Raw genomic sequence first — 144,179 nt, 5'->3', positions numbered from 1 at the left:
TCCAGGACCGCTCAAGCCCTTCGTCAGGTCCGGGACTTTAGGAAAGATCTTCTAGGCCTGATTACAAAAGTGTCACAGAATGACAGATGAAGGCTCTAAAGAGCTCTATCTTTAGCTCTGGGTAAGGCTGTCTCTGCTCCAGACTCCACTTGGCTCTTAAAGGCAGAATAGCAGGACGAAGAGGAAGGGAAGGACAGGGGAACCGATGGGGGGGGGGGGGGGAAATAAGTCACTGCTTGGGAAGAAAGTCGCCTCTATGAGGCTGAAGTTTTTATTTAATTGTTGTTAATCAAAAACAAACAATTAATGCATGAATAAAACGTGAAGAGGCAACAGCAGCAGATTTCCAAACGGGAAATCTTTATTGATGGCCGAGTGTTAATAATGACTAATCTATGTTCATCTAAAGATTCATCCATATTGTTTCTGAATAAGACAAAACAGGATTTCTCCCCCTCTGCCTGTCTGCCTCCCCCCCTTCATGCCTCTGTTGGTTTAACCCTGGTGGGCAGCAGGCAGGCCTGACAGCACCCAGACACTCTCATGTGATTTATAGTGTGCTCTGAGAGTGCAGAAGAGATGACCACTCCGATTTGACCCCTGCCATCTTATCAGCCTCTCATCAAGAAGCAGAAAACACTCAGACTCGTTGTCGCTTACTCATCCGACCCTTGTGCGGAGGGAGAGCTGAGCATTTTTAGGCTAAAAAGTTCGCGTCCCTTCTATTTCGTCTTCTCGGTTGCAAAGGACCTTGAAATGATGAGTAAGTTGGAAAGATTTTGCAGTCAGCTTTACACAAAGTGTACTTTCCCAGATTTTTAAAAGGAGTGTCACTTGTAGTTTCTCATTCTTGAGAATTCAGACCGTGCATGACTTCTTTTGGATTTCTGTAATTTACTGAATCATTGCGAAGCATGACTCCAACAAGGGGACCCAACTTAAGCTTAGTATTATATTTTTATTTATTACTAGCAAAAAAATAATAATTTAACCATTTTATTTTGATCGGAATTCCATAAATGTCAAAACAATATTTTTGGTTTGGAATCTTGTTACTAATTAATGCGTTTTTAAATGATGGGTATCGTTGTCAGTAGGAATACTCAGCCACTAACATATTTTCGTTGTATACTCCATGGCTTTACAGGCTGCTTCTCTTTATGAATTAAAATAAAATGCTGCCCATCTTTCTGGACAGCATGCTAAACTGCATTGCCAGTCACACACATTGTTTGATGATGTGCCAAATGTGTGTTTGACCTGAGAACATCAGCACAACAGTGAAATACAAATGGTAGTATCCGGTGTTAGGCGTGTCTTATGAAGGAGGGACTGGTGCACTTCACAAAAGAAATGACATCATGAGGAATTAATTATGTGAATGAATTAAGACAGAAACCAGGATGTTCAATTTTGGACACAAATGTGTTTTCCAAAAGGACAGTTATGCTAAGCGTCCATCATAATCAGTTACAATGTGATTGAAGGACAAAAAAGTCAATATTTTTTGGAGCGGACATGACAAAGCGCTGATCTTGGCCCAATAGAACATTTGTAGTCAGAGCTAAAAATATGTATGTGAGTAAGAGATCTTACAAACATGACTCAGTTTCACCAGATCTATCCAGAGGAATGAGCCAAATTTCAGGCAAACTGTGGGAAAAACTTGCAGAACGATACCCAACAGTAGTTTATATACTGTTTATGTAGTATTAATAAAAAAAAACCATAATAATAATAATAATAATAATAATAATAATAATAATAATAATAATAATAATAATAATTTACTGAAAAAATGTTCCTCTCATTCTGTCACATGGCAGTTGTAAATAATATTGGTGATCCTTCAGACTGAAAAGTGTCTGAAAACAGTGCAAGTAAATATCCGCAGTTCCATGGTGTTGATTTCAAATGAATAACAGAACTGAGACTTAGTGCTGTCAATTTCTTACAAGAATCAACAACAACAGGGAGCCCTTCAAAACTTGTAAAAAGTATTTCAGTGTGAAAGACCAGCAGCCTCTGCCCAGTAGGGGGAGTCATACCCAACGATATGAAACTTCAAACCATCTAAAACCGCATCATCCCGTCCAAGCACAGCTTTGAAAGCTCACTGTCTTTTCTCCTTTCAGTCATTCTAGAATAATAATAAGGCGTTAATAAACAAACTGATTAAAAATGGACAAACAAACAAAACAAAACGTTTGGAGCACAAGAGCTGTCCAAAATTTGGACTTATAATTCAAACTCAGTGCAACCAGAGCAGGTCATGCACCTACACCTGGTGTCCTCTATTCCCAGTCCAACGAAAAGAAACATTTTTCCACAGAAATCACCTCAGAACATCTTTCAAAACAAGCACTAGGTTGGGTTTGAGGTGACGTAAACACAAATCTGTTTCTGTGGTTTTGGTACGCCATGGATTTTTTTTTTTCTTTTTTGGACAAGGAACAGCAGCCCAGCATTACAACAACAGAGGCCACACAGACAGTGGTGTTTAGTGCCTTTTTCTGGACACACGGACAGTCAGATGGATGACAGCAGAATAAGACAGAAAGGGATCATTCAGTGTTGCATGACTTCAGCAGATAACTAGGGTCCAAATGGCAAACAGGAGTAGAAAAGCAACGTAGAATCTGTTTGTTTTCAAGTCGGCGTACATTTACACATAACTGACTTGAGCAACGCGCTGAACTCCAAGCAAATGCGGAGACGTCGGAGTTAAGTGCAACACTTTCATTCTTTCTTAAAGATTTTTTATGTTGCCTGGTTCCATAACAGAAGAAAAAAAGAAGAAAGAGGAAAAACTATTTGGATTGCAGGAGGGGAAGAAACGAGCCAGATCACTGCGGTAAAGTCACCCTGACACAGAGACAGAGACCAGACAAAAAGCTCCCCCTCGTAAACTCCGGAGTTAGTCTTCAGTGATCTGGCACAAACAGCCGTGGAGTGACACTAACACAGATGCCTTCATCGACACCGACGCGATAGGCATTTTGATGTACGCATGAACTCTGAGTCAGAGAGGAGGGGAATTTAATCTGCGGGCGTATCTGAGCTCATTTTTTATCAGCAAGTGGGATTTTTTTTTTTTTTTTCCTGGTCTCCACCATGCAGGGATCGATCAGACAGGAGACAGCTGAGGGCAGGCGTCACCCACACACACACACACACACACACTCCTCCTTCTTTTCCGTGAGCCTTGGCCCACCCAATTCACTGCATCAATCAATGCACTGGCTGCCAAAAACTCTCTTCCCTAATTCAACAGGCCTCCCTGCCTCCCCAAACACACAAACACATCAACAGATCTTTGCTCACTTGCACTAATGACCACCTCTTCAAGGAGCAGAGGTGAACTGAGGGTGTTGTGGAGAGCGAGGCTCGTTGCCACATATACGGTTCTCTCACAGAACTGAGAGAGTATTTGCCAGTTTACTCGTTTCTTCTGTTTATGCTGTTTTGTTGACCTGAAATGTGTCATCAAAACAAATTTAAATACAAGACAAAGATAACAGCGATTAAAAAAACAGGCGGTTTTCAACATGAAGGTAAAAAGCTGTCCAACTCGACCTATCCCTATGTGAGATACAAACACTGCTATCAAGTGTTTGTTTGTGAGTCTTTTTTACAGAATAGTTTTAAAGAGACACAACACAATTACCACCGCTGCTTTGTATTTGTTTCTGCCTCTTTGCCAGGACTCCCTTGAAAAAGAAATTTTTAGTCACCATGGGTTTTTATTCTGGTAAGGTTAAATAAAGTAATAACATTATTCCATCTTCTGTAAATCCAAAAAGCCAAAAGAAGATGGCTGTTAAGACAGCTAAAGGTACTGATTAATGATGTCACAAGTGTGCGTCACGATCACACAAAAAGCAGGTTTAAAGCAGCAGCATGCAACTTTTATTTTAAAACGATACATTTTTTACATATTTGCTAAAACTATCACTCTGTCATGAGAGTATGGTACGAAAGAGACAATCTGTGAAAATATCAAGCTCCTCTGCCTTCTCCCTGTAATCCTGTTGTCGTCTGAACAAATACACCATTCCATCAGAAACAACTAATCAGAGCCAGGAGGAGAGTCTCAGGGCTGTCAATCATCCTCGTGTACATGCTGATCCAACACTCTAAAACAATGTAGTTCTAACATAATAATTCTAAGGCACTTTATTTGATCTAAAACTCTAATCACAATTGCTGTTTAATATTAAAAAAGTTTAACCTCTATTGATAATAACATCAAAAAAACGTAAGTTTTTATTAAATCTTAAGTTTTATTAATGGATTTTAGTTCTTGTTTGCCACAAACGCTTGTGACCATTTGCAGTGCTAAAGCTGTTTGGTCAGGCTACTTCTACCACTGGCTGATGTGGGATTCCAGTGGAGAGAAGTTTATTTAAAACAGCATACTTATTTATTTTAACACTAAAATAGGCAACTAAAAAGAGAAAATAAGAAGATGTGCTTTACCTTTATTAAGCTCAGGTAGCCTAACACTATACTGTAACGATAACACTGGGTTTTTGTGTTTGTTTCATGATATTCTGGGTCAAGAAAGCTTTTCACTCCGTCCCACTTTCTGTTTAGTCTGTTATGATGGAGTTTTTTTCCGTTTTTGTGCGCATTGTCATTCTGCGGCTCTTGTTGCCGTTGTTTGTATTTTCCTGTTTTACTCAGGGGCATCAGGAGACGAACGGCATCTGCGTGTGAGGATGATGTCACTGTTAATGTTCGTGTTATCTGCCTTGGAATCTGATGACGGCTGTGTGGCGGGTTAGTCACCATCAGCCTGCCGTAAGACGGAAACATTTCTAGCTTCCTGCAAGTCCTTTGAAAACAACCGATGGTTCTGCTGTGGAAGAACACCAGGAATAAGGATGGGAGGTAATCTGAAACCCCCACAGAGGAGTTTAGCTTTTATTATTGCTGTCTCTGAGGATCTGACTCTGATATCTATTTCTGACTAACCTCATTTGCTTTGTTTCACCTGAGGTTTGTCGCAAAGACATGCTTCGGACACTGAACTAACTGAGAACTCACAAAATATCCGCACATCATCTGCTCTTCATCTTCATCTCCCACATATTTACGGAAGGGATGAAGAGAACGGGGTGCAGGCGTTGCTTCAACATATGTGATTATTATGTTACTAATATGAATAAAATCTGTTTTCGTGTTGAAAAGCTCCCATTATTGTTTATTATTTTGTTCATTTTTTGAGTGCATTTGAAATTAGTTGACTTTCCGATTATGACACTCACATCCCTTTAAGAGCTTCATATCCTAAAAGCCATTTAAATTTTATTCAAAGCTGTTTTGCAAATTATGATTTCATTTATTTAGGGGGGGGAAGCAATCATCACCCTATTTGAAGATTAGTTATGGCTGTGGTCAGTAATACTTCAGCTGTGATTAATGATGGTTTATTAGAAATCTTAGTTCAACTTAACAAGCCAAACTTAGGCAGAGCTGTAAAATAAAAAAAACAAATTAGAATCTAAGAAAGTAGACAAATAATGTTGAAAAGCAACATGTTATGCCCCAATCTAAAGAAATCCAAGAACAGAAAAGAGTTATTAAAATATTCCTGGAAAGGGTTTGCATATTCATTTCTAAGACTGTGGAACTTCAGCAAATGATATTGAGAACCAACATCCACAAATCCAGTAACAGTGATGGACCTTCCCAGATGTGTTCAACTTACCAAAATTACTCCAAGAGTTCACCCAAGAGGTCACAAACAAAGTCATAGCAAACATTGGAAGCACTGCTACACTTGATTCAGTTTATGTTTTAGCAAAGAGACTGAGGAAAAACGACATTCATTTTTTCATTTTTTGGCATGAACTAAAAAAATAATAATTCCAGACACCCTTCAATGTGGCTGATTTAAGAAAAAACAACAAAAAAAGTTAAACCTTCTTCAAGTTCTCAGTAATCACTGTTAAAATGTACTTTTCATTCATCATCCGTGATTTTTTTTTAAAATTTTGACAAAAAGGTTTGCAGTTTACATAATCAAATTTGGAACTATGAGGGGGAAACAATCTAATAGAGTAATGTCAGATTATGCTGCACGCATTGTCTAGTGTTGTCTGTTCAGATTCATGTGTTTTTTAAGCTATGATGTACATGTGTTTGTGTTAAACTGCCACCGCTTGCCTACTTTTATTTCCCCTGCAGGGATACTGATAGTCCTTCAGATAAGCTCCAACTCCATTTACAATCACAGCTTCTGAGATTGAGTCTTTCTTCTCTAATAAGTAAATTACCTCTAATACCTTCTGCGATGTACTCGGATGCTCTCAGTCTGCTCGGACACTCATCCAATCCAGATGTTAGGCTGGTCTGCAGGGGAATGCATGCAGCACCTAATGTATGGGAGAGCAACAGACGACCAAAGGCTCAGGCATATACATGTCGCCAGTAAATGTAATCGATAGCTCGTCTTTCTCCTGCTTTCTGCTTCAGTCTGAAATGAACCCCTCGGTGTTTGCAGCTTTATATATTTTCTTCCTCTCAGCTTTCTTTATTTTCCCCTCTTTTGTTGTACCTCCTGTTCGCCATCAGTGCAGCCAGCTTTATCCCCACTGGACTCGTTTCTTTCGCACAATAACAAACACAGGTCTCGCATTAGGGCTACGGTCCATTCTAGCTGGCTAATGAGGATATCAATCGATCTTAAGGTGCAACACCACAAACTGATGGGAGGGGGGGCAATTTTTTTGCTGATTAAGAACCCCACCTGGAAAACATATTTATCCACTCTGCTTGTTTGACATACCTCAACAGCTGTGTATCAGTGATGTAAACACAGCGAGGCTGCTAACTATTGCTAATGATATATCCTTAGTTTACAGATGCATCCGTCATTGGTGGATGATAACTTCTGGTTTTTGGACGGTGCAAAAAAGATTAAAACTGATACCACATGGGAAGTTCAAAGTATGATGAGTCTATTTGTATGTCGGAATGTGTCTCTTTAGCGGTCGGGGGTGGGAGGACAGTGTTGTGGATGGTCGCTCTCGCCATCAGAGGCCTCCATGGTGGCTGGCGGGCCATGTGTGCCAGAGGACACGGCTGTTTTGTTTCATGTGGTTTCCAAAAATACAAAGTTATGGAGACACAGTCGCCCCACGCCATCGTCACCACCTCCGCCCTGCGCAAATACTCGCCGGACAGAAACAGTGAGAAAGCAGAGGGTGATCCAACATGTCTGCTGTTGGCTGTGACCCGTACCTGTTTCTGTGGGTTTTACAGGCAGCTTCACACCGTCAGGTCACGCATCGCTGCGCCGTGAGGTCTCCGAACACTGACTCTTTGTGCAGCCACAGTAGTGCGTGGGAAGAGCCTGGTGCCACACACCACACAATGTCTTCAAGATAGAATGTGTCACTACTGGAATATTATAAGTACATTAAGTTCATAAAGTAGATATTTAAAATGTATTTTAAAAGGAGAAAAAAACAAAACAAAAAAACATCCACTTGCAAGACGTTCCCCACTGCCGACTTTGACAATTAAACTCTCCAAAATGCATTTACTGACAAGTGCATATTTCTAAACATTAAGTGGAGAAATTCAGAGGGCAACCTGAAAACTACTTGTGAGTAGATGAGATAAAAATGCAATAAAAAGAGAAGACAATTGGCATTTCAGCATGAGAGCCTCATGAACGTCATGATCACATATCAACTGTCAGGAGCAAAAATACTGGAGAAAAGTTCATCTTTATGATATGAGAAGACGTTGAGGAAGGAAACAATATATATTTTTATCCTCCAAAAAAAATATAAATAATAGAGAAACCTTTATTTTAAGTATGAAATTATATAACTAGAAATATATCTAAAGAAATCTAATTAAATATGTGGGAAAGAAAGCTTATGGAAAAACTTCATAAAATAAAATTATATCACTCATATGTTTCAAAACATTTCTAAAAGTTTGTGATGAAATTTAGTAAAATAATAAAATAAAAATGCAAGCATGGTTGAGACGACATCATGTTTTGAGCAGATTTGCTTTATGTGGGCGACATTATTGCTCTGCATCTAAATTTACATGCATCTAAATTTTATATCATGTGTTCTATACTTTTGTTTTAACAAGGTGAGGAATTGCAAGATGATAAATCAAAAACAGTAATAAACACTTGAATCTAGTTTAACAACATAAAATAAAGCTTTAAAATTCTTACACAATGTTTGTTTGTTTGGTTTTTTTTTGGTTTTGCTTTTCAGCATCCAGAAAAATGCTGAAAAACATTTTTCAGGATGTAGTTATACTGAGTCCTCCCTGCCTGCATGTCATATTTCACTTTACTTTTTGTGTTTGTGTGTGAGTGCATCTCCATTGGAGAACAGACGTCCACGCTCTGGAGCAACACAGGCCAAACGAGGCCCATCTGGAAACCATTGGCAGAAGCTGGAGCCCTGCAGCTATGAGAGCTTCTGCCCACTTTATCCGTGTTTTGTCTCTCCTTCTGTTTTTTTTTTTTGTCTTCCAATGCATCTTTGTTTTTCCGCAAGTGTACATATAAAAATGTAGGTTTGTAAAGTAGACAACCCTTTAGACGGATGCGTTTAACAGCCCTGCATATACAAAGAATGACTGACATGACGACCAAACACCCAGCGACTTACATCCTGGTAATGGGCAGCATCTTTTCCATTTTGATTCCAGAGGGAAGTGGTGGAGATTCTTATCACTGCAGCCCCAGAGACACTGAGCTGATTGTGTGTGTTTGTGTTCGCATGTCCACGTGTGTGTGCGTGTGTGTGTGTGCGTGCGTGTGTGTGTGTGTGTGTGTGTGTGTGTGTGTGTGTGTGTGCGTGTGCGCTCTGGGGGCAACGCTGTGTCCTGAGAGAGAGGTGGATGTAGCAGAGCCCTGAGGCCACAGGAAATCCACAGAGACAGACAGACTGAGAGAGTGAAGGCTGTCAGAGGGCAGAGGAGACGGTGACATAGATGGCAGAAAAGCAAACCGGTGGATTGGGATTTCCAGACTGAGCTGCAGTTCAGGTTACAAGGTGCTGCTTTTCAACAGTTTAATTCAGGTTAATCTGTAGGTTTGCTTTTGATGTTGATCTTTTCATTCCTGTGCCTGTCCTCATAGAATCTGGGGTTACGGTAAATAACCGACGTTCTTGGTCAAAGTTTCCAGTGGAATCTGTTCATCGTTTACTTTTACCCATTTATGTAACTTGTCTCTCTTTAGTCATCCTGTGAGTCAGCCTCGTTTCCCAGTTGTTCTTTTAGGTGGTCGCTGTTTGAGCAGCAAGCATCAGGTCTGCTACAATCCTCTCCGACCTGACTTTGCTTGTCCAGCTATTTCAATCTATTGAAGCTTTATTGGGTGAATAAACTATCTCATGCATGTTTCCCCTAATGAAAGAGTTGCTCTGTAGAGGAGACCTGCCAGACTTGTTCACAGACCTCCACCATGTATCTGTGGGACACTATTCCCCAACCCAACCCCCAACTTTCCTCCATGTAGTTTTTTTTTTTTATCCCTTTCATTTCGGCGTATTATGATTTCATTCAGGCTGCTCCTGTGGCCTTTAACAGTTCACTTCCATTTGCAGTGTAGAACCTTCATGGCCCTGCATTCTGGTTTCAGAAGACCACCCACGTACCCACACATTCATCCGCTGCCTCATTCGCTCCGCACCGCCTGCAGGCCGCTTCATGAAGGCAGAAACTCACTGTCCAAACAGGAAAATAATCATACTTGCATCAATATTCCTGAGAGGAAAATAATCATATACAGGAAAAACAAAAAAAAAAACTGCAACAAAGAGTTAATCTAATATCCAGCAACTTTGTGTGCTTTCCTCTCCTGTGGATTTATCAGATTAGGCGTTGTTGTCAGTTCCATTTTTGACAAACTCTTTTATAGCCTGTATTTTCTGGCAAAACATATTTTTCTGTTCCATCTATATTATCTCAGCTCAATCAACATCATCATCAGAAGGACGTGTGCTGTATGTTTAATGCTGTGCTGCTTGAAGAGAAAGATTCACTCCATTCTCAAATCATCTCAAACCATTTTGTAGCCTCCACATCCTCCACATTATGATGCTGCCACCACCATGTTTCAACATGGGGATAGGGAGATGTTCAGTGTTAACCTTTCCTTCCTTTGTTCACTGCATTTACATGTAAGCCAACAAGTTCAGGTTTGGTCTGACTTGACCGGAACACCTTTTCTGTGTACTTGTTGTTTTTCCTGTACTGCTTGTAGAAACTCCAAATGTTTCTTCTAGTTACTTATTTTTCAACAATGTTTTGCTCTTGCTGCTTTATCTGTGGAGGGCACCTCAAACAGTTTTGAGGATTAATGTTTTATAACGCCACACTGCTTCACATTTCTCCAAAATGTTTTCCCTGATCTGCCCTAACCAAAATTCCTTTTTTTAAATTAAAAGCTGTAAACAGTATTTTAACAGAAACACAATTTATGTTTTATAAACCTTACAAAATACAAAAGAAAAAAAACCTTTTTAGTTTATCTAAGCATTTTTGACTTGTAAAGCAAATCTGATTAGATTTACTTAAGTTAAATTCAAGCGAGATGACCCTTTTCCATTAAGTTTTTCGAGCACATCAAAGCATGTGGCAGGCGAAGGGCACACACAAGCACATGTTCAGCCACCCACAGAGGATTTAAGAGACACAATGGATATCAGATAGATGGCAGATCCTCTAAAGCTTTAAAACGAAGCTCACAAATTACCCTCACCTCCTCCACTCCTTCAGAGGCATGTCCGCGTTCATTCGGTCCCACTCTCTCCTCCCGCCTCCCTCGCCCTCTGTCATGCTGCCTCTCGTGTTACTGTGTGTAGATTTTGTGGGGTTTACAAGACAGCTGAGTCTGGAGAAAGCCCAGGAACAGAGACAGGAAGACCAGAGAGCAGTTCCTGAAAAGGCTTTTCGGTGACATTGTTTTTACTGGCAGATGAGTGAGGGAAAAACGTTGCTCATGTACAGCAAGGTGCGCTAGTAAAAAACGTAAAATCTGAATGATTGTGCATAAATTTGAACTGTCTTACAGGTTATTCCCACAACTACGAAAGTAAAAAAAAATTTACAGAAGTTTGTTGTAAAAGAAAAACATGAGCTGTAAAATACATATTTACAAAAGAATAAACATGTTAATGTGCAAAATATGCTATATTTTTCTTGACAGGTACAATACCAAATAAAGCACATTCTATTTATATTTTTATTTATTTTCTGCAAGGTGCTTATTTCATAAACTGAAGTAATTGCCACATTGAGGAGTTTATTATTTAGGAAGTAATAACGATTTTCATCAAAACTACAATAATATCGGCATTATTTGCATTTACAGATCATTCACAGCTTAAACAAAAAAAAACATTTAAGCATTGTGTAATTTTCTTCTCTATTTCATACTGAACATGTCCTATAAATATACACGTATTCTTGTGACAGATCTTAAAATTTCTTCCATCGTGCACGTGTGTGTGTATTCAAGAGAGAAAGTTTTGTGCATACAGTGTATCGGCATGTAGTGTGCACTTGTATGTTGCATGGTACTGTGTGTGTCTTGCTTGGTGTATTCTACTGAGTCGGAGGGAAGACACAGAAAGAGCACCTTGTTAGGTAAACTGTTTGACATTCGCATGGAGGATGTGATAAACAGGAAGCAGGACCCCCCGCAGTGTCCCGCAGCCACACGCCAGGGTCACAGCAAACATCCCCAGCATAAACACGTCCGATACGTAGACATTTATAGTTATCAAGCCTGTCAAAACATCAAAGGAAACGCATGAAAGTTGCCTCTTCAGATACAGAACCAGATTTGGTGACGTCAGTCCCAAGCTTTGATAGCTTCGTTTTATTTTCCTACAGTTTGAGGTTAGACTTGCCAGGGGATAAAAAATGAACAGCACTTTCATGACAACATGCAGTGTTTATCCAGGGTTCTGTGTTAAAGATCTGGGGTTTGTGGATTCAGTTCTTTTTATCATGCAGCCCGCTCCCCATCGCCGTATGTCCTCTGAAGTTTCTCGTGTTTTGTTTTTATTTTTTCACTCGTGTTACAGTGAAACTTGAGGGCAGAGTCGCAGAGCGTGTATTAAAACAATTGTTCCTGTCTGGCACTGGTACATCACTCTGCCAGTGATGTGGTAAATATTGTGCTTCCTGTCTCCTTCTAAACTCTCTGGGTAATTGGTTTGTGTTAACCTTGTGACCCAGTTATTGCAGGCCCTGGCTGGGCTTACTTACTCTCATGTGGCATTTGTTTATAATCAAGAAAACATATTTGTATTTGTATATATTTTTTTCCATTATTTTATTTCACTAAATAACCAAATGAATATAATAACATTCTTTTTTATTTTAGTTATTATGTATGTTTAAAGTCTTGAGATATAGATTAAGTGTCATTTATTTTTTTTAACATTGTTTTTTTTTTTTTTTTTACTTGGTTTACTGTTTTTGTTGCATATTTTTACCTAAAACCTTCATAAATCTGATTTTGCACACATCAAATTATAACCATGTAATAAAATGTACAATAAAACATAGAAACTCTAATGGAATGTATATAAAATAATTCTCATACAGAAATAAAAGAAATAGAATTGGACTAATGTTGGATCCTGGTGAATGCTTTCATTTTATGAAAAGGAAGATAATTAGCTAAAAGTGAAATGCAAACAGAGATAAAAAATATTAATAATAAAGTGCTAATTTTAGCAAAACAGGGTGTTTTTGGTGCACAGCCAAACAGTGAAGCTCGATAATGCACTTTGTGTCAGTCTTGTTCGTGCATCAATTCTGCCTTTGGTGACTGAACGTCATGGAGGAAATCAAGTTCAGTGAATTTTCAGCCTCTGCAGCAACTGAAACAGCAACGCTGTAGCGATTAAAAAGAGAATTTGAGGTTTTCTCTTCTTGCTTAGTCGTTCAGTGTTATGGAAAAAATGTAGGTCAGCAGCATAAGGGTTGAAATTAAAGTTTGTTACTGTTTTATGAGAATATAAAAAATTGCACACAAGTAAAGTAGTTGCAGTATGTGCATGCTTGTGTTTCCAGGTTAAAGCTGGACCTGGTCGATGCTGCTGAGTGGTTGGAGATACAGAAAAAATAAGCAATTAGGAAGCTCCTCAACAGGCTGATTAGATTGCAGAGACGTGCCAACAAGCAGGAGTGTTAGAAAAAGCTGTTGTCCTTTGGTTCCTTGTTGTCCTGTCATTTCTTCCCATTTTAATTGAAAGTTTCTGACCAAAAATCTTGTTGTAAAAAAAAAAGTCAAATAAAGCTAAACAGGCATTTTAAAAAATTAAAAACAAAACAATGCAAATGATTTTGTCTTTAATAAGAAATGTATCAAAACTGTAATTTTAACACTATTAGGCTTTTTTTTTAAATTCTAACAAAAATAAATTCCTTTGACAGATTTATTCTGAAAAACATTCTGAAAAAAAAAAATAACTTACACAATGTCCAAAGGCAAAAGAATTACTGTCCTACATCTTGATTTGGATTTTTATGTTTTTATTTAAATCTTTTTACCAGTGTGAAAATAAAATTTTACACATTGTGATGCATAAAAATGAAACTTTTTAAAAATGTCAAAGACAGCGAAGGCTTTTTCATGACAGTTTCAGCTTCGCTATTGAAAGTAGGCTGCAGAGTGATCAGAGTGGTGGAAACATTTTTACATCGGTGTTTTGAAAGAAGACATATCATGAAGTACTGAAAATTTTCTGAAGTGTAATAGTTGCCAAATAAATAAAGCAAATGAATTATCCTCTTAAAAATAAGAGGATAAATTATATATACAAGCTCCCAGGCCTCTGGAAGAGCACCCAAGCTCAGAGAATGAAAGAGAGAGAGAGAGAGAGAGACCACCCGCGGAGGGTGAGAAGGGAATTTTTTATTTTATTTTTATATATTAATTAAAACATAGTTTTTGGTATAGTTAGAAGCTTTATAAGATTAAAAAAAATTGCTTCATCTTATATAATTTTTAATTTTTACAACAATCCAGAGCTTCTACCTGTTACTTACCTCAAAACATCAGAAATGCAGCTTCATTGTTATAATTACATTAAAAAAAACAAAGAAAATTCCTGTTTTCATATTACACCCCAAGCAAAGTTATCCTAAAATGATGCACAGCCTGCTTTTGCTAATTCTAAAGTTGTCAATTGTGCCTTTTTGTAGCGTCTTCTCATCTTATATTGCAGTAAAATTGCACAGAATAAAACGCTACACATGAGCAGCAAAAATGTATAAACATAGCCTCCTTCCCTAAAAAAAATCTATTCCATCTGCACTTTGAGCATCTGCACTGTTGCACTCCAGGTTTGATGTTTCCTAGCAAAAACTCTGGTTGCATGTGTATTTTTGGAACAAAGTCAACATGACAAGTGGCCAGCAAACCAATTGCGAGCTCCTCTAGCCGTCCTCCAATTTGGACGCCTGCACTTCCACTCACCCATCTGGACCTATCGCAGTCGGACATGTCCAGTCCAAGCACAACATTTCTTTGTTTCCACTGAAACGGACCCTTTGAAAGTGCTGGCCTCTCCTCTATGAGCCTCGCCGATTGCATAAAACCAGTTGGGACTTGACTGTGAGTATGGAAGCGTTCAACTTGTCTACAGACAAATGGTGCTTGTCCAACATAGTAAAACTAATCGGAATTTTGCCACAGAGAATAAAAGAAGTAAAAAAAGACCATGAGACGATGTCAACAACCTGTCAGTGCTTTGCTGCCTCCTCAGCAAAGTCTCCTAAGCACTTCACATCTGATATGCTTAAGTGTAATTCAGGCTGCACTAGAAAATGAAAGGCATGTCCTTTCATTCAAGGGATGTGTCATAAGGTTTGTTCAAGGTATCTGCTATCTATGGGAGGAAAATTATGGGCTATAATGGACCATCCCTGGGGAGTCGGTCGAGAAAGATATGAGTGGTATCTCCAGTCACAGAGTCCATGACCTTAATATGTAAACAGTGGGAGGGACGACGATGCAGAATTGTGCAGCCAGTCTCCCAAACTCTGTCATTCTGCTTTTAAAACACACAAACTCCACTATATTCCAAGAAATCAGGAAATGTAACGTACACTCGTTGACTATTTTTAAGTTTTTGACGTAGCCTACGTATTTTCATATTTAACAATTGATATGAGAAAAATTTGTGATAAATGAGAAGCAAACATTTTAGAACTGATCAAAATCTTCATTATGCAAAAATTTCACTAAATTTTTAGGGATTAAATTCGATTTTTTTATTGAGAGGATCCAGTTTCTTTGTAGTTGTGAGATGAGGATGGAAAACTGAGAAAGATTGGAGTTAGTTTTTTAAACATCATGAGATTTATGCATGTTCTACTATCTTTTAACATGTTATTTAAAGATAAACTAATCTAGAATCAAAATTTAAGATTTATGTAAAAAGTAGTGACACCTCTAATACCCTTACAGGAATAGGTGCATGTATTCAGAGAATTATATATTTACATTACAAATTTGTGTGTTTTATAATAATTGTGAATTGGACAGAAAACATCTCAGGATCTAAGGTGAAAAAAGTGTAGAGAATATGAAAATGTAATATGTATTTGCACTGAATTTTTCTCTCTCTCTTGAGCTAGACTTCTTGGACTCAGTGGCATTGGAAAGAATATGACACAAATGCCGTGCGAGTTTGAAAAAGTGGTGGCAGTGGGACCACTTCACCTCTCGCCTGGGTGGTCCCTGTGGGGAGAAGTATAGAGGACAAGCAAACATTCAGATGTAAACTGTAAACCAGCTCCACTCTAAAAGGAGCCAAATGCTGCCGGCACTGGCCACAGAAACAACATGAGACTACTGCGCTGACATTCGGAGAAAGACATAACAATAATGAGAGAGAATCTGACACTAACCCGTGGAGAGTCATACAAATGTGATGAGTCACTGAAGTTCAGAAATAGATTAGCATAGGTGGGGAGGGGGGCAGGGGGGGGGGATGGTTTGCTTCATCGTACTTTGAGGAGCGGAGCGGTTGTTGTTGCTGTTAACTTCAGATACGAAGACCATTTAATAGCCTGCAAACTGTTGACTCTTTAATGATACCAGACAGCCACATACTCTTAAATGCACACATACACATCGAGTTAGAAGAAGTAGGAAATGACACAATTTGCTTGTGATTCCAACTGTCAAACATGAAAACGCTGACCCTGGCTGAAAAGGAGCAGCATAATCTCACAGCAATCAACTGTATGCTTAAAGCAGGCACTTTTGTCGAGTCCACACAGCAGCAACTTAAAAGCTAGGTGAGCCCCGACGACTAGATGCCGAGCAGTTGTGGGGGGGGGGGCGGGGTCGGCTTTAATGACAAATCCTCTCAAGTGGATGAACCAGAGAGACGTGCGTGTCTGGCTTTCTCGCAGCCTCCTCTGGTACTTTGAGAAGGAGGCATGTTAAACTGGTTAGAGGAAACAGGAGAGTAAAAGCTGGCAAAGCAGGCGGGCAGGCTCTCGTCATCCCTCACCACAGGAAATTAAGGCAAACAATCAAGAACCTATATCCTGTCCAGGAGACCACACCGCACTCAGATCAAAATAGTTAGCAGCAGCAGCAGCAGCAGCAGCAGCAGCGTGTGTTTAAGAGTCTATGTGTGTTTGTGTGTGCACCTAAGAGCGGGTCAAAACAGGGAAGCCTTGAGTTAAATTATTCAAATAAATCAAAGTTCTCCAGTCTCTTTAAGAGCGCAGGCCGTGCAGCTGAATCAGCAAAATCAAACAACAATATATAAATATACACAGTGGACTCGCACCTATTTGTGGATTCACCTATTGGGAGATTTTTCCATGGAGCCTGACTCTAGATTATTTGTTGTTCTCATATGGTATTGGTTGTTCTCATTTCCTTTCAATTATTTGAAAAGAAATGAAGCACGTTGGTGCGGTGCTATTTAAAGCTAGTGTTTGCAAACCAGTCAATATAGGATCTCCCTTTATTTTCAGGATATAAAAGGTTTAAGAAACCGGACAGGATATGTGCTTTGTTGAACTGGAACTATATGCACGCCGCTCTGCAACTGCTCCTGCCTTTTCAGCCTCACATTTTCATCCCTCTCCTCTCCTCATCCCTTCCTCTTCACCTTCGAATCCTGCCCCCTTAATCTGTCCACTTCCCCTGGATTCTTATGTCCTCTGCTCTTCCTCCTCTGCCTCCCCCTCGGGGTTCTCAGGTTACCACGCATCGCTGCTCCAGACAAGAGAGGGATTCTTTCAACGAGCAAATTACAGGCAATTAGGAGCCAAAAGGATAACATTTAGTGCGCAGGGGAAGGTCGCAGCACGAGGACGGAGGGGCGTGATTTTGGAACACCCAGGACCTGCATGGAGAGAGGAGGGCTGAGGAGAGTGTGTGGGAGTGTTTGTGTTGTATTAGGTGTATGTATACATGTTTAAACAATGTGCTGATAAGAACTGCTCCAATCCTGAATCATGCGTGGTCATCCACCGACCTCCTCGCCTGCGTCACAGTCTGCAACTGGGAGAATTTGTGAGAGTGACTGCTGCAGAGTTATTTAAGCTCCGAGATCCTTCACACATTTTTACAGCCTCATTCCAGTTCGGATCCAACTTTTGGAAAAGAGGGAGATGATTAGATCTGAACTAGATGAATGGAAAAATGTACGTCAGCATCTTTGCCATGCAGCGATTCCTTGAAGCATCCTGTCCGTCATCTGTACCACTTATCCTTGCAGAGCAATCACTGGACGATAGGCAGGGCGTGCCGCGGGCAGGTCACCAGTCCATCGCATGGCAACGCAGAGACACAGAGGACAAACAATGACAAGCGCAAACTCACACCTAAGGACAATGTAGAGAGACCAATTAATCTAAAAGTTATGTTTCTGGACTGTGGGAGGAAGCCAGAGTTCCCAGTGGAAACATGCAAACTTCATGCAGAAAGATCCCAGGCCAGGATTTGAACCACAACCTGTTTGCTGCAAGACGACAGCGCTAACGACTTTCCAGGCCCTGACGCATCTCAAAGACGTCCAGTTATGCTCCTGTAGCTGTGAATAAATTGTACATTTTGGTTTGTGCTCCTTCAGAGACAGTAGCCTCGTTATGTAATTCAACCAGACTACTTCATTTATAACACGGACCAGAGAGTTTACAAACAATTAAATGTCCGAGCTCCACTGCACAATCAATGTTCTGTCTTTGAAATGAACAGATACACTGCATCAACACGGGGGCGGAGGGGAAGTACAGGAAAAAGTGGGTGAGTGTGTGTGCAAAAGCTGTTGCTCTCAAGCTGAAACAAAAATGAGGCCTGGAGGAGCCAACATCTTAATTCCAGGCCCATCATCATAATCACAGCTCCATCACAAAATGGATTTTGTCAGGGCATGCCAAGTCTACTAAGAGCTGCTGCAGTTAAACATTAAGCAGCTGCTCTTGCCTCCAACCCTCTCTACATCACTGAAACATGCAAGGTAAAACTCACACACACACACACACACACGAGCGCAAGCGCGCGCACGCACGCGCGCACGCATTAACAACATCAGCACACATACAATGCTTTGCAGAAGCTAAACATTTGTCATGTTACAAAATATATTGAAGCGTAAACCTTCAATATATTTCATTAGAGCTCTAAGTAATATGTCCGTAGCATCTTGTGGACAAGAAAAAACGAACATTTTTGCCAATTTTCTTTGCTAAAAAGCTCAAACTCAATCCCTTTGGATGGATGGAGAGATTCTGTGGACATTTCAAGTCTTTTCACAGATTCCTAGTTATTTCATTGTGGTTCTGGCTAAATGTTTAAAGAGGCACTATTTTGTAAATTCAACTTTTTTGAGCTTTACATCATGTTCTGTTATTCCCTCGTCAAAAACACACTTGGAATGTTGCCTTAATGCTTCCAAGTGTGTTTGAGAAATTGTTCAGTCTCCCCTGGTAACCATTCTGTTTGCAGAAATGTTTGCTTTCACTACAGGCGCTGCCTTTTCCACACAGCTCCCCATCTGAGCTTCTGCCTCACAGAGCACCCTGACACCCCACAACGCCCCACTCAGCTCCTTCAAACCAGCCAGCAGCAATTAGCAAACACCTGGTGGAACTGCACATCTGCAGAACGCATCATACAAACAACTACTCAGTAAAATGCTTAATAGGCTTAATAGAGGAATGGTGTAATGATGACTCGCTCAAGAAGGAGTTTTGAAGAGAGCAGGAGCTTCTTAAAGAGACAGAGGCCCAATTTCAATGTGTTAAATTGCAAAGTCAAAACAGCATTTTCATAACTACTGCAGGTAACATAGTTACTCTATTGTGTTATAAAATTGCAGTTCTTGCTTGGAAAATACATAACACTGCACCCCTTAATGCTGTTGTTCCAATGGAAGGTGAATCTTCTGTCCAGTGTGAAATCTTTAGCAGCTTCTATTCCAGGACTGGCCTGTATTCAGCTCATCCATCTTTCTAGAAGTCCTGACCAGTTTCCTTTTCCCTGCTAAAGAAAAACATTCCCACAGCATAATGCTGCCATCACTTTGTTACTTTGTTTTCAGACTGATAAGCAGTATAGCAGTTCATCTCATGTGATGTTATATATTTAGGGTTAAAAATTCAGTTCTGGTCTAATCTGACCAGCGTACCTTGTTGATTGTCGTGTACAACTTTAGTGCTTGTTTCTCTGTAGATTAGCTCTGCGTCTCGTTGCAGCTAACGGTGGTGGCATGTGCTGCAGAGGCCTGCATTTTGCAGCAGCTGCTTATGTTGCGTTTGTGCATGAACTTGTTGCTCGTACCTGCCGCCTCTCTGCTGGCTGGGAATGCTGAGAATGCTCGTCTCTGACCCCACGCCTTCCTTGTCCCAAGCGCCCCGCCCACTCCAGAGGGACATCGATGGGGAGTTGTTGGGGTGGGGGGGTGAGAGGTTAGTGACAGTTTAGTAACACTCACCAGAACCCGCCGTCTTCTGTCGTGGAGTGGCATCGCCCACCCTCAGTGCCCGAGAGGAGAGTTTATTTTTTTTAGGTCCGGCTCTCCCGAGCGCTTGCTGCAGAGGACCACCGAGTGCGGGGTCCCGCTCTCTCCCTCTGGCCTGAGCCTCTTCTACTCCAGCCGGAAATAGATTTATTGGGGATGAGGGGAATGAAAGCAAAAAAAAATAACAAAAAAAAAATACTTGTGACCCCCACTTAACTTGAAGTAAACACATGACTGTGGTAGTTTAATCAAAAGTGCTCTCACTGTCAGAGCAGCGGGGTTATGGGAGTGTTGTGCACAGGTTTTGCCCTCTGTAAGATGGAAACAACACAACCAGACACTTTAAGATTTTCCTTAGAAATAAAATAGAAACTAGGCTCAAACGCCATCTCTGGATGAGAAAGTTTGGCGTAAGATTGCATCATAACATGTGTTGAATGATTCAGACGGTACAGAACGTGCTCCTGCTGAGGGAGTGTGTGGATATAATGCATTCACACACATTAGAATTTGTTTGACATCACATTTATTTAAAAAAAAAGCCTGAATCACTTGTGTGGCATTTTTAAGCAAAGACCTTTAAGCCAATCAATTGGCTCATGTTTAAGCTGTATTTTATTAGATATATCCAAAGATGAGAAGATTTTTGTTGGTAGATTAGTGATTACTTCATTGTGTAGTTACCTCTAAAAAAGTGCAATCACGTTGAATTCATTAAAACAGGCAATTTGTGTTTTGAAAATTTGTATGTAAAATTCTTTCCAGGTTAAAAATAATGGAAATTATTTGTATTTGTTCCAATTTCCCATCTTTATCATCCAAAAATGCAAATGTATTATTTTCAGCATAATAAATACTACATATTCATATGGATTCCCGCCATTGGCAGATTTAGTTTTTAAAATAGTTTCATGAAACTGAGATGTTTGTTGGATAGTCAATAGTAGTTACAATGGATGGATGAATGGATATCCACAAGAAAGATGCAATAAAAGAAATAAGCCATACCAATGTGGCAAGAATGACTCATATGAATTTTATAGATTTTCCCTAAATAGTCTTTGAGACTTGATATTTTGACGTTTCTAGTTTTTAAATCTTTAACAGGCAGGTGAACGATAATCTTATTAAAACTTGATTAAATCAATAAATGTCAGGGATTGTCCTAGTTTTGGACAATGTTTTTAACTTAACCACTTCTTCTTAAGTCTAGACTCTAATAATTCAGAAACACCCATCCATTCGCTGTTCTTTGAATTCTGTCCAGCTTCCTCCAGGTTGCAGAACAATACGATAACAATAACTTGGTTTTCAGTTGCACCTTCCTGCTCTGCTTCTCTGTACGCTGGCCTTCTTCTGACCTCTTCACATCCTCCTGTTTCTCCTCACTTCCTGACATCTTCCTGGTGATGAATTCAGTCAACACAGAGCTCGGTGTGGACGCAGACAGATGTCCTGTGTATCTGAAAAACCACGCTGACCATTTTATAGAAAGGTCTGAGGATGTGCACACAAATCGTCAGCACTAAATAAACAGCCTCGTGCTCCTCGGGGGTGAAGGCGAGCATATAGCTTCAGCGCTTTGACCAGCTCCGCTCACAGGGCAGCGGTTGTGTGGGGCCTGAGACCGGCCTTCCTGTCTAGACCTGTGGAGATAGGGTTAATGAAATTCTTAACGCTGTCTGAGTGTCGGCTGTGGCATCCATCCTCGGTTCGTTCCTCCCGAAGCAGACCATCACACCTCTGGTTACACCTTTGTCTCCTCCATCCCACCCTCTCACTCTGTTTCCCTTCCACCCCTCATGCCGCCTCCAAACACTGTACTACCCGCTCGTTGTAAGTCTGGATTTCTTCTCCCACGTCTCTTACGCTTTCACGCGTACGCTCCGTCTTTCCGTGGAGGAGCACCATTTATGAGACAGTCTAAGAATAAATAGTGGTCAGCAGTTCAACGCTTTGGCTCTGGCAGCTCGGTAAATACGGATGACTGGACCCAGGCAGGGGGAAAATGTGTGAGAGTCTAAAGCAGCGGGCGCACGGCTCTGCCAGCGAGAGCACCTGGACGGTGTTAATCACAGTTTAACATAAACAGCACTTCAAAACAACTCTGCACACACGCGACCGACTGCGCATGCGCCCGAGCTTTTTCCGTCATATGTAAGGAGGCTTCAATGTTGGCCTGTGGAGCACTTCAGTAGTAAAATGTGTGGTTATTAAGACCGTAAATAAAAACATTTTTTGTTGCCTTTTCTTTTTTTTTTTTTACAATAAGAAATGGTAACATTTCTGAGGATTCATAATAGAAATCATAATACCTGACTAGTAAAACTGCATTTAAATAATGGGCAGAGCACCGGTCATTATGAACGTTTGCCACTCAGAACTTTTCAGTTCTGGTCATTTCATATCTGATTTTTAAATTTTTTTATGAAATATAGTCTTCTGCAGGATGTTTCATACTGTCTACCTTGATGACATTTGATTAGAAGAAATATCTGGTGTGATAAGTTATCATAGGGTGTCACATCTTGTCGAGCTCCACTGGCGTAAATTTGGATTTAAACCTGTTTTAAGAGGATTTAAAATGTAATTAAAATATGTTTACTGTTTATCAGCATAATTCATGAACCTATGTTAAATACACGAAGAAAAAGTAGTTTGCCTGAAACTTGGAAAATTACAAGCAAGGTAAGAATGTAAAATAGCATTGTTTTAATAAGAAATATAATGTATTCACATCCTATTATTTGAAGCTGGGTTCATAACTTTACAATCTAATAACTTTAAATTATAACGTTACTCTTTGCGCAATTACTTCACATTTTTAAAAAAAATGTAACTGACTGGAATAAATTTGCGCTTAATAATCATGATACTAACTTTTCCTACCTCTATATCCTTACCATATAAAAATTACCCATCTGAGTTTAGGTCTAATATTAAACTGCTCCTATTTTTGAATCAGCTGACACTCTGATAATCAGTGCACAGATGTTGTAAACACACACGTACAAACAAAGACTTGCAGCCACATTTAAAGTGAAGTAGACTGATTCCACCACACGTTTTTCACAGGAATTCTTAGTTTTTTCTGCAGCAGAGCTTTTTAACTTGGTCTTGTGGCACTTGGCCATCCAGTAATTTATCTCTGTGGATTTTGGAATCATGCACACTGTCACTTAACGTACAGCCAGCACCGTAATAAGTAAACACACGCTGTCAGACATCAGCCCAACAGCTAAACGTCTCCAGGCTCTCCAACGCGGGGGACTCTTAGTCTGACTCGAGCATCAAGCTGGGTCTGCTCGAGTGCTTGTCGAGTGAAGAGGAGCTCCGCAATGACAACAGCCATGCTTTATTGCCCAGTATCTGGCCTGTGATAAACATGGAGGTGGGGGGAAGGGTTTTCTATGTGTCTCTGTATCAGTGTTTGTGCTTATCGGTCAGAAGAGAAAGATGTAATATCTGTTTAAAGCCTCTTGGTGACGGCAGGCCACACAGCGGGCCTGCTGGTTGTTTCATTTAATCTTTCACAATCTGGCTTCGCTCTCATAACTGCAATACTTAACTTTTTTTAAATGTGCTAAAATTTCCATTCATATATCAACTTTATAGAATGACATAATACTTCAGAGTGAGCTGCTCTTGAATAGGGGATTTAAAAAAAAAATCTTATGCATAAAAATTGATAGATCATTTAACAAACGCACAGCTGTTCTCAAGCATCCTTGTGGCACTGATGCATTTTAGTAAGAAATAATGAACATTTTAGTATCAAAGCTTTTTGCATGAAGCTTTGTTTTGCTGTCAGTCATCCTGATTTGTGCGGCTATGTTGGTTATTTAACTTTTTTGTATGATATTCCTTCAGAACAGTTGTTTTCATTCTGGTGTTAAAATCTCACAGTCTGACAGCAGCAGTCTACGAGTTTTAACCACAACAGGTCAGGTCTTGGATTTTAACATAGGCTCTTGTTTTAGCACAGGAGTCTAAGCTGATGAAGTGAGATCAGCTAGAAGAGACGTATCATCATATCAGGTTTGTAGATACAGAAAGTAAAGCACTATTAAATAATTTATGCTCAAATAGGTCATGGTAAAAGAAGAAATTACTTCATCTCTGAAGGAGCTACAAGTATTTTCTCTTTTTTCCCCCCATCAGATCCAGTAGGCATTTTATTTTATGCCCTTTTACAGAGAAACTTGGAGTGAACTTGCAACCTTAATTTTATGGGAGGCACTGCAGTGGTCATTCTTCTCCCGTGGAGCCAGCTGGAGGAGCTTGACTCCAAGCCCATTACCGCTCAGTACAGCTGTGTTTCTGCCAGACAACAAACCTGATCCATAGCACATTTCCAGCTCCCCCTGACTTGCTTTTTATCCTTCTTTTGCAAGGCAGCAGCACAAACTGAGCGACTGCTTAGTGCGAACCCGGATTTTCAGTGACTGGCTCACACATAGCGACCTGTTTAGTTGTGAAACTCCAGACCTTCCCCCCTCGCCTGCTCACTCATTGATTAACTCAGAGAGTGTTTGGCCATTAGGGTCTGATCTGCAGAAATCAAACCAATATGTGAACTTTGTGATTAGTGTCAAAAGTATTACAACGCCTTTCACTCAGAAGCCAGGTCTCAGTGCATTCCATTCCTGCTCCCCATATCTCTGGCATGAAACACAAATACCCTCCAATAAAGGAGAAACGCAGCGGAGAGAAGCAAGGTGGGGGTTATCGAGCGCTTACATGTTTTCCGTGTCATTTTCAAGAACACATCACTGAGGAGCAACCTTTCTTCCAGCCTGAACACACAAAAACACACAAGCTAACACACGTTCAGTTGTAAAAATATTTCTCCATCGTCAAATATTTGGGGGCTGTTAGGGAAACATGAGGCTCCCCGGCAGAGAGAGATCTGAAGAGCGGTCTGCTCTCTACCTGTTGCTTTGACAGACCTCCCTGAAGCCCACCGGCTGCCACTCACCTGTAAAGGCCACCTCACTGCATAAATATAAGTCAATTCCCGCAAAGGGCAAAAGGGACCTGCACAAAAGGCTTTTTCCCAGAACAGACTTTGACGCTGAGCCCCAGCCAAACAACTAGCTGCTGTATCATTTTCACCACCCAAAAAATGTCAAAACCAAGGACAGGAAGGAGGAGGGAAGGCAGGGTTACAGTACAATGGCAGCGGTGTCTGAGTGACGGGGAAAGGACAGAAATGACTTTAACCACACCGAGTGGGTGTCTGGGACAGACTAGCAAGATGGTTGTGCTGAGCTGTTTGCTTTCAGTCTTTAAATGAAATTATGACATGATGAAAACTAATTACAGTTACCTTGTTAGGGTGAATTGTTAAAGTAGTCTTCACGGGAATTCAAATCAGGATGCAGCAGTTTTATCCAGAAAAAGAATACAACATTACCAACAACGTAAAAATAACATTATTGGAACTACATTCTGCAGGGATGAAGCCACTGAATCTAAGAGGATAGCTTAGGTGGGACAGAAAGGAAGAAAGAAAGAAAGAAAGAAAGAAAGAAAGAAAGAAAGAAAGAAAGAAAGAAAGAAAGAAAGAAAGAAAGAAAGAAAGAAAGAAAGAAAGAAAGAAAGAAAGAAAGAAAGAAAGCATATTCATTTTTCACTTCATTACACTCAGTACTGATTCAATAAGCACGTGTTACATTTGTTCACTTTTCACAAAATGGTTGATGTTAATTTCCTCTTCATGTTATAAATATATATTTAATCATCTTAATTGCCTGTGAAACTGCAGTGAAGTTAAGCAGTACCTCTGCCTCTCTGAAGAGGGCGTCCAAGAGCCCTTGGTCCTACATGCAGCCTCTCTCTAGGCGCTGAGGATAATGCTCCTCTTCTGAGCAGAGACGGTTGGTAAGCATCAAGAACTGACTGCCTTTCTAGAGTACAGCAGGACTTTATTTAGTCTCAACTACAAAATACAAGCAAACTCCATCTAAGCTCACAAATCTTAACAGGACTTGCGATGTAAAATTAAACTGAAAGTGTTGGGACTAAAATGAAGGAGACTGATGCATCCAAGCATCCTGGGTGCAAGGTCCCTCTACAGCAGTACTGAACACTAAATCTGACACGAGAGGAATGAAGCAAGTAGTCCCAAACTTTAGAGACAAAAATCTCTACATAAACAAAGCGAAACACCTGAAACTCAATCACAATTACACATAATCTGGAGGGTCCAGGAAGCAGCATTTCTGACCTCAAATTAAAATTTTGACGTAGCAATTTTTCCCTAAGGAGAAAGAAAACGAAATAATCTAAATTCCAGCATCACAATTGAGATACGATATCATGCATCTCTGAAGGCAGAAGCCAGGCAGGAAGTCTGCGATAGGAGCAAATTGTTATAAGGAAGGAAATGTTTAAGTCCAGAGGCATGATAACTGCTGATTCTGTCATAGCTCTCCTCTCTCAGGACAACTGAAGGGAGTCTTAAATTTGTGCTGTGCTACTTCTTAGCGTTTTGAGATTTTTAGAGAAAAAAATCTGACTTAGGAAAACATAGGGAAGTCTGTAGCTACAACGTAAAGCTTTTGTTTTCTACTACAGTGTATGAGGTCGCTGACCGTATTTTAAACTTATCTGTTAAAAATAAAGACTGCACAGTGGCGCAGTTGGTAGAGCTGTTGCCTTGCAGCAAGAAGGTTCTGGGTTTGATTCCCGGCCCCGGTCTTTCTGCATGGAGTTTGCATGTTCTCCCTGTGCATGTGCGGGTTTTCTCCGGGTACTCTGGTTTCCTCCCACAGTCCAAAAACATGACTGTCAGATTGCCCCTAGGTGTGAGTGTGTGTGCGCATGGTTGTTTGTCCCGATCCCACTAAGAGACAAGGGTGTATAGAAAATGGATGTTAAAAATAAAATGTATGCAAACAGAGGGTTCTACTCAATGAAATCATAGTAACTGCAAAAAAAAGCATTGAAGAAAAATGCTACTAGATTTGGATGAAGACAACACTCTTCGTTTTATTTCGTTATGTCTTTCGTTATCAAAATGCTCCTGCCTGCTACAGTTGGGTGATGACGTGTGTGAACACACGAGTGGAGCATACGTTCCTACCACAAAGTAAATGCAGAAGGTTTTTGTGTGACTGATTTTGTCGCTGTTTGGCTTCATGTGTTTTGGAAATTAGATAACATCGTGTTCCTTTGTCTTGTCTGTGGAAACAAGACAAAGGAAGGTGGGAGTACAATGGGAGTAATTTGTCAAACAAGATGTAAAAATGTATCAACATGTTGCTCCAACTATAGTGCTCACAAACTCACAAAAATTGGTAATTGGTAATGGTGGTTTTTTTTGCATGTATGTCATCTGGGCAGATGCCCAGGGTGAGAAGATTTACTTAATTTGGATTGTTTAGGGGCAGCAAAATGAAATAACCAATCAAATCCCAGTTAGTTTCTGAACAGGTTTTGCATGTTTCCATTGAGATTTTAAAGAATTCATCTTTGATGTTTGGCTCAAAGTCGTTGAGTGTGGAAAGACTCCTTGCCATTGCACTAATGTTCTTCCACCTCCACAAATTGACCATCATATAGGACTTTGGTTCTGGGTTTACTGCCAGTCAAGAAAATCATTATAATAGTTTACCTTAAAACTGGATCTGCCAGCTGCACAGATAAGCCTACAGGCCTAAATATACGTTTGCTCTGCACTGTCTACTTGTTGAAAATATAATTTGCTCATTTATTTCTTAAATAACATCATTAAATAAATAATGAAAACTTAGAGAAAGACTTAGCCAGTCTCTTCGCTCCTTTATCTTGAGCAACTTAATCAGAGGCAACCTATTTCATTGTCTTGTGGATGTTAACTTTTAATGCCATAACTCAACCCATTGGGCTAAGGTTTCATAAATTAATTAAAAACCACATGAAAGTAAATTCCAGTTTAAATCAGGATGAAGTTTTAAATGGAATTTCATGAAAAAGTACAGGTTCAGGCAGGGAGGAAAAACTTCTGCGACTCTGTCATCTTGATGGGCCACATCTGTACCTCCACTGCCATGCCGTGAGATCACCAAATATGGACATTTTCATGCATTAACATGTACAGTCCAATTCTTTGCGATGGTTCACAAAGTTACCTCCACCCTATGCTAAATCCCAATGTTGCAGTAGCTTTGTCAGCATACTGTTGTAAATCTGAGTAGCATGCTTCCAAACTGAGTGACGACTCAAAAGCATATTAATTGAGCAAATGAAGAATTAAAATAGTTACAATAATCTTATTTTAGCAATATTTTAGTATTATTTCAATTTTGCAGGAATTAAGGCAAACCTAGGCAGCTGAAAACATGTTTTATAATTATTACCATCTCTTGGAGCTTTATAAGTCATATTGAGGGAAAACAACAGGCCCCTTCAGGAAAAATGGCCCATTCAATGAAAGAAGGGCGTTTAGGAAAGATAGAAGGAAGAAATATTCAAATAAGTATTTGCTTGTTCCAGCAATGTAAAAAAATAAATTTGACAACTTATTTGGTTGCACTCCCTTATCCAGGTTATTTTAATCAATATTTGTGACAGATCATAGCTGAATTTACTTTCAGCTGTGCTGTAGCATTTCACCCCAGAGTAAAAGATGCACATGTGGGCTGGAGCTCTGCAGAAGTCTGGAGCTCCTCTCTCCACAGATTTAGTCTACAAAAGCAAAAGACAACAGACTCCACATCTGGACTAAACCACCGTTGGTGTCATCCGCTTGGACACCGCTCCAAGGCACATCTATGCCTGTGTGCCATATAGGAACAGGTCAAAATAGTGCAAGTGGAAATATGGACTGTGGCAGCAAAAGACAGTATATCTATAAAAATTCAGATTTCCAATCCAACGGGATGCTTGAGAAGTTTTGGTCTAGTTTTAAATCCCACCATTCCACATAAACAGCTATTTTTAACGATGTGCTCTGAAATGTGGGCTCTGCTAGCTCTTCTGTTTAAGACCTCACAGCTCTTTTTGACACAGAGAATCATGACAGTGTTTTACCTGGTCTGGAAATGTTTTGGGGCATTAAGGACACTGAACTCCAATGGGCACAGTCATATTTAAGAGCTTCTCCGTTCATCGTGGCCAACATTCTTAATCTGCATCTTCTTTTAGCACCAACAATCTTTTTACCGCATTTTGTTTTACCACTGAGATAAATAATGAGAATGCGTATTAGCTCTCTTCTTTTCTCATAATCGACAGATCTGTTTGCTCATTCAAGCTAATAGCTTTCCATCAGTCCACTCGCTGCAAAATACATTCACATCGTACACATTCAGTCTTAAAAGGAAACGTATGTGTGTTTATTCCATCAATACAAACAAAAATGGAATATTAATAAATTATTGTATTAAGTTTTAGATAACTGCAACAGGGTTAACAAACCTTTAGCTTATTTCTGTCAGTAATCAGTAAGAAACCTTGGTTTAATTGTTTTTTAAAGATTGTTAATGCAGACTGGTTTCAGCTAAGGTCAAAGGTCAAGGTCTATTTATACCTTCAGGAATTGGAGACGAGGTTCACGCCGTGACCACATTTTAGCTTCCTTGCTTTCAAATTTGTTAAAAAGTAATTTTGAAACTTCATTTTTGGTTGATTATGTAAGATCACACTACTAATGAAGCATTGATGTTCTCAAACCAGCAACTTTTGCAAGTTCTTAGGTGCAGGCTGAAAAACAAAGGGGATGTGGCCTTTTAAGCTCTTAGTACCCGAGCTTTGGAGAATTTTCCATTTCATATCAGATGTGTCCAGGATTATGAAGAGTCAAAAAACATCTAAATAAAACACATCACCCAGACATTTTGCCTGCTTTGAATGTAATACCATGGTTTTAAATGAATTGTACAATAATTTAATTGCCTATTGATGTTCATACTTGTATTTTGTTGTTGATCGAATTACTTTTAATTTATTGTGCTTAGACCATAATAGTTCTGTTTAATATTTAAAAATATATCTGTATGCATAGGTCTGTGAATTGTTGCAGTAATATTGTGACGAGTCCTGACAAGGTGTTGGGGGTCGTAAACGGACATGGAGCAGAACGGACTCTCATGGTGCAGCTCCTAAAAGGCCCTTCACAGTTCACTTCACAGAGCACCCCGAGTCCCGCTTCCCTTTATAGATTTTTGTTTCTCTGCAAGTCTCCCACACTCTCCTCCGTCTTCTGCGGATTTTCAGAGCGGTGACTTGCGAACGTATTCAAAACTCTTGAACTTTTTCCACATTGGGTCAATGACGACAAGAAACGCTAGATGATCAACTGGAGCATCATCACAAAGAACTGCATGGAACAGAAGCTGAAAATAATGCATGACTTCAAACAGAAATGAAATGAAGCTCATTAATTCAAGATTCTTCAAAGAGTTGTTGAAGAACGGCTGTGGGAAGGAAGGCTCTAATGTAGCGGTCTGTATCACAGCAAATTTGAAGAAGACATTCAGAAGTCACCTGGAATCTACTTTTGAATAATCTAATCCCACGATTAACCAAGTCGCTCTGTGAAGGCCTCAGAGGTTTGCTAGAGAACATTAAGGAACAAATAGCATCATAAAGACTGAAGGACATCAGATAATGTTGTGAAGAAGTTTAAATCTGATCAAAGATCTGCAGCAAGCCTCAAAAATGAGAAAAACACTGAACGAACAAAGACCTGTTTTTATGTCATTTGACTCCTTTCACATCCACACAAATTCCTGCAGATTCACGTTGGTTTTTGTCAGGTTATAATAAGGCTTCGATGTTTTCCGTCACCTGTTTTTCCTATTCCTGACTGTGACAGATGAAACGTGGGAGCGAAGGAGCATCCAAAGTCGCACATGATGGCAAAATTCCAGCAGCTTCACTCGGATGTCCCCTCTTCCTGCTATTCTATATATGTCACCAGGCCTTCTACACAGGGTGCTTACAGGAGTCTTGTTGGCGAGAGATTTGTATTGTCACACTCACACACTCTCGTTTCACACAAACACCTAAGCGCTGAAGCAACACACACACTTTACAAAAACCGACATGGACATCTAACGGGGGGATCATTCGCAGTGTCTGCGTTTGGCCGACCCAAGGGGTTGAGGCTGGACACCTCTCGCTGTCTGCGTGTCGCCGTCAGCCATGGGAAACAGCGGCGGTGCAGGAGGGCTATGGTCAGGGAGTGACGTGATGGGGCAGCATGTGTTTCCAGTGGAGAGGTTTAACCATGCATGCTGTCATGCTCAAAGACCTGTGGAGGAAATTCTCAGCACCCCTTGGCCTCTTCGTGTCCTAGGATTTAGAAGAGGCGTGCTCCAGATGGCCAAACATGAACATATGCCTGGTATGTCATATTCAGTTCAAACTGTTAACATTCAGTGTTTACCTGATTCCTCCTCCTTATTTGGCTTTTATTCTGTTTGTGCAAACACTCTTTGGCAATCTGCTGGAGCAATAAAAGTCCCAGTGATTGTCTTGCAGCTTAATAACACCAGCAGGAGTGATTCATTCAGTTTAACTGCGAAGGTTATGACTTCCCCCTGCTGCTTTCTAAATATAAGCCCTGCGATAAAATCATCAGTCATTTATATTTAAAAGTAATCTGCGTTTTAATTGTTCCCATTCCACCACATGTAGGTTCCCTCTGACAGATATTATGAATGACTTCAGTGCTTAATGGACTGTGACAATCCTTCTGTCATCATACAGCGATACGTCTTTCCATTCTTTCTCCTTTTTTCTTTCCCTGCCTCTCGCAGAGTGTTTATTTCTCTCCCCGTCTCCCACTCTCCTCCCCACCCTGCTTTTTGCCCTCTGATAGAATTAGGGATTATATGAACCGTGGAAATCGCACTTCCTAAAGAAACTACTATTAAACAGCGGTCACTAGAGAATGTGGCATGGAATATACTGAAGAGGTAAAAAGGCTGTTTACTCGAAGTTCTGTTGACACACCAGAAATGATCCACGATGTCAGGAGGTTGATGAGAGAGTTTGGGGTCAGTTGGATGTTTCTGTAGGACATCAAGATATAAGCAATCAGGTCCCGACTGCAAGAAAACACATTTACAACTGGAGGAGCTGTAGTAGATGCTTAATGAGGAAAGAAGCCAAGATTAAAAAACTGTTTGGTAATATATATATATATATATATATATATATATATATATATATATATATATATATATATATATATATATTTGAGATTCATAACATCAAGAGCTATCTGTGGAAGTAATTTAGATTCATTATCCAGCAAGCCAGTATTTTCTTAAGCTTGAAGGATTTAGATTTGGGATTTGTATTTACGTCTGTGCAATGCAGCAACTATTTGCAGAATAAATAAAGTGCATTCCAATCAGACCACTTTAACTGCACGGTTTGATTTTAAGTGTTAATTTTATGCATTTAAAAATAAGGCAGTAATTATTCTATCCATGTTTATGCTCATTCATGTGCACAAACAATGAAAATGGAGATGTGCAGAAGCTGCAGAAAATGCAGAAAATGCCTCCCTACAGTGCGGGAATGCTCTTCTGTCATCTCTGCTGCTCATAACTGAAACACGTGAAAGTTAAATTTCTGTTATTTAGAAACTTGTCTCCACTTTTACATTTCAAGATGCACATCGATTGCTTGAATAACTTAAATTTAAATTCAGACGTTCTACTCCAAAGTTTTTTATTTAAATGATTTTTTTTGTTGTTAAATCTCTTAAGAGGCATCTCCCAGTATACTGTAATTTAAATTTAAATTCTCAGTTTTATTCTTGTGCTTTATGAAAGCTATTTATTGAATTTGTCAAATTAAAGGTTTGTTTTCCAGGATTATTTTGTTCATTACATTTGTTTTGCATGCAGCAGCTTCCAGTCCGATGTACTTTACAGTATATTTAGGAAAATATCGGTAAATGTTTGTGATGGTTGCTTTGGGCAAAACACTAAAACACGTTCTTTAGTCGTCCTTCGTTTCTATCACTGATGCTAGCTCCTAAAGTCCTTTATTTTTCCTCACAATGAAGGTCTTCAGAACAAATACATACTGAAACCAGCTGTTTATTTTTGGAAGGGTCTATGTTAAATCTAATTTGTGTAGGATGGGTGCTGGGAGACCCAGGAATCCCCTGCAGCTTTGGAGGAGGAAGAAGAAGAATGTGACCCTCAAAGGTCAGTGGTCCCCTCTCCCAGGTTACAGGGGCTCTTGCACTCGGACTGGACAAGGGTCACAGGTCAGCAGGCTCACTCATTCAGCTCTGCGCTGGCGCCTGGCGGCACAGCCCTCAATTTGTAAAGCAGGAGAGGGTGACCCCAAAGGGCCTCTCCTGGCTTCCCTGGCCAAACATGGGTCTTAAACACTACCAGCCTCCCCCTGATGCGCCCCGTCTTCCCATTAACTCCCTGCTCCAAAAACCAGGACCCATCAGTCTAATACACACGCTCAACACCAGCCCAGCCTTAATAAGAGGAATTACCCCAGCAGGGGCTAAAAATCCGGGAGAGGGGGGGGAAGCATGTACGCTGTCATCCCTGCCTCATTACTTTGCGAGTTTACGTAGGATCATATGCTGCTTGCATAGAGGCATAGTGGCGGGTCAAGGATGCTTAACTCCTTGACCCGCTCTGTAAATAATTTGATTTAGATAATGCAAAACTACCTTCTTACACCGCCATCTAGAACTACAGGATAAAAGTTAATTTGCGCTCAGTTTTAATGTTTCTGGTAAGACCTTTTTTTTCACATTATGTAAAAAATACTTCCAGCACATTTAGCCTCTTGTGATAATGGATCCCCACGGTGATGCTAATCTCTGCAGGACTGCGCTGTGGAAAAAGCAAAAGAAACACTGAGTGTACGACCGCCTGGTTCTGAGTAAGCTGCCAGTCTGTCTCTTTCCACTGATGAGACAGACTGAACTGATACTGACTGTTACAGAGAGACCAATTATCCTGACCAATGAGAACAGGCCTCTGACAGCATAATTACAGGCAGCTTTGCCCTGCAGCAACCATATGCCTGGCTACAGCCACCAGTAACCCAAAAGTCTGGACCCAGAGTCAACAGAAAAGTAGAGATGGGACAAGTGGGTTGGCCTCAATTAATCCACCAGGACCAAGTCTCCTGTCTTGTCCCATCCACGAGGGCTTCTCCATGCTCCGCTATTAGCCTGAACTGGGGCCTGATTTGGCCCAGCTGGAGGAAGCAGGCCATCAGAGTTCAGTTGGTGCAGACAGAAGTAAAGTAAACAGCCGTGGTCACTGGGCAGGCCGTTAGCAGGCCTCGGACAGATGAGCAGGGGGCGGGAAGACCACACACATACACTTACAACCAGACCACACAGGGGCCAGAGCACAGGGGCCTATACACGCTAGCACACGCCCCATCGGCAGGGTTCCCCTGTGGGCAAAAACACACTGCAGGTCACAGCGAAGCGGCGCGGAGGAACAACAGACTGGCACAGACCTGGGCTCAGTGAGTCTGGATGAACTCTGACACAGGCCTCTGCGTGAGAGAAGAACCGGCTCGCCCGACCCGTCGACTGCAGACTTAATCCCTTTTAGACAGCAGCGCCATAAACACAAACAGGAAGAAAATCACAAGTATGCTGCCGTTTCCCAGCCAAATCTTAAAGGGCAGCATGGAGAGCGAGTCCACCTCGACGGTGGAGGAGCATTCTCAGCTATGATGAAACACACATTTCCAAGGAGATGGATTCAAAATAAATAATTTTTAAATTATCTTTGTAAAACTGAAATAGGGTTTTCTCCGGAAATAGGGTTTTCTCCTGTCATTAATACGATATAAAACATGCCTAAAATTTGGACATAAAGCAACTTGATGCACCTTTTCTTATGTGAAATATCTGTTTTAATGAGTACCCTTAATTTTTTGAGAAAGAGACATCTTTTTGTTGACAGTAAAGTACTTTTGCATTTTTTTTTTTTTACAGAAAATCACATTGACAGCAAAGAAATGAACCACCTAGCTGTGACGCAAAAAGCCAGGCTGTCAGAGACAGCAGAAAAAAAAGAAAAAAAAAGCTTATCATGCTTCACAAATCTTCTGAACACACAAGTTAGGAGCTTGGCAAACATATTAACACTCCAAGGCTAAACCCAAATAAATAAAGTGTGTACCACACAAAAACACCCACTTGCCTTCTCTTACACACACACACACACAACATACACCCTGTTTCTCTCACTTTCCTCAAGTCCACATGACCATCAGTCTTTTTCTTTATCTGGACAGTGTCAGAATGACCCATGGGAAAGCCTGTGCATGTGTGTGCGTGTGTGTGTGTGTGTGTGTGTGTGTGTGTGTGTGGAGGGAGGGGGGGGGGTGCGTATGTGTGTGTGTGTGCGCGTGTGCGTGCGTGTGTTTGTGTGTATCACTCTGACATAGGGTGGGGTGAGGAGTAGCGCTCTCAATCACAATTACTCCCCGCTGCCACCAGTCATGCCGCCTGCCTCACATCACCTCACAATGTGAGTGCTCACACTCACACACACACGCACACACAAACAAGAAAAGACAAGGTCAGCATTTCCACTGGAAAGACAAGATGTTCTGTGAGTCCAAGCTCACCTCCAAAGAGGATCCAGTGCAGCTGTCAGAAGCATCAGGCCAAGCAGCGCCGCACCGCACCATCTGCTCGCTCAAAACACGCCGCCCTCCTGTGCAGCGGTAATCCTCGGCACCCTGCCTCCTCTTCTTTCAACGCTTATCTTCCTCGTTTAATACCACATTTATGATAACGAATGACAGGTAGCTTGGGCTGCCTTCTCTTTGCATCTGGCTTTTATCTCATGAGGGAACAAGCTGCATTTTTTTGCGCTATCGCAGGAACCCTGCAAGCCTTCAGAAATCCTGATGACTGGGTGGGCAAAGCGCTCAAGAGAAAGATTTCCTGGCTATTTATGAACATATGAGAAACGCAGCAGACACGTTTGAATTCACAGCATTTTATTCAAGATCATTTTGGGTTTTACACAGAAAAACAAAAAAGGAGACTAAGAAAATCTCAGTAGTTCTGAGCTCTGCAGATGTTGACAGTTTTTATCCGGGGGGTCAAGCTGGACAAGGACGCGGCTGTAGTTCAATGTCTGGACAGGAAGGGTCAGGGGCAGCCATTTGGGGTCATGGTTGCATGTCGGAGGAAAAGAACTGGAAACAGTTTGCAAAGGTGGAAAGTGGTGGGTGATTTCTGTGGGATGGCGAGGTCCAATTGCAGTCATGGGGAGTCTGGGGACAGAGACTTTCAAGGGAGAGCCGGACGCTGGACTCTTGATGTAGGGCAAGGAGCTGGAGAAGGTCATGCAAGAGTGAAATATGGCTGTCTGTCTGGCAGAGGGGAAGAAAAACACAGACTCTCTCCTTCCTGCACTGTGACAACCATCCTTACCATTCACACCTTCATCCTGCAGAATCATTGAAAAATCAGACGCAGTAATTAAGAGAAATTTAATCACACAATTTTGGGAGAAGAAGAATACTTAGAAATGATTTTTTTTTTTTTTGCATTTTAATTAGTATACAAGTAAATCATATTTTTTTAACCTGCCATTCAAGAAAGAAACACAGTTGTATTCTATAGATCTTGGCCAAGATCCATCAAATGACTGAATTTTTTCCCATTTTCAGGTGATTTTCTGGTGAGACTGTGATCCTAATTAAATGACTGAAAGTCTTTGGCTCCAATTCTTCCATTGTTCCTCCAGACAAGGAGAAATCCTGACTTCTCTGAATTAGTCCTTAATAAGACTCACGTAGGCCACTTCCTTTTGACCCCACACATCTCAGGACTTGTATCTCGGTTCCTCTGCGGAAGAAGGAGTACTGGTGAGGAAACCTTGCAGCGGCAGTGGAGCTGCGACGCAGGAAGGCACTGAGAGGTGACTCATTTGATGTCTGGAAGGATGGCATCTGAGCCCTAAAACGCTTCACCACATTTAGTGCGTTGCTGCCAAAATGATGTGTCACATGCAAAAGTAAAAAAAAAGGATGGATAATTTTTATTATTAAACAACAACAGTAGCATTTTTTCCTGTTGTCAACCTTCAGTGTTTTGCTTTTTCCAGCTGATGGATGGAAAATGCTCTGTGTCTGGCTCTGGGAGGCAAAATATCATCAGCTTTTACAGCTTTCCAGAGTCGTTTTTGCTGTTATTCTTGCTGTCCAACATGCCCACCACTGACGACGCCCCTGTAGGATTATGACCAACACATTTGGCGTAAAAACATTCAAGCCCTAAAAATAGCACATCTAAGACTTTCTTTTTATTTTGCAGCACAGTGAAACATGTAAACCAAAAAGCATTTTAGAAAAATATTTCTCAAAACAACATGTAGTTGTTTTTTGTGTGACTTGTTTAGGTTTCAATGGACTCTTGGAGTAATTTTGGTAGAAAGATTCATTCGCTGTGATTCACTGGAGTCCCAAAACCTTTTAAATGACTTTGTGATCATTTTCAGACAGAGATTTCAACGTCTTTCTTTCTCATTTATGTGTTATTTATTGAGCTCTTTTGGCTTTATGTTGTCAGACAGGTTCTATTTAAACAGTGGCTTAATTTGACAGTTTTGGCAGTAAAATACTACTAGTGAAACTAAACTCAGCTTTCGTTTTTTTCTTAATATCAGAGATTATCTTGTCAGCTTTTTACATTTCACCAGCTATTACAGTTACTGTTCAAACAATTAAACTCTAGTCTGATTATAGGTGTCTAAATGTTGACAAAATCTGGTTTTTTTTCCCCATATATTGTGCATTAAATGCAATTCTTGCAAGTGAAATTCACAGTAAAACTGACAATTTCTCACAAAATAAACAAAAACAGTGAAGCTTACACTTTTGTGGGGGGTGGATTTTCAAAAAAAAAATTACCCTAAAGAGAAAGTTAAAAAAAAAAAAAAATTCTGTTAATTTTCCTCCAACATATTTTTTGAACACGATTTTAATGAGATATAACTGTAAGCCCTTTTAAATTAAGCTCAACATTGCAGATGTGGATCAGCAGAGTGCAAGGTGTGCTAACAGAACCCTCTAGATGGCGTCAACATGCTGATCTGTGGGGGTTTTTGTGTGAAAACAATTGACTGCATGATAGCAAGAGAGAATAAGGAGCTGAATGAGTCACTGCAAAATGTACATATTTAACTTTTAAAGTGTGTATTTATCTAAAAAAATATGCAATATGATGTTTTGAGAGGAAAAAAACGTACTATTTTAAAAGTTTTAGATGGCAGAACATCTACTTTTCTTTCTTCCACACACACACACACACCCGTACACACAGTGACCAGGTTTTCATGGCTGTTGCTCTTTCACGTATTTGCACATATCTCTGGCACTAAATACTCATAATTGTTTCATCGGTGTGTCAGCTGGCTGCATGTGATTGGGCCTAAATCATCCTTGCGAAGAGGTGGGCCGTGGTGGGAGCATGAAGCGTCATGCAGACCTCTTACATCTAATGATTCGGGGGTCCCAGGGTCCCAGACTGTGTGGTCCTGCACAGACACAGCAGACTCAGTGAAAAGCAGAAAGACCCCCCCCCCCTCACACACACACACACACACACACACACACACACACACACACACACACACACACACACACATCCCCTCACCCTGTTCTCCCTCTGGGACAGAAACAACATTCATTCTCTGGATCAAATGGCAGCACAACGCGCCAGTCGACGTCAGAAACAAAAGAACTGTTGTGTCACCCAATATCAAACAGACGCAAGCATTCGGGCAACTTACAAGGTCAGTGTCAACAAAATGACATGTGGTTTGAGGAAGCTACATCAATGCATTGATGTTCATAAACTAATCAGTCCTACAACATATTAACAATTATTCAGTGTGGTAAAATCTGAAAATGTATTTTGAGTGTTGGCTATCACACATTAAAAGATATCGGATGTTTTTATTTCTCAAAATGATGATTAATTTACTGAAAATGATTACGCTTCAATAGAAACAGTTAAAACAGGTAATTATTAAAATGCTAAATTTAATGTTAATTAATCTAATTTATTGTAGGAAGCCACACAAACAACCCTGAAGAACAACTATATTGATGTTAATTTTACTCTAAATTTTCAACATAATAGATGTTTTTGACTTGGCAACCCTTCAAAATACTAAGTAATTTGATTAAAGTACAAGATTTTTCAAAAGGGCATTGCTCCCTTTATAATATAAGAAAGTGTGATGCAGCCTAAGTTTGATTGGATCTTTTCCTTTTCCAGACCTGCCAGGAATACAGCTATAGAAAAACTCAATGTGTCGAATAGAGGGGCTTACTTTCAGACCAACCTGCATTTCTGCTCTGGCCTTGGGGGACTTTGAATTCAGAAAGAGGCTTCCTAACACCTTGGGCTACAAAAGCATCAAATCCAGTTTTATACGCCCCAATACAAATGACATAACTAAATGAACGATTACAGATCAAACTTCATGAATAATTTTTTACTCTGTCACAGCTGAACTTTATGCTGGACGGACAAAACATATATCTAAAGGAAGCTGAGACTCCACAGTTTTCAATAATGCTCGTCATAATCCTCCATACCAGCAGCAAATAAACAAAAAAATTCAACTGAGAAATGTATTGGAAATGTTTTAGTTTTTGTTGTGTTCTGGTTAAACAGAATAAATTCACTTCTTTCCTTTTGTGATTTTGGTATTGTCATCGGATAATCTGCTTATAGAAACAGCAATGGGTTCAGAGATAACACCAAAGCCAAATGGATCTGAGTGTTTTCCACCATAAAATGTCTCCCGGGGCTTCGCAGAGCATCAAAGAACAAAGAAAGATACTTGGACAGGCCTATTTTCAGCCTACAAACAGGCATCTGGCAGCCTTTACTAAATGTTATCCTTTCACTTTTTCTTCTTACTTTTCCACTTTAGTTCAAATCTAGTTATTTTTAACAAACTTTGCTTGTTCTCCTGTGCCTTTTAACATTACTTCATTTCATTGTGTCATTTCATTTGCTTGTTCAGAACATTTACCAATGTCCCTTTGTGCTCGTTATGGTTTAAGGCAGAAGTCGAGAGGAAACCTTAATCGGAGAGAGTCCCTGAGGTGTTGATAGGGGTAGCAGAAAACCAGAGGTCTTCTCTGACCCATCACCAAGACAAGCAACGAACAGGGACTCCTCATCATGCCTGCACTGTCACTCGCATGAACATTCTCACACACAGCCAAGCGCACGCACACAAAGGGAGGAACGGCTCCCCTTCTGGGTTTCTGCTCAAACAGCTGTCGACATCCCAGATGTTTTGCTAAGATGAAAGTGTAACCATCCAAGTCTGCATTTGACGTTTGTCCAGAATAAGAACCAAAACACACCTACAACATTTGGAGATGAGACGATTAAATAGACATATAGAAACTAATATATGGATTGATTTGAAATCGTAGGGGATTGGGACACTGAATGTTAAATAAAAGCAAACAGCGGGCCAAAGAGAGAGTCGTGCACAGACCTCCACGTTGAGAAAGTCAGAGAAAATGTCTTCCAAACCAGATTTTTTTTTTTTCCACATCTTCCTTGGATGAATTATTGTCAAATTTAGCCGCATTCCTTCGCACGCATTATGGCCAATAGAGAGTATATCAGTGCTTATGTGAGGGAGCGTTGGAGAGCTTTGATTCCCCTCTCCCATTCGTGTGTTCTTGCTTCTTTGTGTGTGGGAGTGTGCAGGAATTCGTGTCAGTCAGCTCTCGTAGAGGTCTCAAGTATCTGTTTTTCTGATGTGTGATCCGTAAATATTTGAAGTGGAGAGGGCTGAGCTGCGTTGTTGGACAAATCTAATTAACCCGAGGCTTCCTAAGTCTTTCTCTGTCTGCTGATGTGTGCGGTGGTTCCAAACATTCCCAATTCACCTCCTTAAAAAGGTCTGGCCACTGATTTTAAGCGATTCTAATCTTGATACATCGGCCGGACAGCTAACCTGAAGCGGTGTGGATGCAGAGGAAAAATATTGTTCGCATAAATATAAAGTTACAGAACAAAAAAAATAACAAGATGCTGTTTTGACCCACAATGTCGTCATTGTTTCAAGACAATAGGAGAAGCTGAATTGATGTTTTCTGTCCTGTTTCTCATCGGAGTATCTTAATAAAGTTAAAATGATCACTTTTGGTTTTGCCTCCTGCACACTCTATGCGTTTAGCACCAAACCACAGTAGCCTCTGATTCAGTGCATTACACATATCTTCCCCTCTGTTCTCAAGATGACCCTGGCAGAAAACATAATGCCTCCGGAGCAGTAAAGCGCTGCAGGTTCTGAGATATTTTGCCATCCCCTCTCAGGTCAGACATGAAGCCTCTTCTCCCAAATATGCCGCCTGTCCCGGAACGTCCAATTGAAGATACAACTTAGGTGAGGATTCAGGGGATGAAAGGCGGTGTGTGCGTACATGTGTGTGTCTCTGTTTTGAGGATTTGGTTTGCATGATTTCATTAGTTCGCCGCAGTCTTAGGGTAGACTCGGTTTTCTTAGCACTGACTCTGAGCCTCGCTTTTCCATAACGCAACACAGGATTCAGTTTCACTTAAGAAGAGCCTGCTTAAAACATTTCTTCTGTGAATTGATTCCTTTTTTACTTTTTATTTTTACAGTGAGTATGGAGGAAAAATTAAGCCACTTCCTCACTGGAAGTGATAAGACACTGTGCTTTTGTGGGCTTTTCTTAAGCTTATAAAACTTTTGTCGGGGAAATCGCATGATTCCTTGCAATTTTTCTAATTACCAATTCCATGTCACAAAATCCCATAAAGATTTTAAAAACTTGTGTTGCACTGCCTCACAAGACAACCGATGGGATTTGTTTTGCTGTAAATGTTGCAGTGTTGCCAGCTGTGACTGGATACACTGACGAAGAACTAACGCCTGGTCCAGATGTTCAATCACGCACAGCTACAGGGGGAATTAAATGAGACCTTGAATTAAAAAGCGTCACACACTGAGCATGTAGTTCACTTCCCCTGTGCTCCTCAGAAGCGCTATTTAATTTCACTGCATACCACCAACAGTGGACCACAGAGGCAAGATGATTAGAAGGGCTAATTAGGAGCTGCTAGATGGTGAAGAAGGCTTAGAACAATGCTGCTTTTATTATGATTTCTCTTTAGTCGATGTATTTCTATGCAGTGTGCATTTATAGCTGTAAATCAGTAGAATCCCTCTGATATCAAAAAGGTCAGGTTTTTTGTTTGGTTTTTAGCAAGAAAAGGTTTAGCTTTTCACCGAAGCTAGTTTTTAACCCTTATAAATGTCACACACATATGCATTGTTTCAGTTCCATTACAGTGTCTTGCGAAAGCAAGTCGGTTTGCTTCAGATGCAAGTTGCAAAAGCAGTTTGAACTTTTTCGCATTTTCTCACATCACAGACATAAACTTCCATATTTTTTTAACAGATTTTTTTTTGTTATAGAGGAACACAAAGCAATAAATGTGAAATGGAAACTCGATGACGTTACGGTAAAATGTTCTCTCAGCCTGCAGATGTAATCGTTCGTAGAACAATTTTTAGCTGCAATTCTGATTCTAAATCTTATGAGAAAAATTCCTACCTATTTGTCTTTGCAGTCAGATTGGATGGAGTGCAGCTGTGATGAGTAAGAGTCAAGCCTTGCCCAAATTAGAGGTAGGGCAAGAAAACGGCAGGATTTGAAGTATTTCACTGTAGCACTGGATGGATTGTATTGTTCTACTGGGAGGTGAACCTTCAGACCAGTCTTGAGTTTATTGCAATCTAACAGGTTTTTTTTTTCCCCTGGAGTCGCACTGTTTTAACCTCCATCCATCTTCTGAACAACTATGACCAGCTTTCCTGTCATATTAAAAAAAAACAACATCCTGCAACATAATGCTGCCACCACCATATTTCACAATAGTGAGTTGTTGAATTGATGCGCAGTGTTTGATTCCAAATGTAGCAAAACTCTAATTTCATTCCTTTCGGTAATATAACAATCTTTCTCCTGCTTGTTCTGTCCCCGTCTCGGCTTTTCGGAAAACACAGAAAGGTATTTACACGGTTTTCTCTCAGGAATGGATTTCTTTTTTCTTTTTTTTGCCATCGTTCCACATTTGTGGGATTTATGACAAATAGTTCTCCTTTTCATCAGATTCTCCCACCTGAAATGTGGATTTTTGCTGCTCCTCCAGAGTTCCCAGGGGCATTTAAGAATCTCAACAGCTTTATTTCTTTAACGTTTTGTGTTCCCAGCTCATCCTGAGCTTTTTCTCCACAAATATTTTCTAACAAAACCCTGAGGCTTTCACTGAACATTTGTATTTATACCGAGATTAAATCAGACACATGTGGACTACATGTTTTCTAATAAATGTAACTTTTAGAGGTAGGTTAAAGCATTGATTTTATTTAGTAGCATCAGAGGAATGATCAACAATGCAAACTATACCTTTGAGATCATATTCATAAAGAAAGGGAAACCATGTTTCCCTTTCTTTGCTTATGCGTTTCTACACGTCTGTCACATACAATCTCATTGAAGACATTGTAGCTGTTAAATAAAGTGTGAATAAGTTCAAGAAGGGGTAATAATGCTTTTGTAAGGCACTTTCACTGAAGTAAAATACAAATGAAGTCTATACTATAGCAGTGTTGTTCCTCCTCAGACTGGAGCAAATTAAGGAAAAAAGAAATTGTTCCTAAAATTGTTTAAGCCACAGGTGTATATGCTCCCGGTGTAATGAGACAACCAAATGTTTCTGTGTCCATCAGTGAAGATTTTCTTTAAAAAAAAAAAATGCTGTACTTATAAGACTGTATTTATGTAAACTGCGAAAAACTACAAAGATAGGGCGAAATTAAAGTATTTTTTCTGTCTAACACAGCAGCGTCCTTATCTTCAACTTCAACTACAGCAGTAGCATAATCAGCCCTTCTCAGGCATGATGCAGACTCTTTAACAAGCTTTAACACAAGGAAATGTAGCATTTTCAGCTGCTTCCATCCATCACTGCTGCGTTTCACACAAACATCATTTTCTCAGCTTGCTATTATAAATAGTTATTGATAAATGACATTTTGATGTGGGGAAAGTTCGCTGCTCTGAGCTATGGTTTAATCTTGTGCACATGCCAAATTTTGCACAGGGATTTGGACTCCCTCCATCACCGTCACAGACACATCTAAATGAAACCGCGAGTAATAATGACTTTAAGGTGACTGACGTCTTAAAAGAATGACCATCATTACCTTCACAGTTTGATGAAGCCATTAATGATATACATCTTAGGCTTCAAGAGGGCAAAAGGCCCACCTTCTGAAAGAACCTGTCTTCTCTGATTGTTCAAATGACTCTGTCTGCCTGAGGTACACCTAAACCAACTGCTAGTTGGCATCTACATGCGTCACAAAGTGGTGTCTGCAAGTAACAAAGCTAAGACCAAGCATTTGAGAAACTCTGGGTTGCCAGGTTGTGTAGACTCTGAATGCAAAGACATTGAATCAGCAAAAGGTTAAACCCACAAATAAGTAACATTACCTTAAAGTATTTTGATGACTCAAATGTAACATAGTTTAATTGATCAGGATTTTTGATGGCCTCTGACAAACACTGTTTTGAATTAAACATGCATTTTAGTAATTCAATTGGGTGGTTTCTTTACTTTAAACTAACAATGTTGCTGTGAAGAAGGTACAGAAAAACAGTTTTTTATGGATTCTGTTATATTAGTTATAATTTTATTTTTTCGACTTACCTGGTTTGGGGAGTTGGCTACTTCCTGTTTGGGGAAGAGGCATGGCCAAAGTCTGAGGACAAAGCCAACTCAGCAGGACCAACCATGTTCTTGTCAGCCACGGGGGTGTTTTAGGCTTAACTTGATTAGTCGGTCCCTATGTAGTATTGGTGTTTAGTCTTTTTTCCCCTATTGTGTGTGTTAGGTAAGTTTGGTGTGTTAGATTATATATATACTTATTTTTGCACAGTTCATTTTATGCAACACAGTTTTTAGAGTAGAGTTGTACCTCTTTAATGGGCTCAATAATTACCTTTTCAAATAAATTTGAAATACAAAGGCTACACAAATGAGTTTGTATAGCACATTTAAAACAGCATTTGACCAAAGTACTTCACAATTTACACCAACCATCATAACACAACACAAGGATTAGAACAATAAAAATAAAACAGAGATATTTAACAACAAACAGAAGCCATGTTGAACAAAAGCATCAGAAAAATAGCAACTCAATATGTATCAAGAGCAAGTGGAAACAGATGTGTTTTCAAAAGAGATTTAAAGAGTGGAAGTGAAAATATCTGTCTAGTCTCAGAGTTCAGGTTCTCCCAAAGTTGTGTCCCACAGTCGAAAAAGCCAGATCTCTTCTGAGCTTCATCCTAGTTTTGGGGATAACCAAAAGCAACAGGTAGATTATCTCAGTGGCCGGGAAGGAATATAAGGAGAAACAGGTCAGAGAGATATGGTGTGCAAGAACAAATAGGCATGTATAAGTCTTGAAAGAAATTTTAAAATCTCTGACACAAAAGAAGCCAGTGAAGGGAGGGCAAAACTGGTAAAATGTGTTCAAAACTACAAGTTCCTGTTGAAAGCCAAGTCGCAGGTGAAAGGAAAACCAACTGCAACATAAAGTACATTTCAATAATCAAGTCTGATTGTAATGAAGGCATGAACTATTTTCTCAAGCTCAGGACTGGATAAGGTGGGCTGAAGTTTAACTATCTGAGTCAATTGGAAGAGATTTCTTAAAAAAAAGAAACAAAATTAATCTGCTTACCATTGTTAAAATCAGAGTCCAAAATAATTTCCAGATTTGTAGCACTGTTTACGACTCACAGGGGAGAGACCCCAACATATGGCTGAACAAAATCACTTCAGTTTTATCATAAAAGGTTTGACGCCAGATTATGCTGCTCTTGTAATCTCTACCCAGGGCCCTCACCGTGATAGAATGATACTCTGGTCAACAGTACCATACATAAAGTCCAGCAGCACTATGATAAACATTTGTGAAAACTACCATCTGTCTATGTGTCCTAAATCCCTCACCTCATCTGTGCACCGAACAGAAACCCTGCATGTAGTCCCCTCAACATGATCTCTTTAGTCACACTCTAAACACAACATTTTAGTGTTTTTGGTCAGAGACGATCCAGGTTTTTGGAAGAAGAATGTTTTTACAGGAAAGACAGAGATGGCCACTATTAAATCCTGTTAGCATCAATTCATTTATGAAACTAGTTTCCTTGATTTATCTGCTTGATTGAGTTAAAATATTTGATCTTTTCTGTAGCACACAGGCATAGTAAGCTGAAAATGTTCTGCCTCATATAGATAAAGTGCTCCCACTTCCTCCAGAGCATAGCTTTGGTGGATGCTAAAGAAAACCTTTACACATTCAGGGAGACAGTGACTCTGTGGGAAGAATAGTTGTCTTGTAATCGGGAGGTTATAGGTTTGATTCCAGCTTCCTCCCACCACATGTCAATGTTCCTCTGGACAAGATGCTTAACCCCAAATTACCTACCAATCAGTATGGGTGAATGTGACTCTAGTGAAAAGTGCTATTGAAGTTCAGTCCATTTAACATACATTTACAAAGTGCATCTCTTCATTTGTGACATCACTAGACATTTACTCCATCTGAATTTCAGTGCAATAAAAGGGATCTGTCAAGAAAATAAATTTGAAACATTTTTCCTCTTCTGAAATTGCAAACATGTCACGTATTTGTTGGTTTTGTATGTTTTTGCTCATGTACATTTATTTTGCAGTGAAAAAACAAAATATTTGGAGCAGCATCTCATCATTTACAAAAGGAACTGATTCCTTATGGTCTACATCACACGCTATAATAAGAAAGAGGATCAAGACTGAAGTACTGAAGTATTTCTGCTGTTTTTGAGCTGCGCTGAAAATGAAAGGCTTTGTCACGTAACAAACGAGACATTACATAGAGTTGTTTAGTCTCAGCGGTTGTTTCTTGCAGACCACTTCAGGCTCTTCATGGCAAATACGAAGGAATTTGGTTTTGGTGAGGATTTTCTCAAAGCTTGCTGTCATAGAGAATACTTTGATAGGTTGTTAATCGTCAGGAATGTAAGACAGACGTCCCAATTAAGCCATTCCAGAATTTGTCGATTTGATTTTTCTTTGCGATTTATACAACTACAGACATGCCTTGTTGTGAGTTTCCCAGCTCGGAGATCAAGACTGATTCATCAGCCACTTAAATTAATACATGCAAGCAGAAAACAGCCTGGCCCAATAAGAGCTCTATTTAAGTCAATTTGTCAGATAAAATAACTTTAAAAAGATCATGCATTAACCGGATGAGCTGACAAGCATCAAAGAATGTCTTTGTAGATAGTATAATTATTTAACTAGTTGTTGAAATGGGTAAAGAAACCGATTTGTGGAGCTTTAAGCTTTGTAATAATAGCTTTCCTCCTCCCCATCGCCCTCATTTGGTCTTATCTAGCTTGTAGTGCCTGATGGTCAGGCAGTGTTGGATCGTGAAGGGAAAGAGAGAACATGCATGCCATGTCGTCAAGTCAGATAAGAGACCACTCTGAGTGTACCACTATGTGTAAGCGCAAGTTTATGTATGTGTGTGCGTGTGTGTGTGTGTGTTTGTGTGTGTGCGTGTGCGTGCGTGTGTGTACATTAGGTCTGGGTCCCTGATTGCCTTTGCCAGGCTTCCCACATTAAAGTGGTCTCTGGCTAGAGGGAAGAGATTCCTGACCACACGGCATCGTGCAGCAGGGTGGGGAACGCAGCAAGGAAAAGATATGAGGCAAGGGAGTAAAGTGGGAGGTGGGGAGCATTTAGGTGAAAAGGAGCTGCCAAGCAACTCCCAGGCTTCTTCTGGCCCGAATCCAACTGTCCCACACGCACTTGTTCACTCTTCTTTCCCTCATTTTCCCCTACAAAAACACAAACACACACATGTTCTTAAGTGTGGACCGCACAGGGGGTAGCCCCCTAACCCCTCTGGCCCCATATCCCGTTCCTCTCTTCCCCCTCTCAGCTTTAATTGAGAAGACAAATGGATCTTTCAGGCCCCACTAGTCCGCCACCATACATCAGTCATGACAATGTTAGCTTTATAACAGTGAGCCCGCCATGAGCCGAACCATATGTTTGGCCCATGCCAAACGCACGAGCGCACACCTCAGTGCCATGCTAATGGTGCCCCAGTAATTACCTGTTGTTTTATTATTAAAGACAATTTAGGTCCTAATGGAATTCATTTAACATTGTGCTCTTGCCCAACCCAGATGTCACCGTGAGGGGATCGTATTTCTCAGCGCCGGACAGCGGAGAGGTAAAGATCATTTTGACAAGACGTGACACAGGGTGAAACTGTCCTCCATTTTCTGACAGGCTTTGTTTCCCATTACCTTTTCACTTTCAGTCATGTTGTTTATTTTTCATTTGCAATAATTGATAAGTTTGAGTACTCCCCCCTTCAAAACTCCGATGTCGGTAATAATGATATTATGACCTCGATGGAAGCTGTAAGTGTTTAGTGAGTAAGCAGTTATTGTGGGGTCAATCTCATCCTAAACTCCTGGCTAATAGATGCTTAGTTATGACTCCGGATCCACTTTGCAAGCTTTCGCTTTCTTGAAGTGGAATTATCCAGAAAAATAAGCAGCAAGAAAGATGTGACATCTCTCTACCTCAGTAAAGTCAATGTTTTTGTTTGTTTGTTTGTTTGTTTGTCTTTTGATACATTACTAAATTCAAAAACAATTTCTGTAATAACTTTCAATTAATTTGGGAAATATTTTTGCATTAAAAATAATTTCTTCTAATTTAATTGTTTTTTTGTTTGTTTGTTTTTTGCCAGGCACATGTTAGAAAGAATAAATTTTCCTTCTCATTTTGATCAGCGCATTGATGGAAGTCAACAAAAAGACAACAAACAGCTTGTATGATAAATATTTTTTTTAATAAAAGCAAACGTTTTAAGGTTTATATCCTACGGATGAATTAAAATATAATAACTTACAATGTGATATAAACTAGCTGCCAGAATTTATATCTTTGAGATTCTTTTTTTTTTTTTTTTTTTTTTTTTTTTGATGCCTGTGCCCAGTGCAACAGGTTTTCTGATGTGGCAGTTTATGGTTGATGAGTCTGCAGAGAAAGGAGCCCTAAAGACAGGGTGGAAACTGCTGTGGCACCAAAGTTATGTAAGATCTGACATAATTTTATTATGTCAAGCCAACCTAACCCAAGACAAGAGTCAAAACCTTTGGGACTCTAGGAAAGAAAAGACCAAGTCAAAGACCACTACCACTGTGAGGCCATTTTTTAAGACAAGTACTGTTATCAAAATGATTTATTTGTTGCTGCAAACATTTGAAGATAATTTCTGTCACAGAAATAGTTACTCATGAAAGGAGTAGGAAGGTGAGCTATATAATTTAAACTCGAGGCCTTTGCCCAGCCAACAAGGCAGCTACACTGACTTCATTTGATATTATAATTGAGAAGATAAAATGATGGGCTGCACAGTGGAGCAGTGGGTAGCTCTGCTGCCTTGCAGCATGGGAGTCCTGGGGTCTTTGTGCATGCGTGGGTTCTGTCCAGGCAGGCTACCCTGCCTCTTTCCCATTGACCGCTGAAGGTGGGCACCAGCAGAGCTTGTGACCCTACTAGGGATAAGCATGTAAGATCATGGACGGAAGGTAAAACTATGCATAAAGCCAACATCAATGCTACATGGACACGTTTGCTTGTTTTTGTTTTTATTATTTTTTGAAAACTCACAGTGGTGAGAGAGATATTCCTGAGTTCACATGTAATTTATAAGTGGCCAGAGGGAGTACAGAGGCGACTCAAAGACCAAACATCTGAAGCTGTGGTCTCAAGACCGATGTCCGAGTGCCACAACACTCAACCAAACTGTGAGCATGATAATGTGCTAAAGAAGTTAAAAATCATCAAAGTTGTCTATAGAACAAAACAAATATTCCAACCCCCTGGAAGTTAATTTTCCTTCCCATTTAAGAAAACCGTGACATATTTCTCCAGTAGCCATCTTTAAATCTGTTGGCACATCGCTTTGCTTGGATTTTGAACCAGAATGCAAGTTTTAATTTGATTTTATATTCCTCATGTCTGTGTTATTTATGCATTCAGATCCTTTGTTTTTTTTTTATCTTTTTTTTTCCTTTTATGTTAAAGACTTAACATAAATGACCTTTATAAATATAGTTGGTCTTGAAACACCGATATTCAAAATAATCATTGATGCCTGACTACACAGTTTTGTTCAAAATGTCTCTGAGCTTCAATTTTTTGGCATTTACCAGATAGTAAAATTTGATGCGACTGACTGTAACCTAACTAATTCTAGCCGTTTTTCCTTATTGTACTGAACCTCCACGTTTTTACATGCAGAATATGATGGTTGTACAGACAATAAAGACGATGACTATTTAATCAAAAGTAACACTTTTAAAATGAATGAAATATTTACAGCCTGTTGAAAGCATTCTTTCCTCACCAGATTCATCAAGCGACCATGTGCCAACACAAACAAACAGCAACTGCTGGATAACATCATGAATGCTGAGTTGCTTCTCAGCTCGAAATAGAATCAGAAGTGTTCATTTAAGTGATGAGACACAACAATTATCGAATTAATTAGAGGCCGCGTAGTTAATCACAATTATTAACAATTTTAGCAATTCTTAGACACAATAATTATATTTTTATTTTTTAATAATATTTTAAGTTGTATCCCCAAGCACTTAAATCATCCCTAACCTTGAAACCTGATGTTCCCTGTACTCGCTAACCAGTAAATCATCAGATGAAATACTCTGTACTAGGTCATAGTGAACTGGAGCAGAACATTGACGGGTTTCCTTTTGTTCATGAGTTGTCTTATGGAAAAGCCATTTGCTCCCAAAAGTGCACCTTTCAGAAAGTGAAAGAATCGCATTCACTCAACGAGAAGCTAGCTCAAATGACACATTTTGTCATACATGAGAAACTCTGCAGGATAATCATCCATTATGCGAGACTGTTGATATTAGTGAGTCGGAAAAAGAGAAATAAAATGGTTGTGTACTTCCCAAAATAACATTCAGAAACCTGTAATCTGCTAAAATATGAAATAATTGCATTAGGCTAGTGCTAATGAAAGGTCACAGAGAGCGCATTCATATATAGAAGCAAAACTCAGCGTGCTTATCAGTACATCTTGGTAGCTTCCCCTTCCTTTTCTCCTAACTCTAATCTCCAGAGGGGTTTCTTTCCCTTCATTAAAGCTGATGTGTTGCTCTCTTATTTGTTGCTGTACCTTTCCCCCTCACTTTTTTTTTTTTTTTTTTTAACAATTTCTAAGTGTATTTTCCATCATCATTAGTTCCTAACACAGGAAGCCAGCAGGGTGTCCTGGGACTATCATCCTTAGCTCTTCTTCCTGGTCGCTGCTCTCATGGCTTTTTATGCCTGGTATTCGGCATGCCTGTCCTCTGACTGGACACACTCTCATCTGAGGCCAAGAAAGCCAAAATAACAATCTTCCCTCCCCTCATTTGTTCACTCTTACACTTTGGTCTGTTTTCCAGCGTCTCACCACAGATGTCACGTGACACCCACAGATCTCAGACAGTGTTCTCATGGTTTCTGTCAAAGCAGTGGAACTTATCATATCACACGGAGCACAGTGCGCACACAGAGAGGCGTAGGCAGGGACACTTTATGACAGTTTTTCTCTGCCGTTATCCCCCCTCCCCTCGCTGTTACCACTTTTTCTTCTTGTCTCTCTTGTTCCCAGCAGTTTGCGAATGTTGGCCAGGGTATTTTTTTTTTATCAGAGGACTTCCAGCACAACTCCAGCAGGCTTTCCCAGGAGAGGAGGCTACAGGAAGTCGTAGGATGATAAAACCGAGCCATTACTGAGCCAGCAAAGGACCCCAGGGTTCATTACCCCCCTCCTCCTACACTTACTCTGCAACTAGTGGACCACTGAGCCCTGTACACACCTCAGATATGTTGCACATTTTAACTTACACTTATCTATATTTTTTTATTTAGGTTTTTTTTTTTTTGCATACTACAAAAATGGTCCAAATAGATTTGAGAGATCTCTGACCCCGGTGCGAGAACATGGCGAGTTTATACACAAGACCAGATCCTTTAGATACTTTCGAAAAAGCTCAAGAAATTCCTCTGCATTAAGTTATTACTCAGCACTATGTAGAGCGGAGGTTGGGTGCAAGGAAAGAACATAAGAATAAAAACAGCTGCCTCCCGACGTGACGTCACAGCCTTGAACACCACTGATGTAGCTCCCAGGAATAGCACGCAAAAAAAAAAAAACATGGAGCTGCCCTTCGTGTCTGCTAGCGTGGGGACGCTGGGAAATAATTGGCACTGATGATCTCGTAGAAGTGATGACAGCTGACAGAGAGAGCAGCTGCAGGTGAGAGAAACACCAGAGCTCAGCACCGCAAAGAACGCAGAATGAAATCACAACCAGGGGGTGAAAAAAAAGACAAAAGAAATTAGGTTAATGTTTTCATTCTGTTAATATGTACAGCATCAGATTTTAAAAGCGTTTTTAAATAGACTGATGTTTTTAAGTGCTATAAACGTTCAGTCACGGACACACACAATTAATATGTTATTCATTAATTAACTGAAGTAATTTAAGTCGCTATGGACTTAAATTACTTTACTAAATTGAACTGTGATAAAAGGTTCCTGAGTGAACCAATGTGTTTATATTGTGATACAGTATAAACTAGAGGCGTGCCGATCGATCGGCCACTGATCATAATCGGCCGATTTCCATGAAAAAGTGTATGAACGGTGATCGCCGATCACGGTCTCTTGTTGCCGATCACACAAACCGATCACCTGCATCTCATTTCTCAGCCTGCCTGTGCAGCTGGTCTCCTCTTTCCTTCACTCTGCGCAAACGCGCAGCAACAAATCCTAAGCGATGTGGAACTATAACACACTGAGTGAATGGGGAAGTTTGCGTGTTGCGGCAAAAAATTGAAGCACGTCAAAATGCATCAACACAACGAAGCCAATATGGCATAAAAACAACGCCATACTTGACGGAGTTTGGCTACATCGAGGCTCACTGCAGTAAAAAAGACATATGGAGGATCAGATAGCAGGTAAAGCAGCGCACAGCTACAAACACTCACCCGGATTAGCATGACTGTCAGAAAGCTAAACAAATAACCCACAAAATTATTTAAGTCTTCGAGCTGCGATGTAAGACGCTGGTTCTGTTCTCGCTGTTGAACCGCTGCTACGCGCTACAGGTAGTAATATTTCACAGACAGAGCACCGCTTCTGCTCCACCTGGTAGTGACTCTCACACCGAACCTCTGCTTAAAGCTGCAGCATCTAACCTAAAAAAATACATTTTACATACGTATTAAAACTTTCGCTGTCCTAACATGAGACAGATAATCTCTAAAAAAATAATCAATCTCCTCCCTGTTCTGCATAATTACTTCGTTCAGTCAGAAACAGTCACTCAGGATTGTTTATTGTAATGGAACCTGTATTTGCCTTTGAATGTTAAGTTTTATACTTGAATTTTTTTGGCAATGTTGAGAGGTTTTATTTTGGCTCTTTGCATTATTTAGCCTCTTCAGAGCCTTCATTTGTTACCAGTCTGTTAAAGACAGTATTATCAATAGCAGTACAATTTGCACAATACCTGTTTTGTTTAGTTTTCTTCTTGGAAAAAGTTATTAAAAACAAGTTTTTGTCTAAATTAAGGTGAATTCATGGTTCCTTTTTCCACATAATGTAACTGGTAGTTTTTATGATAAAAAAAATATAAATAATTATGTGATCGTATCGGTGATCGGTATCAGTGATTGGTATCGGTGATCGGTCCTCATGGGTGATTGGAATCGGTATCGGCAGGAAAAAACCTGATCGGCACATCTCTATTATAAACACATACTGTGTTTATACTAGACAGTTTATACTGTGTTTATACTGTACTTTATGATACAGTATGTGTTTATACTGTATCATAAAGTATAGTATAAACACTATGTATTTTTCACATAAAGTATTTTCTCACTATATGTGAAAATGATTTCACATAAAGTGAAATTATTTTCACTTTATGTTTCAATCTTCTGTATTCTTTCTTTTCTTGCTACCAAACATACTAAATACAATAAACCCCTGAGATTTAATCTTTCTACAAAACCTGCTTCTCCAATTGAAAAATATTTTTATTCCCAGCCACTTATTCCATCCGGATGACGTCCTGATATGCTCAAAATAAAAGACGCCTGTTAAAATGAACGTATGTGTGAAAGTTTCTCTCATGATCATGATCTTTATTACATGTTCGTGTTTTCCCCCTCCCTGATTTTGTTTTTCTCCTGTGTTTCAGAGTGGTAGGTGTTGCCAATTTGGAATTCTGAGCTCTGATTGGACGGAGAATTTGAAAGGACCAACCAGAACTCAGAATGGCAAGACAAAGCGAGTTCACCTTTAGGGCCTTGTCTCTCCTTCTTCTCCTGGTTGATAAATGTTTTACACATCTGTGTTGAGCTCTGCTCCACGTTGTTTAGTTTAAAGACTTTGGTGGAAGACTGGCTAAGTTTTCGGGTAACTTTTTTTTCCGTCAGACACAACAGGTAAGTTGACTGGTGACATCCATGTAATGTTTTTGGTGAGCCTTTCTGTTTGATAGGATATAGACAGCAGGTTTCTACCTTTCTTTGTTTCTTACTTTGTTTCTTTCTTTTCCACTTATAACAGTTGACAGGCACGGTTTTGTTTTGTCTCCTTGATTTGGCACAAGCCAACATTTCCTTTCTCCCTCACATTGTGTTCAGAGTTTTGAAACTTAAAAAGAAATACACTTTTTGTCACTTTACAAGGACTCAGTTTACTGTGGTCATTGTGTTACTGTCGCCCTTTCCATTCAAGGGTTTGTAACACAATTTGGGGCGTGTCTGGGATCTATCTTTCCAACCACAATAATGAATAAGTTATTGCAACTATGTTTAAATATTAGCTTTGACTTTTAGGATTTTATTAGTGTTTCTAATCATAAAAAGGTGGAGTTGTGTCATCAGGATGACTTGCTGTCTATTGCAGCATATTTTAACATTCCTGTGAAGAAGCATGGTGGTAAAAAATTTAAATAAATAAAATAAGAATATTCTGCAAGAATCCTTGCAGGATAGATTGAGCTAGAAATCATTTTCCTAAAAGTTTACATTCAACAAACCTTTAAATAGTCCATGATTAATTTTACCACTACTTTGCTTGACTGTTGTTGGTAAGGGATTTGAGTCAAAACATTTGCTATAATTTACCAAGTTTAATATGTTAAGTAGAAGCTGACTTAAGTATAGCAAAGACAGCTTTTTGATTAAAGTCTCTAGAAAAGAAAAGCTTGTTTGTAATCCACTCTGATTAAAAATAAAAGGTTGCAGCATCACACATTACTTCTTCAAACTCAGTACTGAATGCAAACTGAGAAACCAATGAAGAGACCCAACAACCTGTACTATAACTCGTAGCTGCCAGTCTGTGTGATGATATTTATCTGTCAGTCCAGTTAACAGACAGGAGTTTGGGAACGACATCAGCTGAAATGAGGAAGTTCCTGCAAGAGACACAACAGTCACATCTGGGAGCCCAGTAAAGGATTCATTTCTTTCCTTAGTGACAGTTTTGGTGTCAAAAGTTAACAGGTCCAAACGGTCTAAAAGGCACAAAGATTGCTGAGAGGAAATAAACGATCAGACTGATTTTAAGATTACAAAACTGACTGACTTATGAATCCTTATTTATTGTTTTACTTTGTGGCATGACTGGCCTACATTCACAGGAATGGTACAGGAAATGGACAGGGACACACAGGGGAAGACATTTAGCAAAGATCCCAAGGTCGGAAATTAAACCTCAAACTGCTGCATTGAGAACTGATAGCGAAGATTAATATAACTTAAAATTTAAGAAACAAAAATTATTTAAATTAGACTTACTTTTAAACCAGACAACCATTTCTCAATAGACAGCATACTCTACATATGCTTGACAGTTTTAAAAATACAAGTAGCAGGACCAAATGATTGGGCTGTACAATCTGTTCCCCTATTAATATGAAGGTAACTCTCTGTACCTACTCCTGGAAATAAAAACTACCTGCACACAATTTCTTGCTAAGATTTGTTTCAGCAACAAATCTGAAGGTTCTAACTTGTACTGAGACCTAAATTGCTTACATTTATATTCAAGAAAGATCCCTATATAGTTGAGATTTTTTTTTTGGTAACTGCTGAAATACTGAAATGATTCAACTTTGGGTCACAAAGACCAAAAGACATCCCATCTTCCACACTGTCTTTAGTAAGGATGTCTATAAAATGTGTCTGGTTGGTTCTTACATTCCTTTACCAACCCAGAGAGAGCAGCCAAATGACCCTGCTGCTCTTGGGACTCCCTCCTCCTTCTGCTCCTTCTATAAAGGCCTCCCCCACCTCATACCAGTCCATCGGTCCAGCCAGTTTCCTTATCTGTTCTCCACTCAATTACTCTGGGCTGCAGAGGGCATTATAGAAGCTTCAGAAGCACAGCCTGGAGGTTACGCTGGGCCAAACTGGGAGGAGACAGAGGTCACTGATGGCCTTTTAACCCTTAACAGAGATAAAGCATAAAAGGGGAGGGATGTAGTGATAAAGTGGTTCGGTGTGTTTTTTGTGAGTGTTAATTGTACAGAAATAAAATAATGTACTAGATAATACCATAATGTCTTTAATCAAAGAACTTAGAAGCTTTAAACAAGGTATGTATACGCAGTAGTCGATCCTTTATGTTCATTATTCTGAGAACCACCATTTGCAGGAGTTACAACTGGAAGCCTTTTGTGGGAAATGTCTCTAACTACACTTTGCATTTTATTTTTCTTCTTTCCGATTCCTATTTGTAAAATATCTCAACTTTGAACCAACTGGTTAATCCTTAATTAGATTTGGCTCTGGGGTTTTTTGTTCATCCTGACATAAAAAAAATCTTTAATTTAAACCATTCTGTGGTAGTTCTGGTTTTATGTCTAAAGTTGTTCTATTGGAAATTGAACCGCTATCTTAGTTTCAAGTATTTTGCAGGAATTAGTGGCTTTCATCCATTACCTATCCATTACCTATCCATTATTGGATAGGTAATGGATACCTACCATCCATTATTGCTTTTTCAGTATTGATTTTCCTGAAATGGTAGTTTTCAGCAACAAATAACATGCTGCCTGTAGCTCTTTTTTTTATGACATCTGACACCCAGAGCGCCTTCTTAAACATGTTTGCTATTTCCTGCATAGCTTATGACAAACAGAACTACTTAAGGATTTCTTGCATCCACTGCTTGTGTCATTCCATGAAGGCTTGCAGATGCAACTGATTTCCCTGTCTACAGGTTATCCCTCCTTATTTGTGGAAATGTGAAGGTCCCCCAGAATCAGCTCTTTTGACCGATTCTCACATTTTCTACCTGATTATGTCCTCTAAGGTGGGCAGCCATGTTTTGATAGAATTGCACTATAAAGTTCACTAAATTGTCATTTCAGTGAACTGCAACAACATTGTGTGGAAGACTGCATAAATAAATGACTGTTTGAATGTAATATTTGGTCAGGTATTGCATTTCAAGAGTTAGGAAATTATGTTCTACATATCAGTGATATATTTGGTCATTCTGATGGACTAACGGCCCTGAAAACCCACAAAAAATGAACATCTTCAGTGGTAGAGATGGAGGAGTGCATTGAGAAAAATGAGGACATGGTAAAGAATGCCAAGTATCCTGAAAATAATTGTTGATGTCATCTGACAAATCGGAGGACTTGGTTAGAAGTTATATTTATAGTGAAAATGAATAAAACATTTGGTAATAATACATTTTACTCAGGGGTATCAGATTAAAAGCTGCAAAAAATAAATGCAAATTTTACAGATTTTTTTTTTTTTTTAATAACCTGTTCTTTTCCTTTCATTTTAAAATTATGCTTTGTGTAGATTTATCACATAAAACCCCAGTTAAAAACATTGGAAATTATGGTTGTAGTGCGGTAAAATCTAAATACGATGACATGTCTCTGTAGTTTGATTTAGCTGGTAATTAAAGTGAAATTGCTTGCAAATTCCTCCTGTGACAGCTAACTTTTCAAAAAGTAAGAGTATTAGTCATATAACTATGTCTATTTTTTCGAATCCTTTTACTTTTTTAAGACTCGTGTTAATAAAACACACATCCTTCCCTTAATTGCAGTACTTATGTCTTCATCTTGCCGTCTGTCGCCGCCTCTTTCATGGTCAATCAGACGTGCTTTTGCCACTCTCTGCTGTTATCTATCATCCGTTGGCACAAACTTATCGCTCTGTCGGCACCCGGCTGCTCCGTGTGAGCTATCACACTCTTTGTGACGAGGCATCCTCACCTGTCCATCCATCAAGGCGGAGGCTCTCGGTGGCATCTCTGGCTGTTTGCGTGTTTGACAGTAATTAGGAGGGAGGTGTTGAGAGTGAAGCCAGCTGCGTGCGACCCGTGCTCAGCAGTCAGCCAGACAGCACCGCTCTGGCAGGAGACTGATGACAGGAAGAGACTTAAACTCTTCAACACGTCTACTGGTAACTTTCAGATGAGCAAAGCTGGGGAACTTAGTCCGACGCCTAAATTAATAATTGTTGGAGAGCTTTTTGCATTTCACCATACATGGACGGCTCAGTGCTGAAGGGATTTGGGTTTGTGCTCAAGGACAGTGCTTTGTTGCATTGGCGGTTGCACCACAAGGCTTTTCAGTTGACGGGTGGTCTTTTCAGTCAGTACGCTGCTCTGCCAGTCTGAATGCCATCAACATTGCAGGATTTCACAAGGATTTTGTTGGTTTGTGTATATGCGCATGCCTGCGTATGCAAAAATATGACTGAAACAATGCTCCCCCAACTGTCTTTGTCTTCATGTGTGTTCCACGTGTTGCAGCCACATTTCGGCAAATATTTATACCGGGCGTAAAACACTCTTGATCTCTTTCCCCTGTTTATTCTCCTGTTCTTTCTCCACATTGACTCTCACACTGACCTTTATTCATCCCGATCGAGAGTGACAGGAGGGCAGGCACTAAGAGACACGGGGAGACCAGACCAAGACCAAGTGAGCACGGAGTAAGGTCAGGGGTGGAGACAGACAGGCAAAGACAGAATCTTGTGTGGAAGTGAGGGAAGTGAGTGTTCGCCTTGATGGATGACTTGCCATCTAACAGAAATCAAAAGCCCAATCGACCAAACCCTCTTGCAGCAAAAGCACACAGCGTAGTCATGCAAGGAGGTCCGTCGGGCTAATTGTGGAGTAATTTGACATCTGTTGACGCCTGAAAACGTGTTAGCTACTACGGAGAAAGAGAACGAGGGATAAGGGGAGGGTGGTGCTGTAATGATCCCTGCCTGATTTCTAAATGAGGCACATGTCTGCTGACCAAGCTGTTCGCACACGCCTCTGAAATGAGAACAAAAACATCCAGCTCCAGTTACAGGGCCGAGTATCGCATTTGTGGTCTTTGTCATCAGCTCAGCTGCATTCGTGGCGGCATGATCAATGGGGGTTTTGTAATGATATTCAGCCTGAAACATGAAGTAATGTGTTGCTGAAACTAATGAGCTTTGTTGCTGGGTGGCCTGCTTGGACACACACATACATGAACGTTCAAACACACCTAAATCACAAGTACTTCTTCCTGATCTAAATCTCTCAAGTTTATTTGTGATAAAAGAACAAGAAAAAAAAAACTGTGCTGCATCACAAACTTCAATGCGACAAAAGTAGGAACTTTGTCACTGCGCCCTAACAACAGACGATGCATCCATTTTGAAAAATACAGGTGAGACCATTTTGTGTGAATTTGGATAGTCTCCTGTGCTTCCATGGATTTTTAGATTTCCATTTGAGGCTAAACGTCTTAATGGAAAATTGTTCTTAATTGTTAACTTACTTGGTGGATTTAAAATGATGGAAGGAGGGAAGATGTGCATGAATAAATGATCTCCGTTCAAATGTATGTATATAACATTGTAATTTATATACATGGTCTCAAAGCACCAGATGGCCGTTCATGTTGAGCTGTTTTCTTCTGGAGGTCTCGTCCTGCTAAATGGTGTTTTTCCTTTCCACTGTTGTAATATGCTTGGTCAGGAGGCGGGATCACTGCACACTGAGCCAATCAAACAGAGTGTTTTAGGTAAATACTAACTACTTTTTAGATACTAACAATCGGTGTATAAACAGTTCTTGACTGTATTGTACATTGAATAAATGCAGAGCATTTAAATATGTTTAGAATAAGTTTAATATGAATATTTTTGAACTGAGCACATTGCTACAACATTAACTAGTTTCTTCATTCATCATTATTTTTTAAATAGAGAAAAATTAATAAATTCATAAATTAACATATGAAATATGTAGTTGCCAAATATCTGCCTCACTGTTTCTTTCTTATATTTTTGAGAAATATATTTACCTTCTTTCGTTTTTGTTTTAATTTGCATTGTATTAAAGATACTTATATACCTGTTTGAAATTATTTGTACATTTTCAAATACTTCTTTTAATTGCAAGGATCCTTTTTTAAATTATTTAAACTGGGAGCAGAACAAAATGGTGACAGATTGGTACAAAATCACGGTGTGAAATGGAAAAAGGACAGGTTGACCCAGAATGTTTTGGGTGAATCTATAATTCAGGAAATAGATTAGAAATATCCCATGGATTTAAACCTTTCTAACAATGGCATTAAATTAAAAATATCAATTAGAATCAAAATGTTTATCTTATCTTATGTTTACCATTAGGTACTAAAATAGAGAATTTCTTGAGCAGGAAAATTAAGAGCTAAAATCCAACAAACTTCCAAAGGTACAGTAAAAACAAAAAAAGCACCAACAACAAGGATCTGACTATGTAAGCTTAAAATCCTGTGATTATACACACTAGCATAATGATTAACTAAGGCAGTATGGGTGCAAAGATTAATAATCCAGAGCCCAAATTGAAGGAAGACTGCATTAAAATAAACAACAACACAAACACACAGAATAACAAAAAGAACAAGACATTGGTGTGTGGTTTATTTCACATCGCAGAAATAACCCAAAAATCCAATTACCCAAACTCTGCAGGATAAAGATATGAGCCAATAAATAGGATGAAGCTGCTGTTAAGAATAAATAAAATTTATATTATTGTAAGTGTGCCACACACGCAAAGAATCCTCAATGGAATAAATGTGTTTTCAAGCTGTCACCAGATATATGGACTCAATTTAATAACCTGTTAAATCATTAAAATATCAGTGGCAAAGAAAACATTTTCCTGTCAAAACTGCATCAGAAAGCTTCATCCATGGATTATTTTTTCAATAAATGACATTTCTGAGTTGCTAACAAGGTGCTAACACGTCTCCAGCTGTGAGGAGTCCTTCAGCTTTACCTCGACATTCTTTCCAGACCAAAAGTTTCTCTGCTTGTGTAAGGAAACAGATCTGGTAGCTGAATTTCTCTGCAGTGTTTTCGGCAAAAAAAAAACTCTGGAAGAGGCCTTCTAGTCATTAGTGAGGCTGGCACAAGAGGTTGTCGAATATCTGCTAACACTCTGATGTTATTCAGCTAATATGGAGGCCGTTCTTTTTCCCGACTGCAATCACAGCAGCAGTTTGATTCTCTTTTAAATGTCAGCTGTCAAAATAGGCCTTCTAGCACTAAATCGCCAGGCAGAACCCACCCGGGCCAAATCCTTGCCTTCCTCCACAGTCCGACCTTGCAACAGATCTGCCTGACTGGCCTTGCTGCTTTCCGAGCAAGCTCATGTCGAACAGCTGATTTAGATGAAAGAGGATTCCAGAGTTCAAGACAAACAATTAGAAGAACGTCACAATGAGCAGACGAGGACAAAATGGAAAAGCGCTAAGATTTGGAGAAAAGCTGTCGTCTCTGGACAATGACATCATAGCACTCCCAGCTTCCATTAGAGCCTAATAAATGAAGGGCTAACAAGGCAGAGTGGGTGGGAAACACTAGGGGAAGAGGTGGTGGGGTGCCCTTCCACCCCCCGAGTCTCTGTCAACTCCTTCATGCACACTTGAAGGAAAGGTGGGAGCGGGGAGGGAAAAATATTTGCAGCAAAGTAAGGGTGCAAGGAGGTTTAAAAAAGAAGACGAAGAAGGAAAAAAAAAACTCTCGACCCATTAGAGAAATCAGGCTGGGACTCTAAAAACACCCTGAGAGCAGAGAGGCCGAGTGGCCCTGCTGTAAACATACGGTGGGTGGCAGCCCCCGAGCGCTCTGACAGCCAACAGCGGCCATGATGGATCTGCGGAGTTATCTCATTTTCCACTGTTTTAATTAGAGGCCAGCCTGTGAGCCTCGGCAGCTGGCTTTGCTGTACTGACTCCTGCGGCCTGACAGAGAAAAATGTCCACCAACGCTGCAGCCAAGTTAAGAACGACCAGAGGACAACACCAGAACAAAATCCAACCTCTCGGTTCCGCCGTTGTGTTTACTGTGCAACAATCGACAACATAATTTAATATTTACAGTTTGCCTCTATCTGCCTTTGATAATGTTTTAGATTAAAAGTTGAAGTAATAGACAACTTTGTGCGTAATTTGCAGGAGAAAAAAAAATTACCTGTATTTACAGCAAATTAGAGCCACGCATCTTTGATGACAATGAAGGGACGAGTTAAGGTATCAGGTATCCGTCCACAAAATGGTTTGGACTGCATTTAAGAGCGTAACCTGTTATTAGGTGGCATTCCCAGGCCTCTAATTGAGAAGGGTACTGTGGGGATCTGGTAAAACAAAACAGAGACAAAAGGCCAAAAGAGAGAAAAAAAGAGCTACCTCACACAGTTACTATGGAGAAGAAAAGGGGTATAGGTATATGCTTGCAATATGCGCTTAGAGCAGGCATAGAGGAAGACAAAATGTATTTTTTGGAAAATATATAAGAAATCTTAATATTAATTTGATTGTTTTCTTATACCTGAATGTAAATGAAATGTTGCAACCACTGCAGTAATTTTAGGGACGTTAGTTAATGTAATAATTTGAAAAAATGTTTTTATAAAGTTTATCTATCATTAGTATTTGGAAGAGAATTTAAAGCTCTCAGAAGAAAATACAATGTTTAGATGTGTCTTTTGAACGTTTTTGTTTCCTTTGCAGATCCGATAAAAAAAATAATAATAATGATGTAAAAACTGAACAATAATTTCTGAAAATGTGGCCGGCCTTCATTTTCAGCTTCACCGAATGCATATTTGTGTCTTTATTCTTTGCTGCTAAAATGGTGAAAATGTTTCTTGCAAAAGCGAATACAATGCAGAGTTTTCCGCTCTGGTATCTCCACTTCACAATTATTTTCCAAATCCATCAACAGCGAATCAAATCACCGGACTTGTAAAACAAGGAGAAAATGATGAGAAGGAAATGTTTTAAGCTGTAAGAAATAAGTCCTGTGATATAATCGTAACTTATGCTCATCGAATCACCAGCAGATATGTATTACACACTAATGCGGTTGACAGGCCTGTAAAAATGTCAAGGAGAAATGGAAAGAAAGTCTGGGAAAGCAGGTTTATGAAACTGTGGAAATGAGGAAAATAAAATCATGTCGTTGTTTATATCTGAACCCCCAGCGGTAGGTGTGTGTGTGTGTGTGTGTGTGTGTGTGTGTGTGTGTGTGCGTGCGTGCGTGTGTGTGTGTGTGCGTCCGTGTGTGTGTGTGTGCGTGTGTGTGTGTGTGTGTGTGTGTGTGCGCGTGTGTGCGTGTGCGTGTGTGTGTGCGTGTGTGTGTGTGTGCTTTTGCATTTGCATCATGAGAACCGACTGATCTTTATAGAGTTGCATTAAAAGACGTCCTGTTTCTGGGTCATGGGTTGGGTTTAGCACTAAGGTGTGAAGTGAGTTTAGGTTATAAGTTTAGGGTTAAGTTATTGAAGTGAATGAAGTTTATTCATTTATTCATTAGGATCCCCATTAGTCTCCACTGAAGTGGTTACTACTGATGAAATAAAACGCAAAGTCCTTGTGCAGATACTGTGTGTGTTGGGGGAGAAGTGCAGCCATTCTCACTGTTTACACCTTGTGTTGCCACACACTTCATAGGAAATTTGTAAATTCACGATCATAAGAGAAATATTCAAACTAACTTTAAACTCTCACAAGTACTGAAATTCACTTCGCAAGACGACTTTGAATGGACACCGAGCGAGCTTTTAGAATGAAGTAATTTTCAGTTAAAATTTTTTATCCAATGACTTTTATTCAATAAAGTAATGAAATATAAACATAACTGCAAATATGTATTGATTAAGGCTCACCTGTTAGGTTTGGATCAAAACAAGATTCAAAATTTGAGCGCATACAAACACCTTAGATTTCACCAACTTTAAAAAAAAAATTTTTCCTGAGCACCTTAAATGTCCCTCCTTGACTTTAGATGTAATCAAAACTATCTGCTCTTCCTTCTTGCTCTTTGTAATTACAACCTCTATAAACAATATGTAACCAAGAGATAGAAAACAATCTGTCTAAGACACGAAAATTAAAGATTGTGTTAAACTTGAATCATTTTTTTATTCTATTGAATGTTTAAAATATTTCATTTTGAAGATCAATGCCTGAACTCTGCTTAATCTGTGGAGGTAGAGTAGAGTTAGCATATTATCTCTGTTCTCTCTGCTATGGACTGGTTACCCATAGTGGTGCAGTTGACCTCTCACCTGTAGACTCCTGAGATTGTCCAGTCCATATATTTCCCGAGACCATGAATGTAATTTTGCCTAATTCTATTCAGTCATGGCGATTTTTATCTACATGACACCAATTTACAGTACTCAGTTCAAGGCATTTTCTTCAACATGCCATGATTACCCAAACATTGTATATGCAATTCACTTAATTCCAGTTCTGCACACTTACACAGAATGACAAAGTTCATCATAGGAAAACAAGTTATTTGTTGGTGTGCCAGATATTTTTACAGCAGTCCTAAACATTGATGCAAATGGATGCATGTTATTTGTTCTCTTGACACTTTGCCAACATGTTGGTTGTATCCTGCTCACAAAACGCATCTTCTGTTTTTTACCTAACAACCAGCCTAATCTCAGGCCTTATTTCCACGGTGTTGCTGCTTAATCCGCCTCTCCCTGTTCACTCGTACACCCCTCAACCCACCACTCCTTTTGCCTTTCTGCCTGTTTTTAGCAAACAGCAGCCTCCATCGCAGAATGGCAGGGTGTTATGACAGCACGCTACTGTTAACTGTGTTTGGTTTGGGAGGACAGGAGAACACACACATACTGACATTCTCCGACACGTACACTCAAAGGACACTGACATCTTCCTCTCCACAACTGGCACTGAACAAGAGAGAACGCACTCAGGCATATTTGTGTTTCCAGCATCATCTTCTCCAGATGGAGCTCATCTCCACTCTATTCAAAGCCATATTTTGACTGTTTACTCAGAATTCCTCCATATCTGGCTATTGTTAATCCTGCTTGTCTCTGTGAATATATTCAGAAACATGTTTGAAGTGGGAGTTATATATCTGCTGCATGCTCAAGTGAAGTAACACACAGCCCATGTGCGCTCGCTTAGGGAAAAAGCGAGAAAGTTTTCACAAGTTCTGGTCATGCTTTGGTGAGTCCATAAGATTGTGAACTGTTTGACCTGCCCAGGTGGATGCTGTTCTCCGAAGTGCATCCTGCCTCCTGAAGACATTTGTTTGTACACACGATGAGTTAGTGTTCGCTGCAGCAGGATGTTTGGGACCTGCACACGTGTGTGTGAGTGCACTTCGGTATGTGGGTGGCTGAATCATTGGTGTACATTTGCACCCAAAAACCAACCGTAAGAGTTTTCAGTGACCTTACCGTGGACTTCAAATTCAGTTTTTTAGTTAGAAAAATCTGTCCTTGTCCTGAAATAATGAATTGGGTTTGAAAAGAACCACAGATTATGGAAAATCGAAAAATAAAATTATTCAGTTTTATTTTAAGAAGAATTTTGAAATAAAAAAACATACAACGATCGACAAAGTGGAGCCTCAATGTGCCATTGTCTTCCCCCATCGCCACATTCAGTTTTTCCACATTTAGCGCTGAACGCTTTGATGCATGCTGAAGGAATGCAGCTTGAATAATCACTTGGGGGAGCACGAAGAGGAAGGAGAGAGGTGTGTTCCTCTGATGAACCGAAGAGGTGATGGAGTCGATTAAAGAGGCCACAGGGTGAGAAAAGATGGACATTTAAGAAGAAAGGAACGGACGACAGAGAGTCAGAGCAGGAAGGAGAAGCCGAATGAAAGTAACGGGGGGCCTCTTTGGCTGTTGTTACGCTGTGTGCGATCATTTGGCTTGATTTGGATTAATGCTTTAATTGGGAAACACACACAGACTGTTACCATCTGTATCCCATAGTAGTGGAGCGGATGCCAAGACAAACCATTGCTGCGTCACACTGACAGATTCCACCGCGGTAATAAGAGAGCTCAAGTAAAGGCTCTGTGTGAGAATGATAGGGCTTTAAGGACAAAATAGTTTGAGACTGGGTGGCTTTAGGTCATCAGAGCGGCACAGTCAACCCAGAGTTAACGTCACAGAGGCTGTGCTGAACAGCCCAGGATGCAGAAGATATGGAAACACTTAGGATTGCAGAAAGATTTCTACTTCTGCACGAGTTTTAAAACGGTGACCATTAAAAACAGGAGATAAGTTAACATATTCTGTTGGATACACACTCATTTACCGTACTGCTATTAAGGTGTGTATATATATATAGGAAATTACAAAACGATGAGGGCTTTTTATGCTTTTGCTGTATGTGGAGGAGAGTGCACTATAACAGACAACAAAGGTCATATAAATATGTTTAACATCATTAAAGTATGTATTCGCTTGTCTCATATGTATAATAATAATAAAAATACTTTACATTTTAGAATGTCTTGTCATTTTGTCTTTTAATGAGTCTAAAAAAAACATTTATAAATTTAAAATACTTCATTAGCGAAACAATGTATAATATATAGTTTGATCCATACTGAATTATTTTGTTACCTATTATGTAATAAAAACAGTGACAAGTAAAACAGTGAAAAACAGCATTAAATTTCTAATCCTAAAATAAGAACAAAAACATCAAATTTGCTGTGATATTTATTTCTCGTGTATTCACAGAATGTATGTTTGGCATTATGTCATTATGTTTGCTGCTACATGTAATTAATACAAGTTCAAAATAATTTGACTGCTTTTTTGAAGGTAGGTATAAAAATATGTTTTCATAGGCTACATATTTTTTGGCATTTCACCATTAAAACATTTAAGATTGTCAACAGAAGTTTGCAATGAGCAATAGGTTTTTTGAATGCTTCAGTGTAATTAGAAGATTTGGAAACAAATTTGATATTCATTTACTGAAACGAACATGAAAGGTATGCAGAAATCTAATCAGAGAAGCAGCCAAGAGGCCCATGATGACTCTTAGAGGAGCTTCAAAGACCTGTTGGAAAATCTGTCGACAGGTGAGCTGTTAGTTGTTCACACATGAAGGAGTGGAAACAGTCATTGTTGAAAGAAAGAAGAGGCCACATATGAAGTTTGTGGAAGAGGCCGATAATGTCAGACCAAAATCAAGCTTGTTGTCCTGGACATAAAATGCTACACATGGTAAACAACTGACACAGTGAGCTCTCAGCAACCTGCGAACACCAGGCATGTGGTCAAACGTGGTGTTGGCGGCAGTACCATGCCACTGGGTCAGACGTTTTCAAGATGGTCAAATTTGATGAAAAGATGGAGGAAGCGGAATAAAATATCTCACAAGAAAAAAAACTGTTCTTGAACTGGGGGAGATGTTCATCTGAATGATCCAATTATCCGTTGTAGAATGTTTTGCACAACCTGCTATTTTGCTTGTTGGTCTGGGTAGGAGTTATGAGAATGTGTTTAGTCTATGCACAGGCAGTTTTAGATGGGGGCAAACAAGGTCCAGTGGCCCTGTAGAACTATTCTGGCTCCTATTATCGTTCCTGTGATAAAGACATGGGTGTTATGGACAGAAAGGGACGCTCAGAACATCCCCCCGCTTCACGCCATATGCCCCAAGTGCCTTTCTTAGCCATTAGAATTTCTTCATTTATTGCTGACATGCAGCAACGTGGTTTTCCGAGCAGTCTTTAAACGCAGCATGAGGGCACTTTGCCATAGTATTGGTTGTAATTTTGGCGGATGGCATTACGGCGGTACGTGTAAACGCTCGTATTGACTATAAAGGGTGCATAATTACTGCGGAGTCGGTTCTGTGGCGGAGTGGAGATGGAGTGGAGGCGTTAACGGCGGTGTTACACCTGTCCATCACCGATAGGAGACAAACTGCTGAGCAATGGTGCACGGTGTGTGTCAACTAACTAGCCACAGCCAGGACCAAACAAAGGGCAAAAAGGTTTGCATAGATTTTTTCTTTATTGCCACAACACAAAGTCAGAGTGGAGAGATTAGACAAGCAGCAAGGACGGTGATGCAGAATCCTCTTAAGTAAGGAGAAATTATGACTTGCTGAAAAAAAGTCTAAATCTGTTGGAGATATTAAACCCTTTACAGGTAATTATTCTGGGGAGAAATTGAAAGTTATATATATATCCTTTCTTTTCTAGATAATAATTGTGAATCAATGTGCTGGTCTGTTACAAAAACTAAACTAAAATGCTTTGAATGTTGTGACTATAACATGATGAAATGTGAAACAAGGATTGTGGCAATACTTCTTGAGTTGGTATAATTGCGTGTTTCCTGTGCTTTGTAGCATCCACTGCATTATTTTGGTCTGTCAAATAACATTTCAGCTAAATACACTGAAAACAATGGTTGTCATGTGGTAAAATACAGTAAACCTGTGATTAAATATAAAACGTAAATGTAAAATGTAATAATAAAAAATGAAGGCTATTAATGCCTTTTCAAAGCAATGCACCTTTAGACTTCTGTCCAGCACAGAACCAGTAAAGACAATTCTCTACTTTGTAACTAAATTTAATAGTTAAATACATGAGCAAACACATTCTCACAGACAATCATGAGAAACTGCTTTCATTGTGACAGGCCGTCTTTCTTACCAGAGCTCTGCAGCAGAACAATGTAAAGCTACACACCCTGTCTGTGTGATTCTGTGACCTGTTGGACCCCTGGGCTCTGGAGCACCTCTGCGACCCAGACCGAGTCCCCGCTACAGCACTCCACTGTTGACCCCCATTCATTTGGAACGACCTTTCTTATCAAGTCTGCCAGTTTTGACTCTCGCGCACATGTATCTAGCTCCCTTCTCCCTTCCCTGAGACCCATTCTCCTTCCATCAAAATCTCCAAGTCCTCTCTCACCCATCTTAAACCACGCTGTGGGAAATAACGTTGACTCATTCCTGACGGACAGCTCAGGTGAGGTGTCAAGGCCTCCGTTTGAAAGCCCAAAGCCAAGAAATCTGACATTGGGTGAGTAATGACGTGATAAAAATGTTCAGACTAATTGAAAAGCCAAAGCCTTTTCTTCAGGTTCACCAAGAATGCTAACACAGAGCCGCCAGAAGGGCTTTATTTTTCCAGTTTTTCTTTTTTTTTTTTTTTTTTAGTTCTGCCGTAGTTTTACATGCAGCCTATTTCATTTTGATCACACAGGCCAGCAAAACACTGACATCATTGCACACAATTATCAATGAATAGTGAGAGGAAAGCACATACTCAGATATCTACTGCATATTATCCCCCCTGGCAAGAGCATCACGGTGTGTCATGGTTCCTCGCTTACTCACAGATTAACAGAGCTGCCTGTGGGGTACATGCAGTGATCACTGCTGCAACAGCAACACACAAACAATCTCTGCAGCACAAAGTAAGAACTATAGTCAGAAACAAGAATTATGAATTAAAGGGGGGAAAAACTAAACACATGAGCTAATTTATTTCCTCTACTGGAGTTACAACAGGATTCAGGATAAGGGACTTTTTTGTGATTTTTAAACTTTATTCTATGCAGAACTCTTTTTTTTTTTGCAAGATTGCAGATCTTTGGATAAGTCATTTAATTTTTTCTTAAAGTTTTCTACCTTTTTTAAATAAATAGAGCACGCTTTCCATTTGGCTTTTTTTTTGGAATACAATTTTGTCTCATTAGAAACGTATTTTTTGATTCACTACTATTACAACTGAATTTTTGTAAACAATATTCACATGTTTAAAATACCTTCAAAATTATGTTTGTGTTTTGTTTTCCATTTGATTTTTTTCATGTATTGCAAGTGAACACATTTATTACATTTATGTATTTGGGAAGAAAAAAAACACTTTCTTGAGGATTAAAATAAATAGAGTTTAAATAGTACTATTTAATTAGTTAAAACTTTTGGATATTTGCTTCACATGGGGAGGTCGGAAGCTTAAAATGGCTGTCATAAAACCTTATGAAGAAGGTGAAGAGATATGTCTCTTCACCCAATATAATATTTGATTAAGTATAACACATAATGTTTCTGTGGCAATCTACGAATCTCTCCTGTATCATATATGGGACGAGGGGCAAAAAGTCTCCATTTGTCTTTCTGTCTCTCAATTTGAGTCTCTTGTCCAGTTGTGCTGACCACTCATCACCTGCAGAAAAACAACAGAAAAGAAAAGATCAGAAGAGGTTCAAGGAGGATAAACATGGGGTGGGCAAAATTACCGGTGCTAAAATGTGGCAGAGAAAGGTGGTTTCTCTGTGCCTATTTACCAGCTAAAAATACCTCAATGACTAGCCAAAAGCACCGCCAGCCTACAGAGGTATTCTTGCCAGCACCTTTCATATGAATCACCTTCTCTTAATTTGTGAAGTGTAATGAGCATCCTGAAACATCCAATTACAGATTCCCGTCTAACGAAGTAAACAGCGCTTCAAACGGAGCTCCAAACAGAGCTCTGGATGAGGAGTTTGCTGTCAGGTAATGCTGGATGTCTGCAAAGATGTGGGGGTGTGAGGTGTTGACAGTGTTAGTGTTTTCCTTGATAGAGCTGCTCTGGTGTTTTCCCATATTTACGTCAGTACACATGCGTGTGTGTACAGGCCCATTGAGAGGTTTACATATGGAGGGTAATAGGATAAGTCTGGCCTCAAGCAGCAGAGAAACAGGTGCTTATCTTGTCAGACAGTTGCGCTAAGCCAACCTTTGACCCTTGGTTAAAAGCCAATTGAGAAATTAAAGCAAGAAATTTGCACGCTTTAAGCCCCCCTCACTGCTTCCAGCTCCTCCTTCTCTTACATGTGCACTTCAGGACACAAAACCTCCTGCAAGTGGTAAAGGTCAGCAAGACGATGAGCCATTTTAATAACTAATTTCCAATATTCTACTCAGGGTCTCCGGGTTAGTGTCATGGTTAACCCTAACTCGAAGGGTTAACCCTGGGAACTAAAAGACAATAAAACGACGACAAAATCAGTAGGAATAGCAGGCTTGAGATGGTCATTTTTACAACGTTAAGCATGAAAAGAGCCAACCATGGGGGAGCAGATGGGGTAAAGCTGACTGATGTGTGGGGTCTGACTCACATGAATTCACCAGTGAGGTCTGGGTAACTGATTTAGTTTTTTCAAGCACAAGGCAAAAGCATTGTTCAAGTTTTTTTAATTTTGTTTTGCAATGTCTGCCAAGCTCCTTCAAAATACGCCGCATTCAGTTACTGGAATCTATGACAAACACACTGACTGGCTCTGTGAAATGAATTCATTTGGCTTAAAAAAAATCAGTTGTATTGGAAACTTTTTAGTCTTTTGTGCTAATAAAACCTAAATTTGACTAAATTATTTCAGACAGACATGTACCATATTTTCCAGCTATATCCTGGCTGGACACAGCAAGACTCTGCTATTTTTCCTCTGCTATTGTATGGTAGTATTTTAGTTTTCTCGTGACTGCCGTAATTGGCATCATCACTGCAGGTGAAGTCACTGCAGAGGTCCTCGTGAGCAAATCGTCAGAGTGTGAGATCACTGTCGGGGAGAAACTAAGACACTGGTGACGGATTTCCAAAGGTACAGACTGCCACACCGACACCGGTGAATTATCTGGGGAAAGTGGACTCACCTGAAGATTAAACAGGACAAGAGCTGCAGCACTGATATATTTTACAGAAATGTTCAGAGCAGACTTTACCTTGCGAGGAGATTGACTGATGTTTTTGTATGTTCTTCTTTGCAAGCTCAGTCAGACTGGGGGCTCTGCAAACAACAGGCTTGCCACAGATTCTCACAAGAATTTATTTCTGGACTTTGACTGGGCCATTCTTTGACCTAAACTGATCTGGCTTTATGTTTGGTGTCCTTGTCCTGCTGGAAGGTGAACCTATGTCCCGGTTTCAGTCTTTTTCCAGGTCTTTTTCCAGATCTGTTAGGTATTTAGATCAATCCGTCTTCCCATCGGCTCTCATAAGTTTATCTGTCCTTACCGAAGAAAAGCATCCCCACAGCAGGAAGCTGCCAAAATCATGTTTTGTGGTAGAATTGATCTGTTTATTATAAGATTTTCACCTCATATAATGTTTTCCATGAGGACCAAAAAGTGGCATTTTGGTCTTGGTGAGAAGATTCTCCCACAACTCTGCATCTCTTTCAGATTCAATTTGGAAAGACTGACTAAAAGATGTGCTGTGAGCTACTTCCTCACAGTTGTATCAATATTTCTTGGATATTTTTGGCAGACAAGTGGTTGAACTTGTTTTCGTTTAGGGGTGTCCAATTATAGAGGGTGAATACAAATGTGAGGTACAGCATTCTTGAGAGAAGCCTAGTTTCTTTCATTTCTGTTACTGGCGCACACAGCAAGCATAAAACAGAAGCGCATGGGCGTACCGACGTTCACTCTCGTTTTAAGCACATAAACATAAATGCATAAACAAGCAGTGGGATAGCTGCAGGAAATCCTCAGTCACACCAAAACAGGAACACAGAGCAATTATACAAGCCAACAACAGCCAAAAGCTTAAAGAGAAACCCAAGCTTAGAAAAACATGTATTTTAGGATGCAGCCTATGTGCATCAAAGACAGACAAAAACATATAGCTCACAGCCATCAAAATGCAAAATGACACTTAAAGGAGAACCACATGAGGTGAAGTGAGAGACGTAGATCTCGTCTCAACAGGGGACATTTTCACAAAATCTCTCTGATGAGAACTTGGAACACTAACAAATAAACACAGTATAGCACATGAGATCTAAAGGAGGTGGTGAAAAATAAAGGAGTTGTGCCGATAGAGACAACTCTCAGCTTCTTCCACAGTTACACGTTGCAGGATGCAGAAGCTGAAAGGGACGGAAACCTGGCAAACGCCCACAACCTCAGTAGTCCTGCTAATAAGTCCCTATTAGCAGGTCTGACAGACTCCAAGCATTTTAGAAACAGACCTGATTTGTCCTTGTAAAAATGAATAATCTTGTACAATATTTTTTTTAACAAGAAAACAGTCACGTCATTGTAATGAGAATGTGATCTGAAAGAAAAGCAGGTAATTTGGCACGCTGCAAAAATTTCACATCTCAAAATAAGTTTAAACTATACATTAAATGTTCCTCATTTTAACTTTCTGCTAGTTTAGCGTATTACTTCTAAATCTCCTTTTCCTTTTTTTTTTTTTTTTTGATTACTGTGAAATGTCTCAGCCTTGCTTTCCTCCCCAAAAGAAGCTGCCAAGTATTCGGGCTTTCTTTGTTAAACCCAGCCTCCCCGTCTCCCCAATAATCTCCAGGCGGTGGAAGGTGAAGAGCAGCGTGTCCTGCTGCAGCCTGAGGGTTCAGGGTGGATCTGGGACGGCAGATGATAATGAGCAGGGGGGATAAAGTAGAGTTATGGAGGTCTTATCACCCTGAGCCCCTGGGTCACGCAGTGCTGCTGGTGGTCAAGACTATTAAATATAAAATAGAAATGTTCCTTAGAGTAACAAATTATGTTTTTTTTATTAGGGGAAAAAATTATATTTACAGCTTTTGCGGGAAGCAAATACATCTGTGACTCTGCCAAACTGCCTTCTCAAACTGGCAAACCAAGGAAAGGAAGGCTTGACCTGAGGTTTCTTGAGCTCTGATTGATTTTAATCCTGGGTGCTGTCCCTGGTCACTATGTGCTGTGTGGGGGGTCAAACAGGCAGACAGAGCTGGGTGTCACTGGAAGGGGCGGGGGCACCCAGACCTCAGGCTGTGATTTGTTGAGGTGCATCAGACGGGAGTTGACCAGATTCTGAATAAATCACTTCAGTGGCACCGGTTAAAAAACCGTGATAATATCCTTGAGATATCTGCAGGAACGTGTGTGTGTGCGTGCGTGCGCGTGTGCGTACGTGCGTGCGTGCGTGTGTGTGCATGTGTGGTTGTGTATGTAATAAGACAGGACAGCTATTCCACAGAGATCCACCAAGGACATAAATGAGAAAACTCAAATATCTGTGTGATGTTTTATTTACTTTTAAAATATTGTTTTAAATGGAATTTGTTTTCTATTTCAATTTATACAAACAGTTATTCTTGTTAGCTGTATTGTTGAAAGGTTTGTACAGTGTAACTTCCATCTAATTCTGATGTGACCCAAATGCTGGATCATAACCAATTAGAGCATTTAAAAATATTTTCAGGTTAAATACAACAGCTTAAATGTGTTTTTAGACATTATTGAACTAACAGGACCCAAGCATAGATTCTGAAAACAAACACTTTCATTTGTTCATGCAGTGGAGAACTATTCAACAATAATACTTAGACTTTAATGCTTCACCTGTAAAAATAATTTTCAATATCCTAAAACTCACACCTGTAAAGAGTCTACAAGAAAGGCAAAGGAGCTAATTTCGAAGTCAAATGTTAACGCGGATAGTGAATATGGATGTTTCTCAGGGAAGGACAGATTGACATGTTACTGGAGCTGCAGAGGAAGTGAAGGTTTAAACTGAAGGACAAACACTAAACACTGAAAACTAACTCATTTCACAGTTGGGTTTGTATGTTATTTAGTTCATTGAGGACTCTAATTTCGTTTTGTTAACATGACGAACAATAGTTTGTTGTTTCTGTAGAAATATTTGTTGGTTAAATAAACAGGAAGAGTCCAAAGCAGAGATCTGACTGAGTGCGGAAAGAGAGACAGGACTGGAGTTTGAGGAGTCAGACGTGAGGTTCGCTCGTTTTCACAACACGTAATATTAGGAAATGTCAAAATGTGTGATTTGTGAAGAGTGTTGGAAAATTATATGTTTAGAAAAAAAACTATAAGAAAATTATTTTCTTGATGTCTGAAGATGAATACAAACACACAAATCACATCATAAAACACAATTTAATTTTGTTTAATCATTTCATTTTGTCCTGAGTTTTTTTTATTTATTTATTTTCCGTTTGCTGAAACATTTGTGATTTATATATATATATATATATATATATATATATATATATATATATATATATATATATATATAAAGTTATACTTACTTTAACTGCGCTGATGTTTCCTCTGTACGTTTCTTTTAGCTTTATTGTTATTGCTTCATATCCTAAAACATAAAGACCATGTCATATATGTCTCAGATTATTCCTATAATCAGATTTTGAGATGAACACAAATGTTTTCCTTTTTTTTTTTTTTTACATTTGTGTTTTTAATTGCACAAGTCTGATTATTAAAGAAGAGCACCTCTAATTCATTTTAATGAATAATTTCATGTTTTCCACTACGCACGTTGTGGGAGAGGTCTTCTGCTAAAGTCAACGTAAAGTTCCCGTGGCTAATGCACAGTGCAGCACACTGGAAAGATGAATTTGCATTGGCACAGCGCAGGGACAGGCAGGTCGGTGTAACCTGCAGGAGTATCGTGAGCCCAGCCAGGATGAGTCAATGAAGGATTGCCTTACCATTAGCATTCTCACTGCAGGCCAACCACAGACGCAGAAGCTGATGAAAAGATTGATTGGAGAAGGTTAAAATGTCATTTGATACTGCTGAGTTTGATTTAATGACCCGCTTTTGGGATTAAAAGAAAATCAGCAGCGGTGGGCCGGCAGGCAGACGGGGTGACAAGTTACAGAGCTTTTCTCGGCTAATCATTGTTGTCCAACTTGTTGGGCCCTAACCCCTGAAACGGAAAAATATTATATTCTTTTGCAACAAATGTCCGCCTGGATATCAGGGACAAACAGCAGACATCCATCAGCGTTTCAATAGCGAGCAGAGCAAGAAAAAGGGGGGAAAAAAATAAAACAGGAGCGGGCCTCCACCTCTCCCCTCATGTCAGTATGTATCCCATTATGGTTGTACTGTGCGGACAGAGGAGCTCTGCCTGCTCACCACAGCTTTATTTATTTTACTGTCTTTCATCTGCAAACCACCGCCAATCTGCATCAGAGGGAAATCCACTCTGTGTATCCCATAGGTGTCATTTAGGATTGATTCCCTGGAATTAGCAGATGTCAAAGTAGAACCATGTGGCTGTCGGTCTGTCCGTCCTCCCCAACACCTGTGATAAGACTGTTTGGGTTCAGGGAAACCTCACATGAGAGCCTCTGGTGCCTCCACATTAATTTAGCATTATGGATTCATTCTCCGGGTTTACATATTCAGTGTCTGCTAAACATTAACATGGATCTGTGAAATCCACTTTTTTCTGATCGACCCTGCTTGATAGAATGCTGTTTAGCTAAAATATTCAGTTCAGCAAAAAAAAAAAAAACAAGACAAAATGTTTAATAACAATGTTGCCAAGAATTTCTGACTCACTTGTGGAAGATCAATACCATTCTAAAGATTGTGTGTGTGAACAAAAAAAATACAACCTTTAGTGATTTTTAATACAAGAAAATGAGACACGTTTATTTAGAAGAATGCTTAGGCTCTGATCCAACAGATATTAGAAGTATGTATAGTAATATGCCACACATGGTTAATGTTGTGCATCATTAGGCTGCAGGATCCATTTATTTAGAGAAGTGGGCAGTGTGAGTGCTACATATCTTCTTAAAAATGTGCAATAATATGAGTAAAGGAAATAGCAGGACCACCAGCGGCTTCCTCTTTGCTGAATTTGTTTCTGACAGTGTTTGTATTTGCTGTGGATCCCACCACGCAAACACAGAGAAGTCATCAGAAGGTCTTTAAGTGGTTCTAGAATTTGGCAAAGACTAAGACCCCCTAAGCTAAATTTAAATGGAGCCGAGTGCTTTCGCACGTGAAACGTTGCACAAAAACGAAATCTCAAATTTCTTTTTAGCTTACGACGTTTCTTTGTCCCACGTTATACTTAATATCATGTAGAATAACGAACAAAGACATCTCAGAATGTTATAAGCTTGACTTGTGAAAGTTTATTGTAAACATGTTCATAACATTTCATAGTTTCATTAAAGACAAAGTCAGTGATATAAAAACAGAAGTCAAAAAAATTGGAATACAAAAATGAGCAACAGAAGAATGGCTATAGAAGAAACTCTCGTAAATAACGGTACACACGTTTACAGAGCCTTAAAAAGTAATATTTTGACGTCTTTCTTGATTGGATTAGCGACAAACTTCAGTGTATTTTATTGGTATTTTTTATGACAGTGCATTATGGAAAAGTTGATGAAAATGATACATGGCTTGACTTTTTTTTTTACAAATCAAACTGTGAAGTATGGTCTTCGTTTGTATTTAGTTTTTCTGACTCGACACTGTGTAGGAACAGCTTTAGCTGGAGCTGCAGCTGCTGTACAGCTGGGAATATCTTCTTTAGCTTTCTTCCTCTGGAGACAGATTTTTAATCAATTCTTATTTGCAAAATAGCTTAAGTTCAACCAGACTGGATGGAGAGCAGCTGTGAACATTGATTTACGGGTCTTACAAAATATTTTCTAAGAAATGTTGTTCCAGGCCAGGGGGGGAGAGTGAAACCTTAACAATTCAAAGAGCAATTTTTGCCCTTTGCCCAGTTAGATAAAACTTGTTTAGAGCAGCAAATGTTAAATAAAGTTTTGATAATTTTTTTGATAAATATTTACTATGGAAAATCTGACGTTATTTTTAAAGAACCACAAAACTATTTCTATTTTTAGATTTTAAAGCAAATTCAAACTAGAAAACATTTTTTTTCTATTGGATGTTATACAACTATGTAAAAAAAAATAGTTTCCCAGTCAATGACAAAAAATAGATCTGAAGAATATGACTTTTAGTTCCATTCTGTTGTAGAATTTCAATGCAGTTATTCCATGAAAAACTGGGGAAAAAAACTACTAAAACATACATTTGTTGATATATGAGTATTTAGAAGCATTAATTACTGATCTTTTTTTTTTTGCTAAAGTTTTTAATAACCATTGTGGACGGTCCAACGAGCCACTTGCAGCTCCGGGGCCGCAGGTTGAGGACCCTTGATGATGATTTGATCGAGTCTAGCTGTGTTTAGGGTTGTTGTCCTGCTGGAAGGTGAACCTCTACTCCAGTCTCTACTTTAGCGTGCGTTTATCTCCATTTACTGTTACTTTAACTCAGACCAGCTTCACAGTCCTAAAAAGAAAAGTGTTCCCTCAGCATGATGCTGCCACCACCATATTTCATGGGGTTGCGACATGTATTATTTTCCCTCCACACACACAGTCTTTTACATGTTGGCCAAAACGTTTGGCTTCGTTTTCTGTGTCCCCTCCATGGCTTATGGGATGCTGTAAATGAAACCTCATTTGGCTTTGCTTTTCAGCCACAGCGCCACTCTTCCAGTGAGGCTTCAGCTGCAGTGTCCCTGTCAACAGAGTTACTTGGATCTCTGCAGCTCCTTTAACTGATACCTTCAACTTCTCCAGGATTTCCAAACCTCTGCGGCCTTCGCAGAACAGCTGGATTAATTCAGAGATTCAATTACATACAGATTGAACGTTTACTAATTAGGTGTTTCTTGATGTGCACTGGATTTTTTTTTTTTGGGGGGGGGGGCAAAAAATAAAAAGGATTGAATACAAATGCACACCACAATATCAGATTTTTAAAAATGATCTTAACATATGAAAATCATTTGTCATTTGCACAAATACACGTTTTGCTTTGTTCTCACAATTTTGCTGCTTTTGACGTAATTATGCATGTTTTTAGTTGAGCAAGTCGAGAAGACAGAAAGCAGGGTAGAGTTGCTCCGTCCAACACCAAACATCTGCCACCTGAGTGATTGCTGATCCAAACTGCCCATGGCCAAGGCTCAAACTGTGGCTTTTAAAAGAGCCGCTTCAGCCTAATACATGGCCCATTACCAAATGGCCATTCATCACATTAACCCCATGTCTAAAGAGCCGCCAGTGTGTCAAAAAAGTACAGTGCCATGGCGCTCTGTGTCTCCGTTCAGGACACACTGAGCAGAGCGTCCACTTTGCCATAACTGTGTTTAGCTCAGAGATACACAAACGCAGCCTGCCACCAGCTCTATTAGCAACGCGAGACTGGACCTCTGCTGATCTACAGACATGAACTCATTAACTATGCAGTGTAAAGATGAGGATTTTCTGTTTGTACCACAGTGTACCACACTGCACTTGGTGCTAGATGGTCCAGGCACTGCAAAAAAAAAAAAAAAAAAAAAGCATATTACAATATGCTCGCTTAAAAAAAAAATAAAAAGAAGAGACGTCTATATTTAAAGAAAAGAAAATGAGAAAACTAAACCTGCGCAGCAAACCTTTAATTAGCACAAAGTTGGAATTAAGGAACTTCAGGCCTGGCTGCGGTGAGCCTGATTTCTTAATAACATGGTGATAAACACAACAATCAATCAAGGTTCCTGACAGGACTTACAATTCAGGAGAGATTGGCCAAAATAAGAGTGGTTTCACTCTCTCATTGTGGCGGTGTGTATGCTGGTGTGTAAAAGGACACCGGCCTGCAGTCTGCAGCGAAGCTGCTCGCACCAGAGTGGTGGTGGAAAGAGCAAAAAAGCATCACTTTAATTTTACGGGACACAACAGCACCGAGTGAAGCCGCGTCTGGAAAACAACAGCTGTGCAATCCGTACTGTAAAGTCACTCAACCTTCAGCACAACAATGACGCTTAATGTTTGAAAAAGCAGAGGAAGGCACAGTAAACACAGGCATGTGGAGAAACTGCATGTTAGGTGTCACTTTTGATTTGGGTACAGCAGCACGTATGACAGTGTAATTTACATTATTTTATTCTATCATTATAAGCAGACAAACAACTCAAAATAAACCCATGTCCCAGTATTTAACATGCAAGAAAATAACGCTAACAATGTGATGTTAAAACTGTTAAATTGGTTTGTGCGCAAATTTCTTTACATATTATCAATCGAAACCTAAACTTTTAATTTTAATCAGTGAATTGATAATAACGACTGATTGTGACAGACAGATTGTGACCAAAAAGTGAGAAAGTACAGCTTTTCAACAACTGTAGAGCTCATACACTTCAGTAATTAATTTACATAGCATGTATTTTAATTATTATTAATCATAACAGAAAAATGGCTGAATCACTGTATACCTATGGAAGGTAGGATTATAAAAAAAATAATAATTGTACAGGTAAATCAAGGATCACATTTCTGTGTGTTGGATGTGGCTTCATACTCGTGACTTTAGTTTTGGCAGTGTTAGGACGGTTTGAGGCCAAAGACGTTTGTGGAGGGAAACTGTCACCCTGAACACGCGAATAAGAATGATGGTTTGCCTCATACTTTGTTTTTATCCACAAGAAAGATGTACATTTTCGAGAGTTGATGGAAAGATGGATGGAGATGAATGTGCAGTAAGAAAACCTGTACCACCAAAGACTTTTGACTGGGGTGGAGGTTCACTTTACAGCAGGACAACAACTCCAAACAGCATCACAAGAGCTGAAAGTCAGACTTGAATCAAATTGAGAATTTGTGGCAAAATTTAAAAAGAGACAGTCACAGAGGTCTCCATCCAATCTGACTGAGATTGTGCAGCTGTAACTTCTGAAAAAGGCAGTTTTGAGTTCTAAGTCAGAAGTCTGAACACAAATGCATCCCACTTTCCGTCATTTTTATTTTATAAAGAGTTTACGAGTCATGCGTAGTTTAAGTTGGAATGAGTCGTTCACAGAAGATAGAAAATGTTTGTCGGGACAATTTTAACTAATCCCTGATTCAGAGAAACATGGTGAATGTGATCATTTCTAATAAAACCTTACAGAATGTGTTAACTCAAAAAGCAGATTCCATCAAAGTTTCCAAAACGAGCATGTTTGGAGCTGGAAAACACTCTTTGCCCCATGCAGTCTCTGCTTTCCTCGACTACAGCCCTCAGCCTTTTTCTGCTGCTTTCGGCTGGGAGATCATTTGCTCGGCAGAGGTGACGTGAAACAAATAACGACCCTGAGAGGTAAATCACAGCAGCTCCTCTCTCTCACCTCGCCACTTTTAGCAGACCGTGGCTGATTTCCTTCCTTGCGTGACTCCAGAGTGTAAACACACGGCCAGAGTGACTCATCACTATTTCTCACTTCCATGGCCTGATATAAACACGTGAAAGGGTCAGGGGTCATTCTGGGGTGGCGTGTGGGTGGCGGGAGAGGGGCGGGGGCGCAGCACGTCTCCCCGTGAGACATCTTCCATTCTCCGAAGAATTCACAGCTTCCTGTGGCCAAAGCCGCACGCCTGCCCACTCGAGCCTGGAGGAAGGAGAAAGAGAAACAGTTAGACACAGGCTGGGAGAAGGACAGGCGATTTAGGTGATAGATTACCTTCTCTACCACACTGCTCTTCAGTAAAATGGAAAGAATGCAGCAGAGATGAGCCTGTGTCTCTTCCTTTACTGACAGGCACAAGAAAAAGAGTGATAACTGGAGGCAAGATGGGGCGGATAAAGCTGGATCTGGCCGTGTGGCGTAAATGAACTTCATTCTGCTTCGTCTACTGAGAAGCTGATTAATAAGCCATGAAAGGATTGTTTACGTGGGTTTGCCAACTTGTTCTGTGGACCAATTGGCACTAAGAGAGCACTGATCAGCACTTTGGCCTCTTTAACCCGACATTATTGCAGGGTAGTTAGGGTGGAAGGGAGGGATAGCCACTTCCTTTCAGGCCCCCAGTCTGAAGACGGGCCAAACGGAGTCCGGCATCAATCACTTTGCACTCCGCAGCTTTCTCAGTGCCATTGTTATAGAGCAGACCAACGGAAAGAGGCCGGTAGCAGGTGAAAATAAAAAAGCCCTCCGACAATTACAGGGTAAGATTTCTCTCCCAGCGTCGTTAGCGTTTACACAAGCCAGAGGGAGCAGAGCCTGTCCACTAAGGCGCATACAAATATTTAGTCAACAACATTCTCCAACTGGCACTGACACATGAACACATGCGGCTACAGGCAGACATTACGGGTGCGCATAACCGGCCGCTGACATACAAATGCGTGTGTGCACAGAAAAGTAGACAGATTTGCTCTAATGTCTGCTAATGGCACCATTACAGTAAGAACAAAATGAAGTGCTAAACCACAAATAAAAGTTATGGCATCACTCTGCTGATATGACTCAAATTCGGAGCTTTGCAAATGTAGTCATGCACTCTGGACTTCCTGTTTCGTCAGTTCAACAAATACTGATCAATTTGTTGAGAAGATTACAGCTGGATTACGTTCTAAATTAAGAAAATTAAAGATTGTGCTAAACTAACTATCTATATCTATCTATCTATCTATCTATCTATCTATCTATCTATCTATCTATCTATCTATCTATCTATCTATCTATCTATCTATCTATCTATCTATCTATCTATCTATCTATCTATCTATCTATCTATCTTCAGGAGCCTTCTTAATGCATTTGTGCTTTTATGAGTATTAGAGCAGCTAAGCAACAATGGAATGATATTATGTTGTAAAATTGAGATGTCAGAAGTAAAGTTACTTTTTTGTTCCATAAACATCATATGTAGTAAAACACATGTACAGTATTTGCTCCTTGACCTGTTAATATTTCAGGCGCTCCACAGCCTGAAATATCTTTCAGGCTGTGATATTTTGGCTCTTCCCAGGCATCGTCGGTCTCTCTCCAAGTTTCATCCCTCGCGCTGCCCACCACATCTCCCTGCTAGCTGTATCTACTCCTCTCTGCTCCTGTCCAGGGTCGGGATCGCTGCCTAAACCTGGCAGGATCTCTGTCACACGATGCCATACATGTGATGCTTCACTGGGACCCCCCCTTCCACTCAGGAAATGCTTTCGGCCTTTTTCCCACCCCGGTGTTCCAATGCGGAGAGTCGGGCATTATATGACTGAATCCAGTTACCATCCCAGAACATTCCTGGCTGATTCCAACCACTGCTTTTTGGCTACGAGTTCCCACAGACAACGAGGATATGCCCCAGTTTGAAACCGGCAGGGGCACTGACTATCAAGCTGTAAACTACCGAAGCTGTTTATGCCAGAACAGAGGAGTTTGAGCTCCACAATAGGCAATTATGCCCACCCATTCCCCCCCCACTTCTCTTCTTCATTCAATTTGCGGTTTCTCTGTAGGTGGATTGGGTTGTGCGCAGATTAAAAATAGTCGGCTCATTCCAGACAAAAACTGTGAGGGACATGGAACACACATTGCACCAATGATATCTCCCATTGTGGTGCGCTGTTTGGGAATTCTTAATTGCTTTTTCCGAAGCAGTGTGCCACAGGAAAATCCCCCTTCAGAGGAGAGCAGAGAAGGGTTGGTGGGCTGCGTGTAAACACCATAGATGTTATGTAAACATGGACGTATAAACCCATGTTGCCCCATGTGCACCCATCAAACTACCATCAAGGCAGTATCAAAGGAGCTAACCTGCAGCAGAGCCAGTTGTGGCCTGCGCGTGCCCTCCCTGTCTCTTTTGTGTTCTCCGCTGTGGTTTCTGCTTCAGCTCTCATTATTGATGTCTCCCTAAGTTAGACAGGCCATGATGGACCAACTCTGGGAGGTGTGCGCGGGCCTGCAGGGTGGGGCCCCAAACAGGCTCCCACTCACCGAGGGGCCAAGGCGTTGCAAAGAGGCCAGGCCAGCAGAAAGAGAGTTGAAGCTAAACAAAATTTTAAAAATTAATAATAATAATAATAATAATAACTCGAGACGTCGCTCTGCTTGTTTTGCCTTGTAAAAAAAACAAAAAAAAAGCATGTTTTTGTGTTAGTATCTGTCTCATTTTATGAAAATACATTACACATCAGTAAAGCTCTGCAACTAGGTTAGAAGTGTCACTATGTTGCATCTTAAAAGAAATACATGTGTGGAATCATAGGGAATTGAGTTAACCTAAAACCTAAAGTCCGTGGCTCTTTAAATCTTCAACTTGACATTAAAATAAAGTTAATGAATGTTTTTTCCAGTTTTGAACTGAAGCAATCATTTGCGTTCACAGCCCTCATCCATTAGACAGATGTGAAGACCACACACACACACAGAAACACACACACGCACACAGTCACACACACACAACAAGCAAAAAGGAACCTGCAAATTTACTCAAAATGAGCTCAGGATTCTTGGAATTGAAAAAAAATATATCATGAAAGATCAGAAGGGATAATAGTAAAAGATGATCTACTATTCTGGGAAAAAGTCATGAAGCTGAAATAAATATAGTTGTTTCTCTAAAAACGCATTAAATAAAAAATCCCAGCCTCCTCAGATTTAAAAATACACAGAAAAAAAACACATTATGCTATTTTACCTTTCAATTCTAAATTAACACGTTTCTGAAATGTTTATTCTGTAATATTATTTTCTTTTTAGTACAGCTGTTTTTTTTTTCTTCTTCTTCTTTTTCTTTTTAATCCGAAGAGCTTGAGTTGAGTTTAAACAGGTATAAGCAATGAAACATTATGAAACATTTTCTGTGCAACCGTAAACCACATCTGGACGGTTGGGAGTTTGTAAAAACTCTGGACCTGCCAAACCCTTCCCTCTGGAACCATGAAACCCTTCATGTTCATTTATGTTGTGGTGTGTACAGAGCTGCACATATAAAAGTGACTAAAAATACCACGGTCGTCCGGTTAATCGACTTTATTTCATTAATATTTGGTACAAAGCAGTGAGACCATAAATAGGATATTAAATATTTATTTTAAAAATATGGCACACTGGGGATGATTCGTAAAATATTCTTTATCAGGAAGCTTGGAGTTCCCATAATGACATTTGTGAAAAATACCCACATTTTGCTCAAAATCGTACAAGTGTTAAATTAAAAAACAAAAAAGAATTTACAAAATTGCCTGATACAGGTTAAAAACAACAAAGTTCAGAGCTTTTCAGGGAAGTTTTCACACCAAATCAAACTGGTTTGATTTCAGCTTTGAAATTTGAAATCTTTATTAACAAACTGAATGTGTGTATGTTATTTTTGCAGGTCCAATTTCTCCATAAGTCCTGGTTGCCCAGGTGAAGCTGCTGTAACAACTAATTGCAGCTGTAGAGGTTTGCAGGATTAAACCAGAGATAAACCAATGTCAACCATCAAGTGTAACTATTTTTTTTGTCTCAATTGTGTTTGTATTGGATTAATATATTTTTGCAGATTTATTCTTGATTTCTTGCTGTCATTAACTTTAAAACAAGTTGGTCTTTTGTATTTATTCATCCACATATTTACTTATTTCAGCCTTTTTGTTTGTTTTTATTAGTGTCTTGTCATTAACAAACTTCTATTGTAGTTTAAGTAGACCTTTCTGTACATCATTTATTACTCCCCACAATTGACCATTTTAGCTCATTATTTCTCCCTTTCTCTCATTGTTGTTTGACTTCCATCGCCCTTTGATTTTATCTCGTTTTGAATGGAAAGTGATATGAATAAAGACAGATTGATTTAGATTATTTTCCCCGTCAGAAGGACGAATAATTGCGTGTTATTTCATTCTTCCTCGTATTATTGTGCAGATAATAAGCTGTTGTCGTCATAAAACTATCCGTTAGTTGAATGTGTAAGTGAAATGGCTTAGCTTGTTTTAATTTTAAAATACGTTGACTCGACGGTTTAATGTGGGGTCAGATCGAATTGAGTTTTTAAGCCTTTTTTATGAATAAATTCAGCATTAAAAAAACAACATCATATTGGATTCCATTTTTTTTTAGATGAAATTAACGAATTTGTTGAACGCAATACCCGCAAAATGATATGCGCATCATCCGTGGCACATTTTGACTTAAAAAAAAAAATCCCCAAATGCTGTAGAAATAGGGTCAGTGCGAATGACCTAAAATATCCTGATGAGATTTTTTTTTTTTTTTTTTTCAAATTATGACCCCGGATTCCACATATAACCTTATTGTTTGAACAGTTTGTCATCTGAAAATTAACACAACTCAAAGGGAACATAAAGGCTGTGTCTCTGCGCCGCCGCATACAACGGAGCATAATTCAAATATCTGTTTTGGACGCGCAAAAACTCATTGTGCGCATTTGCGCCGCTGCTGATTGCTGGCGGCGCCCATCAAACCCGCTTCGCATTGACGCAGCGACCCAATGCGCGCAATCAGCGGTCTGCGCGCAGCCCAGTCCCTTCCCGATCACATAAACAGCACTTCAACGAAAATATACACGGCCACCTACCGCGCACAGGGAAAGTGATGAGGGGGGAGAGGCGGGAGGGGCGTGGGGGGGAGGGGGGGGCGCGTCGACTTTACACTGTTTTCAATTAAAGTGACAATGTTGAGTGAGCTGCAGACGACACCCAGGAGGCAAAATAACGGAAAAAACAATTTATATCGCAATTAATCCGTGACTATATATTTAATTCGATTGAATAGTTCAACTGTCGTTAATAAATATGTGGCATTAAGACTCAGATGCGTTGACTAAACCAATTCTTTTCTTTTCAATTGGTGAGTTCTGCGTAGTACAATCTACGTGCCAGCTCTGTCTCTGTTATCCACCATATTATATAACTTAATCATTCACTCCCGCCAATCGTGGGCAGAAAATTATAGAGATAAAAGACAAAACAGTAAATGCAGCAAACTTCAATATCACTCGCAGGCCCGCTGATGCAAAAGAAGAGTCTCTTTAACATACCGTTTAAAAAATATTTATGGCATTTGAATCTTTTAATTGCATTCAGTTACATTACTAACAGTTTCGAGCATATAATTTTAGAAAATATGCTCAGTGTAGTAATTGGGTTAACATCACGCGCATTTCCTCTTGAGGCTTTGGGGGCATTTGGGTGATAAACCTCCGTACGCTGACCTCAGAGACAAAGCTTTCTCCAAAAACTTGACTCAAGTTCAGTTCGGATGGACTCGGGCCCAGTTGATGGATTTTTCTGGAGCGCTGTCCTCCAAACAAAGTCTGTGCGGCCCCTCGGTGACCCTCTGCCGCCCTCTTTCACCACCCAGGAGACAAACTGTTGAAACTATTACTCAGACGTGATGCTCTGTGGATGAAAAATTCAATTTATGCTTAACACTTAAAAAATGCGAAGGCGGGTTTCGATGAGCCAATGTTTCTGTTCTTGTCCTGCTGACCACTGCTACTTTTGGGTCTGTGATTCGTGGGCTGCTGCAGGTGTCATTTCTGAGTTTATCTGGATAAATAAAATTAAAACAATAATAATAATAATAATAATAATAATAATAATAATAATAATAATAATAATAATAATAAGATGGCTCTTAATGTTTCCATACATCACAAAGGTCTCCTACAGGGCCGCCTATAGAAGGTTTTGTAAAGGATCCACTAATAGAGCAGACACACAAGTTTTATTCAGGTAGGTAGCACTTACTCATTAACTTGAAATTTAAACTGACATTTTTTGTGTGTGTGTGTGTTTTTTTTTTTTTTTTCAAACAACCACAGTCAGTAAGTTCATGTTTTCAAGCAGGTACATCCAAAACATCTGCTGATTTCATTAGTTAGAACTTGTGTTTTAGTCACTATGAAATAATTTCAAATGTACGTCTCCTAGTTTTTGTATGAAATAGAAGAGGCAACTCCTCAAAGACGTTCCTTTGCTCACTTAATTTCATGTGTTTACTGTTTGATACTTGGGGCCCACAGTGGCACATTCATGGAGGTGGTTATTGTCCCGCTGATCGTGTATTTGTGTCTTGTTTTGTTCTGAACAGGCGCTAGAAAAGTTTTGTTTTCCCTTTTCTTTTGAATTAAACACCATTAAAGACTGAAGTAATTCATAAGACAATGACGACATTCTAATTACAAGGAGCAGTCGTAAGGCATGTATAAGTTAATGTAACATGCATTTCTGTGCTCGACATCTAGGCTGTGTTTAATGTTTCAGAGTGTTGTACCTGAACTGAAGTGACTGAACATTCCTGAGGGTGCAGCGCTGTCAAATACTTCATGTTGGGACGTCATGGAAAAGTGCAGGACTTTGTCTGTGACGGAGCATCAGGGAAGCTCTGATCTCGGCTCCCAAGTCTCTGCATGCAGCAATGAATATACGGATCTTTTTTTTTGTTGTTTTTTTTTTTTAACCACTTTCTCATGGCAGCGTTTTCCTTTGTGGCTCAAACATGTTGAACATGTTGGCAGAAGGTAGAGTGACATTAATGAATGACCTCTCTCCTGGACGTACAGCTGGAACAGGGGAAAAGGAGAAGGCCGCTTTGATCGCCAAATCAGCGTCCAACACTGATGGATAAACATTTTTATGTTACAGAAACTGACAGAGCCGGCCTGATGTACAAGCAGACTTTGCGGCTGCTGAAGGCCACCGCTGGCCATGGGAGTCAGGAGGAAACTGTTTCTATAAATTAATGAGCTTGTTTTTTATGAAGTGTTTTGAAAGATAAGCCAAGCTTCCTGCTTTTGTTTATATTATCACTCCCTTGTACATTTTTATTATAATATAGTGTTACATTTATAACATAAACCTTTTTCAAACCTGCTGAAGTGACTGCAACTTAAACAGACTCTATGAAGCCCGAGCCTTTTCAGTGTCATTCTAAAATCTAAATAATTCCTGTCTTAATTTAACATATATTTACATTATCAAATTCTCTTATGTTAAGTTGGTACAGATTTTTTTTTTTAAATCAGAGATTTTTATCTGCTTTCTGCCAACTGCATCTGTGATATTTCTAATTGATCTGGAAGTCAGAGAAACTTGTTGTTGGATTTTGCTGTCTGCAGAAATGTGGTGAACATAACTGCCTTTAAATCTCTGAATCCTTTAAACAGTCCTGTCATGTTACTAAACATCTGCCTTCTCATGTTTAAATTCTTTTTTTTTTCTAATCTGATCTTTTTAAAATCATACTATAATGATTTTTCCTCTAAATTAACCATGTTGCTGATTAGACTTTAAGAAAATGATCACATAGTTTTTACATTTGTTTGACTTTGTCATTAGCTTAATTTTAGAAGTTATAACACAATCCACCTAAATATATTACCAGACAAACAGTGTTGCTTAATTTTGCTATTTAATTAAAGAACGATGAAAAAAGGAAAAGACGGTCTTGTATAGAACAATTTGGGCAATGCTGAACATAAAAATGAACACTTTATTCCAAATGACATTCGTTTAAAAGTGAGAAGTGATTGTGTGCTTATCGAGTCACAACCGGGATTTTGTGTGAATTGAATCCATTCATTCTTGCTCTCTACTCGGTTGTAAAACAAGCTGTAGGATGTCAAATTCAAAAATGGCCAATCAAAGTTGCGCTGTGGCGTGGGCCCCCTCATGTGAAATCCCGAATTAAGGCCTTGTACCTCCTTGAGCCGGCTCTGGAAACTGGCCTGAGACGCATGAGCAAAAAAGTCACACAAAAAAACCAACAACAAAAAAAAAAATCTAAATATGCCTTCTCCTTTTGGAGTAATATGACATGAGGCGACTGAGCGTGAGAGAGGGGAAAAGCCTTAATGGAATGAAGTCATCAGCGGTAATTAAATGCAGTGGGCAGAGGGGAGCACGGGAGCGCGCCTGCCTGTCCCTGGTGCGCGCTGGGTGGTCCGCTTCACTGTTGAATATGCGGCTCTCAGTGCAAGCGAGCGGCCGAGCAGAGTCGAATCAGTGACGCACATGGGCATTTATGTTCGACGTTAACTCTTCTGTATGACTGGAACAAAGGGCGACATCTAATTTCCAACATATTATTGTGAAATATGTGTATGTGAAGCAGCCATACACATCCTATATTAACTGAGAGATCATTTAAAAGTCGTCATGTATGTAAATCTGCTGCCACTAAAGGAAAGCTTTACTCGCATGAAGACGCTCTATCCAGGTGTTCTCTGATTTTACGCAGAGGCCAGATGTTTACTTTTTTTTTTTTTTTTTGATGCTTCAAACAACCATATGATTTTTTTTCACTTCTCAGAATGAGAACCAATAAATAAAACAATGGAAAGGTTAACTTCACCAGCGGGTTTTTGAAGAAACCGAAGGCTGCAGCCATTTGAGATCTCCTGGGAACAATAAGGAACTCACTGTCAACAGTTTTAGGCTATATGGACTGATCTCACTCCCAGGGTGAAACAGGCTAAAGCCACAGGTCAGTTTAAAAAAAAAACCAACAACAACAACAAAAACATGCACACGCAAACTCGTGCGCAGCGTCCTCTGATTGATTTGTAGCCCAGTCCTAATTTCTAGAGCTTCACGCATGTCTTAATCTCAACCCTTACTCCTTTCCATCTGCTCCATCTCTCACACAGCAAGCGCAGAGTTCCTCCTAACGCGCCGCATCTTTAAAGCGACCACCGATCTCGTTGTGGGTCTGGTAAATCCTTACCTCGGATCCCCGGATCGCTCCGTGATTTCTCTCCCCCTGCAGGAGTCGATCTCAAGTCCTCCGTCCGAGTTTGTGCGCTCCCAGCTCGGCTGAGTCTCCACCTCACTCCTCCCGCGTCCCTGCGTAAATATTATGACTGCATTGCACAAACAATATACATTTGTAAAAGAAGAGAGAGGTGGTGGAGGGGGGAAAAAAGTCCAACATTGTAGCATGCCGTAAAGACGACGCGTGTTTTTTCTTGCCACATCGACATTAGTTTGTGTGGTATTAGCAGATCTAACGAGGCTTTTGCCTGATTTTCTTATTTAAAGAAGGTCCGGGAAAATGTTTACATTTTGTTGAATAAACATCCTGCCCAAGTCCCTGACTATATCTGTCGCAGAAATCCGGAGGCAGATTTTGAATGTGAGGAGCGCGCTGTCAAATAGATAGTTTTATACTTTTTATGTTGTTGTTGTTTGTTTTTTAAAGTATTTAATGTGTCATATCCTTCCTGCTGCAGCTTCAACGAGGCTCATTGACTCACTCGCACATTTTAAAAAAAAACGAGACATACTGTATAGATTGGATGTTTTCAAATGAAAATCTTATTATTTTTGTTTAAATAAAAAAAATATATATTCATGCATAAAAAACAAACATAAACTCAAATTGGAATACAGTATGACACAAATCCGCAGATGAAGACAGATGCATATAGTTACTTTTTTTTATGATCCAGGGGTGTAATGAATAAATTAATTTGCTCGAGATAACATATAAAATCCATATCATATTAAAAAAAATCATTTTGCTAAAAAAAAAAAAAAAACGGTGAGCGCATGCACGCAGATGTGCGTGTTTGCAGCCCACCACTGGAGTAGGAGGGGACTGGGCGGGCCCCCAGCATTAGGATGACAAGGCTTACAGCTTCCAATGCGCCGATGGCAACAGATAAGTAAAAAGTGAGCTCCGCGGACGCACGACAACACACCAACTGAAGTGGAAAGCGGCTCCTGTTCTCCTCCGCGCTTCATTTCGGACGTAGCCTTTTTTTTTTAAAAAAGAAAAAAGAAACAAAGCGCTCCGGCTTCAGACTCCAAACAGGACAGAATTAAAACCAACGAAGGAGAGTCTAAAAGACAATCGTTCGCTTTTGGGTTCGGGGTCTTTTCCCACCCCTCCTCTTTATGCCAGGGACGTGTTGTCAAACTTTCTAACCATAAGTGGAGAAATATATTATTATTGGTTTTTTTTGTCTTTGCCACCTCGAAGACTGAATCCAGGCAAACTAAATGACGGCAGAGGTCCAGCAGCCCCCAGCGCAGCCTCCTGCCCAGAGCAGCCCGATGTCCGCGCCGGAGAAACCGCATGGACAGACGGTGGTGATGGAAACCGCGTCCTCCACCACGAAAACCAAGAAGACGAACGCAGGGATCCGGCGACCAGAGAAGCCCCCTTACTCGTACATAGCCTTGATAGTCATGGCCATCCAGAGCTCCCCAACCAAGCGGCTGACGCTCAGTGAGATCTACCAGTTCCTGCAGAGCCGCTTCCCGTTCTTCAGAGGCTCGTATCAGGGATGGAAGAACTCCGTGCGTCACAACTTGTCTCTGAACGAGTGCTTCATTAAGCTGCCCAAGGGCCTCGGCCGACCCGGGAAGGGCCACTATTGGACTATCGACCCTGCCAGCGAATTCATGTTCGAGGAGGGCTCCTTCAGAAGGAGACCCAGAGGCTTCAGGCGCAAATGCCAGGCGCTGAAGCCCATGTACAGCATGATGAACGGCCTGGGATTCAACCACATTCCCGAGGCGTACAACTACCAGGGGAGCGGCGGGGGCCTGTCTTGTCCGCCCAACAGCCTGTCTCTGGACAGCGGGATCGGGATGATGAATGGACACTTGGCAGGTAACATGGATGGGATGGGTCTGTCCGGCCACTCCATGTCTCACTTGTCGGGCAACAGTGGACATTCCTACATGGGAAGTTGCACGGCGTCCACTGGGAACGATTACCCCCACCACGACAATTCCGCCTCCCCGTTGCTGACCAGCGGGGGAGTCATGGAGCCTCACCCTGTCTACTCGAGCTCGGCTTCGGCGTGGGCCTCGGCCCCGCCAGCGTCGCTCAACAACGGGGCTTCGTACATCAAGCAGCAGCCGCTGTCTCCGTGCAACCCGGGGGCGAACAGCCTGCAGCCGAGCTTGCCCACACACTCACTGGACCAGTCGTACCTGCACCAGAATGGACACAGCACCACAGATTTACAAGGTATACTTAAAGCTTACGATGTCACAAAACTGTTCTATATTCCGCGATGCTGCTGCTGCTGTGGAAATTCACAAAGAAAACAAATAAAAAGACCACACTCCACAACGAGAAGCACAAAATTTAATTCGCGCGAAAGAAGTAGATTTTGTTTTATAGGCAGCATGAAAAAACGGACACGTCGGTTTTTGTGCCAAATAAGCGCAGTGCGGGCATTTGCGCTGCGTTTATTTCGCCGTCAAACAACACAGCCTTAACTATGCTGCTCTATTGCGGAATATCCTAAATTAATGCCACCAGGATTTTTTTACCACCTATTTTATCCTTTTGAAATTAACACGCAAGTATCAGTTTCCGTTTGAATGGAACTTGAATGAAAACGAGACGTTTACTTTATTTCATGGAAAGGATAAGGACAAATAAGGCGTGGGGATGGCAGAGAAGCGTGCCAATCTCGGCGCTATAAAAACAAGCGCGGTAAGGTCCAGCCTGCCTTGCCCCGAGGGCCCCGGTCCTCCGGGACTGGCGTGCAAGAGGGCCGCTGTCAATTAACCCTTCTTAGCCCGCCTCTGCTTTCGACGGTCTTGATTCTGCCTGTTTAATGGACTTCGGCTTTGTGAGAAAGAGAAAAACAAAAACAAAACAAAAAAAGAAAGAAAAACCACACACAAAAAAACAATGTGTTCAACTTATAGTTAAAATTATGCAAACAAACGTGTAATTTGGACAATTTAAAATTAAATCTGAAAGAATGTGTGTTTGTTTAATTGTTTAGAAGAGCCGGGATTGTATTTTCAGTTTACTTGTTCTATGACAATATAATCATATTGTTATTGTACTTACAAATAAATCTAAACTTTTTTTTAAATGAATTTATGGCATCTTCAAAATTAAATTTCCCAGAATTTATACATATGTGATTTCTTTTTTTCTTTTTTTTTTTTTTTAATATTCCCCATTCTCTCTCCGCAGGTATTCCTCGGTACCATTCCCAGTCTCCCAGCATGTGCGACCGGAAGGAGTTCGTGTTCTCCTTCAACGCCATGACCTCCTCCGCCATGCATTCACCGGGAAACGGCTCCTACTACCACCACCAGCAGGTCTCCTACCAGGACATCAAGCCGTGCGTGATGTGAACCCCGCCGGGACACGCTGCACACTGCGTGGACGGTGTGTGCGTGTGCGTGTGCGTGTGTGTGCGTGCGTGGGTGCTTGTGTGTGTGTGTGTGAGTCACTCGGACTGGAGCCATGCAGACAGCAGCACGGGAACAGAGAATTAAAAACAATAAAACAACAAAAATCACCACTGAGAGACTTTTGTGCCGAGGAGAGAGCTCCTTGCTTCCTGTAGACCGGACTACTTCTCTGTGTTGTTGGACACCAGACGACTGAAGCCACACAATAATAAAATAATAATAATATATAATAAAACAAACAATTCCATACCTTCAAAGTGGCATAACAAAGAGAGAGAGGGAGATAAAAAAAGAAACTTGCTGTTTGGTACTTAGTCCTGCGGAGCGGATGACCTCTCACTTCTCACATGTTTAATCATTTTGTAAAATATGCACACCTTCGTTTTTTTCCCGTTTAAAGTTTTTTTATTATTATTATTATTATTATTTTTATTCCTAATTTTCATGATGTTGACAAATTAGCTGGAACAAAATACCCGGCGTTGATTTCTGAATAAATAATTATGGACATTACATAGGCCTATATACTGTACGTCCATACTGTATACTGTGTAAAAAAAATGGCACTTTTTGAATAGCCTATAAGCGCAACTTTTTATTTATTCTCTAGGCCTGTATTTTCAATTTCAGGCGAACTGGCCAAGGAGTTCCGTGCTTTATTGGCAATATTTGTCAAGATGCGTGTTGTTTTAAAAAAAAACTGAAAATAAGGATATATTGTAAGCACTGTCTCGTTTGTCAAATTTATGTGGATTATTATCACTTAGTGTAGATAGGCTATAATCAGGTAAAACAGCGAGGGTTCATTCTGTGTGAGCTGATGTTTCATTTTTTTTATTATTTTATTAAAATAAAACCACCCGAATTCTGGGGCTGTTTGACCTTCTAAGTCCATAAAACGGGAGTTTATCTTGCATTTTAGAGGAATGTTGGGACGAAATATGTAAAGAAAAATCGGCAACCATTGGGAACCAACGTGCGTTTCGCTCAACAATAATTCAGATCCATTCTTCCTAAAATTAGGATTTAAAAAAAAAAAGAAATTTGGAGGGGAAAAAATCAGTAGGTTAAGTCATTCAAATTGAAAAATGTATCGATTTCAAAGAAAAATTAATAAATCAAATAAACTTTGAATCACAAAGTCAGGTGGTTGCATTGGCGTTCAAAATGTTTATGTTGTAAATATGTAACAAAAGATATCTCACTCCAGTTTAAATTTAAAATATATTACTCAAAAATAATCATAATTTAAAGTAAAATAACGTAAAATTTGAAAGAAAAAAAAAAGAGTCTCAATCTGCAACAAAAATGCAAATGAATTGTTTTTGCTATAACCTTAATCAGTTAGGGCTACATAAAAAACATACATATCTAGTTGTGCAGTGAAAAAAAAACTACATATTTTTCATTATTACACGAAACAACACGACGCAATTAAAGTAAACGCAAGTAATGAATATGTGTAGACCAGCGTGTTCGATTAATCGCAATAGACTTAAACCAAAACATAATTATGCACGGTGAAAATGTATTAATAAGATTTAGCATGGGCATTATTTTTGGTTGCGGCTCTCGTTTCTTTAGATACGTAGCGTCATCCTTTTAATTAACCCCAGGAAAGATTGCTAAAATGCATTTTGGTTCTCGAAGCTACTGTCCGAAGCCAAATGCAACACGACCTGCTCCGATTCGCAAATCTTATAATCCGGAACACACAGGATCGTTTTGCTAATCTTAGTCTGTAGGATTTGCTGGTGCTGGCGTCCAGGCGTGCATCCTCACAGAGAGCAACGCACTCCATTTAGTTGCTCTGCTATCTCACATGACCACTGACTGAACCCCGGTGAAATACCACGCTGCGCGGCCTGAGCAGGGGCAACGGCACTTTAACTAACTGATGACATTTGCTGAGGTTCACGACTCTGTTGGGGCTCAGGAGAGAGAGGGAGACACACACACACACACACACACACACACACACACAGAGAGAGGGACGGGCAGCTGTTCCCAGGCCTGGCCTGGATGACAGCTCCATAAAAAGCCCGAGCCCCGCTCCGTGCAGACAGATGCACCGCGGGCTGGTGTCTCAGAGGAGCCGGGCTTTAGAGCCGACAGAGCTGGCGGTCATTTGTCAGGTAACATTGAGATCTGCAAAACAGAAAAACAGAGCTACAATACATTACACACCAATCAGGATAAGTGGATTGGATGATTGAGTTTCAGATGAATCTCTTGTGAGAAGCTCAGACAGACATTTTCAGAGGTGAGCTCCAGTGAGAACTTCAGAAAGGCAGTGACTCATTGGGAAAAAACTTTAGATTTGCTCCACTTTTAAAAAGTTTAACTGGCGTCTTATGCGATACATTATCACCCCGTTTTCACAAAGGAAAATGATTGTCCAAACATCATGCATAAATGTAAGCTCTACCATTTAGAATAGTTTTTAGTTTGAAGACGGAGCTCACAATTCTCATCTTTCATTTAAGAAAGGGCACAAGTTCATCCATTTCAACGTTCATCACAACCGAAACAAAGTTTGGTGCGACCGTTTCGTTTGGAGAAAAAAAAAAACCCAAAAAGGACAAATGCAGTCTAGTTATGACAGGGCGCTTTAATAGTGTTATCAGACAGATTAAACATAGGATCGAAACAGGATGTCACAGTAAAAAAAAAGTTGAAATGACTAAGAAGCAAATCTGCCTTAACGCAACAGCTTTACACAAAAATACAAACAATGATCTTAAACTCGAACTACAAAACCTGAATTTTGCAGGTTAAAATCACACGAATAAGCCAAAAAATAATAATTATGGCCAAACTAGGGCTCTCTAGACTTACTAGATTTACATAAATCTTAGCTAAAATAGCACAAAAGGTTTTGAGTTTGTCCAGTGGGACGTGTGGGGTTTCAGTGGTTTCCAATGCTATCTTAAATACAAAATTTGACAACACTTCTGTTTTTTAGAATTTGATAAAAGAAAATGAAAAAAGAATGCTTTAAAACAAAGATAAATTAAAGACATGGCAACTTTGTTCATGTAAGTTTTCTTGCAAACTGAAAGTTTCTTGAAATGTCACTGTAAGGTCTCATGCACCCATAATCAATATCATTTACACGCTTTCCAGATGGTGGAGTCATTTGCGTTGTCTTCTTCTCTTTTTTTCCTCCAGCAGACTATCAGTCCTAAAAGCTTTTTTTTTTATATATATATATATATAGCTGGAAAAGCTCGACTATGACAAATAAATCTAGTGTGTCTTTAAATTAGAACAGAAAGCTACAGAAACATCGTGACCTGCAGCAAGAAATTACACAAAATAAACCTTCAGGAAGGAAGATGACCTAAACACATGGAGTGAGAGTTGGGTGTAAACAGAGAAAGGCACATGTGGGAATCTTTAAGCTTATTTCAAATGTTACAACAAACACAATTCAGGAAATGTTTGATACTGACCCTACGTTTAATTTCACCTCACACCTTCAAGTCTTGTTTTTGCTGGAAAACTACAGCGAACATTAAGCTCATGTAACAGATTCCATTTGAAATGATAAAAACAGATCAACACTTCTAAAGATATTAAACATGCATTAATATGAAGGTGTTCTGTGGCGGTGCACTGCCTGCTGCCGTTACTGATCAGCCTCCTTGGCGGCGGCGGTTTTAGCATCTGGCGGGGACGCTTTTGACTTCGCAGCCGCGGATGGCTTTTGTCTCTGTCCGGACCGCTTGTGTCCCCGCTGGCTCTTGGCCAGCTCGGCCTGCAGGCTGTGACCGTTCAGGCTCAGGCCCTGCAGCGCCTCCAGGGCCTGGTCTGCCACCTGAGGGTCGCTGTAGTCCAGGAAGGCTCTGTGCTGAGCCCCCTGCCAGGTGAGCCTCAGCGGGGCGGCGCTCCTCTCCCTGAGCGCGGTCTTCAGCTCGCTGACGCGCAGCCCGGCGGGGATTCCTCCCAGGTACACGGTGGTCACACTTTGGGGGAGCTTCCGCTGGCTCGTCGCTTCGCCTCTGCCTTCCTCTGGGCCCTGCTCCCTCGCCACCCTCCTGCTCCTACCTTTCGCCGCTCTGCCAGCCTCTCCCTCCTCATCTCCTCTGCCACTTCCCCTGCTGTCTTTCCTGGCTCTCGCTGGCTGCTGTCTGGGTTTCTGATCTGCCTCTCCTTTTTTCTCCCGTCTAGATTCCTGGCTGGTTTCTCCCTCGGTATCCTGTTGTGTATTCCGCCTTGGCCTCCGTCTGGGTTGTCTTTTTGGTTGATGAGTTTGCAGGCCGGGCTCTGCTGCATGCGACGCTGTCCCCAGAGTCACGTCCTTCCCAGCCTGTTCCTCCAGAGCACGCAGCTTCTTCAGGATGGGAATTTTCTCCAACTTTTCTGCATCCAGCTAAAGACAAAAGAACCGGTTTTAGCCCGTACTGCCCACCGTTAATAAATATCTTTACAGCAGCAGGATATTTCACTTCCCACACAGTTAAAAATAACTGCTGCCGTCTTGATTTGTTGGGTCTTCAAGTGTGCTGGCAGCCTTTGATGCTGACCAGTCATGTAAAGGATACAAGCCTATTGTTTTTCACACTGGCCTGCTTGACCCGTCGTTCCTCCTGAACCCTGCAGAGCCAAGGTGGCTGGGCAGAGCCGCCTTTGATGATCAGACTTGGCCTTCCTGGCTGGGAGGTCACTGGGCCTTGTTTACTTACATGTGTGTCTGAGAGAACCCAGAGCTTACACACAACATGGCCACACGACGAGAATGATATGCTCATCGTGTCGGGTGAGAAGAAATATTATCAACAAGAAATTCACACAAAGTCTCTGCCAGTGGAAATAAATCAGGAGGAGGATTCAAGTCACACCGTATAATAAATAGACAGGAAAGAAAGTAAAAATTGGACATCATACAGAGAGGATGCATTCATACAGCAGATGTATTGTGCATTGAGGGCTATGTGAGTGAAACATTTGCATAAAGAAACACTTTTAAAACACTCGTGTCTCATAAGAACATGAGTAAGCGGGGTAGACCCACTAGGGGGCAGTGTGACCTTAATAAAGTAGGTACTGGAGCTCAGTCTGGGGTACTGGAGCTCAGTCTGGGGTACTGGAGCTCAGTCTGGGGTACTGGAGCTCAGTCTGGGGTACTGAAGCTCAGTCTGGGGTACTGAAGCTCAGTCTGGGCCAAAGCCCTTCAGGTGAAATTACATTTGCAAAAGCTGCCTGATAAAAACCTAGAGGCTTCCAATATGGAACAAGAACATCTGCAGAAGCATCTGCAAGAGAAATAAGCAGGCAAGTTCACCGTTTCAGCAGAAATAAAATGAATGCAATAATTTTAAAAATTGTATTTTTTTATATAAAAGAAATTAAAAATATATATTATAAATATTCAATATATGTGTTGGGCAAGGGGGGGGGGAGACCCTAGAAGTGCCTAAAAAGCAGTAACACTGGTAAAATAGTTAATAGGAAGTGAAAATAATGGCACATTTTACTAACTTATGACCAAGAATTAATATGTATATTTGATAAGGATTTAATTGTACCTTTTAATTACCATTTTGTAAACTATATACCAATGTGCCTCTTGGCCAGGTCTCCATCAAAAAAAGAGATTTTATCTCAAAGGATTTCCAGGTATAATAATGCTTAAATATAAAAAAAGAAATAAATATCACTGATGCAGTGCCTTAATTCATGCTATTGCTTTTCTTTGCATCTCATTTTCTTTTTTATAAATATATGTCATGGTTTTTAACACAACCATGACAAAGCAAGAAGTGTTTCAACGCAGAGGAGCAGTTGACTGGGCTTCTGAAAACAAAACAAATACTCTGCTGCTGGACGAGTAAAAAAAGAAATATTGCTGTGGTCTGAAGCAAAGCCAGCGGTGAGGAGGATTATGTTTATGGAAGTTTTCTATTCATATGTAATGCGAATGTTAGTTTCCTGGAAAATAAAATTGATACGTTTGGGTCATTGCGAAAGAAACAGCTGAAATACTGGAAAGGCAGCATTGTGTGCTACATACCGGCAAGGCTGTGAGCAGATACGGCCGAAACAAGCTACACACAGGCATTAGGTCGCATTCAAAGTATGGACAAGGTGACAAAAGTCAAAATGTATTCCTCAATACGTTCACCCACATAAACTTTGGAGTCAAAGAAAAAAATTAAGTTGACTTTAAAGATCAATCAATCAATCAATCAATCTGACAGACATGTTTATGACCAATTTTCCCTTTACCGTCTCGTCAGTGATCAACAAGCAAAGTCTATGGGCAAAAGCTTTAACACATAAAAGAGGAGAAATTTATGATTTTTTTTTATTTTTTATTTTCTGTCCAACTCTAAAATACCACCTCAATCATCATTTTTCTAGATGTTAATAGCCCTTGATAAATAAAATAAAAATGTCATTCAAATTTGGAAATTGCAGTTCCAACCTCAAAGAGAACTGAAAATTGGCCATGAAAAACACGACTGCTGCATCTCAGGTATATTTTTTTGGTTCACTTCAAAAATGTTAAATACTACGTATTGGCACAGAGTAGGAAATATCACATGATCCAGATCTTAGAGTTATAAATGCAACTTCAAACGGACAACAGTTTGACAATGTCTGACATAATAGAGGAAGAAGATATGAGATTTAACTGGTTAAAGCACTTCTTGCTTTAACCTTTAAGTAAGAGTATATATTCTCAGTTTTTACAGAAAAAAATTACAACAGAAAACAACATTTCATTTATGGCATTTAAAGCATGACAGCAACAATTATTCCTACTGCTGCAATAGAATCTATTAAATATTATAGCTGTGGTATTTATGCAAAAAGAAAAAAAACCCCACAAAAAACCTTTGAACTGTATGTGTCCCTGCTTCAACTAACATGATATATTTCTCAACCTGAGAAAGTAAATTTAAACAATCAAGCCAAAAGAATAACCCAAATGTAATCTCACACTAGCAGTACACAAGACAGATAAACAGCCTCAGCGTTTACCTTAGTCCAGATGATTCCCTGTGGTTTGGGCAGCTTGCATTCAGTCTTAATGACTCTGGTTGGTGTGAGGATGTAATCAACAGTCAGGTCATGACTTCCTATAAGCTCCTCTGGAATGTCTACCACCTAAAACACAAATGCAGCAATTTAATCATTTTATTAAATGGCAAAAAAATTAAATAATACTATAAAACCTTTGCAATTTTCCAGGAAATCAGACAAATACTAACCTGGCAGTCATGGACAACAGTGACAACCAAAGTGGATTCATTCACGGCTCCCATTGAAGCCATCATGGCCCACTCCAGATCAGCATAACCCTCTCCCTTTCCAATCCGGCACCCTGCAGAAGGTGCATGCTCAGGCATTTTTCAAAGAAATGTTTTTTTTTAATTATTATTATTATTATTATTATTATATAGCACACAGAATTAAGCCAATGATAATTAAAAAGAAAATGTTTATCAACAGCGTTACTTTATTTGGGATGAATAAATGAGAAAATTCTAATAGTTTCAGATCTGAAGGAACCATTTTCGATACCGTGCCTATCTATATACACATAATAAAAAAACAACAGTTTTTGGTCAAAAAGAACAAACCTTTCTCAGAAACTGCCACAGAGCCCACCACCACCAAATCAACCTTCACCTTTGCATCCAGGCCAACAGGAACACTGAAGTCCTTCACACCCTGCAGGAGATTTAAAAGTTACAAAAACTTAGACCGTTAGAAGAACCTCTTAATTTCTCTGGCTCTTATGAATATTGTTTCAGGCTGAAATTGCAAACCTGAGATGAGGCGCAAACACGCAGCTGTTCTTTGTTGGCACCCTGCGGCGGGGTGATCTTATTGAAGAGACCAGAGCGAAGACGAGGAGTCGGAACCAACAAAGTCTTCTGTGCCTGTAAATTATGCCAAACAATAGACCACTAAAGACTGAGAATTAGACTAACTTTAACTAAACATTGATACATAACTAGCATATATCAGAGGACTGCAGAGTGAGGATGAAAGTTGCAATAAGATTCAAGATGAAATGACGTAAACTGTCGCGATGGCTTCAATGTTACTAATTATATAAAGCAAAAAATAAAATAAAAAATAGTTTGTTTTCCCATATATACCGTTTTACAGATTTATATCTCCAGATTAATCTGAGCAGGTAAAGCTTCTTCATAAAAATGCAAAAAAAAAAAAAAAAAAAAAGTGCTTTTTGGTGCTTTTCTTCCAACAGCTGCTTGCTACCTGCAGCACCGCGAACCGAGCACCCTCCAGAGGTTTGTCAGGATCCACCTTCACCTCTGCCGTCTGGGCAAAAGTCTGCAACTCTGCCACTTTGCTGCAGGCTCCGAAAGCACCCTGGAGAGGAAAGAATAGCAACTCATACAAGTTGGGTTTTTTTCTTCACTTTTGGTCAACTTACTTCCAGCGTGACAAAGCGAGCCTGCTGCTGAGGGCTGTCTGGGTTTACTTTCACTGTCTGGCTTGACTTAAACTCCTGAAGCTCTGCAAGCCTGTTGCATGCTTGATTGGCTGCCTGATCAATAAACACACATTACGAAATCAAACCGGAAGAATAAATAACGTGAAAACATTAATCATTTAAAGCTAAAGGACTCTGCAAGTACTATTTTAGAGGCAATATAGCAAATTACATTTATGTTTACACCTGATTTAATTCTTTTTTTTCAATTGGGTATCAATCAGTTTAATGAAAACTATTACAGAACTGAGAGGTAGTACTATTTGTCATGTTTACAAGATAATTTTGTCTTAATCGTTTCCTGATTTGTAGCAACCGTAGCTAAAACCAGGGAGCTTTGCAGCAGGTTTATAAATCAATTAATCTGTTGCCCAAATTTAATTAAGCTTAGAGGACAACTTGTAGATATATCGTAGCTGTAGTACCTTGCCAGAGCATCCATTTTTATTGAACATTTTGTTTTCCCACATTAAAAGTAGAGAGTAGTGATTTTCTTTTAATTACAGTTACCCAACAAACCTCTGAAGCCTTTGCAGAGCATCTGTATTTACACGGTGGTTAATTTGCACAAGGGGTGGACTATATTTGATAATTAGGTGAACTTTGAAAGCAAGTGGTTGCACTAGATTTAATTTAGCTATATTAGAGGAGGCACACAAATCTAAATTTAATTTTAAGTTTTTAGAATATCATGTAAGATTTTCCCTCCACTTCTCAATGATTTACTCTTTTAAGTTGAGTCTACCACATAAAAATCGAATAAAATATTGTAGCCAGGCTGTGCATTACCAGTCTCTTCCATGCACATGGTGTCGAATATGCCACTCAGCAGAAAACCGACCATGTGACGCAAAACTAAAAAGTACTTTTGGAATTAACCACGTCAGACTGCATAGACGATTATCTCTCTCTCTAGAAGAACTGCAACGTTTGCGCAGTGGTCTGTCTGTGAAGTATGTCTCCTAAGAAAACTGAGAAAAACAGTTGTTCCATGCTATTTTTAGGGTCCCCCAAAAAATAATGACCCCAGAGACCCGAAATAGCCCACAAGCAGCACTCACGCTGGAAGAACTATTAGCATTAACAAATAACAATAAAAACGTAGTACGATGTCGGAACACGTAATTTAAAAACCGTGGTGGTTTTTCTGTAGTCGGAACTTGCCTTAAAGTTTGGGATTCTGTTGTGGACAGGCCTGGGAAAGTTAGCCAAGTTCTTTTCCTCTATGTAGTCCCAAACCCTCTGACGGATGTCCCACTTCGACGCTCCTGGATGTTAGAAGAGGAAAATGAGTTTAGGAGACGAAGCTACATCAACGATGGCAGCGACCTGGACAGAACCTTAGCTACATTTATAAACAGAAGTAAAGCGAGGAGGGACATTGTCCTTACCTGGGTTTATTTTAATGACAGGCTCCATGATGTTGTTGGTGTTAGAAATGAGCTGCTTCTTCAACGCTGACTTGCACTGGAAAATCTTCCACGTGAGCACTAACATGCAGAAACAGCTGCTTGTCAATGTTTATCACTGCTACGGAAGCTTGCAAAGGACCGTTTTTTAGAAAGCGCGAACTCGATTTCTACGCAGCCGTGAATGGAAGTGTTTCATAAACGTACACAATTTCTTTGAAGTTTTCATTCGCTCTTATAAAAACGCTATGTCCAGTTAATGTGCAGACAAAACAGTGGCTTTTTTTTTTATCCCTGAATTTTTTTAGAGATCAAAGTAAAAGCGATCTAGCAAACAGAAATATTTAAATTTAAATTTGATCAGGTTGAACTTTAGTTTTAAAAAAAGAAAAGAAATAAAAACGTAAATAAAGAGTGGAAAAAAAAGGCTGGCTCATTGGAAGGAAATTATACATTAGCATTGCATGTCTGTTTTATACTTGAGATAAAATCTAACTTTTCACTTCTGAGTTTTACAAAAAAAGAATACATAAAATATTTGTGCTGTCTGTTTTCCTGATTTCTTTCTTTAGAACCAAAAAGCTCTCTCAAACACTGTTTTCTTTCTAAATAAAAAATAGTCTTCCGACAACGTGACATTACCTCATTTTTCCAGTAGAGGGCGAGCTGCACCAGCTTATTTTACTGGGAAGAGGGAGGCTCCATTTCCTTCTTATCTAAAGGTATGGCAATCTCTTTTTTTCCTCTAATAAACTGTCTTTGTTGGAGTGAACCGATCTTCCCTGCCATTCAGACACCACGCCTTAATTTTCAATATTTCACACTAATTGACCCAACTGGGTTTATGTCCCATTCATGGATGTGTCCTCCCTAGTATTCCTCCCACCAGCTTTCCATCTCCAGTGGTCCACTGCCCTCCCTGACTCCCCCACTCTCTCTTGCAGTCTGGGCAGCCGGCCAGCCCAGCCCTCCCCATTTTTCTCTTTCTCTCTCCTCTTTGCTCTGGATCTCTCTCTCTGTTTTCTGCATACACCGAGCCAAGCCTCACAATGCTGCGTTTACCAAAGCAAGTGGCTGATAAATTTGCTGTGATGTCGCCGTTGCCAGACCTCCCTGTCTGCTCTGTAGTCTTCACATGGCTCTGATGGCAGAGCGGGACAGGTGGACTGAGCTGGAGGAGGAACTCCACATCTCCTGTTTGGGACAATTTGCACAGCAGTAGAGAGAGAGGGGGGGAAAAAAACAGAAAAAGGGTGGAACAGAGCCAGTTCAGAGCTTAGGTCTCGCTGTGTCCGCCCACCTCCACCACCCCCCTCTTTACTCTCTCCTATGCACACTCACTCGCATACATTCCCCTTCCCCATTTGTGTCCTCCACTCTCCAATGCTGGTGTGGTGAGCAGCAGAACCCTCTCGGCTGAGCTGCATGGAGGCACAGGGAGGGGCAGGGAGCCCAGGTAAGAGCCATTTTCCTGTCCTTTCTTTTTAATGCCACAGCTGGGAACAGGGCTGAAGCAGAATCCTGTCCTGCTTCAGGAGGCTTGTGCTAAAAATAATGCCTTTTTGTTCCCTTTTTTTTTTTTTTTTTCAATAGACTGTGTGAATTTCTCTGCTTTTGGTCTCCGATCTTAAGCAACTCTTGAAGAGTTCATTAATAATATATTTGGTTAAATGCAGCACCAAAGCACTACTTATCATTGTTCTTTTACAAGGAATGTAGTAAAGGAGGGTTGATTGTTTTTTTCTTCCCATTCACACAGTTTAATCTGCTGTTCCTTTTAAATCAGCTCACAGGAGGTCAACCGTGCAAAGGCTGGACTGCTGAAATACAAATTGTGGAACAATAGTGTGGCCTTTGTTGTAAAAGCCACCCAGAAAAGCCTGTGCTACGGTGGCACTGAGGAGGGCTTTATTACGGCTGCTGGACAGAATCATAATTGAAAGTGATGACATTACAACTGCATTTTGTGTTTAGCACTGGTATGCTATAGATAACACAGGAGCCCTCAGCGACACGCCCATTAAGCTGTGATGAATAAAAAGGGGGTGTTCAGTTTATTGAAATTTTTTTTGGGGGTGGGGGGGATAGATAAGACATGAAGACAAAACAATTGTTTTTAACAGCTGAACATTATTGCTCTATAAATCATTCAGGATTACCTGAAATGAATTGCACATATTCTTCAGTTCTGACAGATAAACTAAAATCATGAAAACACCCTGTGCTTTGCATTTTACAAACACAAACATCTGCACAAGTTTCACACAAACATCTGCACAAGTTTCATAATCGAACAAGAATTCAGTTAAAAGTGAGCGGCTGCAGCCACTTTATTACTTGCTGAGGCAATTGGTAAGTGTGGTTTGTACACGGGTTCAAATGGAGCATTATCCATTCAGGTCCAGCTGCTGAGAGGAGTCAGTGTTACAAAGTAATAATTGTTATGAGATCCATAAGCCACCAGCTAAATTACAGAGCTGATGTCATGGAAGTTTTCAATATCGAAACAGTTATAAATTATTTATAAAAAGTTGTCCTTAAATAAACACCCCACAGATATAAAAGAAAAATGGCAACAACAGCACAAAAAAAACACCTAAATGTGACTGAAAAACAAATCAGAACTGAAATAATTTATAACAATCCCAATTTATGACATGAGTGGACACTTGCTGCTAAATCAACCAGGTTTTAAATTATATTTACCGTTCTCTGATTTTAGTTACGCAGAGGTGGAGACGTGACTTCATTTCAAACACTTAAATTCATACACACTTTCAAAACTAACACTTTCTCTACTCTTGAATTTTAGCATCTCTGTTTTTCCCAGTTATCCCAGTCATGCAGTACCAGTGCAAAAGTCTAAGACATTGTTAAAATGCGATTCAAAATTATGGGACCTGTGACTGTTCCTTGTGGAATTCCTATTTCAATTTTGGAATATTTAATGTGATCAATTAGAAAACACTGTTTTCTAATTATATCCAATTATATTTGGATATAATTCAAACCATGACAGTGGCTTTTCAGACTGATTGTGTCTTGAGTGATTTGAGATTAAGACATTGTGATATTAAGATATTGTGTTAAATGCCTTCCTCATAGTATGCTGTAGCATTTCCTTTGGCAAGTAGCTGTTAGTCTCTAAAGGATGTCTACCACCAGTGTTTTCATGCTAAAGCAAAATGTGTCCTTAAAGGGTAAAATAAAAGTCAGTAAAATAACACATTTCATGCAGGTTTAGTGTATATCAGCTATCAGGTAATCTCAGGTCATTTGTATTTAATTATTGCTCGTTTGTGTTGTCATTGAGTACCGTGGGTAAACTTGGATCATTTGCCTTATATGCCTATTAATCATTGGAGGAAAACCTTTCCTTTGTCATCAGTTCTACCCAGATTATCTGTTGTTGGATTGTTAAGGAGCGCACCACGTGTTTGCAAACCCGACCAATTTCTAATTGCTGGCTGACTGACATGAAACAAGAAAACAATCCATATGAACAACAGAAATTATTTTTGAAAGTCTTCATGGCTGTAAACCAACTCAGTTTGGCAGGAGATGTTGACTGAAAACATAAAATCACCTACAGCATGAAGTTTGTGTATAAATAAACACAGAATACAGAAGAAACATTGACAGCATCCTGAGGGGTTCATTAATTTGTCCCTCTTGTCCTGCAGTAATTGATTGTTAATTCAAGGTCAAATTCAATCTGACCCCAGATAATAATCTCATTCTAGAGACCATTGTTATACTCCTATCTATTCGTCTTCCTTCACATGTCCTGGGTTAGCGTCTGCACAGACAGTTGCAGCAGACCGGCGCAGTCAGAGGATATATTTGACGGCCAGCCTTGTTTTTATGTGTAAGCCACTGGTACAATTGACCCGAGCTTCTTCAGCAGGTGGTTGCTTGATCAGGCCAGCTGGGTATACTGGGATGTCTGGAAAGGCTCTTTTTGTCTGTTGCCATTTTTACATTCTGACTGAAGTCCAGAATCATCTTTCGCCAAAACCACAGATGCAAAAAGAAAAAAAGAAAGAAGGAAAACTCTGTGGGAACTTTAACATGACACGCATTCTGAGCATTAGACATAGATAACCGTAAACATCTTTCATTTTAAAACTGTTTTTACGTTCAAGTTCAGCTTTTGTGGACACAAGGCTGAACAGAGTCACTGCTGTAGAAACTGAAGCTCCATCCTGCCGTCCAAATATTGAGTAAACATTTCATTACGACTACAGAGGTTAAACTGAGATCTTTCAAGGCGCAGCTCTTCAGGGGGGGAAACAAATCAATGCCCAACGATTGCCGTTGCTTCTCAAAGGCATATCGCAGCGTGTCCGTCTTCCCCCCTCGCTCTGCTGCATTCAGCCGTCTTTGTTCCAGAAATTTAACAATCTTTGAGCATATATTGCACGGAGAAATGGTGGCCGCCATCTGCTGAGACCCATCTGCTGCACTCCCACACTGCACTGCAATAGTTGTTCAGGTCTGATCGCTTCTCCTTGATAGCTGAAGATTTTTCATATCATTGTGTAGTTTGTAGTTGCTCGACCCACCGTCAACTCTCTTGTATTTCAGGGAAATGTGCAGCACTTTTCATGCACCCGTGCTTTTCTTTGCCCAGACTTTGTTTTCAGCTGTGTATTTGAGGCCTTAACCCTGATCAAGCAGAACCTCGGTGGAGCATTAACTCCTAAATGTGAAAATGTGCTATTATAAATGTGTTCTGTTTAGCGACTTTAGAGGTGAAGAGGATGATAGTTTTCTACTCCACCCTTAAAACACAAACGCATCAGCTGGAAGAACGTGACTGCATGGCGATGAATGTCACGTCTGAAAGTGAAACGAAACGTAACATGAATGCTTAAAATTCTTTCACGTTATGGAAGAATGCTTTCCTAAACTTCCTCATTTTGTTTGGACGATGCCGGTCCGGGCGGTTTGATCTAAAATCTAATCGAGTGTCATATGCTGAGATCAGATTAACACAAGGACGACACATTATGACTCACATAGTTTTTTGTTTTCAGTGATCTCACAAGGTTTGTTGACTGACGCTCTGTAAAATAAAACCTCTTCTATTAGAATAAAAGAGTGTCTTCTTTATCTTCACCAGTTCAGCCCACCATACTTAACGTGTAAAATAACAGAGAAGGTGTTGAGAAACTATAGCGTTGAAAGGGAAGTGATCACACTTTGCCTCTGCATTTGTCTGTTCATTTCTATTCCGTTTTGCACTAATGCACATTCATCTCTGCTGTTAAATGTTCCTATAGATCACAGTGCTTGTGTGATTTGGGTTCTTGTTGAAACACTTAGTTTTATCATCGATCCTTCTGTCTTTCCAAGAGCATTTCCATCGCAGGACTTTTTCTTCCCCAAGGGTTTAGGAGCCATTAAGACAATTATGTTTCTTTCTTGTAAAAACAGAAAAAACCAACCGTTTGGTTTTTCCTAAAAGGCTTAGAGATGGGAATGTTGTCCTGGTTATGTCTAAAACTGCGATTTTTAAATTCTGCTTAATTAAGGCGTAAAATGAGAAGTTTAACATTTTTTTAACACAGGAATCAGCACATTGACAGCAATGGCTGCAGGGGTAGAAAGAAAGGAACATTTTCCTCATCAACAATTATTCTGATCTTTGATCACGAGAACAGAGGAGGGAATCAGAGAAATGAAATCTCAGTTTTGTCATGTCGGTTTTAAGGTTGCGAACCCACATGCAAGAACACAGTCAGACAGAGCGAGTCAGAAACAATAATGTTTATTGAAGGATCAGGGAGCTGGTGGCGAAGCCGAATCGGCGGACCGGTTCTTCTACTGCCAACGGGAAAAAGCAGGGTTAGCGAGAACTCAGCGGAGTTTCTCCAGGAAATGACTGAGGTGAGCTTACTTGGCGTGGAGGTATTAGGGGCGAAGCGGAGCGCGAGCCGAGTGTCCGTTGACGAGCGATGCTTAGCTCTGATGTCGGGCACGGCCTGGAGCCTGATCCGTCCAGGCGGTCCTCCGGGAAGTTCGGGCGTGGGCCTCCTGGCCCGTAGCGTCCCGAAGGGGAAATCCCGGGGAGGGATCGACGAGGGGAGATCACGCACACACACACAGGGAGTGGCGTCTGACCGGGAACACCGGCAGCGTCGGGAAATCACACAGGAGGGAGGTGATCCACAGCGGGGAGACAGACTTACACGAATGCGGGGGCAGCTGGTTTCCGGGAAACAACTAGAAGACGGCGGGAGAATCTGGCGAGGGAGACAACAAGGGTTAGACGAGAGTAATCACAGAAGGCCTCTTTCTGGAACGCTGGTTACCGTGGTAGGCAAACACTCAGGCGGTGAGACGGAGTGTAGCTGCTGCTTATATCGCAGGTCCACGCCCTCTAAACCAGCTGCAGGTGTGTGTCCGGGTTGAACCAGGACACTTCTCAGGGGTGGAGCATGGGTGACATCTGCTGGATGTCTTGAGAAGTGGTGGTTCCAGGGACAGGTGGAAATAAAACTAAGGAAAACAAACTAAGAAACTAGGAAAAGGGGAGGACAAACAGACCCTGACAGTACCCCCCCCTCAACGGACGCCACCTGGCGGCCGAACAGAGGACGGGGTCTGGGAGTCCCTAAAGTCTCTAATAAGGGAGGGGTCTAAAATGAATGATCCCGGAACCCAGGAACGTTCCTCAGGACCATAACCCTCCCAGTCGACAAGGAACTGGTGACCCCGACCTCGTCGCCGAGTGGCGACAATCCGGCGGACGGAGAAGGCCGGATGGCCATCGATGACCCGGGCGGGTGGAGGGGGTTCGGCCGGAGGGCAAAGTTCACTGGAGAGCACTGGCTTAATTTGGGAAACGTGGAAGGTTGGGTGGACACGCAGAGACGGGGGAAGGCGGAGGCGTACAGCTGAGGGGCTAATGACTGCCAGCACTTCAAAGGGGCCAATGAACCTTGGAGACAACTTTCTAGACATAGACTTGAGGGGAATGTTGTGTGTGGACAACCATACCTTTTGTCCCACTATATAAGCAGGTGCAGGGGTTCTACGACGGTCAGCCAGGCGTTTATTGGTAGCGGAGGTGTTGTTGAGGGCAGTGATAGTGTCCTTCCAAATCTTATGGCTTCGTCGGATGTGGTGTTGTACCGACGTGATCGAGAGGTTCTCCTCGTCAGAGGGGAGGAGTGGTGGTTGGTAACCCAGGACCACTTCAAACGGAGAGAGACCTGTGGCTGCAGAAATGTGGCTGTTATGTGCATACTCGACCCATGGGAGGTATTGGGCCCAATCGTTGGGGTTCGTGGAGGTCAGGCATCGCAGAGTCGTCTCTAGCTCTTGGTTCATACGTTCTGTCTGGCCATTGGTTTGTGGATGGTAGCCAGAAGTGAGGGATACCTTAGCCCCCAGAGCCGAGCAGAACTGACGCCAGACCTGTGATATGAACTGGGGGCCGCGATCCGAGAGGATTTCCTGCGGGATGCCATGTAGTTTAAAGACATGTTTAATTAATAACAGGGCAGTCTGGGCAGCCGTGGGCAGCTTACGTAGGGGAACAAGGTGACATGCCTTGGAGAAACGGTCGACGATGGTGAGGATGGTGGTCATACCTTTACTGGTTGGGAGTCCGGTAACGAAATCTATGGCCACGTGGGACCAAGGGCGCTTAGGTATGGGTAGTGGTTGTAGGAGTCCTGCGGGGGGTTGATTGGATGACTTGTTCCGGGCACAGATTGGGCAGGCTGAAACAAACTCCTTGACATCCTTGTGTACGGAGGCCCACCAAAACCGTCTGTTTATTAGCCCAATCGTGCGGCTAACGCCGGGGTGACCTGAGAACTTAGAATTGTGTATCCACTGGAGAAAACGGGATCGGACAGAGGACGGAACATACACCTTACCCGGTGGGCAGGACTCTGGGGCTGGTTCTGTTTGCTGAGCTTGATGGACGATGTCTTCGATCTCCAGGTGACCATTCCCACGGTGCAACTGGGAGGCAGGATGGGAGCTGGGACCACCTCAGCGTCATCTGGGGAATAGACTCGAGATAGAGCATCGGGTTTAACATTCCTTGAACCTGGGCGAAATGTGATAGATAGGTTAAATCGAGAAAAGAACAGAGACCAACGAGACTGGCGGGGATTGGATTTCTTGGCTGCTTGCAAGTATGTCAGGTTCTTGTGATCGGTCCAGACCAGTACGGGGTGTTCGGCGCCCTCCAGCCAGTGGCGCCACTCCTCCAAGGCGAGTTTAATCGCGAGAAGCTCTCTGTCGCCCACGTCATAATTCCTCTCAGCTGGTGAGAGTCTACGGGAAAAGAAGGCGCATGGATGGAGCTTATGGTCGTGGGTAGACATCTGGGAAAGAACCGCGCCGACCCCGGTGTCGGAGGCGTCAACTTCCAGAATGAATTGCTTCTTGGGGTCAGGCTGGACCAGAATGGGAGCGTGTGCAAACCGGGACTTGAGCTCCTCGAAGGCGGCCTCCGCTTGAGGGGTCCAGACGTATTCTCTCTTGCTGGAAGTGAGAGCGGTGAGGGGTGAAGCAGTCTGACTGTAATTGCGTATGAACCTCCTGTAGAAGTTTGCAAACCCCAAAAAGCGCTGTAGTTGTTTGCGGTTTTCGGGTTTAGGCCAGTCGAGTACTGCCTTGATCTTGTCCTCGGATGCTCTAACCTGTCCCCTTTCGAGGATGTACCCTAGGAAGGTTACTGAAGGGCGGTGAAACTCACACTTTTCCGCTTTTACATACAGCTTATTCTCCAGAAGGCGTTGGAGAACCAGACGGACATGTTGTTTGTGCTCCGCGAGGGATTTGGAATATATCAGGATATCATCCAGGTAGACGAACACAAAGACATTGATGAGATCCCTCAGGACGTCGTTCACCAGGGCCTGGAAGAAAGCAGGTGCGTTAGACAACCCAAACGGCATGACCAAATATTCATAGTGGCCCATGGGGGTTTTAAACGCCGTCTTCCACTCATCACCCTCCCTTATGCGAAGGAGGTGGTAAGCGTTCCTGAGATCTAGTTTTGTGAATATGGTTGCTTCTTGGACGGGCTCAAAGGCTGAGGATAATAATGGCAACGGGTACTTATTCTTGATGGTGATCTGGTTGAGTCCACGGTAGTCAATACAGGGCCGGAGAGAGCCATCCTTTTTCCCCACGAAGAAGAACCCTGCTCCGAGGGGAGAGGATGAGGTGCGGATAATCCCTGCAGCTAGAGACTTGTTTATGTACTCCTCCATGGTTTGCCTTTCTGCTCTAGAAATGTTATATAGCTTACTGTTGGGTAATGGGGCGCCAGGCAGTAGATCGATGGCACAGTCATACGGTCTGTGGGGTGGCAGAGACAGGGCTTTGTCCTTACTGAAAACAGGAGCTAGATCATGGTACTCACGGGGAATGGAGGAGACGTCAGATGGGTCGATCTCAGCTGGCTCTGTAGGCGTAGTGACGACTGGAAAGGCGGAATGAAGGCAGGTACTGTGACACTTTGTGGACCACGACTCAATCTTGGTCTCGGCCCAGTCTATGTGCGGGTTGTGCTTGTATAACCAGTCGAAACCAAGGATGATGGAGGCACTGGCGGCAGGAAACACGAGGAAAGTAATCTCTTCTGTGTGATTACCTGAAGTGAGTAGACGCACTGGCTTGGTTTGATGGGTGATCTGTGGCAGGTTCCCTCCGTCGAGGGCTGATACCCGGAGAGGAACTGGAAGCGGCTCGATTTCAATAGACAGTTGCTCGACGATGTCTGAATTAATGAGGTTCTGTTCACACCCTGAGTCAATGAGGGCTGATAAAGAATATGGTTCGTTAATGATTATGGAGACAGGGATGATTAAGCGAGATCTTACTGCTGTAGTCTCCGGCAGTCTCCCCGTCCTTACTGCCGGACCTGCGGGTTTAAACGTATTGGACAGTTAGCGATTACATGATTGGGTTCACCACAGTAAAGGCAAAGCCGGGAGCGCATCCTCCTCTGCCGCTCCTCTGGGGTTAGCTTAGCGTGTCCCAGTTGCATGGGTTCTGGTCCTGTAGATGAGGGAAAGGTGGGTGGAGGTTGGACAGTCGACTGGTTACTGACCTGTGCGGAGCGCGGAAGGGCGGTGCGGCGGGATCGCTCACTCATCCTTGACCGAATCCGGTTGTCTAATCTTATGGCCAAGTTAATAAATTCATCCAGAGACTCTGGTTCATCTAGAGTAGCCAGTTGGTCCTTTATCTGCTCATTTAACCCATGAAAGAATGCGCTTTTAAGCGCAGCAGGGTTCCAGCCTGAAGCAGCGGCCAAGATTCTAAAATCGATGGCAAAGTCTGACACAGTCTTCTGGCCTTGCTTCAATCCGTGTAGTTCACGGGAGGCTGAAGTCTTCTCAGCCTCTTGACAAAACACCTGCTGTAACTCCTTCAAAAACTCGGGGAAGGTACACCCATAGTTAGAGGCTGAAGAAAACCGGGCTTCGGCCCACTCTAGGGCTCGGCCCGTCAACAGGGATAACACGTAGGAAATCTTAGCACTGTCATGCAAAAAACTCTGCGGTGAATGATTAAAGATGATATTGCATTGGAGAATAAACCCCTTGACCTTCCGGACGTCACCTGAAAATTTCTCTGGCGCTGAGGGTCGGACGTCCGAAAACATGGAGCGGGCTGGTGGATCCGGAGCCACTGTCGGGGAAGGTTGAGAGCTGGGAGCCTGCTGAACTGAATTCCGTAGGAAAGTGGTTAATTCTGTTAGTTTATCGTTAGTCTCGGCTTGACGACTAGCTAACTCCCGTAATGCGGAGTCATGTGACTGGACTAGCGCGTGTTGTTCGGACAGCGCCCGTCTGATAGCGTCTGCTGAGGTTCCGAACTGGCCTGAGTGTTCTGTCATGTCGGTTTTAAGGTTGCGAACCCACATGCAAGAACACAGTCAGACAGAGCGAGTCAGAAACAATAATGTTTATTGAAGGATCAGGGAGCTGGTGGCGAAGCCGAATCGGCGGACCGGTTCTTCTACTGCCAACGGGAAAAAGCAGGGTTAGCGAGAACTCAGCGGAGTTTCTCCAGGAAATGACTGAGGTGAGCTTACTTGGCGTGGAGGTATTAGGGGCGAAGCGGAGCGCGAGCCGAGTGTCCGTTGACGAGCGATGCTTAGCTCTGATGTCGGGCACGGCCTGGAGCCTGATCCGTCCAGGCGGTCCTCCGGGAAGTTCGGGCGTGGGCCTCCTGGCCCGTAGCGTCCCGAAGGGGAAATCCCGGGGAGGGATCGACGAGGGGAGATCACGCACACACACACAGGGAGTGGCGTCTGACCGGGAACACCGGCAGCGTCGGGAAATCACACAGGAGGGAGGTGATCCACAGCGGGGAGACAGACTTACACGAATGCGGGGGCAGCTGGTTTCCGGGAAACAACTAGAAGACGGCGGGAGAATCTGGCGAGGGAGACAACAAGGGTTAGACGAGAGTAATCACAGAAGGCCTCTTTCTGGAACGCTGGTTACCGTGGTAGGCAAACACTCAGGCGGTGAGACGGAGTGTAGCTGCTGCTTATATCGCAGGTCCACGCCCTCTAAACCAGCTGCAGGTGTGTGTCCGGGTTGAACCAGGACACTTCTCAGGGGTGGAGCATGGGTGACATCTGCTGGATGTCTTGAGAAGTGGTGGTTCCAGGGACAGGTGGAAATAAAACTAAGGAAAACAAACTAAGAAACTAGGAAAAGGGGAGGACAAACAGACCCTGACAAGTTTGAGTATTCAGTTTCAAAGCTCAACACTGAGTGGCTCAGTGTGTGTCTTCACCTCATTGTTGTACTTTCTGCATCGTGTGTCTGTGCACTGCTGTGTCAGATAGAGCTGCCATTTCACTACACAACACGAAGAAATGTTGCTTTTTTATGACATCGCTTACCAGCAAGCCTGAAACTTTAAGGACTTTGGACCAAAGTGGAAAGGCAAACACTTATCAGCAGGGTCATGATCACTGGGTTTCTTTAAATAAAATTAAAAACAAAAGTTCATATTGGAAAAACCATTTAAAGGCTCTAAAAAGAAAGATGCCCACGTCTTTTTTCAAACATGTTAACGCTTCAAGCATAAGTTAATATGAGCCGCGGATTAAACCTGCAATTCTGATTCATAACCTTGACTAGAAGTTGTAAGTATGAAAAATCAATCATATAAGCAAATTTAACAAAAATGATTGACGAACACAGATGTTTTTCAGTACAGAATATGTCTAACAGAGTAATACACAAACTTGAAAAGCATTTTTAAAAGTTTTCTAAGTCTTGATAAATATGGAAAACTAAAACAGAGTATGAAGCATTTTTTTATTCTCTATGAATGTCTGAATGTATCCATCTTTCTATCTTGGTCCTCTGTTTTAATGTTCTACCTTTTTTCCCTCCACCCTACCTTTCCTGCCTTCCTACCTTATTTCAAGTCATTCATCTCATTGCCACTTTTCTTAGGCGCTTTTATTCCTCTGCTATCATTCGGTCCCTTCTGCCTGGAGACAATCTGTGTCAAGCTGACACTCTGTTCTGAGATTCAGAACACTTTTGTTCCTGATTTTTAAATGGAGATCAAACATAAAATAAAACAAAAATCAAATTCCCTAAAATGTTTTTTGTTTTTTTTATGACAAAAATCCTTGGATCAATAACTTTTTTCCTCCGCTCCCTTTCTTTCTTTCTTTCTGTTTCTGGGAACATGTGACGATAGAGCCCAACAAAGACATCCAGAAGCTGCTGAAGCCGTCCAGCTCAGGGGATTTATCCAAGGAGCTGTTCCAGCACCCGTCAGGGGAGGCAGAGGGCAGCCTGTCGGGCCACACTGCCAGCCTGCTGCACATCAGCGAGAAGAGACGTAAGTGTAAAAAAATAAAATAAAAATGGGTAAAGACAAGGAGATATGAGCCTATGAAACATTTGAGAATATTGCTTCACTAGAAAGGAACCCTTTGAACTTTTAAAAGTGAAACTTTCTGACAGATTAGCTGCCACACTTCTCAAGAAAAACAAAACAAAACAACGAAAGGCACTTTCATTGTTAATGACGATAAAAAAAAAAACTGTTGATTTAGATCACATCTAGCATGAGCTAATTCTAAATTTTTAACCCATCTTAACCGTCTCTGTCTCCTTTAAGTATTCTGCTCCACCAGACTGCTGTGACACAGTTTCATCTGAAAGGACTCATTGTGTCGCACAGAGGCTCGTGTATATGTGCCACCAAACCTCACGGCCGCTGAAGCACAGCAACTGACAATGTAGAAGCGACATAAATGACAACAAGGCCACTTTTATCTGCTTCACTAACTAAACAGGTCTCTGGGATTGAAAGTGACACATTAACCAGCCTTGGTACCTGGCAGGTCAGATAATATGCTGAGACGGGAGAGAGAAATCAGTGAGAGGAGGATGCTTCAGGAAAAAAACCACCAGAATTTTGGTTTAAGTCCAAGGTATTAATAATACTATCTTAAATAACATAAATTATCTTAACAAGATCTAATTAAAACTTTAAATTAAGCAAAAGATGATCAACATGTTTCATGCTTAATGTGTCTGAGATGCTTGGGGTTGTTGAGGTTTTTTTCTGATTAATATAGAAATTGCTCCAGTACAAAACAGAAGAGATGATAAGATTTCCTGTTTTTAAAGAAAAGGTAATAATGGTTCCTGAGATTTTTGCGTTATTTATTTTTGGGCCCAAACTGTCGAAGTTTTCAAAACAAGGACATTGAAATCCAAGAAGAAACAAAATTGTTGTTATTTACGGTGACAATTAAATAATACAATGTTACATTTAAAGAAAGCCATTGTTTTTTATCCATGGACCCTTAAGACAAAAGCTAATTAGCAGCTAATTGCACATATAATAGTGCTAACCAAATGGGATTAGCTTAAGTGGACTGCGAAACAGAAATACCAGTTGTAGCTTCCTAACTGAACTTTTTAAACAGCTTTACCTTCCTACGAATGATGGGTGGCATTTATTTAATTTCCAAACTCTACACATGAAACTGGAAGCATTTCCTAATAGCCAAATTTGTCTTCCATTAAACCGAGGCAAAGTACGGTATCGCTCTTTCAGCTAGTTGAATGCTTTCAATTGTCAGAACTCTGTGGTACATTTCTTTCAGTTTTGAAACCAATTTTACTTTAAAAAAAATTTATATTCATTGAGATCAAAGTGACCCACGTCTAAGTATAAGTAATATTGAGCTAAACTCCACTCTGTTACAGTTTTTTTTGGCTTGTAAAATACTTTCATATCTTCAAATCGAAACCATACCTGTATGTACCACCACAAATTTACATAAACTATAGGAAGTTTTAATTGCCTAGACTCTAAAACGCAGAACCTCTGTCTGCCTTAAGGAAGACTAACTCAATTCATTGAATTCTTGGAGAGGCTGAAAGGACAAAGGTTTGGACCTTTTTTCTGATAAATGCAGCTAAAAATTATTTGACCAGTCGCGGTGGAATTTAGATCATTAAACTTTCAACCCTAGACATTTAGAGTGGTCAGAAAATATAGTTTGGTGTGTAAAATAATGTGTGGTGCACGGACACCATGACAAAGGTGCAGCAGCGCATCCTTCATCTGAGTACATGAAGGAGAACTGCTGATAACAGACAAATCAGCAACATGTAAAAAATCAACAGTATAGAAATTCATGACAAAGGTTGATATTTCAGAAAATGTACATCATTTCTTACATTTTGACAGAATAAATGTTTTTTTTCCATCCATCCATCCATTTTCTTCCGCTTATCCGGGGTCGGGTCGCGGGGGCAGCAGCTTCAGAAGGGAGGCCCAGACTTCCCTCTCCCCAGCCACTTCTTCCAGCTCCTCCGGGGGAATCCCAAGGCGTTCCCAGGCCAGCCGAGAGACGTAATCCCTCCAGCGTGTCCTGGGTCTTCCCCGAGGCCTCCTCCCGGTGGGACGTGCCCGGAACACCTCACCAGGGAGGCGTCCAGGAGGCATCCTGACCAGATGCCCGAGCCACCTCAACTGGCTCCTCTCGACGTGGAGGAGCAGCGGCTCTACTCTGAGTCCCTCCCGGATGACCGAGCTTCTCACCCTATCTCTAAGGGAGAGCCCAGCCACCCTGCGGAGGAAACCCATTTCGGCCGCTTGTACCCGTGATCTCGTTCTTTCGGTCATGACCCAAAGCTCATGACCATAGATGAGGGTGGGAACGTAGATTGACCGGTAAATCGAGAGCTTCGCTTTTTGGCTCAGCTCTCTCTTCACCACGACGGACCGGTACAGCGCCCGCTTCACGGCAGACGCTGCCCCAATCCGCCTGTCGATCTCCCGTTCCCTTCTTCCCTCATTCGTGAACAAGATCCCCAGATACTTAAACTCCTCCACTTGAGGCAATTGAGTTCTGCGTTTTAGAGTCTAGGCAATTAAAACTTCCTATAGTTTATGTAAATTTGTGGTGGTACATACAGGTATGTTTTTTTTAAATATGCCAACACATATGGCAAGATGAGAAACATAAAGCAGCAAGAAATAAATCAATAACAGAAACACTCAACTAAAGTAATGTGTGAAATCTTTTTGTTATATACCAGCAGAAAAAAATATTATCTAAACCCTGCATTCTTTTTTTTAAAGACTCAACCCCTGTCTATTAGTTGTCTGTCCTGCTCTTTTCATTGAATTGTGAAGTCAAATCCATCATTTTGCATGCAGAGTGAGATTCATTTACATGTGCTTTAGGCAACAAAAAAAATCCTTCTAGTTTTTTCGTCTTCAGCTAAGGCGTGTCTCAGCAGGATTTAGCAGTCCTCCCCACTCATGTCTCAGAGGCTCTCTGATCATCTTTTGAGATGAGGCAGTTGTTTCAGTGCCTGCCTGGGAGTGAAATCACACTGATCAATAATTTAAGAAGCGAGAGGGCATGGAGGATGCAAAAAAACATGAGGAGAAAAAAAAAAAACGCCAGAAAAGGAAGCATAGCTGATTGGGAATTATGTTGCAACAATAAGGAACATTTTTACCACATTATCGTTTATATTCATGTCTTTTTTTCCCTCCTCCGTTTTTGTTTTGCATTTATCATCTCTCCTGTAGCTTCGACTCTCCCTACTTTCCCCCATCATCCTTCCTCTCCCGCTTTTCTTTTCATCTCCTCCCCCACAATTCTCTTCATGTTGCATTGCCTCTAGTTTCTACTTACCTCCGAAAAAAGATGCTCATAAAGGTAACTGCTAACAAGCCTCTTTCAGTGAACTAAATGAAAAATGTATTCCTTGAAATACTCAGACATAATTGGAAATGATCAAATCTGTCTATTATCTATATTCTCTCAGTTTTACAGCCTCCTTGTTTCAATCCCACAAGTCTCCCGCCACACCCTGTGTTGAATGTTCTTAATATATTTGACAAATTACTCATTGCTACTATTTCAGCATGATGGATACTCCTCTATAAATCAATATTGGGTCTGTTTGGAGTAGGATGGAGAAAATGAGGTACAGCAGACAAAGAAAGCAGCAGGAGATTTGGCTCTGCCTCTTCAACATGAAGCAGCCTTGGAAGCGGCATGCAGACGGGATAATAGCAGTTTTCAGCCTGCCATTCTCCTTTTGTTCTCCACTCAACGTCTGACCCGAGAGCTTTGCTTTAGACTTTGCAGGGTAAACTGTTGTCAACTCATTTATGAGGAAATCACACGTTCATCTGCTTCTGTTTCACATCTAGATTTAGGCTTAAAAAAAAACAACATATGTTGTTAAAATGTCATGTTCTTGAGACGTCAAATCATGAGACAATAAAAAATAATTTTAAAAGTGTATTCTTATGAAGTTTAAAAACATGTAATGAAATAAAAGGTGCAATAACCTGAGTGCATAAGTACTTTTTAAATCGGTTTCAACAGTCAGGTTCTTGAGTTAATGCCTGCCATTAGTTAGGAAAACTAATTAAATATAGTAGAGTTCCTTCCAGTCAGATATTCCTGACATTTGCACATTTCCATCCTTCTACTACAGCCACAGTTTGAAGAGATGTCATAAACTGGGAAAAAGGATATTATTGTACAAAGGTGTTAGTCTGGAGAGAGTCTAGGGCAAAACAACAGCCGTCAATAAAGGGAGATAACTCAGAACCAGAGAAACATTGGAGGTGCTAGACATTGTTCAAAAAGTCCTAAACATAAAAGATGGAAACTGATCACAGTGGCTGCCAAGAGACTGATAGTAACACTGAAGGTCCTGCGGGAATTTGTGCCGAGTATTGGTACACGTGACAGCAATCTCCTAGTTCCCTAATCTTTGTTGGAAGACTGTTCTTCCGAAGAAAACATCCATATCTGGCTAACACCTTTTAAAGTTGAACTCACAGTGAAATACGGCGGTGGCTGTACTCTGCTCTAAGGTTACTTTTTAATTCTAGGTTAATTTTGCAAAGTAGAGAAACGAAACGAAGGATCGTTCAACTGTTCTGATCCTTTGGTGTTCGGTTTTTGGTTTCCTTTAATGTTTGTGCTTTGATCATTTCCTTTAAAGAGGCAGTATTAAGTATTTTAAAGGAACGTAGTGCCACTCTGTAGCATATTTATGTAACTATATGTTACCTTCAGATGTTGCGCAGTTCCACCAGGTGTTTGCTAATTGTTGCTGGCTAGTCTGAAGGAGTTGAGTGAAGGAGGTGCGAGGAGGGCTGCTTTATGAGGCAGGAGCTTGGTAACTTGCATCGTCGAGGGGAAATAGCCACGCCTTGAAGGTGGTGTCAGGTCAAATCAGCTGCTTTGGACAGCTGAATAGTTGTCTCAGTCGCTTTATCCTTGGGTAAGACCTTTCACCCACCTCGCCTGCTGTGGTGGTCAGATTGCATGGCAGCCTTGCGTCTGTCAGTCTGCCCCAGGGCAGCTGTGGCTACAGTCTAGCTCACCCCCATCGGCATGTGTGTGAATATGTGAATTAGTGGGTGTAGTGCGTAGCGCTTTGGGAGTCCTCTGGACTAGATAAAGCGCATTGGCTCTGCCAACAAAACCTTGCAAAAATAAACTGTTTTGAAGGTGGGCGCACTCACTCAGTCAGGTTATTGCAGCTGTTTAGATGTTTATATCTCTTCCTCCCATAATTTTGCTTCTAGTGGAATTTCACAAGATATATGTGAAAGTAGTACAAGTTTGCCAAGTGATTAATCACTATATCAAAATCTGCCTTTGTATTGCAGTGTGCACACTTTTTGAGCTTCTCACTTTAGCGATGGAGAGAATAGCAAATGCTTTTAGACTCCTGCCGTACTGCGGATACAAATTCTTTGCGCTTCCGATTAAATTTTACCCTTGCCTCAGTGCATTACCCATTCAGCTCCCCTGGATGCCTGGTTGGAGTGCTGAGTCACACACTTTAATGCATGCTACATGTAAATATGACCCTGCTGCGTGCAGCAGCAGAGCGTTTGACCTGCTGAAGAACAAGCGTTGGTAATAAAATGAACAGGTGCAGCGTAGGGGAGAAAAACGATATAGTGGGGTGGTAAAGAAGTGGCTATTTTCATCTCCTTCCAGTCTACAGTCACACACACACACATGCAGGCGTCAAGCTTAAACAAATGCACTCAGTGAACAGCAGTGAGCACTGAAAAAACTGGAAATGTTTAAAAAAAACACAGAAAAAAAAATTCTCGTTCAATAATCTGTAGGAGAAATAATAATGTGCACAACTAACATAATTTTAATCCCTTCCTCCTCACTGAGAGCATGTTGGTTTTTGTCCACAGAACCTCTGAGCAGCGTGTCGTCTCTGGAGGTCCACTTTGACCTGTTGGACCTGACCGAGCTGACAGACATGTCTGACCAAGAACTGGCCGAAGTCTTTGCCGATTCTGATGAGGAAAACCACAGAGAGTCCCCAGCAGGTAAGACCTGTGCCACAGTAAATGCAAAGGAAGGAAGTAAATGAAAGAGATTTACAATTATTGGTTACGTAGCAGTTCTCGCTCTGAAAAGACAAAAACACAACAGTTCAATCGTTCTCCATCCAGGGAAATAAAAAAAAAGAGCTCTATCAGACATAACCCTGTCTGGCACAGTATTCAACGTATGACAAAAAAAACGAGAGAAATGTAAAGAATCGCTAACATTGAATGAGGAATATGGAGTAATGTGTCTGAGTGATCTCACAATAGAGCTGAGCCATTCATTTGCAGATGAGTCTGTGTGTTTCAGCGAGTCACCGAGTTTCAAATGATTATTGCAGCAGGATCCAAAAAACCCTGCTGAGCAATAATGAGCCCAAAGGTCATGTGACCCTCTGCGTCACAGATAGAGCGTTCATATTTGTGGTGAGACTTTTATTTATTTATTTTTTTCACAATTTGTTTCAGAGTGGCTTAAAACTCATTAATTCACTGCAACTTTTCCATAAACTTTTATTGGTGTTTTATGAGCTAGACCAAGACAAATTAGCTTACATTAATGAAGTGCCCGGAAAAAGGTACATGTTCTTTTTAGTTAAAAATCTGAAGAGAGATAATGTTCTCTCTTCATTGGGTTTTAAAAGAACATCTCAAACTTTTGAACATCTCATTGAACATCGTTCAGTCCATCATCTGAAAACTGGAAGACATAACAAGCCTAACAATAAATAGACACTCACTGAAACCTGACAGGCTGGGCAGAGGGAGGGTTAATCAGAGACACAGCCAGGATATCCATGGGAACTCTGAAGGCGAGATTTATGTCTCCGGTGGAAAAATCACTTCACCGGACAACGATTAGCGTAGCCTTCGTGGAAGAGTGGTGACGAGAAAGATTAAAGAAAAAAAGAGGCAAGTGCCTTTTGTCACAAGGGGACAACTCAAACATAAAGAGGGTTGAAAACTAGCACTTCAAACCTCACAGTGAATCGTGGTGGTGGCATGGTGCTGCTGAACCTCTTTCTAAAATGGTTCGCTGTTTTTGATGAAGAAAGAGACAGGTCTGGGCGTACGTCTTTATGGCACATCGGCAGTCAGGGAGATGGGGAAAGCATGAAACACAAATGAAAGCATGAAATACACGTGCAGAAAAGATCAGACTGAACTCTTAGACTTGGTACTGAAATGTGGAAGCAGTGTTTGCTCAGCTCCGGTAAAGTGGCGAAACCAACAGATTTATGTAATCAGTCTCATGGCTCCTGTCTCACATTCACCTCAGAGCTAAAAATACCATTTTTGTTATTTTCTCCTTGAACAATGCAAACACCTTCATCTTCAAGAAATCCACCCTCTCTCTATTCTCTTTCCTGTTTATTACTAAAACTAAAATGTTTTTTATTATTATTATTATTTCAATCTCATTGTACAAAGTGCTGCTGTTTGCAGCACAAAGACACACACAACACTTTTTTAAGTTTGTAAAACAGTGTAGAGTACATTACTGACAGATGTTCTGAGATTTGGGTGTCAGTCTATTAAACGAGTTGAATGCCAGTCTGACTAGGAAACAACAGACAAGATGTGAACAAAAACACTAACACATTTTTATGGTATTACACTTTTTATAGAGCAACGTCATTAATTTGGAGAGTTTCTTGTGAAATCAAAGTAACAGCTGGCATCACTTTCTTCTCCGTTTGCTTTAAATTTTAGTTCTTACTCGTAAGTAACAACTTAGTTCGTTCCAAGACGATGACCAAACGTTTCGGACTGGACATATTGTAGGGAGTTTTGCTATGGAGTTATTGTACCTCTCTGTTATTGCACCAGATGAATTGTGTAGTGAGACTTCACGGCGTTTCAGACAAGATAAACAATCACAAATAAATATCACATCAAAATCTGCACGGATAATTTGTTTTTAGATGAGCAATTCCATCAGGGTGTTTTTTAAATGCAAAACCAGATGTTGTTTTCCACTCATGTGATTCACTATTAAGAGCATAAGAACAATCCGAATTCCAAACATAAAAAAACAACCTACAGTGATGGTATATTGAGCTGAAACCAGATATTTACTGCTGAAACACACACCACCTTTTTTGTTCTTCCTGTTGAACTTTAACTTGGACAAAATGTTTTCTGTTCTAATAAATCCCGATTAGTAAAAGAGTTTCTGTTTGCCAAATGCCAGAAGACTGCAAAATAATAAGTTTACAAACACTTCTTTTAGTATTTGTGACTGATGAAAAACCAGGAACAAGTTTCGCCAGAGGCATTTTGAGATTCTGAAAGTGTGGACGCTAAGCTACATAAACATTTCTACTTTTTTTTTTTTTTTTTTACAGATGAATGTGACACTTTTAGTCAAGTGGAAATTGTATCCAAGGATGATCCAAGCTTTTGGAAGACTACAATGCCATTTCTGAAAAATGGCTGATTTAATTTGATTTTCCAAAGTTATCATAAAAGGAAGTACGTAATGTTCGAGGTATTACATCCTCAGCTTTGCCTCCTGTTGACTCAAGAGTTGTAAAATAACTTGAAGTTTACACATAGTATCATCATCAGAGTTTTTACAGGTTTTGGTGAAAATGTAATCTTACATTTTATAATCCTCTGACCTTGAAGAAAGTCTTAAAAGTTGTCTAAAAACAGCTTTCTTCTTTATTTTTGGCCTTTAGAAGACAGAAGTAATTTTGCTGATCCTAACAGGCCTAAAATAGGAAATGTTTGGTATGATTTAAAATCAGACAGTGAGAAAAAGGTTTTGTATCTTTTAAAACAGAAATAATTTGTGAAACTAAACAAAACATGTGGTGCGTTCACAGAGCTGCGGAGATTTAAAAGCAAGACGCAGCAATGTGCAAGATTAATTCTGTCTGACAGCTGAAATACACGAGTGAATGAAATATCAGTTTTACATTTTGGGAATTGTGAGGTTTCCACTCTAACTCGGATCAGAGAGCGTTAAGCTTTGGCTGCGAGAGAAAATCGCTAAATGGAAAAATAGTGAGGACGTATCAGGGTTGAGACAATGGTTAAAGCGGGGAGAGAAGCTGAAGATGGGTCAGTGAGTTCAAGCTAAATGCAGGCTGTTAAATAATTGATTTTCCCCTTCTGGAAACAAAGCCTGTTTCTTCTCAAGCCATTTAAGCACAACCAGAATGCAAGGAATTCCTTTTTGCACTTTGTCTGCCTGGTCTCAAATCTTGTGTCGGCTGATTTTATTTTCACCTTCCTTTAGGCAAGCAACAGTCTGAATCCCCATTTAGATTTTGTACGTTTGGACGTGTAGTAAAGCATGTTCAGTCTAGAAAGCTCAGAACAAAGAGCAATTAAAGGCTTTAGAATCTGAACAAAAGAATGATGAGGATTTAGTTGGTTTGCTCTTCGTTTGCTCCTCAAATCAGCTTCACGCAACATAAAATTTAGACACACACAGACAAACAACAAGAAATTAAACACAGAAACGTTGCTCCAGGATTTTACTGAAGAGAAGCAGAGAGTACACAGGGGTAAGGGCTTCTTATTGGAGAGTGATAAAATGAAGCAGATGAGCGCTTCATTATGTTTTGGAACATAATGACCAAAACATCTGCCTCTCATTCTACTCTTTAAAATGTAGGAACTACCTCCTTTGGAAACATATGAAACAATCTTCTGATCTCACAATACAACAATTTTGGTCGGGAACCAATGAAGAGAAGCCAAAATTGGAAAAAAACAAAAAAAACATGAGCTCTTCTTTTAGTTTTGATTAGAACTCCTGCTGCAGCATTTCGGATCACCTGACCCATCATCGATGCCACACTCGTCTTTATGCAGTTGCTTAAAATGCAAACAGAAAGGTTACGTCTGATCCCACAAAGTGTACATTTAACAGCTGCTTTCTCTCTTCAGCCATCCAGCTCCGTTCCTCCTTTGGGAGCATGAGTCTGTCTATAAAAGCGGCATTGAATGTAAAAAGGTCAGGTTCCGGCTCAAACTGGCTTGCCTTTAGCACTTATCAAGGCCTTTAATTACTTTCAGATCATTATCAGCAACTGCTAGCCCTAGTTCACAAACTCTGGCTGAGCTGTGCAAGAAAAAAAGAAAACAAATTGTTATTTGCAGAATTTGGGAAGCGCTGATATGGATTTTTAGACATAATTACTTTGGTTTACAGTGATGTAGGGTTTATTACAATGTCTTCAAATGAACAACAAGAGCTGTCGTCATAGGGCTACAAAATTTTATGTAGTTTTATAAGATATACCTTACAAATTAGAGGAAAAATGCAGACATCTTGTGATTCAGTAACACTTAAGTGATTCAGAAACTCACTGACTGAAGCAGAGGAATCTATATTTATAGCACTGTCTGGGAGCTTAGACAAAGTCGGCGCCTGCAAAAGCCAAAGAACAAGGGATGAAAAAGAAACATCTCAACTACTGTAGTTCATAAATATTTTTTTTCCATTTTGTCTTCTCATGTTTTCCTGCAATCTAATTGTCAGGAGAGATTCAAACAGAGCACACAAAACATCCATACGTGCATTACACAGGCAGGATTCAGCTTGCACACGTTGCAGACAATTATTTCGTGAAGTAAATGCACCAGGGAGGTTTCTCTCATGGCACATGTTACTGCGGAGTCCTTGACGCTTCACATGAGGTTGACATCTCATTAAAATCCAGCAGAGAGGCAATCAATCATCCGAGATCAATATTTGTCTTATTCCAACGCCTCTCTTTCTTTTGTCGCCTCTCGGTCTTTAATATACGTCAGGATGCGATGTGTCTCTGGGGAGATATCTGCGCGGAGAACTCGAAGAGACGGGACCCAACATTGGCCTGATGTGTGCAGTGAACAGGAGCTCTACTTCACTCATTTAAGGCTGATCTTGTTATTGACGAAGGTTCAACAGCACCACCAAGCGGCATGAAGGGGCAACGACACCAACGCCTTAAAGTCTGTCCCATGTCTGATGAATGCTATTATCTTTACTCTCTTTTGAGAGATTAATTTGTCTGTTCTATGTGATGGTTAGGTCTCTTTTCTTCAATGAATTTCTGTCACATTTCCAACACAAATATTAATGTGTTTAATTGGAATGGTGTGCCCAAGACTTTGACATAGTAAAGTTTAGACTGTGAAGTGGAAGGGAACTAGTTAAAAGAATCTGGGATTTTTTTAAACCTTTTTTGTGTGTGTGTAAACAAATGGAAATCTGGCTTTTTATATGTATGCAGTGAGTTTTGGGGTTTATATTTAGCTACCAACGTTTTACATTTAGAGATTGAAATTATTGCACATTCTAGTTTGCAAAATAGCTTGAGCTCAGTCAGATTGAATGGCGGTGGGGAATTTGTAATTTTGAAGCTGTTACATATTGACCCTCTCTCATGTTTCAAGTCTTTTCTTCCAGAACTGTCCTGTATTTAGCTGCTGAAGCTAAAGTGTTTATAGTGATGTCTTTTTGTTTGTTTGTTTTTTAATTAGGTAATTAGGTAGATGGTTTGACTGAACTTAAAAACAATAATTGTCCTTCCACTTCATAATGACGTGCTACTTTGCTGGTCAATAAAATTCCTTTAAAAATGCGATTATTTAATCCTGGTTGCAAAGCGACAAAACACTGATCATTTCCTTCAGGTCTTTTTTTTATGGAAGAGGAGTTTTCATAGCATATTGCTACAATTCTGTTTTATACTAAATACTGAAAGAAATAAGCTTTTCTTGAGATACTTTTGCACGGTGCAACATTAAAAACACTGACACTCTTATTTTCATTGCCTTTAAACTGTTTCTGAACAGCCTGATTAATGCGCGTCTATTTCTAAAACCCTCCCGTCTGTTTGGTCTGTTTCAGCTCCAGTAATGTGTTTCTGGTCCTCAGGTTCCCACCAGCCCGTGCTGCCCAGGAGCGGCTACATGCGCTCTCCCTCGTGGACGCGCTGCAGTAAAGTGGAGCTGCCTCGTGAGAGGAAGCATCACAGTGACTCAGACACAGCAGACCCCTTAATGAAGCTGGAGAGAGCGAAGCATCCATAAAGCTCAACCCGAAACGAGCCTGTTGGACAGACACAGTGGTGAAAGCAAGCCACCGAGACGCCTCCATCTGCACGTGAAGCCCCGCAGTGCTGGCGCGTTCAGGCTCAACTCTGGAAACTCGGCTCTCTCTCTAAAGATAATGATGACGTGCAATAATCTCTCTGTCCCCGCTCTCTTCTCGCACTAACTCAAGCAAACCTGTGCAGTCGTCGTGTTTTTTATAGTGGAGGGTTTTTATTGCACTCTGAGCTGCCAGAGGATTTAAATATTGTTGTTTTTTTCTTCTTCTTTTTTTTTTTTTTAGATAGACAGGGTATGAGGTCAACAGAGTATCAGCACCTTTGTCCTTACAGCACCTCAGGGTGGGCCAACATTATGAGATTGGCAGCAAAAGTTAAAGCCACGGTGATGGCAGATCACGAGAGGTTAGATGAAACATAAAACATCTGGGCGCATATTGAGACTTACTGTGTTTCTTATTAATGCGTCAGGGGTTCCTGCTGCCTGTGAAGTTAGCAAAGGTAGCCTTAATAAAGATAGGTGGGGTAATATCTTCATTATTAAAATAAATGTGTGTTGGAATGCAAAAAGCCTGAATAAAAAGTTGCACTTCTTTCTCTAAATTGTATAGCCAGCGCCCCCTGCAGGATAGTAGGTGGTGTAGACAAGTAAAGTCAAGTAAATACACGGACTAGCAGCAACTTGCAATAATTTGTTCCACACTCACATTTCTTTTTGTTTCTTTGCTATAAAATTCCCTCTCTCCAACCTCCAACCCTTAGAAAAACGTGTGGCTGCCAGTCGATGCTGCAGGGATGTAGATGAGCAGAACTTGAAATGAAAATAAATTCAAAGCAAAGGTCATCAATGATTTGTGTGGATGCCAAAAAAAAAAAAAAAACGCAACAAAGTGCCAACATTTGTTTTAATAGTAAAATTAATTCAAGATATTTCTTTACCGTCAGTGAATGAATAACAGATTGCTTGGTTTGTGACATGTTCAAGCTGCCTGTAGGACGAGTGTCAATGACTCTGAATGCTGTGGCACAGTGGATCAAATGTGATGCTAGAAGACGGTTCAGGATTCAATAAAATTGTGGCTCCTTTTATGTTTTGTATCATCATTTTCATGTCCAGCAAACACCTTTCCTTTTTGTTAGAGATTTTATAAATGTAAATGAAAATGTATAAAAATCTGTATCAATGCAAAGAGAAGCCAATTTAAAGTTATTCTGGTGTCTGCAACAGGTTTACCCACAGGATGAATAAAAAAATTAATTAAATACATTTCTATGAAAATAATGTTTTAAGACTGCTGAGACAGAAGATATGCTGGCCTCAGTTTCTGTAAATAACAATTACGGATATGTCATTCATTCTCATTTCTAATTAGAAAAACATTGGAAAAAGTGTTGTATTCAGCAAATTTTGAACAAATGTTATAAACCTATTTGTTCTGCGCAGAAACAGAAAATAATAACATTGAGCTAATGTCATTTACAAACAATACAAAGTCATACAGTGGTTTTGTCTCCATGAATTAAAAGAACTTGTCTCGCTCACACAGATGGTTAAAGAAATATTTGTGTCTAAAACATCTGTCTGACTTTAAAGTTATGGAAAACATCACAGTGAAAACATTTTTTAACATCATGAAACAAAATAAAACAAATCTTCTAAAGTCCTAATTTCCAAAATGTATTTCCTGATTTTAAAAAAATGGAGTAAAGGATATGAATTTGTCTATATTTCATGAAAGAGATGATCAAGTTACAGTAATGACTTCTTTCATTTGTCCATAGAACAAATTTTACATTGAGTGAAAACTGCGTAAATGGGCATTACGGTGCACAGAGAGTCTGCACACGTGCTGAATTTTGTCAGGCTACAGCCACAAATTCATCTTTATTGGAATATTACATGTTGTACCAGCACAAAGTATTGAATGGAAATTATTGACTTGGGGGGAAAAAAAACTATTTATAGTTTCTAAAACGTGTGACATGCATTTGTGTTCACTGATAACGGTAAATAATCCATTGAAAACAATAGATTATATAATATCTATAAAACTGCAGCTATTTCATGGGGGCTTCAGAGATCATTAACATTAATGGAATAAACAGCAACAGGAAGACCAAGAAATAGAGCAGACAGAACTGGGGGAAAGTAGTGGAGAAGGCTAAAGCGTTGTTAGAATATCAAACAGGGTGTTAAGCTACAGACATGTCACAGAAACTCAGTGTCTGAAAATAAAAAGAGTATTACACTGAAACCTGTCCAAGAGTTTTCTGTAAAAAGAAACTCAGTGAAGTTCAGGGTGCAGCTTCATGCAGAGGACATTGTTGAAAACTAATGAGAGAAAGTGCAGGTGAAATTCTCAGCAGAAGCAGCTGGTCAGAGTTGATGGGGGACGGATGAGGCTAAATCCAGGGCAACCATGGAAGAAGACCTGCTGGAGGCTGAATGTAATGATTCAGATCAAATGGTTTAGATCAAAGCAGTCATGAGCTAATCAAAGGCACATCATATTCAATTTAGCAATCTATCATAAGATCTGAGTATTACTTCCATAGAAACCGAGATATTTTTCAAACAAGGCAAATATTTCATGTAGACTTGGCTGTAGAAAATTCTGAGTCATGGTGAAAACATCAGACCTTTTTGGAGATTTGTAAAAAAAAAAAAAATTAATGTGTAATGTGACAAAATGTTAAGTTAAGGGGATATTAATATTTCTGAAAGATGTGGTAAATTTGTTAAGGAAGCGTGTGAAAAGATGACTTGTTCTGCTTATCATCCTCTCCACACTTTAGTCCTTCAGGCTGTGGAGTTTCCTCTTCAAATTCCAACGCTTCACAAAGCTCCTCATACGAGCCGTTCTCTTGAAAAGGTCGAGGTCCCAGAAGCTCCACCATGTCCGTTCTGTCCAGAATCTCTTTTTCTAGCAGATGCTTCGCCACCTGTAAAAAAAAAAAAAAAAAATGCGTTCTTTAAAATTTGAAAGCCTGCGTAGTGCACAGCAGGTCAACGAGTCGCACCTTTTCCACCATCTCCTTCTTGTCGACGACAAGCTGGAGCGTTCGCTGGAAGGCGACGTCTACAAGCGAGCGGACCTCCTGATCTATGAGCTGCGCCACTGACTCACTGTAGGGCTTCTCTGTGACGGTGTTTTGCTGAAGGCGGAGGTCGAAAGAAACCTGACCCACAGCCTTGTTCATTCCAAACTGAACAACCTGAAGAAGCAAACAGAAATGTTCACTTACAGACTGGAGGTTTGACTTTAAAATCCTATTTTAAATCTCGGCGGCGGTCCTGATTGTTAGTTGAGTTGACTACCTGCTCGTACGCCGTCTGTGTGACTTTCCTGAGGTCGTCCTGGGACCCGGTGCTGACTCGTCGAAAAAAAACCTGCTCGGCCACGCGACCCCCTAACATCACGCACATCCTGTCGAACAGCTGGTCCTGGTTCAGCAGGTGCAGCTCCTTAGATAAATGCTGTGCATAACCCAAACCTCTCCCTCGAGGAGCAATGGAAACCTGACGGCAAAGTAAAGCAAAAAATCTTCCAAATCAGATAAATAAACGTAATTACCGGGAGCTTATTGGATTATCCAGACCGGGTCCAAGGGAATACCTTAAGCAGCGGTTCTGCATGCTCCAGGAACCATCCTGCTACGGCGTGACCAGCCCTGTGATATGCCACGGTTGTCTTTTCTACAAGCTGTAATGGCTGAGTGTTTTTATCCAGACCTCAGATGGAAGAAGGCGCCTTGCAGAATCAGTACTCAGCAAAAAATATTCCAAAATTGTTGCATGAAATGCCCAATTTTATTACATTGTTTAAAAATAGCCCACATTTATGTATTCACACCAAAAATGACGTGAATACGTGATGTAAGAAAACGTGATGTTGTTAACATCTGGAGGGTCGGGCCGCACAGAAACATTCACTACGAAAGCAAATAATCCAGTCATGAAAAAGTGATGACATCAAATAATCAATACTTTATTAAGAGATGCTTTCATTTTGATATCAAATGCACTTTTTTTTCTTCTTTTTTTTTTTTACAAAAGAGTTTAACTTCGACAACAAAGCTGAACACTGTTGCTGAATAAAATGATTCATGTTAGTTTTTGGTTGACTTACCTCCGATGACCCTCTCCACAGCCTGTTCAAAGTGCTCAGCACTGATGCACTGGCTGACATGACGTGCAGCTCTCAGCGCACCTTCATTACAAACAGTCGCAATTTCAGCCCCTATGAGAAACGGCCACAATGCATCTAGTGAAACCGACGTGTAACGCTTTAAAGCATCAGCAACAGACGCATGAGCCCCACTTTCTATTCTTACCCGTGAAACCCGGAGTCTGTGCAGCTAACTTCCTGGACAAAGCTTCTAGGTTTAAACAGGGCTCCAACTTCAGAGGTCTCAGGTGCACTTTAAAGATGGATGCTCTGCCTTTTATATCAGGCAGGCCTGCAGTAAAGAGAAAACAAGCCTGGTATGAATTTTACAGTACATTTCTACTGGAATATCAAGTTAATTTGCTGGAGGAGGAAACTGTCGTCTGAACATCTAAATAAACTCAAACAGTAGTGATACAAAGGTGTAAAAAGGTGAGCTTACATTGAAATTATATTCAACTGCCTAAATAACTTACAAGCTATAAGTTATTTATATGTAAAGGTTCTCCTTTACATATAAAGGAGAACCTTTATATGTAAAGTATCGCGAATAACAATGTCTACTCCGTGAATTTAAAAGGTTTGTGACGTTACAGCTACAAACTTTAATGTATTTAATTGGGATTTTTTTTATTTGACAAACCAACACTAAGTCACATAAGTGATTTTTTTTTCTTTGCAAGCTGATAAAACACATTCTTTGTAAAACATTCATTTATTCAAGAAAATAAAAATGCTGCAAAAAAGGCCACTGAATAGAAACAGGTGAAAGAAGTCTTGAAACAGGTATTAATCTTGCAGGTTAACATGATCGAATGCTTGTAGAGTTCTGCAGAAGTTGATGTATAACTAACTGCAACTTCAAATTAGTAATAAAGAAGCTACTCAAAATGTTAACTGTTAACATTAGACCCAACCCAAAGGTTGGTCTCCAGTTATCTTACCATTCTTTTATAAAAGAATCAGTTTCCAACTATTATCATCATTTTTTGGTCAGCAGTAGACCAGATGTCTGACCCACTCTGCACAGCTTATAATGAGCAAATTGAATTTTAGCTGGAACAAAAACGACCAACCGTCTCCACCAAAACATGAAAGCAGCCAGACAAACACAGTGTGGCTTAAATGACATTAGAGGAGAGCAGAGATGAGAAAATATGTGCAAACTTAATAAACTTCAAAGACTAAGCTTGGCATCTCGTCTCCATTAGAAACAAAAAACTAACAACGTCCTGTCCGGGTGTACTTGCGACTGTGGTCCAATTACAGTAACAACGACGACGACGCTCAAGCGACACGGCACGAAAAAGCATCATGTAAACAGGAAAAAGCTGCATAAAGTACAATTAAAATTAAATTGTTACATAAGAGCAGGAAGTTATACAACAAGACAGGGAATAAATGAAAGGGGAATGAGATTCCCAAGAGTTCAGAGAAGAGTCTGTGCTGTACTTCACCCAAATGTATGTGACGATCAAAGCGGCCGGGTCTCATCAGAGCCGGATCCAGGATATCAGCTCGATTAGTGCCGGCTAGCACGACAATGCTGGTGCTGCTGTTGAATCCTGCAGTCGTGCAAACATGCCGGGGGTTTTAAAATGTAGCATAAGGAATTGGAAAAAATGAATGTGCTTAAATGCTCACCATCCATCTCCACAAGCAACTGGTTCAGAGTGTTTTCCTGCTCGCTCTGCCAGCCAAAGCTCCCACTGCCTCTTTTCCTGCCGACCGCATCGATCTCATCGATAAAAACGATGCAGGGCGCCATCTTGCGAGCCGTGGCAAACACGTCTCTTATCTGGCGAAAGACCAGATAGTAAGCGATTTGCAACACGGACAGATAATATTTTTTGAAGCAGTTTGTGAGAATGGAGGACTGACCCTCGCAGGCCCCACCCCAGCGAAAACTTCCTGAAACTCGGAGCCATTAACTGTGATGAAGGGGACGTCTGCCTCCCCTGCCGTGGCCTTCGCCAGCAACGTCTTCCCGGTTCCAGGGGACCCAGATAGCAGCGCACCCTGGAAAGACGAGACACATCGCATGTGAGTAGCATGTCAAACTAATTGTGACAGAAGAAATCTGAGATGCAATCAAATATGAAAAACACGTCACAGATTTACCTTTGGGATCTTGGCTCCCAAATCCCAGTACTGATTTGGGTTTTTCAGAAAATTCACAAACTCCAAGATCTCTAGTTTGGCCTCTTCACAGCCTGCCACATCCTTAAAGCAAACATTTCCAAAGTCTTTAATTATCTTTGCTTTAGAAGCTTTCATGCTGAATGGATTTCCTTTCAAACTGCCGCTGTGTGCTCCGGCCATGGGCCCCTGTCGCGTCGCAAACAGCAAGAAGCCAGCCAGGAGGAGAGTAGGGAGAACACTTAAAACCATCGTCCTGAGGATAAATGAAAAGGAAGATGATGTTAGGACAGAAGCTGGAAAAGAAAATCTAATTTACATGTTGCTTCAGCTTGAGGAAATACTCTCACCCGTCGCTTTCACTGGTGTAGAGGACGGGTACTTTCTGTGTGGAGTCCAGGCCCATCTCCTCCTGAACCATCTCCAACTTGTGTTCAAATGAGGCCACGCTGCCTATGTTAAACCACAAATAATCCTGAAACACAAAACCAAAAAAACGGCGTAAGATGCGGCCCCTTTCTGAAGAGAATCGGGACACGGCACAGAATTACTATCTTACTAACCACTTCTGATGAGTTCACTCCATCGGCGGGAAACACTTTGACATACTGTTTATTGACCACCGCTACATGACCAACCTGTGTGAACAAAACGATCTGTTTGCACCATCGATGAAAGGAGATTGGCTGAGAAAGACTCCAGGAGCAGCACTGAACTAAACCTACCAAGCCTTTGCTCAGATACAGAACGAAATCCTTCCAGGAGATCTGGACTCCAGTTTCCCTGAAGTGGAAGTACAAGAAGGCTGTGGTCATGCCTGCAACGCCGAAAGCAAAGTTCTGCACAGTCCTTTCATCTAAGGGAAAATATTTCTGGAGGACGAGGAAATGTTGAAACGAGAACAGATGAATCAGCTTCAGTTTTAAATATTAAACCAAATGAAGCCCAAATTAAAGGTAAAACCTTCCACAAAAAAGGTCAACTTAGTTAAAACCTTAAAGCTCAACCATTATTTCATCTTAGCCTTTAGGATCACACTACAGACTGAAGGCTTTGTCATTTCTGAAAAATGTAATTAAACTGTATAATTGTGGTGAAATGTGAACTATATAAATATATTAATTCTAACTTCTACATTGCCTATACAATGTAAAAAAAACAAAAAAAAAACGTCTCTAAATTCTGACAACAGCTGCCGGTTTTTTACTGTAAATTAGAGACTTTCTTTCTTTCTTCCCTTTTTTTCTTTACAGTGTAGCCTTTTTTACACCTACACTTTGAGTATTAAATATTAAAAATCCCTCCATATCCATAAGAGCAGTAAATCACCGTTTCATTTTAAATGCTTAAACTCCGTTTTTACTTGCATCCACAAAAAGATCCTAATCTTTAGCTGAACACAAAAACACAAAACGTGTCACTATTACAAGAAAACAATGTGAATTTCAACAACTTTGGTACATTTCTTATTGAACCCATGTTGGACCCAGTGTGAAACCTTACAGGCCCAGTGGTTCTGAACACAACATAAAATGCTTTAAGTCTTTGATCTATGGAATCGAGACATTTAAAAAAATAAAAATAAACCTTTTATTGTTTTCTTTATCCATAAAATGCTCAACTTTTGGACACAAACTTTCTATTTTTTTCACATTGTGGTAGAAGACAACAAATACTGTCTGAACAATCTTTCATTAACAATTTATTGGATAAAAAAAGTTTATTGATTAGCTATAGGCCAGTAAAGTTCTTTAACAAATACAGTCAATTGAGCCATGTTTCAAATATTGCTTTATAACAAATAAATTGCCTAATTAGAAAACATCGTCACCTTGGCAGCTTTTTTAATTATTATTTTCTCATTTGAAAATAAAAAAAAGACATTATTGTGCTTTTCTTATCCAATCTTTCTTTTCTATTAAAGTGTTATACAACCTTACTTTACAAAACAAGACAAATGAGTCTCACATGTTTAAAGAATGTGCAGAACATGTTGACAACATATCTAAAGGAGAGGCGAAGATCTTCACCTTGAATCGTTTCCACCACTGAGATCTCTCATTTTCTCCTCCTCCTCTTCCTCCTTCACCCCTGCCATCATTCCCTTCGCGTCTTTTGGTTCGAACTGAGTCTTGCTCTCTATTTCTTTTATCTAAATAACAAAAGCCAGATATAATTTGCAGAAAAGCAAACCACATACGAATTTAAGAAATGCCTCTCTCTTAGGACTTTTTTCCCCTTCTTTTACTTTCTGCTGATGTTCGCCTGCCAGTTCCTTCTTTCCTCTTCGGGAACAATTTTTCAAAACCTGAAAGAACAAAGACAATTAGGAAATAGTCAGATGGCTCACACTGGCCAAAAATATTTGGGTCACTGGGCCTGGTCAGTAGGATTCATTGCGCTGTGTGACAGAGTGAGACGGCTCGCTGAGTGCTTCACGTACCTTTCAGAGGCCTGTTTGAGCCAAGCAGCCGTGCAAAACTGTGTTGATGCAGTTCTCCGCATCTTCCCTGAATGAGCAACGCCATCTGCAGTTAAAGATATTTGACAGGAAATGAACATCACCAAGGTAATAGCAGAAAAGGTTAACTAAAAGCCCCATCATTCATGGCAAGCGAGGAGTTGTTGGGGAAAAATCCGCCACCTGCTTTCTTCCAAACTTTACAGGATTATTGAAATCTTATTAGTTAATTCCTTGTTGCATTAAACTGTGTGACATTTCAACTCATTTTATGAGGTAGCAATGGCCTTGCTAGTATCTCAAAGACAATAATATTGTTTTAGTAAATCTAACATAAAATATTGACTCCTATGTCCATAATTTGTCCATAAGCACAAAGGAAAAACTTTTCCCACTGAATTGCTAAAAAGAGACTTCCTTCTCATCCATCATGTTAAACCAAGGACTGCAAAAAGAACATAATGGAACTGAGGAAACTGTCTCATAAACTACATAATCAAAAGAACGGGGCCTCTTGGCCCCAGGAGAATACAAACAGCCGAGGAATGATGCAGAAGCAGCGCTACTGTTTGTTTGTTTGAGGCTTTGAAGGGCAGCTGTCAGCAGAGATGCAAAGGTTTTTCTCACGACAGACATGTTCATGGCTCATTGTAGGAACTCACGCATCTTACAGAAAATGCATTTTTCTATATAAAAAAAAAATATATTTTGGTAATACATGCATACATTTTACTTAATACAAGCATTTATTCTTACCGAAGCCACTCTGAAGCGCAAAGGAGCTGAAGCTGTGAAAAAGTTTTGTCTCCACGTCCGAACCGTCCGCGCTCGGTTCCGAAAAGACCACATGCTGACCACGCAGATTCCCGTCAGACAGAATAATGAGGAGCCGCAATCCCCCTCATATCGGCTCCCATCTGCCCACAGACGGAGATCGGATGAGCCGGGAGGAAGCTGCGCTCTGCCCTCATTGGAGACCAGCGCAGCACGCACCGAAGAACAAGTTCAAACCAAAGATCTCGCGAGATGAAAGTTAATTGTAGACGCATTTAAAGTGGAATGTAAATAAACTCGAACATAATTTAGTTTACTACAGTTGTTCATCTGGTGTCTGCTTTTCTATTTTATGGCTTTGTTTCAAGATAGTGCTGGGGTCAGTTCATCTGAAAAATAAACAAATCTGTAATATCATCTACAGCTGTCTATTCACTCGCTTCGGATGTTATCCCAGAGAATGGTCATTATCAGTGGTTATCAGCCCCATTGAATGGCCTCAGTTGGTCCCTGTTCTGCAGGTTATCAACCATTCGTATCAGTGATAACAGCAGCTTGTCGCTGAGAGAACCTTTTTTTTTTTTTTAGCTTTTTTTGAAAACCTTTATTTACAGTTTAAGTGATATTTTGAACAGGCTATTAAGAATATTTACAACAAATACATGTCAGACGTGTATCAGTCATAATACTTTAATTTGGTATTTAAAAATAACTCAGTTAAGTATAAAACCGGAGTGCTTTTGTTGTGGTTGTTGTTAGCTTGATTTAAAAACCTTTAAAAAAATATAGCTACTATTTTTGAGTATGATATCAATGATTTACTTCAAATAAATTTAAGAAAAAATATGTTTTTTTTTTGTTTTTTGTTTTTTTGTGATTGCATGCCAAAACGGTTCTGTAAACGTTTTAATATTTTTGATTCAAATAATAAAAATAAGGACGGATCCCACAAAAATCCAAGAAGAAGAAGCTTCTATATGCGACACGTACACCCCGGTGAGTAAAAATCTGCACTTGTCAAAAATGTTTTTGTACTCTAAAACCAAAAAATAACTCCAAAGTGTTACGTTATAAAGTTATGGTAGTTTTAGGACTTAATGGCAGTAGGACTGCGCTGCGCATGGTTGAAGATACGTTTGTAACATTTTTTTTGCCGCAAAATATACGTGGAAGCTAGCTAAATTAGCCTATTGGAGGCTAATTGTACCTGTACTTAATACGTTTAATTAGCCTTGATAGTCACATAATAGTGTTTATAGTCATGCTTGTTGTTGCCACTTTGTAAAATTGGAGGCTTGCTAAAGACATCAGTGCCCCTAGGCTGTGATGATCTTTAAAGTTTTGTTTATGAACCCTGTCTGAATACACTGATTGCAGCCAGGTCATTTACTTGAATTAAAAACGAACTTGCATCAGTACAGGCAAAGTTCTTTCCTCCTGTCTATGTTATTTATTGCTGTTGCAAGCCAGATGAAGAGAAGTAAAGAGCTGAGAACCTGATCTTTTAACAGACAGAGACCATAGGTCAGGAACAGCCTGGGATGCTTACTGAGGAGTATCCACTGATGATAACAAAGAACCAGGAAGAGACTGTGATAGTGCTTGATCTGGTTCCTATGATGTCTCATCTTCTCAGTCTTTTCAGAAGAAGAAAAGACCCAGAAGCACCTCTCCAGCTGCCTCTCCTCCCACTCTGTCATTTGTCTCTCCCCATAGATTAGCCAGTCACCTGCTGACCATGCCATCTCCTCAAGTCAGGGTAGACTATAAGAAGAGAAAGCGTAAGTTTTGTTTTCTTTACATTCATCCATCCAACATGTCAACCTCTTTAGCTCGATTCTGGGAAAGCCTTGGGACAACTGGCCTTTGAGGCTATAGAGAATGGAGACCTACTCTTTAATGAAGAGAACCTGGCAGATCGTGGTAATGATGTCATAAACGCTAAATATCTCTGGGCTGTTCACTCAGATCCATCGAGAAGATCATGGTTTGTACCAGCAGAAATTGTTCTGCGTTGCTTTGGCAGCTCTCTATGTTTTTCACACATTCAACACCACGAGTAAAAACCTGTTCAGCGAATCCACTTCAAGAACCTCATCCATGCCTGCATCAGAGTTCTATAAGAAAGCAGTTGACAAGGGGTTGGAAAACAAAAACAGCGACTGGGACCTTTTTCTCCGCTTCCTACTTGGACTCTCTTTGGAAACTAATCAAGTTCTGCTCCAAGAGCTGCTGAAAAAGACTGAAAACTATGAAAAAAACCTACAAGGAAACAGTCAAGTACATCAAAAAGAAGATTAGGGAGGATCTCAGTGATCTCGAGAAGAATCTCAATCTTATTCACTGTTTAAATGAACTGAATGACAACTCCCTTGTTCAAGAAATCAAGAAATTCCTCCAGTTTCCACAAGATTCCACAAGAGCCTTTGAAAATTTCACCACCTCTCAGTGGTCAACTCTGACTTATGTGCTGTTGACATCAGAAGAAAAACATAATCTCTTTGACCTCAAGAAGTACATGAAATCTGAGAAAGTTCTTCTGGGAATGCTGCCAGTGGTCAAAGTCTCCAGAACTACTTTGTAAGTATTGTACCAAAAATGTCTTTCAAATGTTTTAGCATTCAAAATTAATTATCTCTGACAGCAACATGTTTGAAGCTGCTATATATTTATAGTAAGTTGTTTAAGTTACTTGTGTTTTAAATGAGCATATCTAAAACACTGACTCTTATATTCAAAAATGGTGGCGGTGGTGTGATGACCTGTATTGGTCATCCATGACACTTAACATGTGATTATTTGAAACATTTAATTGTGATAAAAAAGCAAATGAATAAATCTTTAAGATGGGACATTGTTTTTTATAGCATTGTTTACATAAAATATATTAACAGCTGGTTGAATTAACACAAGTTGCAGAAAAAAAACTGCAATCGGTTCATTAGTTTACTAAAACTATGTCTATCTTTACAGGTTGAGCTGGTGTGAGCTCTCCGAAATGTCTTGCAGCGGTCTTACATCGTCAGTCCTCAGTTCTGCTTCTTCAAATCTCACAGAACTGGATCTGAGTCATAATGATCTGCTGGATTCAGGAGTACAGCTGCTGGCTGAAGGACTCAGGAGTCTACACTGTAAACTGGAGGTTCTTCAGTAAGTATTATTTCGAATAAAAAAGCAGTTGTTCAGAATCCCATTAAAATTACAGAGTTGCATTTATTCCATTTTCTGATTGTGAAAGATTCCTTGGATATTCAGATTAAATTTAGCTAGTAATTACTGTTGTTTTGGATTGTAATTCCACACAATTTGAGTGATATAATTATTCTGTGTGTAGGTAAAAATGCATTCAGGTTTCAGTCAGATTCAAGGAAAAGCATAGCTTTCTAGGATCCGGAAGTCCATGCCCACTCTAAGGGTTATAAAACATCGTTATGTAATAAAATATATAAGGAACCCTTTTCTAATATTTGACAGAATGATAAACATTTTATTTAGTTTCAATTCAAACATGTTGATGATTAAATCTAAATCTTTAATCCAGGACAGTGTTTCTCAACCTTTTTTGGCCCAGCGCCCCCCAGCCTTTATTCAGGTTCCTCACCGCCCCCCACCAAATAATTTGCAGGCTACTTTACACTGACTATTATTTTATCATTAATATTACTATCACTATTGTAGATGTTTTGATTTTTATGCTTCTTTCTGTATTTATCATCAAAAATAATTTCCCAGAGAACAAAAAAGTCATGGGAATAGAAATTATTTTCACAGGTGTCTATGAAAAATGCAATGGACATTCAAGTTAAAATTGGTAGGCCTAACAGCAGCCAATCAGAGTGGAAAAATATTCTTATTTTGTGCCATTTTCTAGTTGTTAAATATTCCACAAAATGACCAGATAAAAGATGTACAACATGTCAGTTTAAACTTTGAACTGAGTTCTGCAACATTAAAACATGGATAGAACTGTAACTACATTAATCACAGCTCTTCTTCTCTTCAGTGTTTCTGTCAGTTTCTGGTTGTGCAGCTCTGTGCTGCCTTCAGGAGAATGGGACATCAGAGTATCATCCATAAAATTTCACCCACATGGCATTTTTTGTGCAAACCAGAGCTTTCAGTGGAAAAACAAAGTTCTGGATTCAGGAGTACAGCTGCTGGCTGAAGGACTCAGGAGTTTACACTGTAAACTGGAGGCTCTTCAGTAAGTATTATTTTGAATAAAAATAATACTGCCATACAAATATGAGACAGAAACATGGATTATATCTTTATATAGACCTGTCTATTGATTTATAGATTAATAGTTTTACTGGACAGAAATTACAAAGAACAAATCTGGTTCTTAATCAAATCCTAATAAGTCAAATTGAAAGTGTCATGGAGTCATCAGCCTCATGACATTAACACTGACATGAAAAATAATATTGAAGAAATAAATATATCAAATCTAATTAGAAACATAAATAAGTGATCGGTTCTTTACTGTTATGGTCTGTAAGATATATTTATTCTCAGTACTAGATGTGGTCTCAACAAACCCATGGCACTTCAACAATATTATTTTACCTTTTATCTGGAAATAGTGTCTGTTTATTCTTGCCATACAGTCCTCTGTATTAATTATTGCTCGAAAGGTCTTGCCATACCAGTTTATTCCTCTGTATTTACTTTAGTTTCTTAGTTTATTCTTGCATTTTGTTCTTAATTAATTTCCATTTAGTTTCTTTTGATTAGTATTATCCTCTCTTGGTTTATTGCTATGTCCACTTTAGTTTCTTTCCTGTTGCTAAATTTATTTTATCGTTTATTGACCATCAGTAATATTCACTCATCACCTGCTGCGCCGCCTAATCGTCATATGCTTCACATCATGTGTTGATTTTTCACTGTTCAGCGTTGGATTCTCTGTTTTTATGCCATTATTCACATCTAGTTCGTCGCTCCGTTTTATGTCCCGCTTCTCCTGTTTCAGAGTTTTGCGCAATGTGAACGTCTCTTTTTTTTAAGCCCCTAAGGTGCAGGGCGGTCGGGAAGCGTATCGATGGGGAAAAGGCAGACTGACATAAACCTTTTACAACAACGGAAACAATTTTGGTATTCTGATTATTGAAATTTAAAAGTGCTGTGGTACCGTTGTTCTATCACCCCCGTTTCATACCGGACTGCTTACAGCACCGGTGTTAACGCTATAAAATGAACGCTCTCTATCAAAGGCTGTGATTTTCTTGCTTCAGCTCTTAAATCTAATAAAGTCTCCAAGCTAAGAGAGCTTGATCTGAGTTACAATCACTGTGGAGATTATGGAATGAGTGTGCTGCGCTCAACACCATCGCTGAAGACCCGACTCGGAAGCTGGAGGCAGTGTGGTAAGTTAAAATCTTATGTCTGTTTTTCCAATGCGACTAAAATTTTAGTGTTAGTTTTATGCAGACTATGTTAAAAGCATAAAACAGGTGGCCTGAATATACTTCGTAGAACATCTCAATATTCATATTTAATGAAAGTCTCACTCACTTTAAAGCTGGGGTATGTAACTTACA

General features: G+C 40.4%; 4 protein-coding genes across 7 annotated transcripts; 2 read left to right on the top strand and 2 right to left on the bottom strand.

The window, feature by feature from the left end:
• Nucleotides 1-91,737: 91,737 nt before the first annotated feature.
• foxf1 (forkhead box F1) lies at nucleotides 91,738-95,146 on the top strand. The gene is made up of 2 exons (XM_008405927.3): nucleotides 91,738-93,083; nucleotides 94,053-95,146. Exons 1-2 carry the CDS (start codon nucleotides 92,105-92,107, stop codon nucleotides 94,214-94,216), a joined length of 1,143 nt encoding a protein of 380 aa, XP_008404149.1. The 5' UTR covers nucleotides 91,738-92,104; the 3' UTR covers nucleotides 94,217-95,146.
• Nucleotides 95,147-96,867: 1,721 nt separating this feature from the next.
• Nucleotides 96,868-104,320, bottom strand: mthfsd (methenyltetrahydrofolate synthetase domain containing). Of its 2 annotated transcripts, none has more exons than XM_081605209.1 (8): nucleotides 104,144-104,320; nucleotides 103,913-104,020; nucleotides 102,693-102,802; nucleotides 102,058-102,171; nucleotides 101,869-101,959; nucleotides 101,497-101,609; nucleotides 101,267-101,392; nucleotides 96,868-98,651 (listed from the first exon to the last, which is right to left on the bottom strand). In XM_081605209.1, exons 1-8 carry the CDS (start codon nucleotides 104,247-104,249, stop codon nucleotides 97,908-97,910), a joined length of 1,512 nt encoding a protein of 503 aa, XP_081461335.1. In that variant the 5' UTR covers nucleotides 104,250-104,320; the 3' UTR covers nucleotides 96,868-97,907. The 2 variants fall into 2 exon arrangements, with proteins under 2 accessions (XP_081461335.1, XP_008404150.1); XM_008405928.3 differs by lacking the exon at nucleotides 102,693-102,802 and adding an exon at nucleotides 102,515-102,628 and having other exon boundaries at nucleotides 103,917-104,020; nucleotides 104,144-104,316.
• A 714-nt stretch (nucleotides 104,321-105,034) lies between these two features.
• On the top strand, nucleotides 105,035-130,182 carry dbndd1 (dysbindin domain containing 1). Of its 2 annotated transcripts, none has more exons than XM_081605210.1 (4): nucleotides 105,035-105,617; nucleotides 116,873-117,016; nucleotides 122,900-123,037; nucleotides 128,892-130,182. In XM_081605210.1, the coding sequence occupies exons 1-4, from the start codon at nucleotides 105,587-105,589 to the stop codon at nucleotides 129,071-129,073; spliced, it is 495 nt and encodes a 164-aa protein (XP_081461336.1). In that variant the 5' UTR covers nucleotides 105,035-105,586; the 3' UTR covers nucleotides 129,074-130,182. The 2 variants fall into 2 exon arrangements, with proteins under 2 accessions (XP_081461336.1, XP_008404154.1); XM_008405932.3 differs by having other exon boundaries at nucleotides 105,090-105,617; nucleotides 128,919-130,182.
• Nucleotides 130,183-130,946: 764 nt separating this feature from the next.
• Nucleotides 130,947-139,406, bottom strand: LOC103462890 (mitochondrial inner membrane m-AAA protease component AFG3L1-like). Of its 2 annotated transcripts, XM_081605207.1 has the most exons (17): nucleotides 138,619-139,406; nucleotides 137,845-137,929; nucleotides 137,650-137,709; nucleotides 137,432-137,553; nucleotides 136,127-136,273; nucleotides 135,965-136,039; nucleotides 135,752-135,876; nucleotides 135,384-135,657; nucleotides 135,144-135,281; nucleotides 134,907-135,060; nucleotides 134,720-134,827; nucleotides 133,429-133,554; nucleotides 133,224-133,334; nucleotides 132,711-132,826; nucleotides 132,413-132,613; nucleotides 132,115-132,309; nucleotides 130,947-132,036 (listed from the first exon to the last, which is right to left on the bottom strand). In XM_081605207.1, the coding sequence occupies exons 1-17, from the start codon at nucleotides 138,709-138,711 to the stop codon at nucleotides 131,833-131,835; spliced, it is 2,334 nt and encodes a 777-aa protein (XP_081461333.1). In that variant the 5' UTR covers nucleotides 138,712-139,406; the 3' UTR covers nucleotides 130,947-131,832. The 2 variants fall into 2 exon arrangements, with proteins under 2 accessions (XP_081461333.1, XP_081461334.1); XM_081605208.1 differs by lacking the exon at nucleotides 138,619-139,406 and having other exon boundaries at nucleotides 136,127-136,184; nucleotides 137,845-137,923.
• Nucleotides 139,407-144,179: the final 4,773 nt, after the last annotated feature.

Source organism: Poecilia reticulata, chromosome 3, assembly GCF_904066995.2.
Source record: "Poecilia reticulata chromosome 3, P_reticulata-male-v2, whole genome shotgun sequence".
Classification (NCBI taxonomy): domain Eukaryota; kingdom Metazoa; phylum Chordata; class Actinopteri; order Cyprinodontiformes; family Poeciliidae; genus Poecilia; species Poecilia reticulata.
The sequence above is the reverse complement of the archived record's forward strand: the minus strand, read 5'-3'. Positions and strand labels throughout refer to the sequence as shown.

Bases quoted from the DNA above. Each gene is read 5' to 3' on its own strand.
- foxf1 (XM_008405927.3), top strand. From the start codon at position 92,105: ATGACGGCAGAGGTCCAGCAGCCCCCAGCGCAGCCTCCTGCCCAGAGC. The intron at 93,084-94,052 runs GTATACTTAAAG...CTCTCTCCGCAG, and splicing joins CAGCACCACAGATTTACAAG to GTATTCCTCGGTACCATTCC.
- mthfsd (XM_081605209.1), bottom strand. From the start codon at position 104,249: ATGTTAGTGCTCACGTGGAAGATTTTCCAGTGCAAGTCAGCGTTGAAG. The intron at 104,021-104,143 runs GTAAGGACAATG...TCTAACATCCAG, and splicing joins TGTCATTAAAATAAACCCAG to GAGCGTCGAAGTGGGACATC. The intron at 101,960-102,057 runs GTTTGCAATTTC...AATCTCCTGCAG, and splicing joins GTGTTTGCGCCTCATCTCAG to GGTGTGAAGGACTTCAGTGT.
- dbndd1 (XM_081605210.1), top strand. From the start codon at position 105,587: ATGGAGGCACAGGGAGGGGCAGGGAGCCCAG. The intron at 117,017-122,899 runs GTAAGTGTAAAA...TTTTGTCCACAG, and splicing joins GCACATCAGCGAGAAGAGAC to AACCTCTGAGCAGCGTGTCG. The intron at 123,038-128,891 runs GTAAGACCTGTG...GGTCTGTTTCAG, and splicing joins CCACAGAGAGTCCCCAGCAG to CTCCAGTAATGTGTTTCTGG.
- LOC103462890 (XM_081605207.1), bottom strand. From the start codon at position 138,711: ATGTGGTCTTTTCGGAACCGAGCGCGGACGGTTCGGACGTGGAGACAA. The intron at 136,274-137,431 runs GTGAAGATCTTC...CTCGTCCTCCAG, and splicing joins AGTGGTGGAAACGATTCAAG to AAATATTTTCCCTTAGATGA. The intron at 135,282-135,383 runs GTAAATCTGTGA...TCGTCTTTCCAG, and splicing joins TGGGAGCCAAGATCCCAAAG to GGTGCGCTGCTATCTGGGTC.